The sequence below is a fragment of the Panicum virgatum genome, chromosome 9K (genome assembly GCF_016808335.1).
Source record: "Panicum virgatum strain AP13 chromosome 9K, P.virgatum_v5, whole genome shotgun sequence".
In the NCBI taxonomy this organism is placed as follows: Eukaryota; Viridiplantae; Streptophyta; class Magnoliopsida; order Poales; family Poaceae; genus Panicum; species Panicum virgatum.
The window spans coordinates 65,184,558-65,321,937 of NC_053144.1; the positions used below are offsets into that span (position 1 = coordinate 65,184,558).

Here is a 137,380-nt window from a genome sequence, read left to right on the forward strand (position 1 = left end):
CAACAAAAACAAATCTAGCGCATGATTTATTTTGGTGAGTTTTCGGGATGTCACAAACCTACCCCACTTAAAATGAATCTCGTCCTCGAGATTCAGCTGGTTCCTAAACAGGTGGGGAAACTCCTTCTTCAAAGCGTCTTCTCGTTCCCACGTCGCTTCTTCTACTCCGTGTCTGCTCCACTGGACTCTGCATATCCGTACTTCAGAGTTTCTGGTCCTTCTGGTGACCGTGTCGAGAATCTTGACCGGTACTTCTTGATATCGTAGATCCGGCTGTAGATCTATCATTTCCACTGGCACATGCTCTGCCTCGGGTACCCTCAAACACCTTCTTAGCTGCGAGACGTGAAATACTGGATGTATATCTGACATTTCTTCTGGTAGCTCCAATCGGTATGCTACTGCTCCAACCTTCTTCAGAACTCGGTATGGTCCAATGTACCGAGGGGCCAATTTTCCTTGTACCTGAAACCTTCGGGTTCCTCGAATGGGTGATACCTTGAGATACACAAAATCTCCTGGGTTGAAGCTTATCTCGCGTCTCTTCTTGTCGGCGTAGCTCTTTTGTCGAGACTGGGCTGCTTTCAGCTTTTCTCTAATCTCGGCAACTCTTTCTTCTGCTTCCTTTATGAGTGCGGGGCCGACTAGGGCACGTTCTCCAACTTCTGACCACATCAGAGGGGTTCTGCATTTTCTTCCGTAGAGAGCTTCAAAAGGTGACATGCCCAAGCTTGCTTGGTACCCGTTGTTGTACGAGAACTCAGCATAGGGTAGACTCTGCTCCCAATCTTTGCCATAAGTGAGGACACACGCCCTCAGCATATCTTCCATAATCTGATTCACCCTTTCTGTCTGGCCATCTGTCTGCGGGTGATAAGCGGAGCTAAAGTCTAGCTTGGTGCCCATAGCTTTATGCAAACTTTTCCAAAATCTAGAGGTGAACTGGGCCCCTCTATCTGAGACGATTCGACTAGGCACACCATGCAACTTTACTATATTTTCCACATAGAGCTTGGCTAGCTTCTCTCCGCCGTAGTTGGTCCGTACGGGTATGAAGTGAGCCGCTTTAGTGAGTCGGTCCACTATTACCCATATGGAATCGTGTCCTTTCTGGGTTCGGGGCAGTCCTACCACAAAATCCATCCCTATTTCATCCCATTTCCAAACTGGAATGGGTAGGGGTTGCAACAATCCTGCCGGCTTCTGGTGTTCCGCTTTGATTCTCTGGCAAGTATCGCATTGGGCGACGAACCGTGCAATATCTGCCTTCATCCCATTCCACCAATACTTCTGTTTTAAGTCCATATACATTTTGGTGGATCCCGGGTGAATTGAGTAGGCCGAGTTATGGGCTTCATCCATGATCATCTGCCTGAAATCTCCTTTCTGGGGCACACAAATTCTGTCTTTATACCACAACGTTCCCTTATTATCAACTCGAAAGTCTGGGGCCTTATTTTCTCCGGTTTGCCTCCGAATTTCCATCAGTCCTTTGTCCGTTCTTTGGGCTTTCCTGATTCTTTCCTCCAGAGTGGATTGGACGTTCAGCACTTGGCTGGAGCCTCGAGGGACAATGTGCACATTTAATCGTGCCATTTCTTCTTGTAAATGGTCATTCTTGGGCCCATAGGATTTCCGACTCAAGGCATCAGCCACTACGTTTGCCTTTCCCGGGTGGTAGTGAATTTCCAAATTATAATCCTTGACTAGTTCTAGCCATCTTCTCTGCCTCAGATTTAGGTCTGGTTGGGTGAAGATATACTTCAGACTTTTATGATCGGTAAAAATTTCGCACTTATTTCCAATCAGATAATGCCTCCAAATCTTAAGTGCGTGCACTACGGCTGCAAGTTCCAAATCATGGGTTGGGTAATTTTGCTCATGAGTCCTGAGCTGACGGGAAGCATATGCAACGACTTTCCCATCTTGCATCAGTACACAACCCAATCCTTGTCGGGACGCATCACAATAGATGACGAAGTCCCGATGAATATCCGGCAGGGTTAGCACGGGGGCTGTCGTCAATCTTTGCTTCAACTCCTGGAAACTTCTTTCACACGACTCCGTCCAGATGAACTTCTTTTCTTTCTTGAGCAGCTCTGTCATGGGCCGGGCTATCTTAGAAAACCCCTCGATGAATCTCCGATAATACCCAGCTAATCCGAGAAAACTCCTGATCTCACTGACATTGGTTGGTTGCTGCCAGTTGGAGACTGCTTCGACCTTCTCGGGATCCACTGCTACTCCTTCTGCGGTCAGAATGTGACCAAGGAAAGCTACTTTCTCCAGCCAGAACTCACACTTGCTAAATTTGGCGTATAGCCTATGCACTCTCAATTTTTCCAGAACTACCCTCAGGTGTTGTTCGTGCTCCTGAATACTCTTCGAGTAAATAAGTATGTCGTCAATGAAGACTACGACAAACTTATCTAACTCGTCCATAAACACTTTGTTCATGAGGTTCATGAAATAGGCAGGTGCATTTGTCAGTCCAAAAGACATCACCGTAAACTCAAACTGACCATACCGGGTGACAAAAGCTGTTTTCGGGATGTCGCTCTCCCTGATCTTGAGCTGAAAATAACCGGACCTCAGGTCAATCTTGGAGAAGTACCTGGCTCCTTTTAACTGGTCAAAAAGGTCATCGATTCTGGGTAGGGGGTACTTGTTTTTGATAGTGACTTCGTTTAGTGCCCGGTAGTCTACACATAACCTCATACTTCCGTCCTTCTTTTTAACAAATAGAACCGGGGCTCCCCAAGGTGACGAACTTGGCCTGATGAAGCCAATCCGTTGTAACTCTTCTAGTTGTTTCTTTAATTCTGCCAACTCAGAGGCTGCCATCCTATAGGGTCTCTTGGCTATGGGGGCGGTTCCAGGAACAAGATCAATGACAAATTCTATGTCCCTATCTGGTGGCATACCGGGAAGTTCTTCAGGAAAGACATCAGGGTACTCACTCACTACTGGGACTTCTTCTAAGGACTTGGCTTCCATGCTAAACACCATCGGGTTTGCTCCACTTTCCCGGGTGTGACAGGTCACTCGGACTCCCTCTGGGTTTGTTAGGTGGACTACCTTGTCCGTACAACCTATGAGGCCATTGTGTTTGCTCAGCCAGTCCATTCCGAGGATCACATCTATCCCTTCTGACTTAAGTACTACTAAGTCTGCTAAAAACTCTACCCCACTTAAATTGATCCTTACCCGTAGACAACCCAGTTGACACCTGATGTCTCCTCCGGGCGTCCGGGTTAATAGGGGTGTTTTTAGTAGTACTGTAGGTATTTTATGTTTCTCCACAAAACTTGAGGATATGAATGAGTGTGATGCCCCAGAATCGAACAGTACTGTTGCAAGAGTTGAGCTAACTAGGTACTCACCGAGTACAACGCCCTGGGCTCCTTGAGCTTCCTGTGCGTCGATGTGGTTGACGCGGGCTCGTCCAAAAGACTGCTGGGGTTGCCTCTGCTGGTTGTTGTTGTTGTTGCTGTTGCCACGGAGGGGCACTCGGTTGGCACCGGTCAGCACTGGCTTGGGTCCGTTTACTGTGTTGGAGAAGGCTGAGGTAGCTGGCCTGTTCTTGGCATAAGGGCAGTCGGCGATGAAATGCCCCGTCTCTCGGCAGTTGAAACAGGCCCTGACATTGCTGTTGTTGTTGGTGACTTGGCTCGCATTACTCTGTGGGGCCCTCATGGTGTTCTGGCTTCTGAGCTGTGTGTTAGGGGCCCGTGGTCCTGTCGCTTGGGACTGGGTTCTGTACTGCATTGGGGCTTGGGTCCTTGGTGCATTGTAACTGAAGCTTCGGGCCTTCTGGGAACGATCCTGCTGGCGGGCCTTACTCTCCAGGAACTTGCGCTTGTTATCCTTTCTTTCATCACTCTTGGCCTTCTCAGTGAGGATTGCCTTGTTCATCAGGGTGTTGAAGTCAGGGTAGATTTGAGGGGTGAGCAGGGTCCTGAGTTCTGGATTTAGTCCTTTCTTGAACATATCCTGCTTCTTCTCGTCGTCGTTCACTTCTTCTGGTGCATAGCGGGCCAATTCCATAAACTTGTGTGTATACTCCTCTACCGTCATATTCCCCTGCTGAAGTGCGCGGAATTCATCTGCCTTGCGCTTCATGGTAGCTGAGGGGATGTGATAGCGGCGGAACTCTCTCACGAATTCATTCCAGGTGATGGTGGAGGCATCTCTGGCAGCAGCGCAGTAATTTTCCCACCAGGCTAAGGCAGTCCCGGTGAGTTGATGTGCTGCCAGAAGGACTTTATCCCGATCTTGGCACCCAAATGGCTCGAGCTTCCTCTGGATCACGCGGAGCCAGTCATCTGCGTCCAAGGGGTTGCTGGATCCGGCAAAAGTGGGTGGCTTGGCCCTCAGAAAAGCTGTTAGCTTGTCGTTGAAGGTCTGCTCTCGTGGCTGCCTGTTCATTAGAGCATTGGCCAGTGTCTCCAGTATGAGAGTCTGGTTATGGATCACTTGTGCCAGGTCCACGAAGGGTGGTGGTGGTGGTAGCTGTGCATCCTGATTTTCTCCTCTGCCCTGACTCACTTCTTGTTCTTCCTGAGGGTGGTTTTGCCCGTTAAGGCGCACTCCTGCGTCAGCAGCTGCAGGGTCCCTGACACGGGAGGCCCTCGTGACGCTTCGGGAAACCATCTGCAGATTTGGTAGGGTTTTTGTGAGATTGAGATTAGGTGATGTTTAAGTTATTTAATTCGTAATTTTGAAAAAGGTAGAATTAACCTTCTGCCGAAAGACACACACACAACAAGCACACAACAAGGCAAACAAGCAACTTTTACTGAAGCGAGGTAGGATACAACACGGGAACATGACTAGCACGCGTACTACACGTCCGGGTACAGGTTCAAACTAAGGGTACAACTTAACCCGAAAGGGCTAGAAGGGTACAACAACAGGGTAGAGTTGGACACTCTACTCGCGGGGCGAGTCTTCTTCAGGGGTGATACGAGCTTCCGGGGAAACAAACGGCTCGTCGTCCTCCGGGTTCCCGTTCTCTTGGGGTCGAGCAGCAACTTCTCTTTCTCTGACAGCAGTAGACCCTTCGGGGTTCTCGGGTGGAGCTCGAGGGCTTCCAAAGAGCGTTCCCCATCCTATGACGGGTGTCCCAAGTAGAACATGGTCTTCTCCGATGGCCGGAACTGGGGTCCCGCTCCTGGTCCATTCTTGCATGCGCCGGTCTCGGGCCTGTCTGAGGCTCTCCTGTGCCACTGCTTCACTGCTGATCGCGGCTGCGGCTCTTGCCTCGGCTTGGGCTGCTCGGACCTGTTGGAGCCTCACCGCGAGTTCAGCTTGCTCGGCACGATTGGTCTGCTCCCTCAGCAGGTGGGCCTGCTCATCGAAGAGTTGGTCCAAAGCGGCCAGATAGTTAGCCACTTGGTACAAAGGGTCTACTTCATGGCGGCGCCGTTCCAGGCTTCTCATGCGGGCTTCCCAAACAGGGGTCCTGATGGCCGGTGGAAAGAATCTCATTGGCGTGGGTGCTAGGTGTTCTTCGAAAATCCGGCATAGGTACCGAAGTGCCTTTCGGACAGCCAAGGGATAGGTGTCTTGGTGCCTGAATCCCGTAGCGGTCACTCGCCACGACTGGATGTTGGGGTGGCACTCACTTCTGGCGATGACAATGATCACCCTGCAGCGGAGAGTGCCATGATGCTCGTACTCTCTGCTGTAGTACCTTGGGCGTTCCGTAACGCCAAGGCTTTCCAGGGCGTTGATCAACAGGCTGGGGAAGCCAGGTGCAGCTTGGCAGTCGCCCTGGGTCCATCCTTCCTCAGCCATCTGATAATAAAGATAGAGTGAATATCTTGCGCGAATATTTGTGGTACACAAAGGGGTAGATGGTTTTTATTTATGGCAACACGATGGGGTACAACTTCATGGGTACATGATTATTAGAGCAAGGGTTCTAGCTTAGAGACTACTCCTATCATGGGGATTCTTCCTCAATTCTAAAGGAGCGCTTCTTCAGTGGGAGGTGCTGATCCATCACATCATCCTCGGTCTGAGTTCCTTTATCCCAGTGGGTTTCTTCGGGTTCTTCTTCTTCAGTCTGAGTGCCAACGTCCCAATGGGTTTCCATGGGTTCCTCCTCTTCTTCGTCTTCCTCTATCCATCCACCTATTCCCCAGCGAGCTTCGTACCTCCGCATCTGAGCTTGGAGAGTGGCTAGCGAGTTCTCGGCACGTGCGGCCCTTGTCCGCTGCTCCTCCAATTCTGCCTCTTTTTCATCCATTTGGGCTTGGAGAGCAGCCAGGGAATACTCGGCGTGGAAAGTCCTCGACCGTTGTTCCTCCATCTCCTGGGTTGCTTTTTCTGCTCTGTGGACCTGCTGTTTCAGTTGTGCTGCTTGCTCACGATAGAGCTCATCCAGGCCGGTGAGGTAGATGGACAGGTGGGATACAGTGTCTTCCAGATCTTCCTCTTCCCTTCCGAGTCCTCTCATTCGGGCGATCCAGGTGCGTCCTCTTCCTTCAGTTGGCGGGAAGAACCCCATAGGAGTCCGCTGAAGGTGATGCTTGTAGATCACTCGGAGCCGTCGCAGGGCTTTACGGGCGGCTTTCCGATAGGTATCCGGGAAACGGAATCCAGTGGTGGAGATGAACCAAGGGTCCACATCAGGATAGCGGGTGCTTCTTGCTATGAAGATCATCAGGTCACACCGAAGAGTACCCTTGGAGTCGTACTCCCGATAGAGAAACTCTGGCGGATCCACAACTCCAATGCGTTCCAGGCTGAGTATTAACAACTTTGGAAGGCCGGGCTCTGCGAAACAGATTCCGCCGATCCATCCATTGTCAGCCATCTGGAACAGGGCAAGAACCAAGGGTAAGTGCTTGTGTGAGGAAAGGATTAAGGATAGAAAAGTCCTAAGGTAAAGGGTATAAAAACGGGTTTCGCTCCTAGGGTCACGTCCTACGGCCAACCTACGGCTCTGATACCACCTGAAGCGTCCCCTCATAAGAGAAGACTTAAATGTGATACAAAACATCAGTCCCAGGAGGCTGATGCCACATTTATTACATCAGATGGTTCAAAACCTTACAAACCTTGGCGGGCACTCGATACAGATGATAATAATTATTAACCAAGCTACAACATAACACCAGACTGCAAACCACATGGGGTCTACTACGGGCTCAGAGTACTGCGACAGCGGAGGCATCTCGACAGGGCCGGTACCACAGGCAAGGTTGGGTGTAGAACGGTAACCCTACTCGGCGTCGTCTGGCACGAAGTCGGGATCTTCTTCTGTAAAAAGTAAGAGTGGGGTGAGTACAAACGTACTCAGCAAGTCCAACCACACCCACGGTGGGGGTTATGACAGATTAATATGCAAAGGTAAATCAAGGATAAGGTTACGGTTTAATTTTGCAGAAAAACTATATTTTATGCATGGGTTTGTTTTAAGAAAACCTTTATGAAAAACCAATGTCAGAAGTAACACGGAGTCTCCAATTTTTAAACTGCTACCGGACTCCCCGTCCGTCGTAGCACACGGCGCATCTGCCGGACACAATTCCAAAACAACTCACACCAGCCCATCCCAAAGAAACACTAGTTATGTGACCACACCGTAACTCGCCCAATACCGTGGGCACGGACTATTCGAATAGATTCTTAACTCTGCAGAGGTGTGCAACTTTGCCCACAAGTAGGATACCACAACTCGAACACCGTCGTGTCGGTGTAGATCCCAACATAGCCATTACCCACCATAGCTAAGCCTGACTAGCCATCACGGGATGCACCAAGGGGTCATTGACCGTTCACTCAGGTATAACCGGGCATAAGTCACTCTAGGCTTACCCCTTTTCCTTAGTCACCCGTTGCTCTCAGCTCTCCTGATGGCTACCACACCAACTAGTGGGATTTATGCTACGCCGTTGCCCATTCAACGGTCGAGTGGTTTGCACGATAGTGGAGTTAGGTGAGATGACACACCAACTCGGTCCTTAGATGCGACAAGATGGATATCTCCCTTCATTGCCCTGCCACACAGGCATAAGCACACCAATCGGCAATCCACACAGAAATGCCGTCCATCTCGCCCATACTCATCTTTCGAAAATCCACATTTTATCCCCTCCCATACGCACACATTTTCTTTATAAAATAAAGCATATTATGAGTAAAGTCCTGAGCGTTCTAATATCGATTAACGTCCAAACAAAATCAGACATTAATCTAGGTGGTCAAGGAATGGTCATCACAAATCAAGGGGTGGCTATCCAACCGTGTTTTCATGCAAGTAAAACATATGCAACTTTATAAAACAGGCCATTGGGTTGTGTTTATAAAAACTAGGACAGAAACATGCAACAAGGATGGGATTGAACTTGCCGTCTTCGTAGCCTTCGGGGAAGTCCTGTCCTTCGGGCTCGGGGTCGCGGAACTGGTCCTCGTTCTCCTGCTCACAGTACTGCTCGTTGACAAGCTCTCCTTCGTTCACTCCGTGGTCTACAGCGCACACAAACAAGCATCCAATCAATTCAAAGTTCTATCGTTGAGCTCGAAACGGGGACACATGAAATATAGAGTATAGAGTGATAATTTTGAGTGGTTTCGGAGTGACATGATCAAGACTGGGTTACATTAGGCAGGGTAAAGTTTTGGCTTGATTCGGGGTTATTTGGTACATGAAATGATAGGTTTTATAAAGATTTGTGGGTCGGTTAAGGGGTCAGGGGCCTATTTGTAATTAACCCGGAGGAGGCAGGGACTTGGTTGTAATTTTTGAAAACACCTAGGCTATCCTGGAAGGTATAGGGGTATATTTAGAATTATGTTTATAGGTGGAAAGGGTTTACTTGAAATTAACACAAAGGGCAGGGTTCTTTTTGGATAAAAGCCATAAGTGGGGGGGTTCTTTATGGAATAGAGGGAAGGGGGAGGGCCTAATGGCAAAACTGCCATCTCCCTCCTCCCCCTCGCACTGGGAAACAGGGGAGGGGCGCCGGCTCACCGGCGGCGGCCAATCCGGGCAGCCTGGGCGACGGCGGCGACCGGGGAGAGAGGGGAAAGGGAGAGGGGAGGGAGGAGCTCCGATTCCCCTACCTAGCTCGGGCTATGGTGGAGTGAGGCGGCGGCTCCACGAGGGCAGGCGGCGGCGGCGCTAGGCGGCTCTGGTGGCGGGGCTAGGGAAGCAGGGAAGGGTGCTGGGGGTGGCGGCCGGGTTTGGGGAGGGACGGCGACGCCGTGGGGGCCTTTTATAGCCGGATTAGGCCGGTGGAGAGGCGGGGTAGGTGGCCGGCGTCGCGAGTTCTGCGGCGGCCATTAATGGCGTTCCTTCGTCGCGACGCGGCGTGCGGCGAGGGCGTGGGCGCCGAGGCCGACGTCGAGCACGTGGGGGAGGCGCTGTCGGCACAGCGGCGGCGCGAGTGGCGAGGCGGCGGTTCTGCGGCGGCACTGCTGCTAGGCGTCGCGCGGCGCGGCGGCTGCACGCGGGCACAGGGCGAGCGGGGCCAGGGCAAGACGCCAGCGGCGGGCGTCGCGGCGTGTGGTGAGGCGGTGATGGCGGGGCGCTGGTCAGGCGGCCGCGTCGTGGCGCGCAAGGGCGAGGCGGTGCGGCGCGTGCACGCGAGCGGCGCCGAGCGGGGCAGCGGGCAGCAGGCGGCGCAGCGACGAGTGGTGCGCGGCGCTCACGTGGGCACGGCGAGGCGCGCGCTTGTGTGCACGCGTCGGGGCAGCGTGCGTGCGTGCGTGCGTGCGTGCGTGCGCCGCGTCGGTGTGCGCGGCGCGGGCGGCCGTGCCGTGGCGGCGTCGCGGGCAGGGGCGGTGCGCGGGCTGGGAGCGGGCGCGGGCGTGCGGCCGTGCTCGGGGAAGGGCGGGTGCAGGCGGGCAGGCGGGCCAGGGCAGGCCGGAGAGGGAGCAGAGAGTGCGGGGAGGGGGCCGGCCTGGCGAGGCTCGAGCGAGCGGGAGTGAGGCGGAGGAGGGAGAAAGGAAGGAGGGAGGGAGAGAAGAAAAAGGAAAAAAAAGAGAAAGGGAAAAAAAAAAGAAATGGGAAAAAGGAAAAGAAATAGGGAAAAAGAAAATGGGAGAGAGAAGGAAAGGGGAAAGGAGGGAGGGGGGGGCGGTGCGCGCCAGCGGCGATTGCGGCCGTGGTCGGCCACGCGGTCGGAGGGGAGAGAGGAAAAGGAGGAGGGCGGGATTCGCGGCGTCCGGTCGCGACACACCGCGTCGGAGAGAAAAAAAAAATGGATGGGACGCGAATTGAAACCGGGTGTCGGGTCAGATCTCCGGGGATCGGGAGATCGGAGCAAGAGGGTTTCCGGGAAGTTAGGGTTAGGGTTTGAGTCGAGCTCAACAACAAAAACAAATCTAGCGCATGATTTATTTTGGTGAGTTTTCGGGATGTCACAGTGCCTTATGGCACGATGCGCGCGCATCAAAGCCCACGGCGGCGGCTGCGAGGGGCTCTGGATCCGGCCGCTGGCCGGTCTTCCGGCACCGGCTGGCCCCCAGAGGAGGCCGGCGGCGAGCCGTTGCGGAGGAGACAGCGGCGCCGCTACGGGGCCAAGCCCTTGAGCGCGCGCGCTGCTAAGGTGGTGGCCACGACGGCCCATCCACGGCCCCTTAAGTTGAGTCTCCGCCCCTCATTCTTTAGTTCTAGGGTTAGGGTTCTTAGGATTGGGGATTTTGGGTGGCACCGTACCTATGGTTTCAGAATTTTGGGGAAATTGACTTAGGGTTTGCTTAATTGATCTGATTCCCTACTTCTTGATGCATAAACCGAAGAACCCTAGGTCTTTTATGCACTTATGTGGCCGATTTTCATGATTAAGGCATGAACTCATGTAATTTTGGACTGAACAGGGGCTAATCAAAGCTTAAATATGATGAGAACTTGAACATAACTACGAACACCATGAACTTAAGTGTGAAATTTATGATGTTTACATGAAAAAACATAATGATTTGCTTGCACAACACATATAGTAAGGGAAGAATATGAACTTGAACACATGAACATAAGGATGAACATGAACAGGAGCTTCTTTTGACATGAAAATTGAACACTTAGAGGATTCAATCTTGAGGCTAGGTGGCTCTGATACCATTGTTAGATGTGCAGGATCAACTAGCTCAGATTAGAACCACAGACAGAGTATAGATTAGGCTCATACCTTAGTCTTCTGCTCATCCATCATCTTTCTTCTTGCTTCTGTGCTTTCTCTGCTCACGTTCAGGGCACAGAGAAGAGGGTGGAGTGTCCTTCTCTGTGTTGGCAGTGCTTGCTAGGATTGGATCAGCTAGGGCAGTGGCTTAGGAGTGCAAAAGCTACTCTCTTGAGGGGTTTTACCCTTTCTTTTATAGCACTACACACAGGGGGACATCACCTAGTTGATTCTAGGTTGATCTTGCCCCCAATCATGGCAAGTCAACAATTGTGGGCTTTTAATTTAGCCCAAATCACATTCACATTAGTTTTGTGTTCATATTAGTTCACATTCACAACATTTCCATGGAAGGGAACTAGACAAGAGAGCCTGGCCATGCGCCCATGGCCACCCTAGCAGCAGCCGGGCCTGAATCCTGATCCGATGCAATCACTTCATGCAACTAGAAGTACTGCAGGTCTGCAACTACTAGAAGCAAACTAGCAACTTGGTAACTACTAGCATCGAGAGAGAAAAAAAAACAGACAGAAGGCTTCAGCTTTATCTATGACAAAACTTGCAGTCTACCATATTACACAGATTTTAATCACATGGCTGCAAGTTCTGGTGTTGATATCACCCTTCCTGTTAGATATCTAGGCAATTTTTGGTATATTTTAATTCTAAATATTAATATCAATTTCATGATATAGATGAGTGATAATGTGTGTACAAGATATGTGCATGTGTTCATGTTATTCTCACTAATAAGCATGAACAAAGAATTAAACCAGAGTAGGTTTAGTAAGTACCCCAAGGCGGGACCAGTGCAAGAGGCACCGGTTGCGCCGTTACCAGCTGGAATAGACATGCTATTCGACTGGTCTTGCTCGAAGTAGCCGAACTATGTCGATGCAGGAAGATGTTCGCAGTGCAGTCCCACAAACGGTTACGCCGGGAAGTAGACGAAGTAGTCGTTCGCACGAGCGGTTACGCCGGGAAGTAGACGAAGGAGTCGTTCAGGGAGCGAGCAGTCGCGTCAAGACGCTTCCCAAAAACCTAATTGCCCGCGTCCCGTGCAGGACCTTCAGCGAGCAGAGGTTCCGGAGGCCCTGCTCTCGCTAGACCTGTGCGCGCGGTGCTAGAGGTGGGGAAGGCAGAAAGCAGCTGAGGGAGAAGGGAGAGGTCTCCTGAAGAGGAGTACCTGGATGAGTGCTTGAGATGAGTGAGGATGAGAGGAGAGGGTGCTGGTTTATATAGGCACGATATGCCTCAGGTTCAACGAACCTGGACATCATGAATGACTTTGATGAGCGGCAGTTAATGTGCCTCAGGTTCAACGAATCTGGACGTCGTAAAGAGCCTTCAATGTCCGGTCATTAGTGACGACATTAACCCTCTGTTTTAATACTCTTTACTGCAAAACATCCTTCTCATCTCAGCACATCACGTCGCACCGCACCGCACCGGCACCTGCACGTCACGTCCGGCCGCGCACGCGCATGCGCACCGCACCGCCCGTCCGGCCGGCCGCACCGCGCCGCGCCGCGCCGCGCCTCGTCTCGGCCTCGGCCTCGGCCACGGCCACGGCCACGGCCCGGCCCGGCCCGGCCCGGCTCGGCGAGGCGAGCGAGCGCGCGCGCGTGTGGTTCACCGTCCTCCTCTTACCGGCTTCACAAGTGGTGTACACGAAGTCCACCTTTTAAGTCGGTTGAGATCCTCCTCAATTCCCGGTACGGAATTAAGCATTGATTCCCTAGCATTAATAGTGGGCTTTAAATTCTTTTAATGCTTTAGAAGTAATGGGCCAAGCCCATTACTCCAACAATCCCCACCAAGAAATTCAAGCCATACTAGAAATACCCTCATTCCCTCATTGATATACCAGTATTCGACAGAGACTGTTAAGTTGAACTTCCATCTAGGACAAAGGCTACACTTATTCACAACTGTGCAATGGACTATGCCTTGAATTGCCAGTTTTGTGCAAACAAGTTTGACCAGAGCCCTACACTGGTACTAGGCTGCAAAAGCATCCCCACGGTTTGGAGCTTATAAGTCATACTCCAGGCCCTTCATGAGTTTCTAGAGAATACCCAATTCTCATAGACCATGACCAGTGGTCAAACTCATATAGGTGTGTTCCTTTCAGATGTTCTGTAGGACAACATCTTTGTTTCAAGAAAACAACTCATTTGTTTAAAAGAAACCACCTGGCACACATTAAGGTATAGACCAACCTGCCATACAGATTAGAAGAGAAATGCACCTTATACACGGAATGAGCCCTTTTCACAAAGGTTCTCTTCTCACAGTCAGACTTTAGTTTGTTTCACCATCCTAATTCACGGGATCTCCGATCACATAGGACAGGTTTCCACTATAGAATGACTCACGTGGGTCTCAAGCCCAATTCCATAGATGCATTGTCTATCACATTTCGTGAAAGACCCTTTGTAAACTGATCTGCCAGATTTTTAGCCGTCTGAACATAGTCCAGGGCTATAACTCCGGAGTTTCTCAATTTTCTGACAGATTTCAACCGCCTTTTCACATGTCTAGATGACTTCATGTTATCCTTTGAACTATTCACCTTGACAATTACCGTTTGATTGTCACAGTTCATTAGGATTGCCGGTAACGGTTTTTCAACTATCGGCAAGTCCATAAGGAGCTCACGAAGCCACTCAGCCTCAACAGTGGCGGTATCTAATGCTGTGAGTTCTGCTTCCATAGTTGACCTCGTTAAGATGGTCTGCTTGCAAGACTTCCAGGAAACAGCTCCACCACTAAGTGTAAACACATATCCACTTGTGGCCTTTATCTCATCAGCATCAGAAATCCAATTTGAATCACTATACCCTTTTAGTACCCTTGGGTACCCGGTGTAGTGAATTCCATAGTTCATTGTCCCCTTCAGATAGCGCATTACTCTTTCAAGAGCCTTCCAATGATCATCTCCCGGGTTTGAAACAAACCGGCTCAGTTTGCTTACAGCAAACGAGATGTCAGGTCTTGTAGCGCTCGCTAAATACATTAATGAACCAATGATCTAAGAATATCTCAGCTGATCTCGCATTATCCTTTTGTTCTTTCTAAGAATTAAACTGGCATCATATGGTGTTGAGACAGGTTTATAGTCGCTATAACCAAAGCGACTTAACACCTTCTCCACATAGTGAGACTGTGTAAGAATCACCCCACCATTGATCTCTTTTACCAGTTTTATATTAAGGATAACATCAGCTTCTCCCAGATCCTTCATCTCAAAATTTTGAGATAAAAACTCTTTGACTTCCTTAATCACATTAAGGCTAGTGCCAAAGATCAGTATGTCATCCACATACAAGCACAAAATCACTCCTTCAGCCCCACCATAGCGATAGTACACACATCTGTCAGCTTCGTTCACAACAAAGCCGGCAGAGGTCAAAGTTCTATCAAACTTTTCATGCCACTGCTTAGGCGCTTGCTTGAGACCATATAAAGATTTTAACAACTTACAAACCATTCCTTCTTGACCCTTTGATACAAACCCATCCGGCTGATCCATATAGATCTCCTCTTCTAACTCTCCATTGAGGAAAGCCGTCTTAACGTCCATCTGATGAACGAGAAGACCATAAGAGGCTGCCAGGGAAAGTAACACTCGAATTGTGGTCAATCGGGCAACTGGTGAATAAGTGTCAAAGAAATCTTCTCCTTCTTTTTGGGTATAACCCTTGGCCACAAGCCTAGCCTTGTACTTTTCAACAGTACCATCTGGCCTAACCTTTTTCTTGAACACCCACTTGTATCCAACCGGTTTACATCCATAAGGACATTCAACGACCTCCCAGGTTCCATTAGACATAATAGAATCCATCTCACTCCTTACTGCTTCCTTCCAATAGTCAGCATCAGGAGATGAATATGCCTCTTCAACGGTTCTGGGTGTATCATCTATGAGGTATACAATGAAATCATCACCAAAAGACTTTACAGTCCTTTGTCTCTTGCTCTTTCTCGGAGCATCATTGTTATCCTCCTCAGGATTTTCTACAAGTGTATGTTCATTGTGTTCTATCGGCTCAGCAGAGCCATCATCCTCGATGAACTCTTGCCTAGATGAACTTATTTCATCTCTCATGGGAAAAATGTTTTCAAAAAATGTAGCATCTCTGGACTCCATTATAGTACCAACATGCATGTCAGGTACTCCAGATTTCACTATTAAAAATCTATATCCAACGCTGTGAATAGCATAACCTAGAAAGATACAATCCACAGTTTTAGGTCCAAGCTTACGTTTCTTGGTTATTGGCACACTCACTTTTGCCAAACAACCCCATGTACGTAAGTATGACAGTGTTGGTCTTTTCTTCTCCCATTCCTCGAATGGAGTTATCTCTTTATTCTTTGTAGGAACACGGTTTAGAACATGACATGCAGTCAATATAGCCTCACCCCACCATTCCTTGGAAAGTCCCGCTGTATCAAACATGGCGTTAACCAAATCCGTTAGAGTGCGGTTCTTTCTTTCGGCAACCCCATTTGACTGAGGTGAATAGGGAGGCGTCCTTTCATGAATAATACCATGTTCCTCGCAGAATAAAGTAAATAAATTTGAGAAATACTCGCCACCACGATCTGACCTAACTCTTTTGATCTTTCTCTCAAGTTGGTTTTCTACTTCAGCTTTATAGATTTTAAAGTAGTGTAAAGCTTCATCTTTTGACTTCAACAAATAGATGTAACAAAATCTAGTACTATCATCAATCAAAGTCATGAAATATTTTTTACCACCTTTTGTCAACACTCCATTCATTTCGCACAAATCGGAATGAATTAATTCTAAGGGTGTCAAGCTCCTTGCCTCCGCGGTCTTATGAGGCTTACGAGTTTGTTTTGATTCAACACATACATGACACTTAGAATTTTTGACAAAAGTGAACTTTGGAATTAAGCTCAAATTAGCTAAGCGCATCATACAACCAAAATTAACGTGACAAAGCCTCGAATGCCAAACATTTGTTTCATCAACGTTAATAATATTGTATGCAATTTTATTACAAACATCTGACAAAGAAAGACGGAACAAGCCTCCGCTTTCATAACCTTTTCCAACAAAAGTACCAAACTTAGACAAGATACATTTATTGGACTCAAAGACTAATTTGAAACCATCTCTACACAGTAGAGAGCCGCTGACTAAATTCTTTTTGATGGTGGGGACATGCTGCACGTTCTTCAGCTGCACGGTCTTTCCCGAAGTAAACTTCAGATTTACCGTACCAACACCAAGAACACGCGCATGTGATCCGTTCCCCATCAGCAAGGAGGAAGTCCCGCCGGTCTGGTAAGAAGAGAACAAAGAAGCATCAGCACAAACATGAATATTAGCACCAGTGTCAACCCACCACTCGGGTGAACCAAAGACTGAAAGAACAGTAGGTAATAAATTACCGTACCCCGAAGTTCCTCCAGGCTCGCTAATAACCATGTTGGCGGAGTCGTTGCCTTTGCGGTTCGGACACTTTGCAGCAAAGTGATCCGTACTGGCGCACACATAGCAAGCTCCCGTCTTCTTCTTCTTCTTAAAAGTGGTTGTCTTCTTAGTCTTTGGTTGGTTCTGCGGTGGCTTTTTCTTATTCTTGTGGGAGTTGTTCTTCTGAACAAGATTGGCACTTGAAGCACCAACAACTCCTTTCCCACGTATGTCCTTTGCTCTCGCCTTCTCCTCAACATCAAGAGTCCCTATGAGTCCATCTATTGTGAACTCCTGTCTCTTGTGTTTTAAAGAAGTAGCAAAGTCCCTCCAAGAAGGTGGCAGCTTAGAGATTATACCTCCGGCCACAAATTTATTGGGTAACACACATGGGGACTCTTTGCTGCAATTTTTGAGATCTTTTGCCAGAGTATGTATTTCATGAGCTTGTTCCACTACAGAACGGTCTTCGACCATCCTGTACTCAAGGAACTGCTCCATGATATACAACTCACTCCCGGCGTGAGATACTCCATATTGAGCCTCAAGAGCATCCCACAATGCTTTGCCAGTTGGCAGCCGGATATAAGAATCCACCAGGTTATCACCGAGAACACTAATGATCAAGCCTCGAAAGAGAATATCAGCCTCATCGAACGCACTCCCTTCCTCTGGAGAGAATTGTTCAGGCTTACCCTCTTTCACATGGATCACTCTCGATAGTGTTAACCACAGTATAAGCCGCTCTTACCAACGTTTGTAATTTGAACCATCAAAAGGTGGTGGTTTGATTGATGCAGCAAAGCTAGATACCGAAAGCCTATTAACACAATTAGGTTTTTGGATTGTTAGATATCTAGGCAATTTTCGGTATATTTTAATTCTAAATATTAATATCAATTTCATGATATAGATGAGTGATAATGTGTGTACAAGATATGTGCATGTGTTCATGTTATTCTCACTAATAAGCATGAACAAAGAATTAAACCAGAGTAGGTTTAGTAAGTACCCCAAAGCGGGACCAGTGCCGGAGGCACCGGTTGCGCCGTTACCAGCTGGAATAGACATGCTATTCGACTGGTCTTGCTCGAAGTAGCCGAACTATGTCGATGCAGAAAGATGTTCGCAGTGCAGTCCCACGAACGGTTACGCCGGGAAGTAGATGAAGTAGTCGTTCGCACGAGCGGTTACGCCGGGAAGTAGACGAAGGAGTCGTTCAGGGAGCGAGCAGTCGCGTCAAGACGCTTCCCAAAAACCTAATTGCCCGCGTCCCGTGCAGGACCTTCAGCGAGCAGAGGTTCCGGAGGCCCTGCTCTCGCTAGACCTGTGCGCGCAGTGCTAGAGGTGGGGAAGGCAGAAAGCAGCTGAGGGAGAAGGGAGAGGTCTCCTGAAGAGGAGTACCTGGATGAGTGCTTGAGATGAGTGAGGATGAGAGGAGAGGGTGCTGGTTTATATAGGCACGATATGCCTCAGGTTCAACGAACCTGGACATCATGAATGGCTTTGATGAGCGGCAGTTAATGTGACTCAGGTTCAACGAACCTGGACGTCGTAAAGAGCCTTCAATGTCCGGTCATTAGTGACGATATTAACCCTCTGTTTTAATACTCTTTACTGCAAAACATCCTTCTCATCTCAGCACATCGCATCGCACCGCACCGGTGCGGGCATGCGCACCGCACCGCTCGGCCGCGCCGCGCCGCGCCTCGGCCACGGCCCGGCCCGGCGAGCGAGCGCGCGCGCGCGTGTGGTTCACCGTCCTCCTCTTACCGGCTTCACAAGTGGTGTACACGAAGTCCACCTTTTAAGTCGGTTGAGATCCTCCTCAATTCCCGGTACGGAATTAAGCATTGATTCCCTAGCATTAATAGTGGGCTTTAAATTCTTTTAATGCTTTAGAAGTAATGGGCCAAGCCCATTACTCCAACACTTCCTACGCTCCTTCATGAAACTATCCTGATGCCACCACTGCCAGAATACGCAAGTCACCAACTAGAAAACAACAGTACAGTAGGCTAGCGTAGATTTTTTCTGGCAGCAAAACTTGTTAATGTTGGCATCAAAGGATTAGATAACCCGGAACTTTGTGTCCTGTAGAAAATGATCACGGTTAGGATAACAAGTAGACGCAGAGGATCGCACAGAACAAACGAAGCCAGTCGTAAGGATAGATAACAAGTAGACGCAGAGGATCGCACAGAACAAACGAAGCCAGTCGTAAGGGACGCCTTCAGCATCGACGTGACATTCTTGTAAAGACACTCAACTAGATTGGTCTTCGCATCGACGTGACAGTCTTGTAACGACAAACTGATACAATCCATCCACGTGGGACCATGGGTGTCATGAACAGTTCACGAACCTACTCCCGGCGTAGTCCAGTATTTTTGGACTTCTTCACATGTTACATACCAGTACTCTTCAGAGCTCAAAATGAAACTTGCAAATTTCCTTAAAAACGAGAAAATGCCTGCCTTTCTGGAGGAGGTAAAATATTTACATCGCAGACCAATGGAACATTTCCGTGCAAGCTACTCCCTTGTTTAAAATTATAGCTCGTTTGACTTTTTTAACATCAAATTTAACCACTTGTCTTATTAAAAAAATTGTACAAACATAATCAAATTTACGGTGTTCTTGAAGAATTTTTATTAATAAAGCAAGCTGCAACAAAAGAAGTGCTATTTTGAATAATTTTTCGAATAAGACGAGTAGTCAAATTTGAAATAAAAAAAGTCAAATGAATTATAAATTGTAACGGAGGAAGTAGGTTTGCAGGCAGCACAAATTGCTGGGATTTCCAATCGCCTTGACCCTGCATTTTTTTATGCATGGCATAGACAATAGGGACTCTCACATAAACAAATAAAATCATATACTAGTATAGAGCTCTAAAATTTGATCAGCTTATCATTCTTCAGCCACAGGAGCGTCTCCGCCAAACCTTCAGCTAAGCCTCTTGGATTGTAGCCCAGCTCCCTCTCGGCCTTGTCACATGAGTATGCCCATTGGTGCCTGAGATAATGCACAACCTGCGGTGCACAAATTATGGACCAGCTACAAATGTATCAACCCGAACGCGTGTTATGTGCAATCAAAATGATGAAATTTAGGAAAAATGGTTAAAAATAATGGACATACAGGATAACTGATAACTGGGGGTTTCCCGGTGATTCGAGTAGCAAAAACTGAAACCCACCCATAGATTTCAAGCAACCAGAGAGGCAAGTGGAATCTGGGCGGGTTTGTGTTGGTAACATTGGCAACCAGATTGAACATGTTACATGTGCAGGAGCGACACGTTCTCTCCTGTGAGGAGATATCTCTCGCTCACTCTGCCCTTCTTCATTGCTGCGATGTGTCCGCCCGCTAACCACATCTTCGACATGGCTGAAGGACTGTATGTCATTCCCATCTCCCATGTGACAAGGTAGGCGCCCATTGAACCTTTCGATCAACTGCAAGTAAGTAGCATCATTTTTTCTCTCAGGTTCTGCTCATGATGTTTTATTGGATGTGCACTCGTGTGTTCTTTGATATCAAATATAAATTTAGAATAAAAAAATAACCAGGCTTTGGCATGGTCCTGGGGCAAAAAGCTAGGTTCTCTTACAAGGTGAGAAACAAAATTTCCAATTGTAAGCTCTCTTGCACCATACATAACCCCCGGGTAGACAAGTGTGATGACACCCCCTCTGCTGCTGCCTGCAGCGCAATTCTGTCTGCGAGAAATTTTGATTTCTCATACTCTGTGCGGAATGCTTTCCCGTGATGCATCTGTTATCAAAAGTAATTCGATCATGTCAGAAATTGCAACGACTTTGAAATATTTAAAATTTTCAAATGGAAAAAAATGAAAAACATAATTCAAGAAATATGGACATATATACCAACCTGTGTCTCGTCCGCGACACAACCATCCGTTGGACCAATCGCAAGGTATGATGACGTGTAAACTATCTTCTTCACTGTTGGCGTTTTCCGGGCAGCCTTCAACACATTCTTAAGGCCCCCCACATTGACCTACAGTAGATCACAGCAGGAAATGCATGTTTTTTTCCAATAAATACACATGTTAAGGAAAACAAATTCAATAGTCGGATAGTGAGGAGGTAGTTATATCACAGCGTACTATGATCAAAACCATGGTGTCGTGGGCTTTTGGGGGTACCCACAGCCTGTGGCGGAACGCACCCGCCTATTCCCCGAGGGGAAGTACTCGGGGAAGTGCAAAGCGATTACGCCGATCTAGCTTGGGGGCAAAAGTGCAAGAACACACGGATTTAAAGTGGTTCGGGCCGCCGGAGCGTAATACCCTACATCCACTGTGAGATGAATTGCTCTTAGCATGAATGAGTCTATCCTCTGCCCAGCTGGGGCTTGAGTTCTTTCCTAACGGGCGTCTCCCTTTTATAGAGCAAGGGGACGCGTACACAGTCGTTAGACCCCGACAGGTGGGTCTAACGTGGATGTATAATATACTGCACAGAAAGCTTCAATGGAGCTACAGCGGGTGAGGATCTCTTCTCGGGATATGCTTCATCGCCCTGTCGACTCTCTGACCGAGGGGAGTCTTTATTTGTCCCATCGGCGAGGCGCCTGTTGGGGCAGTGTAGTTTACGGCGTAGACTGCTGGGTCTACCGTGTAGGCGTCATAACGGGCGAAGCCGAGCCGTCGTGTCCAACTGGCATAGTAGACTGTGGACGGTGCCAGCGACTGTACTATGCGCCTTGGTAACACGCGATCAACAGTGGAACCTGGCAAAAGCCGCCTCGGGCTCTGCTGTGGCAGGGCGCACTTCCGTCTACCGCATTGAATGCGATAGGTAGACGAGTCTTCCAGTGGAAGCCAAGCGGTACCGCGCGCGTGTCCGCACCTGTGGACACATGGCGGTTCCGGACCCAGGCGGGGTGTCGGGATAGTATATGGGGGTCCGGGACCCGGCGGGGTCTGGGGCCCCAGCGGTTTCGGCGGAGGGCTACCTCCTTTCTGGACACGTGGCGTCACCGGACCCTCCCCGAGCGGGGAGCGGGTCCGGGGCCATTTGCCGGGAGAGTAGGGCTCCGGACCACAGGGGTCCGGCTGCTCGGCCGTCAGGGCGTAGCTAAGGATAACTACGAGACCCTTGCCTAGACACAGCAAGAGGGGGTACCCCAGTCCTGGGGTACCCACACATGGTATACTCTTTGTATGTCTAATTAATTGTTACTCCCTCCATTCCAAATTATAAGTCATTCTAAGAATCTTGGAGAGTCAAAGTTTTTCAAGTTTGACCGAATTTATATGACAAGATAATAACATTTATGATACTAATTAAATATCATTAGATTTTTTGTTAGCTATATTTTTATAGTGCACATATTTGATGTCATAAATTTTTATATTTCTCTCCATAATTTTGGTCAAACTTTGAGATGATTTGACTTACCAAGATTCTTAGAATGACTTATAATTTGGAACGAATTATTTTCATCTTCTTACTGTGTAGAAAACCCTTGTATATATACTCCTTCCGTTCCAAAACGTAGGTCGTTTTGGCTTTTTAGATCGGAGGAAGTACCTGGTAAACCCTGGTAGGAAAAAAATATTCATATAGTAACAGTATCATCTTCTTACGGTGTGAAACACGGAGGTGTCGGCTCGCCACGGCTCGACGGCCGCGGCGGCGTGGAACACGGCGTCGCACCCGTGGAACGCGGCGACGAGCGACTCCACGTCGGTGACGTCGCCGTAGGCCACCTCGACGGCGGGAGGTAGGCCTGAGGCGTCGAGGCCGCGGAGCACGAACGCGCGCACCCGTGCTCGCCGGCGCCGGCCAGCGCCGCGCACAGGCGGCCCCCATGAACCCCGTCGCGCTCGTCACCAACACCTTCATTGCCCGGACACGTACAGCTCGGCCGTCGACGACTGTTCCTAGCCGCACCGCGCGCACTCTCTGCTGTGCTCCTGCTGCTGGTCGAGGCAACCGGCCGGCCAGCTTCGAGCTTGTCATTTATACTAGAGGGGTGTGGCCGCACCACCGCAGGCCGCTGCATGTGTTCCATCCGTTCCGAGCCGGTCAGGCGGTCACTGTGTATCCTCCAGCTAACAGCCTACTTCCATGGCTCCAACCAACAGGGAGTGAGCATGGGGATGGGGCGCTGCCCAACATCCAACCAAGAGCGCCCCACGTAGGGGTGTGGTAACGTGCCATAACTAATTTCTTCACGGTCCAACACAGTCTTTAAATTATTTAGTTTAAAATTATATAAAATTAAAATTCGATTCTTTTAGAGTCCAATTTTTAGATTTTCTAGTTCAAAATTTTAGGCTCTTTGGCACCCCTAGTCCCACGCCTGCAATGCCTGATCGAAAGACTCTTGTCCTCCATGCGCGCGAGCGCCAAACGTGGCACCTAGTACATTTCCAATTGTTTCTCGTGGAAGGGAATTGGGGAAATGGAATTGGTTCATTTCGCCCTTATTATCAGGTTGATGTGCTAATGATCGTGAGAGGAGTACAATATGATATAGTTTCACTGACTCCTCTTTCCAGAATAATTCCCCTACCTTTTATTCAATTGCCAAGATTTATTTTTCTTTCTTGATGAGTGGCAGGAGCAAGTATTTGGGCCGCACGTGTCACTAGACCGGCTGGAAAAAAACAATTCTTCCCATGCTTGCTGATACTATTAAAAAGGGTGTACCTAGTGCCGTACGCTTCCCGAACTGTGCAGGATCTAGGGAAATGTTGTTTTTAAGCCACAAGCCTAATGATCGTGAGAGGAGTACAATATGATATAGTTTCACTGACTCCTCTTTCCAGGATAATCCCCCTACCTTTTATTCAATTGCCAAGATTTATTTTTTTGCTGATACTATTAAAAAAGGCGTATCCAGTGGAATCCGGGACCTTCCGGTTACAGATGATAGGCTCTACCGCTGCACCAGACTCGCCCCTCATGCTTGCTGATACTATTCTCCCAGCAGTTTTTTTGAACGTAATTCTCCCAGCAATTTTTTTATGGCTTCTCCCAGGACGAGTGGGTGACGAGACATTTCTCCCATACCGCGGTCCGCCGATCACGCTGCCTCCCGAATTTTACCGTTTTACCCTCGGCGTCTCCAACGGTCAGTTCTCCTCGTCTCCTTCAAAACCCGCTCGCTGCCGTCCCCTCCCCTTCTTAAACCCTCCCAAACCCCGCGGCCGTGCTGCTGCCAATCCACTCTCCCCTCCACGTACGGCACAACTGGCACTTCATTGAAGCCGAGAGATCGAGAGAGATGGAGGCGGCCGCGAAGCCGGGGATGTCGGCGTACGAGGCGGCGCGGGAGCGGACGGTGCTGGAGAACAAGCGCAAGATGGAGGCGCTCAACCTGCGCCACCTCTCCGCCGCCATCATGGCGGCCCCCAAGACGCCTTCCCCCATGGTGATGCCTGCCGCACTCCCGGCCTCCTCTGTTTGTCCCGACCATCTTCGCGCAAGCCGTTTGTCTGACCCTTTGTTCCGTTTGCGGTTGAGCAGAAGCAGAAGAGGCGCAGGATCATCGAGGACGCAGTCGTGGTTCCCTCGCCTCCAAGGAGGTCCCGCCGGCTTGCCAACCTCCCTGAGGTCAAGTACGCAGAGGTCTCTTTTCCGCCCCCCCCCCCCCCCCCCCATTTTTTACCTGCTCTGTTTTCTATTTGGGCTCAAATAAATGCACCTGTTTGGCTATGATTAGTTATTTCCATGCGTGTAGTGTGGGCGTGTGGGTGGTCAGCATGGTAGAAGTAGTTAATAATGTCGAGCTCAAGGTTGCCCATTTTTTCCATGCGAAACAGGGCAACCCTTTATTTTGCTCAGCTCTTGATTCTTGAAATGCAACATTCTGTATATCAACAGATGTTGTGTAGCACAATGTGTTCACTTTTTGATCAATTCACTATACTCATGAGATTTTGGTAAATGCAACTGAGATTTGGAGATTCGTATGGCCCTAATGCTTCTTCTGAAAAGCATCCTGTTATTTAACATGGCAAAATAAATACTAACATCTTCTAAAAAAGTATCAACTCGAATCCATTTCGCCAAGCGTCCGTGTCATTATCAACTCGAATCCATTTGCTTTTACTGACAAGTAATATTTGTCAACAGATAGCACCACACAGTGCAGATAGAATGACAAGGTATGTGGATATCTGCTAGCAGCCTAGCATGGCATAGGAGCTGTAAACATGTTCTTCCCCCCATTAAGTGACAATCCTGCTTTTCCATTACTTCCGTAGGTCTCCAAGAAAACTAACTGCCCGCATCTACTTGGCAAGCCGTGGATCAATTTCCATGAAAGCTAGGATGGAGGCAGAAAGAAAGGCCGAGGAGCTAGAATCGCAACTTGACCCTGAATTCCCATCCTTTGTGAAGGCAATGCTGCATTCACATGTGGTTCGAGGTTTTTGGCTGGTGAGTGACAATACCATTTGCTCTCCCCAGCAATTTTTTAGCTCATGTTGGAGGCATGTACTAATTTTTCTACATGACATGATTGAAAGGGTCTCCCGAGCCATTTCTGTGACACTTACATGCCAAAGCAAGACTCCATTATCACGTTGGTGGATGAGAAAGATGAAGAGTTTGATACCAACTACCTTGCCTACAAGAAGGGGTTAAGTGGTGGCTGGGCTGGTTTTGCTATATGTCATGGGATGCAGGATGGAGATGCAGCTGTTTTTCAGCTGATTAAGCCCACGACTTTCAAGGTACAATATACTTTCAGCACAATGCTGAATAATGTGGAACTCAAAGCGTGTTTTTTTTTTCCTGAATAATACTCAAATATCATTCACCCATGAATCTTTCTCCCAGGTGCATATAATCCGAGTGTCTTCTGATGATCAAAGTGAAGAGGGTGAATGACTGCATCACGCAACAGCCATGCTAAGTAGTACAAACTTATCAGGATGTGGAAAGTGGGATTTTGGGGATGTTTTAGGCTTCATCTATCAGAACTGGCCTAGTAATGCATTTTGTTTCTACGTCTGTCTGTCGGTACTACTAGTAGGGGTGGTAATGGGTCATGGTCCTAATGGTCACTTCAAAGCTCAATAATTTTTTAGCTCAAAATTATATAGAATTAGAGCCCGGCCTTTATAGGGCCCGGCCCTTAAAATATCTAGGCCAAATTGGAGGGCCCTTTACCACCCTTGACTACTAGTGACATGCCTAAGTTGCAGAAATCTTAACTCGCAAAATGCCTACTGAGCTGTTTCCTGGCTGCTGCTTGTTGCTGTCCTAATGGAAGTTTCAGAATATGCATGTTTTGTGACTTTTTAGATAGGTTTAGGAATGATTCCTTCACCTGACACCTATCCCTAAATTGATGCTTTCTGATGCAACATGCCAGCATGTACAACAAAACTCTAAGAACAGGACAGAGATGGCTCAAAGGAATGCTAGATATAATCTTCAGCTCTCATACATCAGAGTCGGACACCAATATCACCCAATAACTTTTCCACCCTTCGGTCCTCTCCCTTCATCATTGAACTGTGATCTTCTGTGTGAATGGGTGAAGCATCATATTGAGAGCTAACAATTTAGCATCTGGTTTTCCTCCTTGCCAGCCTCATTCAAATTTGTTCCCCTCAGTTCTGTAAATTATTCATGCAAACCATGTCATCACAAAGTTCATGAAAAAATAAGGAACCAAACCAAGTGGCTCTCATTCTTCATACCTCAAATCAAGTCCAGGTTTGTTTTCCAGACCATCTGGTATCTTGCCCGTGAGATTATTGTTGTTAAGGTATCTGCCATCGTCCAGAAAAAAAAAAAGCATTAAGCTCAGAATGTTTTGGAACATTATCTGAGATACATTATGGAAATGAGAAATCGAGTACTAACAACTCCTTAAGATTGATGAGCGTTTCCATTGATGGTTTGATTGTTCCGCTGAATTGATTGCCATCAAGATGCCTTTTATATGAAGAAAAGTTTAGCATGGTTAGTAAAATTGTAGGATGAATGGTTCAACACGGGTCAAGTATGCTTGAGCTTACAAGACAGTTAAGGTGCGCATGCCGCCCAAGTCAGGTATGGAGCCCGAGAGTTTGTTGCCACTGAGATTGCTGTAGTCAAAAGTTCCTAGTCATAATGAGAAGGGGATTGTCCATCCATTTTGTCCATAATACTATTCACGGAGGGAGATTAGTTTTTTTTGTATATCTTACATGGTTTGCATCCCTGTCAAATTTCCAATGCTGTCGGGAAGTGATCCTGAAAGACCATGATTTTTTAGATCCCTGTAGTGCAGAAGACAGGTCATACTCATATTAACGCAGTAATGATCAACAGTTTTACAGTCTTTTATTTTACTGAATTGTAATGCCGTTCTTCCATAGTACAGAAAGTAGAACACAAATGCATTGGCCAAATTTAACCCCCCAAAATGCACACCATTGACAACCAATTGGATTGGATAGAGTGTCGTCAGTGTAACCTGATGAGTACTTACAGTGACAAGACGCGCACGGGTGATCCAGGGGAGCATACAACCCCAGTCCATGAGAGCTGCGGCGGCAGGCAAGGGTCTCCAGCCCAGTCCGGAGGTGGGTTCTTGAGGCTCCTTGCAAGATCACCCATGGCAACGACTGCAGCACAGGATAACAAAGGGCTAGAGGTTTATTTTGGTGACCCAGACCAGACGTTAATTTTACTTGAATGATGATCTGAAAGTGCATGCGTACCATACCATCTCTGGTGGCCGTCTTGCCGCCGAGCGGGACGATCTGGTAGATCTCTCCGGCGTTGATGAGCGGGCCGACGGGGGACGTGGCGTTGGGCGTGAGCAGGATCTCCGTCTTGCCGGACAGCTGCATCATGTTGGAGTAGACCATGACGCCGGCGGCGGAGGCGTTGAGCCCCCGGAAGAACTGCTGGCCGTTGACGGCCACGTCGAAGACGCGCCAGCTGTAGGCGCTCGCGGTGCGCGGGTCCTGGAAGTAGAGCGCCACGTAGTAGGTGGCCGCGGGCAGCTCCGCCGGCGGCCACCGCACGGTGAGATTCTTGCCCCGGCTGGTGGTGACCCCGGCCTTGAGCGCCTTGGCCGGCGGCTGGTTCCAGAAGTCGTCGGGCGAGATGGAGGAGTGGCTCTCCACGGCGGGGTTGGCGTCCGCGAACGGCGCCCAGTACCGGTTGTACTGGTCATCTGGATAGCTAGTATGTACGTAGAATGGCAACCACGTCAGGCCCTTGCTGCTGGCCTGCTGCTGCTGCTGGGAAGGGATCGGAGTGGGAGACGACGACGACGGGCTAGGCGTACCTGACGATCTCGCCCTTGCTGCCGAAGCGGCTGCGCGCCACGGTGCTCATGGCGTACCTCTCGTAGTCGGTGGTGTTGTACATGGAGTCGTCGAGGTCGATGACCTCGAGCGCGGAGATGAAGGGGCTGGACGCCGTCTCGGGGCGGCGCGCCAGGCACACGCTCATGCTCCTGCCCTGCCCCTCCGCCACCATCTCGAAGTAGGTGGACATGCCGCGCCGGTAGTTGTCGGTGGTGTTGACGGCGCTCCAGCGGGTGCCGTCGATGATCTGGTCGAACACGGGCGGGTCCTTGCCGCCGTCGAAGCCGCCGTAGAAGTAGGTGGTCCGGACGAGGTAGCGCGTGCCCTTGACCACGGGGAGCTCGTAGCAGTACTTGCGCGCCGTCGCGTCGGGGAAGAAGCGCAGGGTGGCGAGCACCGGCAGGAGGTCGGGCTTGTCGATGGTGGAGGCGTTGCCGACGGCGGTGAAGCCCTCATCCCGGACCCACTTGATGCTCCCTGCCTGCAAATCCTTGGCCGACCCGCAGCTTATGTAGAACCCTGCAATGCATGCCGTATCGATCGATCATATTGTTGTGGTCTCATCACATATTGATGGATCGAGCTGAGGGCAACAAGAAAGATGCATCAAGACATACATTACCTCTGGGTTGTGGCGCGGCCGGCGCGCCGGCCGGTTGTTGGGAAGACGAGGTGGGGAATAAGGCGGCGGCGGCGACGACGAGGAACGTGATGCGGCTTGGCATCGTAATGACATACTAGGATTGGGAGGACGGTGGAGCACCCGCCGAGGGGAGGCTCCCAAGGGGAAGAGGCGAAGAAAGGGGGGCCCAGCCAGGGAGGAGGGGAATGTTTATGGACTGGATCATGCACGGCAGCTGCACATTTGGACGAAGCGGAGGCAGGAGGTGGCCGCGGATGGATGGTTTTGGTTTGTGCTCAAATATAGCAAGGTTGACCGGGCGGCGACGCGCGGTGAAGTGAGGCGACGAACCGCCAAGGTTGTCCCTGGACCGACCCAGCCAACAGCAACAGGTTGCAGATTTGCCAGCGAGTGAGACAATAATGAGCTGCCTGGAACTCGAGTTATTCTTTATTCAATCGATCCGAGTTCGACCTGCATGCGTACTTCTCCCTTATGTATGTATGCACATCAACAAAGGAAAAATAAAAAAAGAAACTCACGAATTAATACAATCAAAATGTGGCGACCTACTACCGATCGAGCTCGATCAGATGCGTCGCCGGCCTAGCTTCTTCCTCTCGCTCAAGGCGATGCAAGGCCGATGATCTTGAGCAGTCATATATATTATTCCCATTTCCGCGGGTCGGTGATGTTGATCTTCCAGTGCTGGTCCGCGAATCCCATCTCCTGGGCGACGTGCCTGTCCCACGCGATCTCCACCTTCCTCCGCTCCGAGAGCCTGCAGGGCCCGCGCATGGGCTCCCCCATCCGGTCGTACACCTGCCACCACCGCGCGTGCGCCTCGTCGCTGGCGTACACCCGCTGGTCCGCCACGTTCCAGTTGCAGTCGTAGTCCCGGTAGCACGTCCACGGCTTCATCCCCAGGTAGTGGATGGCCCACACCTCGGCGGGTTCCGCCCGGAACAGGCGCCCCTTGAGCGCGCGCTCCCCGGTGGTGTTGGCCCAGAAGTTCTTGAGGTAGTTGACGCGCCGCGGCAGCCGGTGCCACCACACGAACACCTCGTTCAGGAACCCCTGGTCGCCGCCGTTGTACGACCGCACCGTGCGCCGCTTCCGGACCAGCGCCTCGAACGTGCACGCCGACGGCTCGATCACCATCACGCCCGAGTTGAAGAGGGGCCCGTCGTTGCCCACCGCGGCGAGCTGCGGGAACCCGAACAGCGCGTCCAGGTTGCGGAGCACCAGGATGTCGGCGTCCACGAACACCACGCGGTCGTACTCGGTCAGCTGCCACAGCCGGAACTTGCTGTAGTTGTACTCGTTGTAGGAGCCCCGCGCCGCGCGCGGGTTGCGGATGCGCTTGATCCTGCGCGGGGTCCACCCCGCCGCCGACAGCGCCCGGAGCGCCGGCTTGGACACCGTGTGGTCGTGGAGGAGGACCAGGTCGCGGGTGGAGCCCGACCGCCGGATGCTCTGCGCCAGCACGATCGCGCCGCACAGGTACGTGTCCGACGAGTGCAGCACCGTCGCGTACGCCTCGCGACGGGGGCGGCGCCCCGTCGTCGTCGGCGGCTCCGACGACACGTTGAACACCTCGTGGATGCCTGCGGCACACGTTTAATTACTCATTGGTCGACATATTATTTATCATCAAAATTAATAGATCGATCCGTCTAGCGATCGAAGCCTGCTGGCAACAAAAAGAAGAAAAAAAGCGATAGCTAGATTGAAGTGTTCGTCAAGTCAAAGCCAAGAACCGCGAACGACGCGTACGGTTGGTGATCCACCTGGTAGAATGCAGTGGCACGCAAGTATCACTTGGTGCTTATTTCAACAAACCAAAAAAAAAAGTATCACTTGGTGTGCAGTGTGCAGTGGACAGCAAGCTGGTGGCTAGCCAGAGACCTGCGTGCAGAGGGCAGCTCACCAACCATATCCAGTTTAGTCAATCAGTCACCAATCGTGTCGGCGTACTCGCCGTGCCATCATGGCGTGTGTGCTCGATGGATCGATCGGTGGATCAGACGGGTGGGAACGAAAGGCCTCCAACCACGTTAGGTAAAGCCCCAGTATGTAGTCTCTTCTAGCTGCCGGAGTTCTTCTAGTTTTTTTTTCTTACCAAGTTTATTTACTACTTCATTTTTACATGTGCGAATTGGGTCTGAACACTTGTTATTTGTGGCCTGTTACGTACCTGGCTTTCCTCCTGTCAGGTTCTTGCAGGAGCTGAAATTGGTGGATGGGAAGGCTCACACCTAGTGGCTCTATCTGTCTGCTTCTTGGAAGGACAGGTTAATTTGGGCTCTGTTTCTGATAACAACAATGACACTGATATAGATCCATATCACTACGGCTAGATTTCTTCCTAGCCTATTAGTCTTAATCCTGGCCTTTTAGCTCCAGTGTTATCGACCAGATTCTTCTAGGGCCTTGCACATCTGATCATTCATAGTTTCTGCCCGGGGTCTCAATATTGTTGTAATTCCCTTTATTTGGAAAAAAATATTGTTTTACGTGTCGCAGTGCCTGCTGCCTTACTTTCATGTTAGTTAGCGTAGGTGCTACTAGATAAGTAGATATGCTTGGCATGACTTGCATGCATGGGGGGTTGCACTGCAAAAAGATGAAGCAGACAACAACAGATCGAGATGGATGTCGAAACAAAATCAGAGATCGCTTTACGTGTGCGCGGACATACCTTCTGATCCCCAGAGCGGCAGCGCGAGGTTGCAGGACCCGACGGGCAGCCGGAGCTTCTCCTCGAGGCGGTCCACGTCGACCCTGTACATCCACCAGTCCCCCTCCCGGCCCACCGCCTCGTCGCACCGGAGCAGGTCCATCATCGGCTCGCACTCGCTCCGCAGCACGACGCGCACGGCCCCGCCGCCGTCGCGCCGGCCCTTGCGCGCCGCCACCCGCGCCGCCGCCAGGTGCACCTGCAGCCTGAACACGTCGCGGTTCCACCCGCCGGGCGCGGTGCGGTTGCACGGCAGGGACGCCACCACCACGTCCACCTCGCCGTCGATCCGGGACAGGTCCGGCATGGGGAGCTCCGGGCAGGACGGCCCCTCGTCGTCCTCCTCCTCGTCGATCCACTCCGGGAACAGGTCCGACCACCGGAACACGTCGGAGACGCGCTCCAGGTCCACGCGCACCGCCTCGCCCTCCACGCCCAGCGCCAGCACGTCCTCGCGGCGGATGTTCACCAGGCCCATCCGCAGCCGGCCCCGGAGCTCGTCGAACATGGCCGGCGCGCGCCCCGCGTTCACGATCCGCTCCGCCGCCACGCCTCCTCCCAGCTGCACATGCACAGGCAACGCGCGCGGCGGCGTGTCGTCGTCAGCTGTATATATATCTAGCTCAAGCCCGCCCGGAAGACCAAGTCGGTCTTCTGCTTTCTGACGGCGGTGTGCCGGCCGGCGGCCGGAGCGCGCGAGAACGCCCCACAAGTATGTACGTGCCCGGAGGACGTACTCACCTTACCTTCCGTGAGAGCTGGGTCATCGACGGCGGGCAGGCGTCGTCGCTGAAGGTGCAGCGGACGAGGGAGGTGGCGCCGCGGTCGAGGAGGTACGAGTACCTGGGGTGGAGGAGGAGCGCCATGTACGCGAGGAGGAACAGGGCGAGGAACGCCGCGTTGAGCTTGACGACAACAGACGCCCGCACCGGGGACTTGACCGCCTCCCCGGCCGTGGTCACCCCCATGCCGCGCCGCACTGTATATCTGTCCGGCGGCCGCTCGCTCACCGGCGTCTGCTCCGATCCGGGCGTGTCGTCGCCGTCGGGCCGTGGGTGCGCAGTGCGCTCGGTGGTGGCGATGATGGCTAAGCCGAGGGGCGTTGCATGCGAGGGCTTATATAGCCGGTCGGTCCCGGCGACGGGTCGGGTGAAGCTGGGGCCTGGGGGGGATCCGTGTGAGTGCGCGGCAAGGGTGTGATCAGGGGCGGCCAATCAGCGGTGGTTGGGCGTGGGGTGAGCTTGAAAGGACGGCTGTAACGAACGAGGGTCTACGTGTCACGCACGGTTCATTCGGCCTCAAGGACGACTGCCCTGTCGCTTCAGTGATTCAGCCCAAGCATCAGGCCAGCTAGTTTAATTAGCTCATTGTCAGGAATGATGGAGCTAGGGGTGGTCCGGTGGTGCTAGTAGCACTGTAGCGCCTGTAAGAGTTTGTCGGTACTCTGCAACTGGGGTACCCACTCCTACTATGCCAAGACTCGCGTAGTTATCCGTAACTACGCCCTAAGGAGCTGAGTAGCCGGACCCCTGGGGTCCGACTCCATCTCACCAGACCAACGGTCCCGGACCCGCTTCCCGCTTCCCGCTCAGGGACGGGTCCGGTGTCACCACGTGTCCTAGAGGTGAAAATGCTCAGTACCTGTGGCCGCGGAACCGGACCCCCGCAGGTGGGACCGAGACCTCCACGTGCCATCCGGACTCCCGTAGATGGGTCTGGGACCTCCACGTGCCTATCCGGACCCCCGTGAGCTCTCGGCTCAGCTAGCTGATCGGGAGGGGTCCGGAGCCGCCACGTGTCACGCAGACGCGGGCGCGGGCGCAAGCCTTCCGCTGTAAGCTCCCTCACCCACCCGCATTAAGTGCGAGTGGTTGAGGCGGGCTCTGCTGCCTCTGGGCACGGGGCAGCTTTTGTCAGTCCACACTGTAGATCGCCAGTTACCGAGGCGGCTCGTCAGTTACCAAGACAAGCATTAAAGACTCAGCACCGTGGGCATGGGCGACGAGTCATGATGACCAGCTACTGACTGGAGCAACAGTGCACGCTGCTACAGTGGACTGAGTCAGTAGTTCGGCGCTTCATCATGACCTCGACGCGCGGCTGCAGAGGCTAGACTCTACTCTGACAAGACAGCTCAAGACCATCCCTGGTCAGAAGCTACGCACGAAAGCCGACGACAAGATCTCCGGATCTGAGGCATTGAAGGCCAAAGTGTAGTTTATAATACATTGCCGGGTCCACATGTCGGGGCCCCGCTCAGTGTACGTGCTCCCCTTTGACATATAAAAGGGAGAGCACGCCCGCTAGAACACGGCTCTGAGGGGACTCTCTCGAGACTCAGCTGAGAGCATACTCAGACACACACTGGACTCAGCTCCAGGCTGATCCAGACACAAGCAATACAACACTCAGTGGACGTAGAGTATTACGCTCCGGCGGCCCGAACAACTCTAACTGGCTGTGTTCATCGTGTCCTTGAGCGAGATCGAACTAGTCGCTAACTAACCCCCCGAGTACTCACCCTCTGGGCTTAGGCGGGTGCATTCCGCCACCCGGCTGTGGTTTGCCTCACCACGACATTTGGCGCGCCAGGTAGGGGGGCTTTAGCTAGTTTTAGCTCATCTCTTTCCCATCTCCATGGCTCGGGTGGTTGAGCACTCCCACCACGACGACGACATGGAGATGACGGAGGGTGTGGCGTCATCCGCGCCACACGCCTCTCGCCTTCCTGTGCCAGGGGCAACCGTGCCCTTGGAGCAACCACCGTCGGCAGCGGCGCGCGCTGCACGTCGGCAAGAGTCAGGGCGCCCGACAAGGGCCCCCTCACAAGCTGCGAGCGGCGGAGCGACAAATCCCAGCTCGCAGCATACCTCACTCATGTGAGGAAGCCCGCTCTGGCGGAAAGCCAACTCCGGTCGCACCAAGCCCGCTCCGGCGGAAAGCCGACTCCGGTCGCACCAAAGCCGCTCCGGCGGAAAGCCGACTCCGGTCACACCAAGCCCGCTTCGGCGGAAAGCCCACTCCGGTCGCACTAAGCCGACTCTGGTGGCTCTCTCCGGTGGAAAGCCGACTCCGGTCGCACCCCCGACTCTACATCTCTGTAAGTCCTACCCTTAGAGGCCCAGCAGGGAATAAAGCTTTTTCCTTTGTAACTAGGTAGTACTTCCGTGTGGTCTAGTCCGGTGAGCCTCCCCCGTGGAGGGGTCCGAATCTCTGCGAACCAGGTTCAGGGAAGCATACTCACTCTCCGGGGAGGTCCGGAGCCGTGTAGCCGCTTAGCCTGGTTCCGTACCCTAAGCTTGCATGCTCTACCTCCCTAGGGCGAGTATCGTAGTACCTAAGACTGGGGCCCCGGAGGTCCGGACAGCTCCGGCCTCATAAACCCGTGTTCTGGCTTACATCGCATATCTCATGTACATCTAGTTATAAAGGAAAAGTTTATTCTCAGTTCACCTCTAAGGATGTTACATTCCAATTTCAATCTACGCATTCTGTTTGCACTAACCCCCACGTGGCTTCTTACTCTTGTGCGGTGATTGTGGTCCAAATTGAGTTGGCTAATTAGTGACTTAGCTCGAGACCCCTCATGGAAGAGAGGGGTTCGGACCTCTGGGAACCTGCAAGTTCAGGGAAACGCACTCATTCTCTGGGGAGGTCCGGAGCTATGTAGCCGCTTAGTCTGGTTCCGTACCCTAAGCCTGCACGCACCACCTTCTGTGAATGAGTGCCGTAGTACCTAGGACTGGGAACCTGGAGGTCCGGATTTTCTCTTAACCTAAAGGCCGGCCCCTTGAGCTCCGTTCACAGAACCTAGCTGTCTATCTCAAAGGATTACAGCCAACAGGATTTGGGACCCGTGGGCACGCTACTAAGCATCTACCTTGAGTCATGTGCAGGTCCAAACGTGATGTTGCAGCAGGTGACCCAAAAGATGGATGACGCAAGACAAGACCCTTGCGGCGCGCACCGCTGGGCGCCAAAAGCAGCCAAGTTGCTCACAGTAGTGGCCCCACCTGCGGGTTCGTTGCCTCTCCCAAGGCGGGCCCGGGGGCCTCTGTCGGTACCCTGCAACTGGGGTACCCACTCCTACTATGCCAAGACTCGCGTAGTTATCCGTAACTACGCCCTAAGGAGCTGAGTAGCCGGACCACTGGGGTCCGACTCCATCTCACCAGACCAACGGTCCCGGACCCGCTTCCCGCTCGGGGACGGGTCCGGTGTCACCATGTGTCCTAGAGGTGGAAATGCTCAGTACCTGTGGCCGCGGACCCGGACCCCCGCAGGTGGGTCCGGGACCTCGACGTGTCATCCGGACTCCGGCAGATGGGTCCGGGACCTCCACGTGCCTATCCGGACCCCCGTGAGCTCTCGGCTCAGCTAGCTGATAGGGAGGGGTCCGGAGCCGCCACGTGTCACGCAGACGCGAGCGCGAGCGCAAGCCTTCCGCTGGAAGCTCCCTCACCCACCCGCATTAAGTGCGAGTGGTTGAGGCAGGCTCTGCTGCCTCTGGGCACGGGGCAGCTTTTGTCAGTCCACAATGTAGATCGCCAGTTACCGAGGCGGCTCGTCAGTTACCAAGACAAGCATTAAAGACTCAGCGCCGTGCGCATGGGTGACGAGTCATGATGACCAGCTACTGACTGGAGCAACAGTGCACGCTGCTACAGTGGACTGAGTCAGTAGTTCGGCGCTTCATCATGATCTCGACGCGCGGCTGCGGAGCCTAGACTCTACTCTGACAGGACAGCTCAAGACCATCCCTGGTCAGAAACTACGCACGGAAGCCGACGACAAGATCTCCGGATCTGAGGCATTGAATGCCAAAGTGTAGTTTATAATACATCGCCGGGTTCACATGTCGGGGCTCCGCTCAGTGTACGTGCTCCCCTTGGACATATAAAAGGGAGAGCACGCCCGCTAGAACACGGCTCTGGGGGGACTCTCTCGAGACTCAGCTGAGAGCACACTCAGACACACACTGGACTCAGCTCCAGGCTGATCCAGACACAAGCAATACAACACTCAGTGGACGTAGGGTATTACGCTCCGGCGGCCCGAACCACTCTAACTGGCTGTGTTCATCGTGTCCTTGAGCGAGATCAAACTAGTCGCTAGCTAACCCCCGAGTACTCACCCTCTGGGCTTAGGCGGGTGCATTCCGCCACCCGGCTGTGGTTTGTCTCACCACGACAGAGTTCTTTCTCCATTTATGCGTACCTGGTGATGTGCTGTTGCAGTCATGGTTTTTCACCATCCTAGAACACGTACAGTTTCTGACTAAGTATACTCCTAAGTCCTAGCTAGGATGATGACAGTTGAGGTTAACTTCACCTAGCATGCTATATGGCTAGATAGATACCTTTGCCTGCACGATTAATGAGGAGTGCTTTGTGGTTCTTCTTGAAATGTTGTTTGTGTGGCTTTACTTGGATATGTAGGATGCTTAATTTTGTGAGCTCTGGGATTGTACGGGAAAACATGGGAGCTGCTATTCCCAATCCACGTCCTGTAGCTGTCCCGATGAATAGTCGATCTTCTTCTTTCTTCCCCCTCTCATCGATCTCTTTTCTTCAGTTGTAGTGCACCAATCTCGCGCTCCCTCCCCCTCTCTGCCTCTCTTGTCATGAATCACCCCGTCATGATTTGGGTCAAGTGTAGGGGTTATGGAAGAATATGTGTCAGTGTAGCTCATTAGCTTTGCTGCCATTGTAGCAACTCATTACTAAATTCAGTGTCAGTCGAAACGTAGCTAGTTAGCTGCGTTGCAACTTTGCTAGTAGCAGGGTCTCTGTCTCTCTGACATACCCTTCCTACCTTATTCAAGTACTATACCCCTATTATGGTGGGAACATCCATGATTCCAGTTCCATTGATAAGCAAGCTTCGCGCACAAGTACTATACCCCCATTATAATACGGTGATCCCGGACAATTTAACCATTTCTTCATAGAAAATTCCGTCCGGTTGGCCACAGCCACACAAAACCGATTACAGGCGTCGCGATGCGATCCGTTTGTTGGGTTGGTGCATCCTCCAGAAGCCATTGCTTGATCTGCACGCCCATGGATGATGTTAGATAACTAGGCAATTTTCGGTATATTTTAATTCTAAATATTACTAGCAATTTCATGGTATAAATGAGTGATAATGTGTGAATAAGATATGTGCATGTGTTCATATTATTCTTATTAATAAGCATGAACAAAAAGTTAAACCAGAATAGGTTTAGAGTGTACCCCAAGGCGGAACCAGTGCCGGAGGCACCGGTTGCGCCGTTACCAGCTGGAATAGACATGCTATTCGACTGGCCTTACCTGAAGTAGCCGAACGATGTCGATGCAGGAAGAGGTTCGCAGTGCAGTCCCACGAACGGTCACCTGGAAGCAGACGAAGTAGTCGTTCGTTCACGCCGGGAAGTGAGCTGTGCGCGCAGCACTAGCGATGGGAACGGCAGAAAGCAGCAGAGGGAGAAGAGAGAGGTCTCCTAAGCAGGAGTACCTGCTGAAGTGTGTGTGGATGAGAGGAAGAAGGGGTGGTTTATATAGGCGTGGAGGTGACTCAGGTTCAACGAACCTAGACGTCGTAAAGAGTTTTGATGAGCGGCAGTTACTGGTGTGATTCTCCAGTCATTACTGTCAACGTTTATTCTTTGTTGTTTTAATGTTCTTAACAGCACATCACGTCGCACCGCACCTGCACGTCACGTCCGGCCGCGCACACGCACCGCCCGTCCGGCCGGCCTCGCCTCGCCCACGTCCAAGGCCTCGGCCTCGGCCCGGCTCGGCGAGCGAGCGCGCACACGCGTGTAGTTCACCGACCTCCTCTTACCGGCTTCACAAGTGGTGTACACGAAGTCCACCCTTTAAGTCGGTTGAGATCCTCCTCAAATTCCGGTATGGAATTAAGCAATTGATTCCCTAGCATTTAATAGTGGGGTTTAAATTTTTTTATTATATTGATTAGAATAAATGGGCCAAGCCCATAATTCTGAATTGAATTTATAGTTTATCTGCGATTTGGTCAGGGTTTCATTTCCTTGCCACTCATCCTGACAGCAACTCGTCAGGTTTCCGAAATGATCGCTGAGACTGAGTCCAACAGGCGAGGCATCGGTGAAGGCAAAAGCAAAATGCATCTCCCGTCTGCACTGTGCGCTCGCGGCACCCTCTCCAACAGCGGAGGCAACACGCGACGCAAACTGCCTTCGTTGGAGAGAGAAGATGCAAATATACACACCCTCTCTCCTCGAATGCAAACTCCCGTTGCTCGATGCGCCGCCGGTGGGAGGGGAGCGGAGGAGAGGGGTCTGGGGAACTCCGGCGGAGGAGAGCACTGGAGGACGGGGCTTCCGCCGCCTCTCTCCGTGCGCGCCGTCGTCGGCGAGGCTCGCCGCCTCTTCCTCTCCGCCATGCGCGCGCGGGTTCGACCCCGCCTACTCTGCTCCGCTGGCGCCGCTGTCCGCCGTCGCTGCCGCGTCGCGCGCGTTGCGTGAACCGGCTCTCCTCGCCCGCGGCGACCATCTCCCTGTGCACGTGCTCGGGAAGCCGCAGCGTGAACCGCTCGAGGTCGCCGTCGAGGCGCATCGCGAGGGAGTGGCCCGTGGAGTGCGACCGCGGGACGAGCGGCCGCGGCCGCCCCGACCGCGACCGCACCGCGCGGCGCTGGCTCCCGATCCACTCCAGCTACATCGCCTCCTCCCTCCTCGTCTCCTCCTCGTCCTCGGCGCCCTCGCCGGCCACATCGACGGCCACCTGATCCGTGGCCTCCTGCTCCGCGGCCACCTCGCCGGGGCTGCTCATCCTCGGCCGCGGCGAGCTCCTGGTCGGGGTTGAGGTTGCACAAGGGGGCGGCGCTCCTGCGGGTGCGCTCCTGGCCGCGGCGCTCGCGATCCGCGGAGGAGTGCGACCGCGGGACCGGAGCAGAGGAGGACGAGGGGCGCCCGCCAAGGCACCACGCCGGCCGAGCTCGAAGGCGGCTCTCGGCGGACCGTGGCTCGGAGCTCCCCGTCGTCCGCCGCCCAAGCCCTTCTCCGGGGCGCGTCATCCCCCAAGCGCGCCGAACGCGGACGCGCGGCGAGGCGCAGGCGCGTCCTCCCCCATGCGCGTCTCCGGCGCGGGCCGAACGCGGACGCGCGGCGAGGCGCGCCGCCCCCACGCGCGTCTCCGGAGCGGGTGTGGCGGGCGGCCTGCACGAGCAGCGGCGGGCCTCGGGCGGCCACGCGCGGCGGAGCGAGCGTGGCGAGCGGCGGTGGGCCTTGGGCGGCCACGTGCGACGGAGCAAGGGCGGGCCGGCGCGCGGGAGGGAGGCGGGGCCGGCGCGGATGGAGGCGGGCTGTCGCGCACGGAGGCCTGGTCGAGGCGGAGGGCGAGCGGCGCTGGTGGCGGAGGTGGATTTGCAATTGGCACTGCTGTTGCTGTTGGAGTACTCCGTAAAAAATACCTCTTCTCATCACTGTACAGAAAAGGCAAACTCCCTTTGCCTCTCCAAAATGCTCGGCTGTTGAAGTCAGTCTGATGCCGCGTCCCTGTTGGCACTTGGACACCAAGGTACGGTTCGGTTGCCCGGGCTCGATCAGGACCAGCAAGGACACCTGCAGCCCCGCTTCCTCGTCGGCCGCCTTCCGCGCAGCCTTGCTCGAGTCGGTGCGATCCTGGGCGTTCCTTCCTGCTCCAACGCATCCAGATCAAGCAGCATCAGGAACTGTCGTCCGCACGGCACTGAGATTTCACCAGACGCCTGCAGGTTTCTTAAATGTTTCTTAAATGCAATGACCCAAGAGAGGCCCATAGCATTGGGGATTGGCATGAGCTCATCATATATAGAACAGGGAAGTGAAAAGGAGGGGCAAGCTGCTGATGCAGATCGAGATGGGGTCGACAGCGACCCTGGTACTACTGGTACTGTACATTTTGCGCATTATTCAGGAATGAACAAAAGGCAACCGTGTTGATCATTAGCCATCCAATTAGCTAGCGCCCTTGATTTTAACGTCTCGAGCGCCGTCGATGTGCACGCCTACGACTGATCCAAGAGTCGAGCTTATGTCTAGGCATCTCAGCACATCTGTAGCCATCACAGTTAAAGTGGAAATTCACTGGTCCTGAAGTGTTGTTGCATCTGAATTAATGCACACCACAGAGTACTGTACACAAATCCTAGATGATCGATCCATCTAGCATTGCAGCTATATATCATTTCGGAATTGAACAGTTCAGCTTAACCCTACTGCATACAAGCCAACACAATCCAACTGCACACCAACCTGACTTATCCCTTGCCATTCAAGAATGCCATAAGCAGATGATCTACACGCGCACATACCACAGTTGCTGATCCAGTCTAATCTCATCTTCGCATCAGTAGCTAATAAAGGGCGTATCCAATGACGTAGGCTTTCCGCACTGTGCGGCGTCTGCGGAAGAATTGTCAATAAGCCTCAAGCCTTACTCACATAAATGTGCAGAGACTGGGGCTCGAACCAGGGACCTTCCGGTTACAGACGGTAGGCTCTACCGCAGCACCTGGCCCGCCCTTCCATCAGTAGCTAATAATTAGAGATATATTATTTCATCCTGATGGGTTCCTGGCGAACTGATGTTTTCTTTGCCGGTGCAATGAACGAGCAATGATGACTGGAGAAGTGTGTCAAATACAGAACTGAATTAAAAACGACGTTCATTCCATAGAAAATGCGTGCTCAAATCGCATCAGATCAGGTGCTCACATCAATGGTACAGGCGGCTTTAATCTGTTTCATAGTGATGATGATTCGGATCGTACATGCCCGTCGTGCTCGATCTCGTCCGTCGTGATTTTCATACGTGGAAAGACGACGGCAGTCGCGGTGTTGGAAGGAATACACACTTAGCAATAGGCAAAAGCAACCAATTAGTTGAACCCAATGCTTCAAAGAATCCTTTTTCCACTTTGGTTTGTGCTCCTTTTCCACTTCGGTTTCTCCTTCGTCTTCTCCTTTTTCTCCTTTCCTTTCCGTATTCGGTGACACTTTCAGTAACTTTACTCCACTGTAATGTCAGGGGATTTGCGAGACGACGGACCTGCTGAACGTTCAAGAGCCGCTTGGGGGATCAGAAATTGTGACGTTACGTCTCACCTGGATCGTAAAAAAGAGGTTTAGTAACTGATTTGGAGCATAAGACAAGCACATTGAAATCTGAAGTGCTAGCTCGGTCTTGTAAAAAATTGCTTACACACCTAGTGGTGGTAATGGGCCATGGCCCTAATGGTCTCTTCACAGCCCAATAAAGCCCTTAAAATTTTTAGTTCAAAAATACATATGTTTAGAGCCCGGCCCTTTTAGGGCCCGATCCTTAGATTTTCTAGTTCAAAATGTTGGGCCCTTTACCACCCCTATACACACCACTTCTGACTCTTACCATATAGTACTATCTCTTTTTTTGAAAGATCATGAACCATGCGGTTCGGCGTATATTAATAAGAAGAAGAGAATTGACCCTATTGATAGGTAAACTGGGCTCGAAAACTGTTACCATATAGTACTATCTTTTTACCAAAGAAACCAATGTAACTGTTTGGCGAAAAATATGATCTTCTTTAGTGGTCTTTGGATTATTGTGCTTTGCTTGCACTTTATTTATGATGTTTACTCTACTCCATCCCCTTGTGGTTCCATACTTCTCTTTAGGCTTGGATGTAGGACTGTGCAATGGTTCTTGGTAAATGGCCGACAATATCTTTTCAAAAAGCTTCGAAGAAAAGGAACAGATGCTATACCATTATCAGGTGATTTTCAGAGTAGCACTTGTTAAAATGTAACAGGTCTAATCTTACTGGCTTTGCTGATTAGTAAGCTGAACAAAGGCGAAAATCATTTTTGTTTAATCATGTGTCGCTGAAGAAGACATGTCACAGGCATTTGGAGTTATTAGATTACAGTCTTCGAAGATCTCTTGTTGGAGCCAATGTACGAGAAAATAAAAGGCGATCGGACACCATCGGTTGGCCGGTCCGATCCGTCTCATCAGAGTCTCACACGATTTGAACGCAAAAGAGAGATAAAAAGGTGAGCGTGAGGCCTACTGCAGTCTACAGGAGAGCAAGTGCCGGGTGGCAGTAGGGTTACAGAACCTTGAAAGCAACTCCATGGGCTAGCCCCCTAGCCTTTTCTCCGTTTCCTTTTACTGGTCAAGGGCATTCTTCTTCGTCTTCGATGTCGGTGCTCGATCGCCAGAAGGCCCAGAACATCGATCGGTTTCTCTTTCTCACCAAATTTCTGATGGTTTTCTTTGTCTTTCAGTTAAGAAAGTTTAGATGCAAAGCTTACTGGTTCTTGTTCCATCATTCCAATCCATGGGACTTGACATGCTGTGTCCGGCTCAAAGGTTATCTTTGTCACAGTCACAGGCCAGTGGAATCTAGTTGCTAGCTGACCCATCTTTTCTTGAAGAAATGATGTGCACATGGCGCCAAATTCACACAGGCCTTCTGTTTGCCACTCCTCATACATTGCAGTGCGTACATCTGCCGGTAAGCAGAGGAAGAAGATGGATTCTTCAGTAGTTCAGTGTAAACTACAAGCCGTGCTGCCTCATCAGGCCAAATTTAGTTCCGTAGCGCGAGAAGAACAGTGGTCACCACCATATCTGGTTTTTGTCCATGGCGGCGAGGGCCTAGATGCTAATGGCAACCGACGAAGCGTGACTCCAAGCGCGCACGAGAGCCTATTCAGCTGCACGGCCCGCAACATGCAATACGGAGGTGAGCGTCAGGACAACCAGGCGGCGGCGGGACGCCGGCGGTCTCACCTAGGGCGAGAACGCGCCAGCGCGGCGAGGCATCCTCAACACGGCAGCCTACAGACGCGTTGCGGAAATGCCAGCCAGAGCTGCATAGATCGAAGGATACTGATGTGCGCGCGGCGGGAGGATCCTGATGCGCGCTGAGCGCCGCTCAGTAGCCGGCGGACGGCGGCGGAACGCGGCGGAACGCGGTGACCGCGGCCGCGACGGGGAACAGGGGGGTGGACGGCATACCGACCAGGTGGACGGTATTTCATTTACCGTCCACCCGGAGATCACGGAGGCCGTCCGATCGAGAACGAGCGGCAGGATCGTAAGCGGCGGAGGCACGCGAGAGCATCGGGTGGGCCGAAAGACGGCCAACGGCCCAGTTTATTGCCGAGGCCCAGAAAATGAATAGCAAGCGGACTCCGTCGTCATCGCGCGCGCGCGAGTAACGGGGCCGGCCGCCGCCGTGCTGGAACTCGCGCCGCCGCCTGCCGGAAAGGGAGGAGATGATGGTCATGGAGGAGCTTTCCTTCAAGTCAGGCGGCAATAGGAGGCCAGATTACACTAGAGCCGCCACCGAATGCCGATGCTTCAGATCTGGGGAGAAGAGAGTAGCTCTGCGGCAGCCATGCCAGCGTGAGCTTGAGTCCTTGACGACGAGGCAAGGGGCCTTGCAGCATCGATGGCGTGTGGTGATTTGTGAATTTGCAGTGCAGCTGCAGCTAATCAGAGAGAGAAGTGTAACCTGCAAGTTCTCGCTGCCTGCCTGGCTCTGCCGTTGCCGTTTACCAATGAGCAGTGCTACGCGCGGAGCCTCTGATCCGTTGACGGCGACATCGGGGATCTCGGTGTGCCGGCCGGTTGCTTTCAGAGCCTTTGATCTGCCTCGGGCTCGAGGGGACGCCTGAGACGATATGATAGGCAGCGGCGCTAGCCTTTTCTCCGGTTCGTTTTCCTGATCAAACGCATTCTTTCTCCGTCTTGCACATGTCGGTGCTCCATCGGTAGAGCATCAATCAGTTTCTCACCAAATCTCCGATGGTTTTCTTTTATTTCAGTTAAGAAAGTTTGGATGATGCAAACCTTACTAGTTCTTGCTATTACGTCATGAATAGTGTGTTTGGCTCAAAGGTTATCTTTGGTCCGGCACTGGCTAGTGGGAATATAATCTAGTTGCGAGTTGCGAGCTGACTCATTTCACTTAAAGGAAATGATGTGCACGTGCTCCTGACGCCAAATTCAGACAAGCCTTTTGTTTGCCTCTGGTCCTGCCTTACCGTGCGTAGGTAATCAGAGGAAGAAGACGCGTGCTGCCGAAAGGAAAACTCTCCCTAATTTTGTTCCGTAGTGCAAGGAGAACAGTGGTGACCATTTCTGGTTTGTCCATGCCGGCGAGTGCCTAGATGCTAACCTGTGCCTTGTCCTGCCTGATCAGCACAGCCCCTGAGCTTTTTGCGCTGTGCATGCAGTCTCGGCAATTTCACCGTACCGCAGGGTGAACCTGCGCGTTCTAGGAGTCTCCTGGAATCTTTCTTGCGACAGCAAAGGCGATGACGGCGGGTTCACCTGCGGGCGAGAACGCGCCGGCGCGGCGAGTCCGTCCTCGGCACGGACAGCAGTCTACATACGCGCCACCGCCTGTGTGCTGGCGTGGCGAGACGTTGCCAGACGGAGCCGCTGGAGGCGCATAGCTCGTAGGACCCTGAAGCGTGCTTGCGGCGGCAGGACCGGGCTCCTTCACCGCAGCTCCGCTCAGGAGCCGGCGGAAAAGCGGTGACCGCGGCGGCGACGGGAAACAGGTCGGGGACGGTACTACCGACCGGGTGGACGGTATTTCATTCACCGTCCACCCCGGAGGTCACAGGGACCGTTAGATCGAGAACGAGCGGCAGATCCGGCGGTGGCGTGCGGGAGCGTCGCGTGGGCCGATGGAGGCCTAATCAGGTCGGCCCAGTTTACAATCTAGGCCCAGGAAAATGAATAGTACCCCGACGTCGTTATCGCGCGCAAGCAACGCCGTGAGGGGCCGGTCGTCACGTCAGGCCGCCGTGCAGGAACAGCGCGCGCGACGGCGACGCTCCTGCCTGCCGGAGAGGGAGGAGATGAATGGCCATGGAGGAGCTGTCCCTCGATTCTAGCGGCAGGACGAGGCCAGGTTCGGCTGAGTGCCGTGCCGGTGCTTCGAGTACAAGCCCACGGAAGGGATCAGCTCGGTGGCGGCCATGCGCGCCAGCGTGGAGCTGACACCCGATAACGCCCTACGACGCGTATCATCAGCTAGCCCAGGGAACTTGTGAATTTGCCACGTATCTGCAGCTAATCAGAGAGAGAAAGATGGATTCTTCAGTCAGTGTGAGCTGCAAGGTCTCGCTGCCTCTGCCGCCGCTGCCGTTTACCGATGAGCAGTGCGACGCGCGGAACTTAATTGATCCGCCGACGGCGACGCCGTGGATCTCGCCGCGCGGGGCGGCTGCTTTCGGCGGCGTCTTTTGATCCGCCGGCCTCGCGCGAGGGGACGCGTGGGACGGCGGCAGCCGCGCTGGCAACCGATCCAGCTTGGCTTGCCCCGGGCCGCCCGGCCGCTCGCCGCTTCTTATCCTTGAGGCATCATGTCAGGAATGGCCGAATGGGAACATCTGGTGTGTGTGAGGGAGCGAGTCCATCTCGCGCCGACGGCGCACCTGCCGCGGCCGCGCCACGGCGCCAACCATCCAGCCAGCCACCCACCGATCTCTGATAAGGCGGCTGAAAACCACGAGCGTGTCGTTCCGCGTGCGACCGACGGCTTGGTTGGATGGATCTCGCCACGGCACGACCCCGGTTGGGTTGGGCGGACTCACCGGCGACCGGCCGGTTGCGGCTTCCAGGCCATGCGTCGGGCTTGGGTGTGTGCGGTTGCGCCGCTTGCTCCACCTCCCCGGGTCACCACGCCAACTCGTGTGCTCCTCTGAGTCCGGCACAGCACCGCTAGCCACCACGCTCCACACGCAACAGTAGAGTGCTGGGCACGTCGCGGAAAGGGCTAAACTGGGCCTAGAGTAACGTTGGTCCCTTGTCTCAGATCGGCCCAGTCGAGTGGCATTTGGGCTCACATTCTTTACATTTTCCTTTCTATTGTCTACGGGTTCGATCTAGAGGTGGTAAAAGGCCCAACATTTTAAACTAGAAAATTTAAGGACCGGACACTTAAAAAAACCGGGTTCTAATTTTATATAATTTTGAACTAAAAAATTTAAATACTTTGTTGGACTGTGAAGAGGCCACTAGAGCCATGACCCGTTACCACCCCTAGTTGGATCTGATGGACTCAGTCAGTTTGGGATCCACCAGCTTGCACATCGTGCAGGCGACGCCCTCGTCCACCGTGGCGGCAAGCTGGGCCAGCTTCATCCCACGCTGCAGCTCTTGTACAGTTGTATTGTACATCAAATGCTGCGCGCACGTCGCCCCGTTCCAGCGATCATGCGTACCGTGCCATGCGGATCCTGTGGTTCCATCTCACCGATCCTGATCAGTCTCGTTTCATTCAGCTGAGATCGTGCCGCGACATCGAAATCCCAGCTAGAAGCATCTCGCGCTGTCTGCTCACAGCATCAGGAAGACAAGATAAAATACGGAGTACAAATCTTTTAGTTCCAAAAACAGAGAGGAATACTCAATACTCTGCAGTGAAAACAAATTGCACACGTATATTGTATACTCCATCGTAGTGTTCACAGAATCGGGAACAGAAGAACCAGATACGATTGTGTTTACAGAAGCATTCTTGTACAGCAAACTGAAATAGTACATTCACCAGCAACTTTCAACACACACAGTCAACGTACCATCGGCAGCAACTACTGCAAATTTACACACTCCAGCACTGGCAAACATCGCAGGAAAGAGAGACTGTTACCTGGCAGCTTTGAGCCGCCTCCTGCCCAGGAACATGATGATGCGCGGGAAGAGCGACAGCTTCTTTGCCTTCTTCGTCTTCGCTTGCAGGGCCAGGTCGTTGGGGCTGCTCCTCCCGGACGCGTCCGACAGAGGATGAACTGACGAGGGGGCGCAACTGTCTTCTCTGATCGTGCATTTCGTGTCTCCACGGATGATCTCTGCGGTGTTTGAAGGTTTGGCTTCAGATTTTGAAGCCCAGTCACCAGCCCTGCGGCGCCTGCCGTTCTCCTCTCTCCATTTCCTCAGCTCCTGCTCCATGGCCAGCTTGCCCTCTGTGGCCCTGTCGGCCCGCTCTGTGGTGGCGAGCAATGCCTGCTTTCGTTCTTCCAAGGCCTTGTATGTTTCGTTCAGTCTTGATAAGGTGCGTGATTCAGACTCCTTGGCTGCCTCGACCTGTGCAATAGCAGCAGCTGTCTTCTCGTGCGCAAGCTCTTCTGCCCGATGGGACCTCTCGACCAGAGATGTGTACTCATCCACATCAAGTGCGATCATCTGAGAAGAACCCTGTTGTTTGATGTTTGCTGAAACCTTGCTGTCATCCAGAGTATTAAGCGCCAGCCACTGAGACTCTTTCGCCACTTCTATCTCTCTCAGAACTGCTTCAAGCCTGAATTCCGTAGTGCTCAGAGCAGCCTTCGCTTGCTCCACTTCTTCCTTTGCCTTTCTTAATTCTTCCCGTGTCTTGGCAGCGACGGACTTAGCCTTGTTGGCTTCATTGGCTGCATCTTGCAGAACCTTGGGCAACTTGACTGCTTTATCTCCGTGCTCCTTCTCCTTCGCACGAACTGCTTCAAGTTCCTGCTGAGACAATTTAATCTCCACCTTGAGAGATTGGATGGTTATGGATGCCATCGCTTCCCTCTGCTGAATGGCGGCAAGTGCTGTTTTCTCTTTGTTCAACTGTGACCCGAGTGATGCAGCAGTTGCTTTCAGAGCGCATAATTCATCTGTCACCTTGGCAATGCTTTTCTTGTGCTCCTCGATCTCATTCCTTGACAGAATGATGGCTTCTTCTTGCATGGATTTTTGAGTTCCACTTTCTTGTTCCTGTGCTTCCTCGATTAACTTCGCCTCCATATAAGTGGCTACCTTATTCTTGAGATCCAGCAACAAGCTGGATGATGTGTCAACCTGTGATTGCAATTCTTGAACAGCAGAAAGCTCCATGCTGATTTGATTCAGTTCTTCCTCTGCTTGTCTGAGATCCTTTTCCCATGCCAGGCAATCCGCATCACGCGCCATCAATGTGCCTTTCTTGTTTTCTTCAGCATCATGGCATGTGGACTGAGCCAAATCAAACACCTCCTTCAGTCTTTGGAGCTCTATGGTGAGCTCCTCCACTTGTTTCTCGGCATCTTTGGACATTGCTAAGGCTGTCTGAGCTTTTCTAACGGAAATATCTGTTTCTATCAACAAAGAATCATAATCCACCTGGACTTTTCTGAAGTCATCTTTCACTAACATAATTTTGGCAACCAATGATTTGCGCCGTTCTTGAATATTATTCAACTTCTCCTCAGCTACAGTACTATTGCCAAAGTCAACTCCCTCCATCTCTTGTAAAATAAATTGAAACAATTCCAAGTCCTTGGCATCCACCTCTATGGCTTGTTGCTTCTCCAGGACGTGTGTCATCTCGTCAATAATGTTCTTTGTTCTCTCAAGCTCATTGAATACTGATAACTTTGCAGCCTCTGCAGCTTCTGCTTGACGTTTACATTCTGAAATTTCATTCTTCAGCTTATCAAGCTCAAGTATAGTATGGTCACTCTCCTGCTTATTAGAACAAACGAGAGTATTTCACAGAATTGTAACAGATACAATCCATACAAAAAATAATAAAAAAAAGGAGAGAGAAATTCTCAGTTACTCGTGCTGTCTGTGATCTATGAGTTTTCCAGTTGATGCTACCACCAAATTTTGATGCAGCAACCTTTACTGATTCGATGGGGGTTGTAGTATCAACAGTGGTTTTATCCATTCTCAAGTACTTTCTGGTGCTTGATCTGCTCACAGGTGTAGGGACCTTTTGCCCTGTGTCTCCAAGGTCCATTTGGTGCTTATGAAATCTGTTGACAGTCAGTGGTCTATCTTCTTTCACCTTTTTCTGGATGTCAGGTGGTGTTCCACAAGCAACCTTACCAGAATTAATACAATAAGCATCATCTTGGACCCCTTCATTTAACCTAAGCAAAGACTCTGAATCTGCAGAGACATTTACTTCTGAAGCTTCCATTTTGATAGAATCATCTTGGGCTTCCTTTGATTCATAAGCATCACTACAGGAAGTTGGAAAGCCATCAGGTATTTTGTTGGTGAACATTAATTCGCAGCTGCCTGCTTTTGGTGACAGAGCAACAAAATCACCAATAGGAACTTTTTGTTCAACTGAAACTTCTTGCAAATTGCCTTTCCCGTCAGTCAATATGAGGCTCATAGGGCATTCTTGCTGCATTGATGCCTCAAGCATGGAACTAGCTGTGTTTGATCTCATTGTGTTAGAATCACCATGGGCTCCATTAGAGGAAGATGTAATACCATCATGAACTTCATTCGTAGATGTCATTTCACTGCTGTCCACTTTTGCTGAAAGGTTTGAGTCACCAGTAGGAACCTCTTGTTCAACTGAAATTTCTTGCAAATTCCTTTTGTTCTCAGCTAATACAAGGCTAATAGTATACTCTTGCTGCATTGGTGCCTCAAAATTAGCACTTGCTTTCTTCAGAAGGTTATTATGATAATCTTCATCAGTACCTTCAATTAGTTTAGGCTCTACTGAACTTTGCAAAGATTTTGGTGAAGATACAATGTGAGATGAATTGGCCTCTTCAATTTTCTTGTCTGCCATTCTTTCAAGCCACAACTCAACAAATTTGTTACTAACTGAAGAAGAGACATTGAAGAACTCATCAAGGATGGACAACAAAATAGTCAAAACCTAGACCTGAGTTACAATTGATTTTACCAAAAGAAATGTCAAATTACTGATCAAATTGACGCAGATCCTAAATTATAATACTGTATTACTGAATAAGCATCCTTCATCTATGAAGGATGCTCAAAAAAGAACATTCAGGAATGATCAGAATTCAGAACTAGATAAAACTAGGTCCATGGTGCATAATCATCTTTATATAAGACACAAACAATTGACCCGATTATTAGTCAGGACAAAGCTCCTTTGACCTAAATATCATGGCTCAAAAAAGAGTATCGAATTACTGGGAACATATGAATACCCCCACAGTAAATTTTGTCATGATATGCAAGCACATCCCATATGAAACAAATACTGGGAACAATCAATAAGGGAAGACCATCTAAAACAACACATGGAAGGAAAGTATACAAAAGACTACATGAATTAGAAATAAATCAGAATACAAATACAAAAGCAGAATCCGAACCTTACTCAAGACACTCTTACGTGTACATTTTTATCGCAGGAGAACACAAAGGTAGGACAAAGGATTTTGGGCAATCTATGCATGATGTTTCAGGAAGAAAACTGGAGGCAGGGAAGAGACTTGAAGCAGTGGAGAGCCATTTTGGAGGTGGGAATACCCACACAAATAGCTACAGGAGAAGACTTGGACTCATTCCCCAATCTAATAGTTGTTTTGATTTATTTCTGTAGTTTATTGTTTATAGTTACTTCTGGTGCTATTGGCACAAGCTGGATAGCCTAAAGAAATTGTGTGCCACCAGGAAGCACGAACAGCTGTATTGGCAAATATTCACATATAACCTCATGATAGTTGGAAATTATAAAGAAGATTGTGCATCAAACTGAGAGTTCACCTGAGTACTGGACAGTAAAGGTATTCCAGAATTGCATGTGTAAATCTTCAATTGTCTGCTCAATCCTCTGCATATTTTGCTGTGCTCATGTAACTGATATCCAATTTGGATATGACCGGATCTCCTTGAGTCAGTCTGTGCACCATCGTAAAAAAAAAGTATCAGGTCAAATAATTTCTTATAGTTACCAATATGATAGTAATCAGCACAGCAGAGCAACTGTGAAGTGCCTTACTATAGCAGAACCGTCCAAATTAAACTGGTTTAAGTGTGCTAACTATCATCTTTAAGCATTAATCAAGTAAACACGCACTTAAAACGGTGTAATCCGGCAGCCTGTTGGGTTAAGGATCGAAAAGACTGGAAGTCTCACCCGAAGGCGAGCGCAGATGATTACAAGCAGACATAAGTTTCTCAAATTTAAATTACAAAACAGAACTTCACAAAACAAGTTTAAAGTAATTGTCAGAGTTAATATGCAACGGAATTTAGATAAAAGCTTAGTTTGAAAACAACGTTATCTACGAAATCGTGAGAACGTCACATCGAGCCCACCGATGTGAATCCTGATTAGCTTCAACCAGCAGCAGCTACCTGAAAATAGGGTAACAACAAACCCTGAGTATACTAATACTCAGCAAGTTTTACCCGACTATGGTATATACTTAGCCGACTCCTAGACATGCAAAGTTATTTGGCTCTGGAGTTATTTTGCTGAAAAGCTACTAATGGTGGATCCTTGCTTTCAATATTTTAGCTCAAGTTTAATGTACAAATATCAACTAGGTTTGCATAAACATCTAGAGCAAATATGGTACATCACATTATATTTTCCAAGAGTATCATAAACATATAATCCATCCTCGTCTTTCAATTCTTATTCCACTTCTTTACTACGATGTGACGCAGTTACCAAGGCTCTCATATCCGCGAGTCACGGCGAATCGATCCGATTTAACCTTGCAAGGTGGACCTAACTCACACGACACATGCAAACCATGCCGGGCCACACGCGTCAGCTGTTTCCATCATTACCACGACATCTGAACCACGCCTGCTAAAACCCAGGTGAAGGGCCCCTCACGGTGAACTCCCGGAGAACCCGGATGCGACATCCAATCCAACACCCGCCATCATCCCACGCCCAGCGTAGCAGGACGGAATTCAGAGTATCGTCGTAAAGTGGTACACAGTTTACTGGTTTCGACTACCTCCTACTTCCGGTATGTGGTTAGTACTGTTCAATCCTCGGTCATCAGGGCCAACAACGGTACGGTCCTCAATCGACACAGGCGGAGGTCCACTTTCCAAACATTCCATATCCATAATCCAATTCCTCTCCGCCCGGTCTCCATTTTTTCTTTCCTCGCAGATTCATTCTCAAGCCACTTTTCCATAAACAACAAAAACCTATAGCTCGCGAGTGACAGCAATCACTCGACTTCTACCGGATCCTAGTTAAGCATGGCAATACTAACGACACCTGTATACTAGTATAGACTCATAGGTACCTAGGGAGAAACATGCATACTAGGGTTCTATACAACTCCTAAAAACGTAAATGCACAAATACTTAAATAAACATTGAATACTCAAATTAGGGGTTATGCTCCGGGGCTTGTCTGGGTTTGACACAAAGTCAGTGTTAGTACTAGCAAGGCCTTGGGCCCTTCCGACCTTGGGCCGGGTCTTCAATTGCTCCAGCTGGTCCTTCTATCTTCAGGATACGTCCACCAACACCATCTTGGGGTTCGGTTCTGTCATCACGTGCTTCATGTCCACGCGTTGTCCATCTGGCGTATCTAAATGAGATGCATCAATGCGGATGTATGAATGCACGGAGGTACAATAGACAATGCATCAAAAAGAGCAAGCAAGACAGACACAAGGTCACGACTGAGCATCCATATGAATGAAGGTCATGAGCTAGCTTTAGCAAACATGCAAACAATATCAAGCTTAAACAAGAGTTGCATGAGCAACATCTATACAGATATCCTGTGCATTGCTTGTTTTGTTAAAAGAGAGCATGCATATCTCATTTGAAAGCTCAAACAGAACTAACACAATTGAGCAACATACTAACATGTCATACATGAATTATGATCACCAGAAAATATAGCATCCATCCCCAAATTAATTTATTTAAAGCCTTTCTTAATTTATTTAGATAATAAGACATATAGGCATATATATATATATATGATCATACATGTAAAGTGCACAATAAATTCTACCAAAATCACAGTAGATCACCAATACTCCTAATAGTCTACTGTACAAATTTCACATGCTCAGGTTTTATATTTTATTGATTATAAAAAAACACAAATTTTTATTGCACTTAATCGTGTGAGAGCAAGTTAAATATAAAACTTCATATTTTCTGTAAACACATGGCCATATTATATTTTCTTAGACCAACATAACATCATACAAGGGCAGTGGAATCACATTTTCCATTTTAGCATCTATATTTTATTTATAAAGTATTTACAACTATTTACTTAGCATTCAACAAGTTAAATCAATAACTCGGTCATACTGCACTCAATGAACTTGAAATTTTTACCACAACACACACATCACAAGAATAGCCTACCATAAAAATTTCATATCATTTAGAGTACTATAACTGCAGTTATGAAAAAGACAAGCAACACTAGCATTAAAACCTTAACAAGCATAAATCTATTTTTACAGCAAATATTTTCAACTAACACCCATCATATTATGATTCCACTGCATAGATCTACTCACAAGGATTCTAAAACATCTTCAATTGCTATTTTACGATTTTTCTACTATTTTCTACGAATTTTTAAAGTTCTAAGCGATTAGGTCCCTAAGAAACTATTCACCTGAGTCTATGACAATGCAGAAAAGCCCCTGGACTTGTTTGAATTGCTGCACAAGGTCCCCACGCGAACTTGGTGCACAGGTGGCGCTCAGGAGCTCGGTTTTTGGCAAGGGAAGGCCATGCCGGCTGCAGGGGTGTGGTAGGGAAGCACAAGGGGCTCACCTAGGGCCGGTTTGATGCAAGGGCCGGGGTCGGAGGTGGTCGGGATGGCGCCGGCGGCGGAGCAGTGGTTGAGGTGGTGCTGCAGGTCGGTCTCCGATGAGGGGGCAACCGATGCAGGTCGGGGAAGGGGTCAGGGAGGATGAGGGCGATGTGGGGGAGCGCACCATGGTCTCGAATCGGCGGGGAAGCAGCCGGAGTGGCGGGTCGACGGTCAGGCCGAAGCTTCTGCAGGCTCCAATGGTGGTCCAGCCGTGCGAGGCCGATTCCGATAGGGAAAGGTGCTGGGGAGGTCGAGGGAGGCGCGGCCGGCTCATCTGGGCCTTGAATCGGGTGGAGAACTGACCGGAGGGAGGGGATCGACCTTGGGGCGGAGCTTCGGGAGAAGGTTCCATGGCGACCGATGGTGGAGGGGTCGATTCCGGCCGGCAAGTGGCTGGAACCGCTCAGGGAAGCGGCGGAGAAGGCGCGGGATGGGGTTGGGGAGGCCCTCGCGAGAAGGATCGGAGGGGGTGCGGCCGGGGATGGGTGGGGTGGTGGAGGGCCGGCGAGCTCGGCGTCGTGGCGTGCGAGCGAGCGAGCGTGGCGCCGTGGACAACTTGATCACGAAAGCGAGCTGGCGGTTCGGGAGACTTCAGAAGAGAGTGAGCCAAAGAATATCTAGACCCATGAACAGTGCACGATTAGTACTAATGATCATGTTAAGCTCTCAATGAATCCTAATTAAGGTAATTAGTGCATGGGGTGTTACACTTACCATTTGCACGCCCCCACAATCTTCTTTGGAAACTGTAATAGTATATTTTAAAGGCAATGTTCCTTATTGCACAAAGGTGGGAATATTTCGATTTTATGCAATAATCAGCCACCAAAATGTTAAGGCATGGAAGAATGATGGAATGTTTTCTTGTGCACAAACAAAAATAAGTGTTCTGGCGACTACCTGTAAGCCAGATATGCGCATAGTTTCAAGACATCACCCAAAACTGTAATGTGTGACAACAAACATGTCAAACTCTAAACCTTTGTTTCATCAGGGCTACTATGCCATCCCAATTAAGCTAACCCCCACATCTTTCCGCAATCCTTTTGCTTCCATGTCTGATCTGAGCTGCTCACAGTCACTCCATTTGCCAGCTGAAGCATAGATATTCGAGAGCATGACATAAGATCTTGACTTTCCATGCTCAGATTCAATGAGCAATTTCCCTACAGACTCGCCAATTTTAGAATTACCATGGAATCTGCATGCTCCAAGCAACGATTCAAGCAAATTATCTGATGGCCTGAACGGCATTGTCCTAACAATATCATATGCTTCATCCAAGTGGCCAGTTCGGCCCAATAGATCCACCATGCATGCATAATGCTCCATTCGTGGTGTAATGCCATAGATTGCCTGTAGTGATTTGAACAATTTTCTCCCTTGCTCTACGAAGCCACTATGACTGCAGGCTGACAAGATACTAACAAAAGTTATGTCATCCGGATCCACTCCTGAATCTATCATCACCGAGAAAAGATCAAGGGCAGCCTCACCATTCCCATGCATACTGTATGCGTTGATCATTGCACCCCAAGTGACTGAATCTTTCTCCACTGAGCTATCAAAGAGCTCCCTCGCAAAGGATATGCTTCCGCATCTTGAATGCATGTCAATAAGAGCATTAAGAACCAAAACCTTTGCACCAAAACCCCTCCGAAGGATGACAGCCGTAACACATGCAGCAAAATCTGCATCTCCAAGCTGTGAACAAGCTGACATGAGTGAAAGCATGGTTACTGCATCAGGTTTGACATTAAGAAAGAGCATATGCTTGAACAAATGAACTAGCATATCAGCCTGCTTGCATTGGACACATGCAGATAAGAAGGCATTCCATAATATAATGTTTCTTTCACCAACTAAACTGAAAATTTTGCTGCAGTATTCTATATTGTTGAACCTACTATACATACCCATAGCTGATGTGAAGAGGGCTGTTTCCAGCCTAGTGAAATTTCGTACTGCATAGTTGTGTATAGACTTCCCTTGCAACTGGCTCTGACAAACAGGCAATAAATTCAGTAATGTTACAAGATTTGGTTTCACATCATTCTTGACCATTTGGTAAAACAAAGGCAATATCCTTTCAGATAAGTTGTTTTTGCGATATCCACTCATCAGAGCATTGTAAGTGATTGTATTCGCAGAACAACTGTCAAAAAGTTTCTGACCTGATTCAACAATACCACAATTGGTGTACATGGTAATGAGGGCATTTGTAAGAGAAACATCAGAATTACATCCACTTTTGATTGCTAGAGAATGAACTGATTCTCCAATTGTAGCATCCTCGGACACTGAAAGGGCGCTAATAACACCAATCAGAGTTACTAAATCAAACTGCACTTCTTCGTGGCACATCTGGAAGAATAACATTAGAGAAGCTTCTGAATCCCCTATTTCAGCAAAACCAGATATCATAGTGTTCCAAGATACTAACATCCGTATTTCCATTTTCTGGAATAATGTATAGGAAGCTGATATATCTCCGCAGTCGGCATACATAGCTAGGAGTGCATTCATTACGCTCTGGTTTGATTCAAATTTATTTCTAACAGCATATGCATGTATCGACTTCGCCATGGGCAAATCTTTTGTGTGTCTACATCCAGAGATCGCATTAATGATACCTGTTGCATCTGGAGCCACACCCTCGATCTGCATCTTGCAGAACGCATCAAGAGCCCTGCTCCATTCATTGTTCACAAGGTATCCAGAAATCATAGAGTTCCACACAAGATTGTTCTTCTCGGTGAAACAACAGAAAAGGAGCATAGCTGAATCTAATTTCCCAAGCTTCGAATACATGGAAACAAGAGCACTGACAACAGAAACCTGCTCTGAAAGGCCAAACTTGATAATCATACCATGCACAGACTCGCCTTGGTTTATACCAAAGAATTCATTGCAAGATGGAAGGACAGAAACCACAGTGACTAGATTAGGTCCTAGGCCTGCACAATGCATCAATCTGAAGACCTCAAAAGCTTCCTTCCAGTTGCAGTGCTGCATGTACGCTGATATCATGGAATTGAAAGATACCAAATCTTTCATAGGTTGCATATTGAAAACCAATCGAGATGAGGAAAGATTGTCAAATGCAGAATACATTGAGATGAACGCAGATGTAAGGGGCTCATCAGCTATCACCCCATATTTCATTGCCAATGCGTGGAGCGAACTACCAACATCCTTTGCTTCGACACCACCGCACATACCAATGATACCAACAAGTGTGCTTGCATTCAACCTCATGCCACCCTGCTGCATCTCCTGCAACATCTCTACAGCTTCTTGGAAGCACCCATTGAGCGAGTACCCTGAGACCATAGCGTTCCAAGAAATTAAGTCCCTCTCCACCATGGCATCAAAGACTCTCCTTGACACATTAATCTGGCCAGCCTTTGCGTACAAATCAAGGAGCGCAGTCTGCACACCAACATTGCCCCCATGCCCTGTCCGCAGAACCCTGCAATGCACCTCCCTCCCCAGTCGAAGGCAAGACACAGCCGTGCAAGCCTTGATGACCGGCGGGAAAGTGAAGTTGTCGGACCCAAAGCCACACAGCTCCCTGTAAAGATCAAGAAGTTCTCGGTGGAACCCATGGTCCGAGAAGCAACGGACGGCGAGATTCAGTGAATACACAGTGGGGCGGCTGTGGTAGCCTTCGGCGAAAAGGGACGCCGCGGGAGCGGGCTTCCCTAAAGAAAGATACCTCTCGACGAGGACCGTGAAGACATAGTTGTCCCGGATCGATCCCGTGACGGCGAGCCGCGCGTGGAGCGCTCTGAGGCATTTCAGCGAACAGGTGTTGTGCACGAGCACGGTGAAGGCTTCAGCCTCAAGGTGCCCAGCCTCACTCGTCGGAGCTGAGGAGGCGAAGGATTTGATGCGGTTTTTCTTCCATTGGTACTGGACCCATGTGATCTTGAAGAATTTGGAGAGATTGACGCAGTGGGTGGCCATGCCATGGAGGAGCGCAGAGAAGGGCGTGGTCTATCTCGCCGGCGGGAAGAGTATTTGTCTATGGGTTGCCCGGTAAAGAGGATTACTAATATGAAGGATAAAGATGGCATTAATACTTATACAGTTATACTACATGTTTAAAATGCTACGGAGTAGGTCTGTTATCGCCAATGATGCTCTGTAACTTTTCATGAATTTTATATTTTTAAAAAAATATTCCTAAAAATAGTGGCAAAAATTAAGGTGGTGTAACTGTGCCATCCTCGCAGCATGATCATTGTGTAGTTTAAGAATTAAGGTAGTTATGAACTTGTGCGTATGAGACAGTGTTAAAAAGATTCAGATTTAATTGAATGCAAACGACTCAATGGTTATTCTAGCTTTCTTTTTCAGATTTTTATATATATAGAAAAGATGGTGATCGTCCAACGGCAAGCGACAAGTATGTACTTTCATTCCGGGAACAAGCTACATGCATGCGACATCAACACAGTTGGGGCAACAAGAATAGTTTGGGAATTGTAAACCTGGAATGGTTCTCATTATGTTGCAAACATATACGATTCACTCATATTGCAAAATAGAGAGCTAGCCTATTATTATTCTGACGAGGGTGAGGCACTAAACAGTACTACTGATGAAGACTGCAAAATACACACATACATATAACAAGAACTTAATCCACTAAAATGCCGCTACTAACTGCTCCATTACTTGTAGATTACAAAATCACTAATAACTACTCTTGCGGCGCTTTCCTCCAGATCAAAGTATCTTGCCTTCCAACAGCTTTTGTGGCAGCAGAGAAATTGAGGGACTCGCCCCAATCATCTTAGCACTTTCTGGGATAGTCATCTCACAACAGACTAAGCTAATTGGTCCTGCGAATTTACTTGATCATTCATCACAGTAGTGGGATGTGCTGCTTAATCTCCTTTTCTTGCGTGCCTTACTTGATTCTGCTTCAACTTCTGCCTCGTCGTCAGCAAAATTCTGATCAGAGACCTCTGGAGGGAGAAAAATATAAAATTGGCATTAGAAAAAAGTTTACTGCATGATGCTACTCCTGAGCAGTGAGTGCTACTGTGCTAGTTGAATTCAGCATCATAGTATATATCGGAAAGAAATAGAAACAGAAGTTCTGGACAATAAACATAACTGATCTGTGTTATTATCTGTCTCTTCTATAAAAAATATCTCTGTGCTAAAAAACATATTAGTGGATTTTTTTGGTACGGATTATCAAACCTTGGCAAGTGTCATGAAGAACTATCATAGCCGAACTGCATTAAATTTTGGACTAGCTGCATAGCTAATTATGCTCGGAGCTGTGATACTTAGTAAAAATGTTCAGACAAATACAGAGGAATTTTGAGCCTTCTGCTGAAATGTATCAGTGAGATGAAAGAAAGCCATCTACCTGTACTTTCACCAAGGAGCTTGTTGTCTCCTTTGCAAGCCTCCCATTCCCTTCCATGAGACACTGAAAGCCTCTTCCGGTTTGTCTGCGTACCCGATTCATGATCGCCAACTGAAGCCTCCAGCCCATCGCTTTGTGCATTGCTACCACAATCACGCGGCCTGAAATGCTGGATCCAGGGATTTGCAGGCAGGCAGCATTTGGTCCCACTTTGCACACGAGGATTAGTCCTCTCATACTTGATGTACTCCCACACGCCCCTGCGGAGAACCTTGAAGCCATTGCCATGGGCATTGTGCGGATGGTTTCCGTGATTGTATAGTTGATGGACGAAAGAAGCCTCCATGGAGCTTATATATAACATGTGTCTCTCGTCTGTCCACCCGGCAGACATCATGTCCAGAATTCGATTTCCCTGTCAACGAATCAAATGAAACATTTTAGTTACTGTGTGTACATATTGGCTAACAGAATGATGTAAGGAAGAAACCAAAAGTCATGATTAAGAGGCACACCACTACTATTTCAATGAATCAAATTATTTGTGGATCAGGATAAAGTATATTATTATTAAAAAATGTATTAGTCCTAAAAGGGATTTATTTTATTTAGACAAGCAGCAGTCGGAATTAGGGAACACATTCTGACATGGAAATGAGAACACTATACAATAACAATTCATATCCAGTTAAAGGGTTGTTGGCCAAGTTTCATTGCATTGCAAAGGACCAAAAATGTTTACAGGATTCAACAACATATAGCAAACTGCACACAAACTCATGTCTCTAGCCAGGTCCAATCGTCCACTGCTTCGACACCTAAGTTTAACTGAATATCAGTTCGCAATCATCCTACCAAGCTCGACTCCTAAGATCATTGTTAAGAGAAAGGAATAATGAAATTACGTACACAAAAGTACAGCTGACATTGAGGAAATTACAGGAACTAAAGAACTGACACGATATGCCAAGAGGGAAAAAAGAAGTACCTTGGCAATGCCACCGGCAGGTGGGTCGGCCTTAATAGGTCGATTCAACGATACATCCCCCATTGGATCCTTTGAAACAGACAAGGAACAAGCAAACGAAGCAAATTCCAAGGATGTGCTTGTATTTTCCTGAAACTTCTCCAATGAAACAACTGCTGTGCTCCCTCGATGAACAGAAATCTTTTTCCCTTGAGAAATTGTAACCAAGCTGCAGAAACGCAGGAGATCAACAAAGAAGCAAACTGGTGCAAGAAAGAGCCGCGATTTCCTAGACACCGGATGATGATGAATAGGATAGACACAGCAGGAGAAGATCGCAACTCAAGAACCAATAAAGCCCCCAAGGATTACAAAACCAACAGCACACCTAAGCAAGAAGAAAACGACCAAATTTCAGCGGAATTCAAGGTGGGTTCTTGACCGCACCCCCAGAAAATCAAACAACCCTCGGAAGGCAGATCAAGGAAGCTCCTAGATTTGGCTCAGGCTCTGGATAAACGGGGAAGGATAGAAGAGGACAGAGATGAGAGGTATATAGCCGCGGCGGAGGGGAGAATGGCCACTGAAACGCAAGGACAATAAAGACAGGATTAAAAAGGGATCAGCACCCGACCGGACCCTCTGGATGGAGCTTTTACGCCTACGTGCCAGCGCTTTTCCACGTGGCGGCCCGACACGTGGCAGGGCGCGGGGAAAATATCTGGCCTCAGATATTTGTTTGGCTGGCCTCTCTTGCCGCCGGAAAAGGGTAAAGGGTGGCGAGAAAAGATCTGCACCTGGGACTCTACGAGGGACCCGCCGCCGCTGGAGTACTCGACTGGAAGAAGCAATGGGCGGCTCAGGCATGGAAGGATCAGATCATCACAACCTGGAGTAGTGGATATCTTTGTCTTGCTGCCGTATGACTCTCAGAATGGTCTAGCATGCTTTATTCTGTTGATGTCCTGAGCAGAGTCACCCATTGATTCTGAGGCAATACAAATCAAATCTGAAAGGAAAAAAATTTGTCCGGATGCTTTCTTGTTCAGGGGCACCAAGGAAGCCGGCTGCTTTCAGCTGGATGTAACATCAGGGACACACAACTAGGATGCCAGATAATATGTAGTCGTACCAGTACAAACAGATAGGGGAAATGTGACGAGATGATAGATAATATCTGGGCTCAAAAGGACAATTATTGAGACGCCAGGTATCTGAGGACGAAAAATATCTCACGGCCAAAGTCCAAGCTGGTAACTGCAACTTGGCAAATATAGTATGCCCAACAACACAAACTGCACACAGGTTCGAGATTATCTATGTTCCTATCTGTTCTTTTTCGTGACACAAAAAACCTCGAATATGCTCGGTGAATGGAACACAGCACACCTCACGTAATAAAGTTCAGCCAGTGGCTTTGCTGACCCCGGGTTACCTGAAGCCCCACGGAGGCATGGATAATTCTTCCCACGTGGGATGGATATATGGAAGCCACACCAACCGAAAGTGCTACAAAGATAATATCTGAGGTCTCGTTTTCGCTTTTCCTTTTGCAAAAGTCTAACAATTGCTATGCAGGTCGTTTTACATATATATCACTTCTTCCCAATATGAGGATACCAGCTACTGTCACAATTCAACTCTTGGGAATTGACCATAGGTGCCTCCAACATGAGCAGCTGGTGGGTTCCCATGAAATAGGTGATAAGACGACACACCGGTGAGAGCCTGAACTACAATTAAGATGCGACCGGAACTTCTTCTACTTCTTCAGATTGTAAGCTTTTCTGAGTCCTGAGGGAGAGCCTGCTATAATCCTGAAAGCAGCAGATGTTAAATCATTAGCAGCAAAAATGTATCATATCAAAATGATCCAACGACTCAGCAATGTGATGATTTTATGCCCAACCAGGAACATGATGAGTATTTACCTGCACTATAGACTGGGCACAAAGCTTCCCGGATAAAACTGCACCTTCCATGGATGCCAAGTATTTCTGCTTTGTGTAATCGCCAGCCAGATAGAACCCTTCAATCGGTGACCTTTGGAGAGGTCGGCAAGGTTCACAGTTTGGGACCGTTTTGTAAACCGATCTGTCAAAGCAAGCCGGAATATTAACGCAAGGAAACAGCACATAAAATTATCAGAGCTACAACTACTTATGATTATCTATCAGGAAGGGCCTTTGACAAATATACCTCGGTGTCTTCACCACATGATACTTAAGAATCTTTGCTTTACTCTGATCAGCAGCAATTTCATCAGGAAATAACTTGGCTAGCTCTTCCATAGTTGCATCAATGATTTCAGCGTCACTTCGACCAATCCATTCCTCAGCAGGAGCAAAGACCAACTCGAGCATTGAACGGTTTGGATCATAGTACTCCTGTAAAGAATTAGAAGACGAAAGGAAAGAAAAAAAAATATGAGTGTGCATTCATTTCCTTTGCTACCTAACATATCGTGATTCATTAATACAAGGCAGCGTCCACTGACATGTTTGCAACGACTAAAGTCCTACAGTTCAAAACATCTAGTGCAGATGACTAAAGTTCATAATGTGCAAGATATCGATATTTCCACGTAATAATGAATTCCTTTTAAATCACCTAAGCCGTAGGACCTTTTATTGTAGTTAATAAAGTAAAATCCAGGTGGTTGTTGTATGACACATGTGGAGGTCGCTGAGCCCCAAAAGATAATGGAGATATCACGAGTGATGTATTAGTATGCTAGTGTTTGTAGAATATTGATAAGGTCCTTAAGCTGGTACCTTGCAGGTTACCGACATGTCTGCATAAACACTTAAGAGTGAACTCCTGAAAAGAAAATAAACATGATCAATACAAGGGGCATATGGTATTTAATACCGAAAATAGACAATCACACATGAACTGCAGAATTTGCGCAACCTGAATAGGACATGAAATATCTTGGTAGACAAAAAAAAGCATGAACTACAGGAATATGGTCGGGAGATGTACCTGCTGAAAAGAAGGTGGTCATATGTGTTTTTCAATTTTCTGTCAAACCTGAGTTATTCAGAACAACATAAATTCTCAGCAAAGCTAAGAAATTCCTCGAGGAACAAGCATAACCACACAAGGCAATGAAGTATTGAAGTCATTTCCAATTCAGACAAAATATTTCAATCAACTAACCATATATGAACATTGATAACAGGAACTCCCACCAACTTCTCCAGCTTCTTGAAATAAGAAATTTCACTCCACGCTTGAGGTACAAGAAGCTTGAAGATATCAACTAAATACAAAGACTAGTCAGTTAAATGAATAGTTGCACAGGAAACAAGGTTTATTGGAAATAAATCACACCTGGTGCTGCACAAACATAAGCATCTCCAGTTATTTGAGTTCCATCGGTAAGTGCAAAATGTTTCACAGTTCCATCAGGATTCAGCTCTATCTTTTTAAGACGAGAATTCAGGCGGACCTCACCACCCCTAGACCGAATGTGATCAACAATAGGCATACATAGTCTTTCAGGTGGATTACCGTCCAAGAATGCCATTTTGGAACCGTGCTTCTCCTGCACATTTACACAAAGTAATCTTTTCAAAAGACCCGCATGCTATCTTAAATGCAAATACATATTAGTAGTTTTCTCTAGTAACGAAGGATACAGACAAGAACAGAAGAATCAACATACGTAAGCCATTTCTCCAAACAGAACAGGAAAGTAATACATTATACGATCACATAGAGAAAATACATCTGTACCTGAAGAAATCGGTTCAAAGCAATCAAAATGCACTGCATGGATAGCTCATCAGGATTTATGAAATTCAGTGCCTTGGACATCGCAATAAAAACCTCATCGTTCACTCGATCAGGAACACCCTGCGCTGATCAAATAATTGTATCAGGCACCACATGGCTCCATAAAACATAGAAAGATATATTACAATCTGTGATGACAACCAAATTTGAAGAGCTCTTATGTGCAAATTATGTGCTCTTTTTTTTCCTCCATTTTTGGTACATTGCTGAACTTAAGAAGGATGAACATTGCTGGACTTTAACTGGAAAAGTTAATGCATCTATAAGCAATGATCAGTCTAAACTTGCACAGAAAGGGCTTTATAACCAAATGTAAGATAAGAATTTGAGCGTAGGAAGCATTTTCGTTTACGGAGCTACCTATGCTTCTTCGGGATGATATGGAAAGGAAAGGAAACAATTTATTGGCAAGCTACAGGATCTTTAGTATTGATGAGATGGCAGAATGTCTTGAACACAGAAACTAGTTTAATTAACACTGAACTCATACCTGCTTTTTCATCCACTCTGAAACTGTCAAGCCATCTTGAGCTTCAACATAAGGTTGACCACCAAGCATTGCTGGCAGAAGTCCAATAGCAAACTTCACCTTCTCAGGCCAGGTAAGCATTTCATTATTTTTCAGTATGGCCCATATTCCTGTTAAAAGTACAGTGGTGAATCATATTACGGCATCAACTAACCTCAACTGTAATGATGTAGTGTTATTGCTGCCACTAATAAACCCTCTAATAACGTCCATATATTAGTGAAATGAGAGAACTAAGATTAGAACGCATTTCTGGATTGTCTAGGAAATCCATTGCTACAACTCCAACATTATGTATAATCTTACCATTTACAGGTGCTGGCAAAGTTTCTGGGAAATCAAACCGGCTGAATTCTCCTGGCTTATTCGGCATGGCAAATATCATGGAGTGCTCTTTCCATTGCAGACGGTCCTCAATACCAAGCTCGCCAAATAAATTCTGTATGTTGGGATAAGCTCCAACTTAAACCAAAAATACATGGTTACATACAGGCTCACAGTAAGTGTTATATATGCTACGAAGGGAATGGTAGCAATGAGCAATCCAGTGCTCTTGTGAACAGAAGAACATGGTTTATGTAGCATTAAAACAAGTACAGCTGTATGGTTCAACTATGGCATTATGGATATTATGTATGGGTCAACATGGTTTATGTAACATTAAAACATGTAAAGCTGTATGCTATAGTAATCAGAAATTTTTTGAGGCTATTTTGGCACTACTAATAACTTAACCGAATTCCTCTCTCAATAATGATTTTGCACAAATAAAAGCACGGCAGACACAATAAAATTGTGGTTTAGAAGTTTGTGTGATGGTGTATCTTAACAGTTTGTTAACATGTGTACGCTACCTGTATGTTTATAACAGAAATAATCTAAAAAAAACAAATATCATGAAGAGAACCTCGAGGACCAGAAACCGTAACTTACAAAAGATATGAAGCCCAGTCTCGTACCAATCTCCATCTTCATCCTTCCAAGCAGCTATCTGTTCAATGCATAAACACACACAAAAAAAAACATAAAAGGAACAAATGGTGGAAACAGTAAACACGAGCAGTTCCGAGAGTGGTAAACAATCATGCAAGTATCTATCAGACCTTTCCGCCCAAAACATCTCTTGCCTCAAGCAATATGGGTTTATGGCCTGCATCTGCCAGATATTTTGCTGTTGACAGACCAGCTAATCCTGCAAATGTCACATCACAAATTGATAAAGCTAAAATCAATTGAGGTTGCCCTTGAAGTAATTTACAAAAAAAAGGAAAACGTTAATTACAAAATTATTCGGACCTGCACCAGCAATTACGACCTGTAATGGTTTACTGGGGCGTTTGCTGTTCCTAAAAAATGAAGAGAGCTGTCCAGCTTCCAAATAGTTTATTGTGCTTTCTAGCGGAGGTCTTGGAAAATCCTTGCAGACAATCTGCAGAAAGCTAATTTGTTATATTTTCACAAGAAATGGCCTGAAAACATGAAAAAAAGAACAAAAAACTGAACCTGCAAAGCAGAATGTCTACGGTGTGAGCTTCTTCCTTTATTCCTCAAGACAAGAGATTTCACAGCAAAGCTTGCAAGGTGACTACTTGCAAAGCATCTCCGGGTAGGAAATTGCCCCGCAAAAGATCTTGCTTGGCTCACTCCAGTAATGTTCATAGATGATAAACAGCCAGTATCCATGTTGAAGCAACTCTTGATAGATTGTTGTCAGCTCGGCTTCCACTAATGTGCAGAGGCGAGCTCCTGCATAATCAAGAGGAGCCATTGGACTCACAGTTCAAGATGTCCTTTCTTTTGTGCATCTTCCAAGTATTGTGAGTAAACTGATCCGGGTTGATAAATATTAATGAAGTTATTGTATGCTCAGAACAACTAATGAATTAACAGCAATGCAAGGGAAACAGAAGAACATAGCTTGGACCTCCTTCTAGGCCATTTCGGTAGCACAGCCGTCTAAGCTTAAACTTCAACCATGTCTCTCACTCTCTCTACCCTATACTGTGTGAGGCATACTCAACAACAGTCTCTACCAGTCCACCAGAACACCGTAAACCTCTGCACCCAGCAAGTGCAGCCTACGCTATGCAAGTTGTAACAGCCAATTCCCAAACCAATCACAAATTCCTGATGCCTTGGAAGTACAAACCCTAAGAAATCCCCCATTTCTGCAGCCTGTTAATACTTTCCGCTTGCAGGTAGCAACCAGCAAGAGAGCCACGGAGCCGCCCCATCCCCCCTGAGGAAGCGGATCGCCACTACCGCATGACTAAACTGAAAACGCAGAGTGAGCAAGCAAGGGAGCTTCGGTTGGTTCGGGAGGGATGCGGCGGTGACTCACCGGAGGAGAAGAGAGGCAGCGGAGGCGGACTAGGCGAGGCGGGTCAGTGGCTCGCGCGTAGCGGAGCGGCGTGGAGGCGGGGGAGCCCAGGTGGGAGGGAGGAACTCGTGTCTCAACGTGGGCGATGATAAGGGGAGGCAGCGGCCTCCGCATTTGGTTGGGGCGGTGGAAAGGGACAAGGAGCACGACGAGCGTGGGGCTGAGGATGTGGTGGAGGAGGATGCCGGCCTTTTGGCGCCTGGTGCGCTCTACGTTTCCGTGGTATATACCGCCACGTCACTTTCCGCAAATTCTTTTTTTTCTCGCTACCAGAAAACTGTGCCGGTTGCCCGGTTGGGTTTTACAGTCATGAAACTTCTCTCCTCCTAGAAAGCTAGAGTAAATTAAAGAGGATGCACTTGCCTTATGAATGCGTGAATTTGAGCTATGCTATGCATAAATGATGAAAAAAATAGATTTAATCACTGATTTTGCATATTTGTGCCTTCACCCTTCTAAAGCGTCACAACTTTCATCTGCTCCTCTTTCAATGAGATCATATGCCGCATTACCTCTTTTGCGGACTATTTTTGTGCATTTACAACTATGTATTTTTCTAGATTCAGAAACTACCATGCCGGTACCACATGTTTGCACTTGAACCACAGATGGCCTCCGTCCTACTACAGAGCACAAATTTCGTATCCAATTCCATGGCTCTTCTCACTATTTCCATTTTCACCGCAACACTATTAGGGCAGTCTCAGTGGGAGTGTCATCGACATAGTTACCTAGACTGAAATCTTAAGAACTGTGGGTTATGGTGATGACACTCCTCTCACATTTCATGACACTCATTTCTTCTCTCTCCTCATACTATTGATACATATTATCAAATTTAATGTCCATAACACTCTTATGACCCTCCCACTGAAACTGACCTTAGCCTACCCACATTGCAGGCTTCCAGCATCGAGGCAATCACTGTGGTACCGATGCTAGAATCCAAAATGGAGAGCACCAGAGCAGAGCATGTGTGTGAACCGAGGCTGCCAGGCTGGGTAAATAAATTAATATATTTTAGCAAGTGACTGTTGCTGGCTTCTTTCCTTCGCGCATGACCGTTGCGGGGGTGACGGATAGGTCCGACGAGTCGGCTCCACTTCTACTCAGCATCGATGACGACGCTACGTGTGTTTTGAATTTCTCAGCATCGGCTAAGGTGGTGTGGGGCTGTGGGCCCAGCTAATATCAGCATGGGCGCCACTATGGCTAATCTTATATGCCAATCGCCACAGGAAGTGTTTCACCTTTGCTTGGACATTTCAGTTTCCACAACCCCTTCCAGATAGCCTCCTCATTTTCATCGCCACCTGATGAGGAGCTAGCTCCTCTCCGGCTCACTCGCTGATCATGTTCTCTATGCACTTTGTTTGCAGACCGACATCATCCAATTCTGCATGGACAGCCAGAGCTAAGATCAGCCTCGCATCCTCCACAAAGAAGGTCTGAGTGACGAGCTCCACATCCCATTGTTCTGTTCCAGGATCACTTAACTCCTCCACTTTCCTGAGTAAACATCCATCCCTCGGCGTGATCGGTCTACGCGTCCACTCCCTCGGCAGCCATGGATCAGACCATATATCGATATTCCTTCCATTACCAACACGCCAAATAATTCCATTCTTCAGCGTTTTTTTGAAAAGTTATTCTTCAGCGTTTTCACCCCCAGCAAAACACTTCATCAGGTATACGACATGACACCCCGGCTTCTTGCCTTCAGCATAGTTCCATCATCTTGCACTCAGTACTTGTGCACACAGGGACGACGCGGGTATGCTGGGACCTGGGAATCAGCGCCTAGCCGCCTAGCTCCTCGCGGGCTCGCGGCGTACTCGCTATCCGGGTGTGTCGAGAACCGAAGATCGAACAGGCGGCCCACTCGCACTTCCCTACCACCCGTCGTCGGTGGATGCGGATAGTCGGGCGCTTGGTGAGAGGATAAGATGAGAGTGCTTTCTTTTGTTTTTTTAAGTAGTTTCCAAACCCGAACCCAATAGTTCCAAGGAACAATTCGATCCCTTCTTCCGTTATCCCAGGTGGCGGCCCTGCGGCCAGGATCTAGGCGGCAAGCAAGCATGAGCGCCGCTGCTACTCTCCCGACCGGCCAGGCGGCGCCGCACGCGGTGTGCGTGCCGTTCCCGACGCAGGGCCACATCACGCCGATGCTGAAGCTGGCAAAGATCCTCCACGCCAGGGGCTTCCGCGTCACCTTCGTCAACACCGAGTACAACCACCGCCGCCTCGTCCGCTCCCGCGGCGCCGCCGCCGTCGCGGGCCTCGCGGCGTTCCGCTTCGCCACCATCCCGGACGGCCTGCCGGCGTCCGACGCCAACGCCACGCAGGACCCGGCGACCATCAGCTACGCCACCAAGCACAGCTGCCCGCCCCACCTGCGGCGCCTGCTCGCCGGGCTGGACGGCGTCACGTGCGTCGTGGCGGACAACCTGATGAGCTTCAGCGTGGACGCCGCGAGGGAGGTGGGCGTGCCGTGCGCGCTCTTCTGGACCGCCAGCGCCTGCGGCTACATGGGCTACCGCAACTTCCGCCTCCTCATCGACAGGGGCATCGTCCCCCTCCAAGACCAAGAGCAGCTGACCAACGGGTTCATGGACACGCCGGTGGGCTGGGCGCCCGGCATGAGCAAGCACACGCGGCTCAAGGACATGCCGACCTTCCTCCGCACCACGGACCCCGACGACGTGCTGATGAACTTCCAGCTGCAGGAGGTGGAACGCTCCGAGCACGCGTCCGCCGTCGTCATCAACACCTTGGACGAGCTCGAGCGGCCGGCTCTCGACGCCATGCGCTCCATCATCCCGGCCGTGTACACCGTCGGCCCGCTCGCCTCCGTCGCGGAGCGGGTCGTCGACCGCAGCCTCCAAGCGGTGAGCTGCAGCCTGTGGCGGGAGGACCAGTCCTGCCTCCAGTGGCTGGACGCCACCAAGCCCCGCCCGCGGTCGGTGGTGTACGTCAACTTTGGGAGCATCACGGTCATGAGCGGGCAGGAGCTGGCGGAGTTCGCGTGGGGGCTGGCCGGCAGCGGCCACCGCTTCCTGTGGATCGTCCGCCCGGACGTCGTCAAGGGCGGCGGCGGCGCCTCCTCGGCGGAGGCGGCGGCGCTGCCCCCGGGGTTCCTGGAGGCGACCGAGGGCAGGGGCCTCGTGGCGAGCTGGTGCGACCAGGAGGCCGTGCTGCGGCACGAGGCGGTGGGCCTGTTCCTCACGCACAGCGGCTGGAACTCCACCCTGGAGAGCCTCTGCGCCGGGGTGCCCATGCTGTGCTGGCCATTCTTCGCGGAGCAGCAGACCAACTGCCGGTACAAGTGCGTCGAGTGGGGCGTGGCGATGGAGGTCGGCGACAACGTGCGGCGGGAGGCCGTGGAGGCGAGGATACGGGAGGCCATGGGTGGGGACAAGGGCAAGGACATGGCGCGCAGGGCCGCGGAGTGGAGAGAGGCCGCCGCGGGGTCGGCGGCGAGGTCGCTTGCCAACCTCGACAGGCTCATCAACGATGTGCTGCTCTCTCCGGCACCATTATTACCGGGCGGCTCACTCAAAATGGCTTAGCTTGAATGATGCGTGGATGGCCCTGATCAAACACACAGCGAGTATGTGTTTCAAATGATACTAGTGAACATTTCAATACAAGTCGGGATAGTTAAATGTCTACCCCTGAAAGACCGGTAATTGAATCAAGGTTGTTTTAAAATTTACAGCATATAAGTCCACCTTTTGTCAACATGAAAAGTTAGTGCAAACTATGTACTCTATAATGGAATCAAGCTTGGAACACATGGGAGAAGCTTTGTAATTGTTTAAAGGCCCCAAAGTTTGAATCATCAGATGCTGTTCAAATTAAAGGTTGGAGATATCCGCAATTCTGGAAAACACAAAAATAGCAAACCTTGGACATAAATAAAACGATATTTTGTGTAGTAACTATGGATCACAATCAGTCATGATCACAATTACCAAATAGAAAGCTGGATGTTCATGCTTTGGTCACGATATTTTTTTTTCTTTAATAAAAGAACTTCGATTCGGGAACAAGTTAGTTCCCTTTGTTACGATGGTCTGATTACGTGTTACTTTTGGTGCCAACTAAGGTTGCACGAACGGTCCCAAAACCGGATTGAAATTGTTTTTGTTTTTTCGTGCGGAGGACATTTGGATCCGATTAGGACTAGGATCGACTTACTTTGCAAGCTTTATATTATATATATTACAGTCTCGGAGCCCCGTGTAATTGGATTTCTCGTGCGCAGGGTCACAGGGGGGGCAAACCAGACTGAAGAGGGTAGGAAGAACTCTGGGGCCGACCGAGATGTCGAAGCGGCCGCGAAACGATCCGTCCAAGGAGGAAGACGCCGCCGAGGGCGAGCCCGAGACGAGGAGGAGGGTGTGTTTGGTTCCCTGGTCTCACTCGCCGGCGGCGCGGCGCCGATGCCTGTACCTGGTGCTGGACGACTGGAAGAGGGGCTACAGCGTCCACCGGCTGGGCGTGGCCGACTTCGTCGAGTCCGACGCCCGCCTGGTCCTCGACGCCCGCTCGTCCGCTTCCAGGCGCTGCACGTCTACACGTCGACCTTCGCGGCCCACGGGTCCAAGATCCTGGCGATGCATCCCGAACGGTTCAGCCCCGGCATCCCCGTGTTCGACACTTTCCGGTGCGGTTACTGTGCGCACAGTGACCCGTGCCCACCCCAACTTAGAGCGCGGCGGCCCGTGCCCACCCAATCCCGGAGCCGTTCGATGCACTCCAAGATTCGCGTACCGGCATAGTGGCAAAGTAACTAATTAATAACATTCAATGTAAGCCTTCACTAATGAAAATGCGTTCACACCTATTCACATGGGTGCCTGTAGACGCAAATCGGAAAAAGAGGCTGTTTGGCTGATCTGATCGACCGTATGACTTGATTTATTTCGATTTATTTTTTTCTCATATAATACTATTCATTCTACCGATCGAGTACTCATCCTACCAGCCAAACAGCCTGTATCCAACTCGTCTTCCTCGTGTAGAAAAAAAAAGAATCGGCCTCCCCCACCGCCGCAGCATTGCACCCCCCGGCGAGCCCTGCGGCTCCACCGCCTGCGCCTGCCGACCTGCGGGGCGACACCGCCGTGAATCCCCCAAGCACGGCCGGAGGGCGCTTTCTGCGCGGCAGACGGATTGGACTCCGGCAGAGAACTCGTGCTGCGATCGGCGAACTTGAGCAGAGTGGTTCCCCCGCCACGGCCGGGAGGGATATTTCTGCGCGGCAGGGGTATTGGACTCCGGGAGGGAGCTGGTGCTGCGATCTGCGAACTTGAGCAGAGTGGTTCCTGTGCGCAAGCTCTCAGTGCGGCTCGTGGAGGATGAGGAAGACGCAGAAGGTGGAAATGGGGTGTTCCAGAATTACCCCCCCATGGGTTCTGCTGAAGGGATTGTGATCCACCCTTACGCTCTTCAGAGAAGGTGACTGATTTCTTGTCCTTAGGCTCTGTTGTTTATTCTTTTGTCATAGTTACAATTTTGTAAATTCTTACCCTGTGAACCTACGGATGCATGCTTGTGTAGATTAACTAATTGTTTAGATGTGACATGTTACATCTTAATTAGATTGGCTTTCGACAATTGCTAAAGTTGTAGGAAAAAGGATTTATTACAATATCTTCCTGTAGCATATTGTCCGATTTCAAGGGAGAAGTCTCAAAGGTTTGGACCCCAACTTGCGAGGTATGCCTGATGGTTTTATTAGAATCTCTTCTTGGATCGTATTCATGCCTGCTAAGATGTCTATTTTACACTTCTGCAGACAAAGTTATATATTCGTCTCCAAATTTTGATCCAAAGGTTTTCCTTTCGTGGGTCCATAAAGACACAATTGCTGCTGACTTAGAGTATGGTGCTCTCACCTTGGAAACTGATCTCAAAGGGAGAACGCAGCAGACATTGAGTCGAAATTGAGACAGATAGAGGAAGATGCTGAAGGTGCAGGTACTTCTCATTTGCATTCAATCACAGAAAGAATTAGCGGCGTGGCAAAATCGTGCATTTGAGCCTCTATTTGAGAGCCAGGTATACAGACTATCTCTGCAACCACTTTTTATCCAACTTGATTACAGCTTTTGTGGCATTTCTTCTTGGGAGCATTACGTTGTTGCCTCCTGGTACAGGCACAAGCTGAGAATATCAGATCTGTCCAGGGGATGCTTCAAAGATTCGGAACATTATTTAACGTACAAAGTGCAATCCGTGGGAACATTACAAAAGGAGAATATGATCATGCTGTCAGAGAGTACCAAAAAGCAAAGTCAATTGTTCTTCCTTTCCCATGTACGTCAACTTCTTAATTTATTTTATTTGACCTGTTTTTCAACAGGGGTAACGGGGTATTCAATTGTTTGAAAACCTGAGTGGTAATGGAAGAAACTTATGTTACCTATCAAGATACCTAAACTGTTGATGATTCACAATAAGCCTGAGTGGATTATTTTCACTAGTTTGTAGGAGTGTAGCATGTATAAAGAAATCGCTCCCCTACTCTCCTATGGTTTCGTGGCAACAAGTGTTATGGATTATTAAAGTATGTGCAATGTGTGTTCGTGATCGAGAAAAATGTGCAATGTATGTTTTGGATTCATTTCTTTTTGGCTTATATGCTGATTGCATAGGGTGGTGAGGCATGCATGGGCGATCATATTCAGTGATGTTATTTTTTAGGCTTGTAGCTGACAAGTTATTCCTGGATAATCCAGCTCACGCATTATAGAGAATGAGATTAGGATCAAGTTCCAGTCTGTATGTGACAAAATTCTGCATTGTCTATATTATGTCTAATGGCTTACCTATCTGTTTCATCAGATAATAATCTGCACTCTGAAATGGAAGTAACAAGTAATAATCTCCCACACTTAGAAATAGTAGGTTTAATGCTAGGTTTAACTGTGGATCTTAAGCGTTAAATTTTTTTGTGGATCCTACTAATGGTAGGGACAACTGTAAATCTTAAGTGTTAGGAATTTTTGGCAGATCAAAATTGATGCTGGGGTAATATTGTTCTTGTCTTTTTTTTATAGTTTTTGCTCATTGTGTTATTTACCTTCCCTCTTGCTCATCCTTTTGTTGTTTTGATTAGTCAAACTTGATCAGAAGTGCTGCACAGAGTTATCTTTTGGATTCTGGGATTAACTGGGGAGCAGCACTGTCAGTAAAAGGTATGTAGATGTAGAGCCCAACCCCCCCCCCCCCCCCCCCAAAAAAAAAGAAAAAGAAAAAACATTTGTGCTATGTCACTATATGTGTTTCAGGATTTGTTTTTGAAACAATCAATGGTATTTTAGAACTGGACTCTCCATCATGGGATGATGGGATGCAGTTCAATCTTTGTAGCATCTTGCTATTTACTGGAAGACAGTTACATGTAGAATATGTTCTGGGTTTACTCTGTTTGTTGAGGCTGTAACTAGTACTTGGATAAAACTAATGAAAATAGATTCGCATCCTTATGCTTATTGCTGTTGACCAACGGCTTTTGTTGTCTTGTGAAACTAGAGTGTTAATATCATTGCTTTCTCCTTGCAGGGCATTCGGGATGCAACTCTTGATTTACTACACATCCTTGTAGCAGTACATGCAGAGGTCTCCATCATTTTCTATTCTTATTATGGATATTTAAATTTTGTCATGACAGCATTGCCTTTCCTATTAATATGCATGAAATTGGTTTAAAGAAAAAAAATACCTTTTATTGGATACTTTACTGTCATCTTTGGCCCACATGTTCTATGCCAAACTGTTGTATTCATATGTGCATCAGAAAAAAAAACACTTTTCCTGAGTACCTAATCCGCTAAGAACAGAAATAGCTGTTTCGTTTATAAAAGAGACTAGTCCGCTGACTGCCCCTCTGAAATTCCGTTGCTACCTCTGTCCCTAAAACAAATAGCACAGGTTACTGCAAAAGTCCATATGGTATTTTTAGAAGTGGATAGATTGTGCGCCTAGTAGTTAACTGGTTCCTATCTTCTTAGAACGAGTTAGCTGGAAAGGTCTAATTTTTTCGCTTTTCACCTTCAAATATTATGAATATTGTTCATAATATGCAAAATGCTGTAGCATTCTTGCAAAGGTTGTGAGATTAGTCCATTAGTTAGATAAAGAAATGGTAATGTAATGTCGCAGCTCCCCCGGGGGTGCTTGTTATTCGATGAATTTCATATCTGATTGCACTTATATCTTATCCATCAATATTTTACTCCATTCCAAAATGTATGTCGTTCTGGTATTATCCTAAGTCAAACTTCTCCATCTTTGACGAAGGTTGTAGAAAAATATATATGAACATCTACTATACCAAAGAAATGCATTAATAAAGATATATGTCATGGTGGATTTAATGAAGCTGTTTTGGAGTTGTAGGTGATGGTCCATTTTTCTAGAACCTTGGTCAACATTAGAGAAGTTTGAATTAGGACAAAACTAAAATGAATTGCATTTTTAAATTGAGTATCTTAGAGTACAATTTGACTATAGTCCTGTTTAAAAAAACTTGACCTGCGGGGGTGAGACCGCCCCCACGGCATTGTTTGAGAGGTAGAATGACATTCTCACAGCAGGCCAAGAAAACCCCCGAACCCCTGCCTCACCCGTACACGGGAGCCCGTCGCCTTGTGAGTTAGGCCGGGCTCCACAGTGCTTTGGACGTGGGACAAGCGAGGGAGTTTTTTTAACCCCAGAGCTGAAATTCGCCCCCGAGGGGGATCGAACCCAGGACCTCTGGGGAGTGCCTCCAGCGATGCTACCACTACGATAGCAGGCCTTTGGCGACTATAGTCCTGTTTGAAACAGAATGGTATAATAAATCTACGATCAAGGTACTGTTTTGTATGCACAATACAAACCATGGACCATAGAATACACTCTTTTGTCACCATGAAAAAACTGTGATTATGTACGGGCGGAACCAACAAACTTCTCTGTTTCTTCTTCCAAATCTTCTCTCTCTCTATCTGCTGGGGGCTAGTCGAACGAAATAAATACAACCTGAAAGGCTCGTGTTTTGTTTCCGTCATATGAAATCTGGGTCCTGATCATCTGCTCGCCGAGAAGTATCTCCATCGAGCATTCTCTTCGTCATGTTGGCCCTCTGCACAAGTCGAACCAATGCTTGCACCACCTCTGACATTGGTGGCCTGAATTCTGGTTCGGGCTGCAGCAAGAATTTGGTTCACAAGGTTCAGACTTCATTTAGTTGGACATGTTTGTAGCCTACTGCTAGTCTGCACAGATGAAGAATGGAACTCCTACCTGGACACACAGCGCGAGCACATCAGCAAATCGGGATAGAGATTTGGCTGGGTATAGACCCTTGAGTGCAGGATCCACCATCCTGTCCAATGCATCGATGTCATGCAGCTGGGGAGTTGCCCACCGCACAAGTGACTGCTCTGATCTGGGTCTAGAGCTGTAATGTAAACAGTCACACAATGACAGATTCGATCATCAGTTACCGCATTTATAATTTAAAAAAATGAAAAATGGATGATGAGAGTGCACCTATCAAATGGTCTACGCCCAGTCAATAGCTCAAGCATGACAACTCCAAAGCTGTAGACATCACTCTTGAGGGTGTACTGACCGGTCATGTCCACCTCTGGGGCAGTGTATCCGGCACTTTGTTCTGCTGCCTGCACAAATTTATTTGGATGTAAACATTACAAAGATTCTTAGTAAGCCATACTGTCTGAAACACAAGGTAAGAATTGCATAGCTGACGCATACCTAGTAACCAAGAGGATAGTGAATAGGCTCATAATAACCTCATTAAACTGGAGTTTTAGTATCTTAGCTACCAAAGAGTTCTCTATGCACTGAAATTCTTTTAACTGGACTAAGCAATCGGTCTTCTTGAACTAAATATTTGTATTGACCATTACCTGGAATTCAGCATCAGGAATAAAGCTTGCAAGTCCAGCATCTGAAAGGTGAGGATTGAATTCCGAGTCCAGCAAAATGTTTGATGACTTGAAATTCTTATGGATGATGGATGGAGAACATATTTCATGAAGATACCTACGAATTACATTGTAGTGGGAAACTATAAGGATCTACATATTTCAAAAGGAAAATAGAATGTTACAGTATATCAAGTAATGAGCAGGCTCAATAATCATTGAAGCATCTTGTTCGAGTTAATATTTTGACAATGTTTAACCAACAATACAAATTCCAAGAAGATTAGAAAAGAGTAAAAAAGATATATGCATAAACAAAAAAAAATATATGCAGGGATGTCTTTTGTTCCATTATCTAAAATATGATACGCATGCATGTAGAGTTGCAGACTCAGTATTATAACTTATGCCATTCAGATTAATAAATATGCTATCTATAACACAAGCCATCCAGATTTCCACTTACTCTAGTGCACGAGCAGAGCCAAGTGCAATCTTAACACGAGAGTTCCAACTAAGTGGCTTACTGTACTCGTCAGAAAGGTGAAGTAGATCATGAAGCGATCCATTCCTGTGAAAATCATACACAAGCAAGTGCTGCCCATGTTCCATACAGTAGCCCACAAGCTCATTCAGATTCGGATGGTGTAATTTTGAAATATTTGAGACCAGTTCAGCAAAGTCATCAGATGATTGGAATGGCATCACGGTGCTGTCTAATTTCTTGATGGCCAGAACCTAGATAGAGTAAACAAAAGTAAGTGTGTTATATTTAAATAGCCCAACTCTGTATTCCACTACATAAGTACTACTACTACCTAAAGAAAAAGGGCAAATATTCAAACAGGAAAACCGAAGCTGTCATTATGCAAGAGAAAATGTGGTTACAGGAGATTCTAAGTTCCATTTTTCCCCATTAAAATATCTTGCTATGAAAATATAATTTCTTCTTAGCTCTGTTTGACTGCTACCTTTCACTAATGTTAAAATACATGCATGAAGTGACATAAGGGTTATTGTGGACATGTAACCACATAGTGGCGGATTGAAGATATCAGCCATAGTTTGAAAGACCTTACAGACAGTAATTATGTAAATTTTTCATGTGCCTTTTGAAATACATAGGAACTGTGACATAAGGATATGTAGCATACCTTTCCATCATTGAACTGTGCCCTGTAAACACGTCCAAAAGTACCCTCTCCAACAAGGTTGTCGAAGCTGAAGCTATCTGTTGCCATCTGTAGATCCGCAACTGAATAAACAGTTGCCTTTATAGGTGCTATATTGCTTTTCTTTGAAACAGGTTTGTTTGAAAAATCATCATCATCATCAAACGATTTGTGGTGTTCTATCTTCAGGGGTGGTTTCAAACTAATCGAAGTAGGTGAAGACAAAGACTCTATGTCTACTGCAGTAGACTCGTCAATAGGCTTCATGTCTGCAACATGTGTATAAGAAATATCCACATAATTATTAGATAAAGCTGGGAAAACATCTCTCAAGTGAGAAAGCCATCAAGCTAACTGACCTTTAACTTCGTTCGAGGGGAAGGAAGTGAATGGCTGGTGCTGTTCAAAGTGTTCTTCCATAGCAGCTTTGCGTTTTCTTCTTTTTATTAGAAAGAATGCAACAATTGCTCCAACAACCAGCAATGATATGATAATTCCTGCTACACCTCCACCACCTATTCCAGATTTTCCACCAGAACCATCACCATTCTGCCCTGGGCCGTTCCGACGATTCGGGGGAGGCGGCGCTGTATATGGAGGTGGAGGTGGCGCTGGTCCTGTGCTCCAAGAATTTCCGTCAGTCCTATACACAAGAAGCATATTAGTCCAAGATATAGCTCTCTAACAGTTGCAGGTCAAGAAGTAGCAATAACTTACTGTATACTGTTTATCTTCTTAAGCTGACTAGGAATCCAACCTGTGAAACGGTTGTTTGCAACATTCCTATAGGCAATCAAGTTATGAGATATGGTACTGAACATGCAAATAAAGCACCATTGAATTGCACTGTTGATTACTCACAGAGCTTCAAGGGGGAGATTAGCTAGGACATTGATATAACCAGTAAATTGATTGTTCTGCAAATATCTGAGAAGAAAAGGAACGGGTTAATGCATAAAATCCTAACGAGGCATGTCTAGGAGATGAAAATAAATACACGCATCCTTTCATACAATTTTTTCAGGCTTGACAATCCAGTGAAACTTTGTGGTAGATCACCAGTAAGAGAATTAAAGGAGAGATCTCTGCATCACATTGAATAGGATAACGATGAGAAACAAAACAGAAGGAAAATGAACATAAAATGAGAAATTTTACTACACAAATTGATGCCCACAAAGTACTTACAGTTCTGTCAAACTATAAAGGCTGGAAAATACATCGGAAATATTTCCTAGTAATTGGTTGTGGTTAAGGTTTCTGCACATGCCAAGAAAAAAAATCATTTAGCCCTTCCAGATGATACATACTCCAAGGTAAAACCAACTCCTGGATGCAAAGGTACTCACAAATACTTAAGATTATTCATCGTTGAAATTGAGTAGGGTAAATTTCCGCCAAACTGATTTCCTGCAAGATTGCTGCACAACAAGAGGAATCGCCTAACGGTCATGCCACCTGAATAGTTAGATAACATTATTCACCGTAGGAACTTACAGTTTCTCAAGCTTCATATAGGGAAGATTGTACTGTATTTGGTTTCCACCGCCAAGGCTGTTTTGGCTCATGTCACTGCATCAAAAATTGATCTAGGATGGTTATCAACTGAAGTCTTACAAACAAAGTGGAGCAGAAGTTAATAATTAGGGACTCACAGCTCAGTCAATGAACCCAAGTTATTCATGTTGTAGGCCAGATTCCCGGAGAGTCCCAAGTTCGGCAATAAGCTACAGAATCAAACAAAAGGAAGATACATTAAGAGGGAATACGAAATGAAACTGTGCTATAGCAACTATATTGTGTCACAAAACTGACATTTTAGTGACCCCTGATCCTGAGCAAATTACCCCCTTCCATGACTGGCCACAAGGATCACCACCATTTGCCTGCCAACCATTGAGCTGCCCAGGAGAATTCAGACTAGTAAAGAGTGTATTGAGGACAGCAACTGCAAGTAAGAGAGACATGCATGATTTTAGAACAGTAAACAGGACGTGTCGTTAAACATCTCAGTTCATATGCAAACGAAATAGTAGGAATATGCATACATAGCATGACTTATAATGGGGAAAATCACCATGATAAGGAAAAATGATCTTCTCAGAGAAATCTATAAGACAGTTTCGATGCTCCATTTGAACATGAGATGAAGTAAAATACAAAGGACAAGAGGAGCCTAATCAAGAAGCTGCCTGAAAGGAAAACAATTGTGTTATTAAGGTGAGCTGTTAAAACCAAAAGCCTCTCACAATGGCACTCTTCTAGCCACCAACTCTTGCAAGAATCTAAAAATAGTACTTTGAGTTCAGCTGATGCTACTTGAGGTATTAAGTTCAGAGGCATCAGCTAACAATAGATTTTCCTCTGAACAACAATAGTTGAAACTGCATCAGCCTTTTTCTTTTTGGAACCCTTCCGATTTCTAAACGAGTAGTAGAAAAAGAGTTGAAACTGGAAGGGAGGGAAAACCCAGAACAACAATAGATAAAGATAGCAAGAAGAAAGACGTTACAGAAACTAGAATTTCCTCTGAACCCAGCGCATTCCCGCTGCCGAATCACCCATCAAAATCCACCAAGAAGTTGCAGTTGCAGGCTCTGCGGCAGAAACTGCCAGCCGGACGTACAGTATACCGTACAATTCGTGAGCTTGCGAGCGAACAAACAGAGACAACATCCTGCCCACAGTGTAGAAAGGATAAAAATCGAGAGCATCCTCAAATCTCGCACAAAGCAAAGACCTCTAACCTGGTATAATTTCTAAAAGCAACGTTAAATACTGTAAAAACTAGAATGGGGAAACTCGCGAGAAGAAACCACGATTTGGTTCGAGAAGAGAGCCGTCCCGTAGATTTCCTGATTCGGAACCGAATCTACCAGAGCATGGTATCAAGAACAACCCATCTGGTAGGAATACCTGGAAAATTGACCCCTTGGAAATTGGAAGAGAGAGAGAAAGAAATCCGACCTTCCTTTCTGAACTGAAGACATCAAGCAGAGCTCTAAAGAGCAAACCAGTTACTGTGAACAAAACGAAGAAGAGCAGAAGTTTCCAACTCACGATCGTTGGGGTCCGTGTCCGCAGCAGCGAAGATCCGTCTGCTGCAGCAGCAGCATCCGAGGAGCAGCAGCAGCCATGGCACGCCCACCGTCCCACCACCGCCTCCGCTCCTCCTCCCCATCCCCGCGCAGCAATGCTCTCCTTCCCCCTAACGAAAACGCTAGGAGTCGGAAGGGAAGAGCACCCCTTTGTTTACTCGGCTCCTCCGAATCCGACCGATTTATCCCCTTGTTTCACGGATCGTTTCAATCCTGGTGATGATGAAATTGTGCGTGTGCGCGCGTGCACTGGAAACTAGCACGGCGGCAGCTGGCAGCCCAGCGCCGGGACAAGAACCCGGGTATGATGAGGTCAATTGCTTCGCTGGTGTTGCTGTCAGGGGGCATTCTCGTGATTCCGGTGGCCGGGGGTGTAACGTTCGGTAGTAAATCCTTATCCTATCACTTCTATTTCTAAATCAAGCAATAATTTTTTTCTAGAATTGAAATTAAAACCGGACAAATCAATTGGAATTCAAATGAAAATCCGTACTAATCAATCATAATAACCAGAACCTGAACAATAAATATCCCCCACAATCACGACAAGGCATGCATACAAAGTGAATGAAATAGCATAGAGTTGGTAATTTATGTAGATCATAATCGTAACTAGAACTTGAACAATAAATACCTCCCACGATCACCACAAGGCATGTATACGAAGTGAACGAAATAGCATAGAGTTGGTAATTTATGTAGATCTATTACACTATTTGTAGCAACGTATGCACACTATATTAGTAAAATATGATAAAGAAAATTCAGACAATTTTACATATTACCCACGATGCTAGTACTGCTTGTGTATTTTGATTTGTCTCCTTTCAGTTTATTTCGATTTATTCCAACTTACTCTCTAAAAAAACATGCTAGAACTGGTGCCATGCCTCGTCATAGGACGACAATCATCAGGCAGAGAGGGTTGGTAATTAGGCCGTGTTTAGTTTCGGCACAAAATTTTTTAAGTTGGAATCTTTCTAATTTGAAGTACTAAATGAAATTTATTTACAAAACTTTTTGCACAGATGGGTTGTAAATCGCGAGACGAATCTAATGATGCTAATTAATACATGATTAATCAATAATTAGCGGATAATTACTGTAGCATCACTGTTGCAAATCATGGATTAATTATGCTCATTAGATTCGTCTCGCGATTTACAGCACATCCATGCAAAAAAATTTGTAAATAGACTTAATTTAATACTCCATGCATATGTCAAAACATTTGATGTGATGTTTTTTTGTTCGCGGAGTTTACGAGGTGTGATGTAAACAGGGTCTTATTGGGATGGACAGAGGTCGTTGCATTAACATGGGGATCAGGTCTCGCCCTTCCCTCTCAACCTTGATGTTGGGAGCGAGAACGTGGCAAGCGCCCTGCGGGCCGAGCCTGAGCTGGCCGTATCCGGCGTGGTCAGCGGCAGAGGAATTTTGGCCCCGTGTTCCCAGCTGTGACAGACAGACAGATGTTACAGATAGAATATTGGAAAATCAATGCACGAACCGCCGCGCATTATTCTGCTAGGAGTATTTGTCAGCCCGATGGGCGGTGGTGGCGCGGGGTTTACTTTTGTTTTGTTTCATCGTGGAATCGATCGGCGCAGTTGAGTACAGTTCTCAAGGCTGCTATATCCTTCCATTAAAAAAACACGTTGTGTTTTTGTTTGTTTACTGTGCGAGGACAGGCTTTAAACATCGTTAGATTAGATTCCGTGCACGTACTACGCCTGCGATGACGCGATGCGATGCGAGTTCCTTTTTTCTCTTTCAATCCACGCTGCCGTGATGATACGGGTGGTAATGGGTCATGATTCTAGTAGCTTTTTCATAGTTCATCAAGATTTTTATATTTTTTAACTCAAAATTATATAAGATTAGAGACCAATTTTTTTAAATATGATTTTTGATTTTTAAAATTTTGAGTCCTTTACCACCTCTAGATGCGGGTGCGCCGCGCTTGATGCCAGGACGAGATGGAATGGAAAGCGCGCGTCTCCACCTTCGTGATACTCTGCACACGGTTGACCCGCGTTGCGTGCATAGGAAAGAGCACGGAAGCACCGAGCATGGAGCCGCCGCCCCTCAGCTCCGCGTGCGATGACGAACGGGCGCGCGCTCTCTCCACAAACCGCGTGGCCTGATGCGTTGCATCCCTGCGGCGCGACACGGCTCTTGCTTAACGCTCGCCGAGCAGCGCGCAGGTCGTGGGTATATATTAGAGCGAGGGCAAAAGCGGCATTACGCTAATGATTGGACCATGTCATGTTATCATGATATCATCTGCACGGCAACACCGCACCCAAGCCGGGACGAAGAGATGCTTTCCATCCATCGCATGTTCGCATCGCGCTGCAGCTGCTCAGCTCTCAGTTCAGCGCGTGGCAAAAGATGCCCGCCGGACAGCAACATGCGACCAACCACCCAGCCAGACTGCCAGAGGCAGCAGCGCAGGCCTCAGCCTCAACAGTCACCAACGGCTCTGGGGCTCCGGGGCCTCTCGTAAATCAACCCGCGCTGACAAGGACGCGCTCTGCCCTGCTTGGGATGGGATGCCATGGAGCGGGGAGCCTGCCTGCTGAAAAAGGGTTGCTCGTGCGAACTAGCCAAAGGAACAACTAGCCAAAGAAAACATGAAGAAAAGCACACAACCCTGCCCGTGTCTCTCCCGAATTCGCACCCACCCGTACGGGCACGAGTCTCTCCTGCTTGCTCCGGTTCAGTTTCAGACTTGGGGAAAGCAACGCTGCAACCACCGGCGCTTCATCAGGCTTCTCTCTGCTCCTCGTTAGTGCACGCAAGCGATCGCGGTAATTTCCACGTGGCCTTCAAGTTTCCGTTTCGAGGCACGGCACACGGCAATGCCGCCCGCGAGGATTTTTGGAGGGCCCGCCCGGCATGGCGACGCTGGCGTTGTCTTGTGGAACATGGAATCATGGATTCAAGTTTCGACTTTCGAGGGTGCTGCGAACGGGGACAGAACACGGCTGTACGTGCCGTTCCTTCTGTCTGTCTGTCCATCCATAACGCTGGAGTAGTACAACTATCACTAGGCCCGGTTTAGTTAGAAACGCAAAAATTTTTCGAAAGAATCTTACTAATTTGAAATACTAAATGAAGTCTATTTACAAAATTTTTTACGTAGATGGGTTGTAAATCGCGAGACGAATCTAACAATTCTAATTAATCCATGATTAATCTATAATTAACGGATGGTTACTGTAGTATCACTGTTGTAAATCATAGATTAAGTAGGCTCATTAGATTCGTCTCGCGATTTATAGCCCATTCATGCAAAAAAAATTGTAAATAGACTTCATTTAGTATTCCATATATGTGTCGAAACATTTGATGTAATATTTTTTTGTTTACGAGGTTTACGGGGTGGGAACTGAGGGCCCTACTCGGTTTACGGAGGAACAGAGTACCGGTCAGGTTCGGTGGACCGTCCTACAGGTACATCTGCCGCTGCGAGCTGTGATTGCTCCTCTTCTGGTTCGGTGGGTTTCAACTTTCAAGTGCTGCAGCTTCCAAGCTTGGCCTCGCTCATGTTCTACTGCGGCGACGCCCATCCGCTTCCACTCTCCTCCTCGAAGGCGTTGGGATGATGCATTCCTCCATGTTTTTATTCTCGGCAGGATCCCCCAGTTGAAAACTATGCCCCGGCTGATCAGAGTGGCGATGACCACGTCCATGGGTTGATGGATGCCTGTCTTCTTGCTGGAAGCATCGTCGTGGAGAATCTCTTGTCGAAGTTGTTTGGCTGTCCTGTGGTTGACGTGCTCGCTTGTCGCTTGTTCCTTGGGAAGTCGGAGCTGTTGCATTGCTAGAGTGCGATGTAGCTTGGCAACGATTTGGAGGTTCTTAGAGATCATTCAGTTAAGTTTAGGTTTGTTACTTCAATAGCATCAGAGGATTTGAACATCAAGTTTCTAAAAAGTCATGTGATTCTTTGTTGCTGCCTTAAGACTTTGCAAGGATGAAACTAAGCGAATAATAAAATTGAAGCTTAGTATCTTAGTTTTCTTTATTAGTTTTAGAGTTTTTTTTCCTTGTATTTAGAAACTCTCATTTGGAAAAAAAAAACTGTATCGAATCTATTAAACTGGATTTGATCCTTGTCGTTCAGTCTATCTTTTGGGAGCGATATATGCAGGTAGCTGTTGCGTTGAGCTCGACACGCCAACTAACTTCTGTCGAGCATCCAGCGTTGTGACACATGCTTGGATTGATAGTAACGCGCTGGGAATCCAGAGATGTGGAGGGGAAGGAACGCACTCACGTGGAGTGGAGAGATGTGGTCATGTAGGCTGAAAACTCGACATTCTGTCATCGTTTTGGTTGGAGCATAATTTTATTTTTTTAATTACACAGTACAACTCAGACATTCACAACACACGCACACTTACATCTCTATAAACACACATGCACAAACTCTACCCCTATGAGCATATTCGAAGACTGAGCCAACAAATTCTCGAGATTGACGAAGTCACCACAGGTGTCTCGAATTCGACGGGAACGTTGCCTATTACTTAATGCACAATGCCGTTAAATCCCAAAATATTCGCTCTCATGTGGAGTCGAACCCAAGACCTCAGATGCTATCGAGGCTCTTGTAACTATTAGGCTACAAGCCATTTCGCAATATGTACAACTAGACATATAGCCCGCGCATTTGCGCGTCTAGTATTGAAAATTCAAAAAATTGCATGTCGTTATATCCTTATTTAAAGGTTATACTACTTTTTTACCATACATCATCCTGTTTATTATCATAAATTATGTTTTATTGTTGATTAAAACAATTCAACTATGATCTACTTATAATAATAATTTGATTTGTTGAGCTTTAATAATATTATGCAGATAATTATTCTTATTTTCATTTTATTTTAATTGATTATTGTTAGCTTTAGTTTTTATTAATAGTATATATTTGTAACTGATACATAGCTAAATGATTTTTTATATTTAATTTTTTATAATGACATTGGTGTGTGATTTTTAATTAGGCATAGGGGTATTTTAGGCTAATTTTTATTATAATGGCAGTGGCGGGTAATTTTTATTTTTTTATTTTTCTCCGATTAACATGGAAATTTCTAGACCTTTAGAGCGAATGTGGAGGCTCCGTTTCTTGGCCAAATAATAAAATAATATATATATTTATGGAATAATATGGGCCGTTAATTTTAGTTTTTTTTATGGTTGCTAGATATTTGAAAATCTCAGTACCAATATACAATATGGGCCGCGTAAGCGAAAGATAGGCCCAACTAAAATGAGCCCAGTACAACCTACAGGCTTTTTTGTTTTGAGACAACAACCTACTACAGGCTTGAGTAGTACCGAATGTCCGAAAGAGTCTTCTTCTGAAAACTAGTAAATCACCGAATCCTATCTCAAAGACGAAAAAAAGGAACAAAATCAATGAAACAAGATGTCACAACTTCACAACGATTCTGAGTCCTCTTTGAGTTCAGAAAAAGGTTAAGCAACCTGAGAACAACTTCATTTTTTTTAACATAAAGGCAGCAGCTCTGCCGTTTAATTAAGACGAAAGAAATTTTATATACAAAAAAGAAAGGTTAACCCAACGAGATGCCGAAAGGAGGCGTCTGAGGGGCTAATCAACTCACGCAACGCGGTTGAGCACAAACACGACGCACCGCCATGGGTTATCGTTGCCGAGCATAAAGCAAGCTATGCAGCTCCGACTTTTCATGGCAAACCATCCACGAGCCACCCACCGACGGGTCCGAAGCAAGCGGCCGCAACCGGTCATCGTTGCCAAACTCAAACCATCGAAGAGCAGCTCCGACTTCCGATCACGAACCAGCACCTCGCCCCCAGCGGAAGCAGGCCCCAGCAGAGACCCGACCTTCGGAGGAGGGGGGCACAGCGTGTCATCGTTGCCGAGCCACGTTACGAACGCGGCTGCTCTGACTTCACAAAGCAAGACCGGCCTCCACGCAACAACCACGACGAAAATCTAAATGCGACGCCTTCAAGAAGGGGATGACGCCAATGGTGCCACCGTCGCACGTTCGGAGAGGACCGGGCTTTCACTCTTGGATGATAGTGCTAGAGGGGAAAACGATGCCCCCAACAGGGAAAGCGACGCCCAACCAGCGTCGCCGTCGCCATAGCTTTCGCCCAAAAAAAACCCTCTAACACAGATGTCGGGCCAAGAAGGCAGGCCCTAAGCCAACAAGAACAACTTCATCAAAGACACCAAAGAACTAAATCCTGAATCACCCAACCGCGAACACCATGTGACAAAGTAAAGCGGCCCAAATGTCTCCCTGCTCACCGCATGCGTCACCTTGTCGGGCTGCATGTAAGGGAGATCGTCCTCGTCAGCTCCAGTCGATGGTGTGCCGCAGCCTGCTGCAGCTCGCCTTATCGCGCTGGCCAATTTGACACATTCCCCCCAATCCTGTTTCTATAGTGGACCGCACGCAACCCAACTCACCCAACTCACGGGCGACCAGCAACACAGTGGGCCCCACACGAATGTGACTCCTCCCACCCCGTGAGTAGACCTGGGCAAACGTCGGGTCGGGTCGGGTTCGGGTCGGGTCAAGGCCGGGTCACGGGTCGCATAGGACGGCCCGCGCCCGACCCGTACCTATCACCGGGTCGGGTCGAGTTGGCCCGTGCACCCTGCGCGGGCGTGTCGGGTCGGGTTTTTTTCGGGTTGGGTCGGGTTTTTTGGCCTTTGGGTCGGGTTTTTCGGGTTTGGTCGGGTTTTGGGTCAAAAATCACGGCCCGTGCCCGGCCCGTTGATTGTTGCGGGTCAAAAAATACGGCCCGCGCCCACCCGCCACGTAGCTCGGGTCGGGTCGGGTCGGGTTTTTTTCGGGCGGGTTGGGTCGGGTTGTTCGGGTCGGGTGACCCATGCCCAGGTCTACCCGTGAGCGAGATCCGCTCCGGTTCTCTTTCCTCGTCTCCTTGTTCACTTCTCCCAAACTCCTCCAAACTTTCCATCACATCGAAACATTAAATATAACAAATGACCCATGCATGGAGTACTAAATGTAGGTAAATAAAAAAACTAATTGCATAATTTTAATGTACGTTGCATAGTTTTGAGCCTAGTTAGTCTATAATAGGACAATATTTACCACAAACAAACAAAAAGTGCTACAATATGCTACAGTGTCCGATGTGATTTTTTCTACCAGATTTTCGCGGATCTAAACACAGCCCTCATCTCGTTCTCTTTTGGATCTCGCTGCAGCCTAGCGATGGGGTAGGCGCGGCGCGGCGGCCGGCGACGGGGAGGCCTGCGTGCTTCGCCCATTAGGGGCGAGCGGCGCGGCGGCTCGCACCCCGGGCTCTCGCCAGCGGCGAGGAGGAGCGGCACGGTGGCGGGGAGGGTCCGCGAGCTTCGCCTAGGGGGCGAGCGGTGCGGCGGCTCGCACCCCGAGCTCTCGCCGGCGGCAGCGGCAGCGGCAGAGTCCTCCCCCGGGCGCTCTCCTCCTTCTCCGACGGCGGCGAGCTACCAGAGGTATGGCGTTGTTTTTTTATTTTTTATTTTTTGATGCAAAATTCTCCCCCATTTTTTTAGTTTTGGATGCAAAACTTTTTTTCCATTTTTTTATTCTTAAAACTTTCTCTTCTAAACTTTTCTCATTAGTTTTTTCTTTTTTCTATTCAAAATATTTATCTTGGATGCAAATTTTTCACTCATTTTTTAGTTTTGGGCGCAAAAGTTTTTTCTCCAAAAATTTTTCAACTTTTCTTAAAACTTTTTTTTCTAAACGTTTTCTCATTATTTTTTCCTTTTTCTCTTCAAAACATTTTTCTTAAAATTTCTCTGTGATAGTTTTTTATCACAAAACGACAAAAAAAATGCTAAAAAAGGAAAGGAAAAAGACTGTCGGAAAATCTTGTATCTCAATGCCAGTATTGTTCAGATGTTGCTGGTTTACTTCTCCATCCGTGAATTGAGATTGGCAGAATAAACATCGACAGGTCAGAATCGTTTCTTATGCCAGTTTATTAACAGCAGGTCATTTATCTGAAATTTCTAAAGCATTCATGCTCAGTAAGCCAGATTCATGTTTTTCAGGTAACCGTGAATGCCTGGCAGAAAGAATGATGAAAAACCTGAGCTCAAAGAGTTAATTTGTGTAACATTCAAAATTCAAGTTCCATGTTCAAATGAACATTGTACAGTGCAAAAGGTGATGCATAATTAACTTCACAGTTTTCATAGACTGCTCGCAGTAAATAGATCCTACTTATGTGGTGCCGAAAAAAATAAGTAGTATGTTGGAAATGAAGAAACTGCTGCCTTTTCTGTCGTGCTATAGGCCTTGTTTGGATTGTTCTAATTCCTAGAATGCACATTCTCCGAAAATAGAATCTCGCATGCATGGAGTACTAAATGAAGTCTATTTGCGAAATTTCTTTAGGAATGAGTGTAACTTTTCGCGACGAATCTAATGACTGTAATTAATTGATGATTGATTACAGTGATGATACAATAATCATTCTCCAATCACGCGGTCAAATGCCTCATTAGATTTTTCGAGGCTCCTGATGCAGAGATTGTGGAATTAATTTTACAAATTGTCTTTATTTAATACCAGTAATTAATAATCAAAGTTTCCTAGCACAAGTTGTGATAGGGAACCAGGGCCTAGTTTCACTCGGTTCGGACACTGGGCATGGAGTCCTAATTTAGCTCACTCAACGAAGTAACTGAATATTAGGTGGTGTTCTCTCGTTGGTGTGAAGGGGGAAATCCAGATGAAATTCCTTACAACTCTGCATTGCTCTGTGAAAATGAAAGAACTCATCACCTGGCAACAATCGAGGTGCTGAGCACAAGTAACCCCGTGATCGTCGCAGCACCTGTTCATCTTATCTGATCACCTGAAGATCCTTCACCGATCAGTGCATAACCAAGCAGCAGAAAGAAGTCAAGACACAGTGACCAGTTGCAATCAAGATGAAAATCAAGCGCACAACACAAAGGCATCAGCAGTATTCCCTCATCAAGCGGCAGATGAGCACAACACACCGGAGAGCAGACAGCAGGTGGCCGAGGTTGAAGGCAACAGGCCCGGTCGCCGGAGAAAACGTCAGCCGGAGGCCCGGAGAGCCGGTGCGTTTCAGAAACTCGGCAGATCCTTCCGCATTTAGGGACAGACGGTGGTTGCAGCAGATGCTATGAATGAAACTAAAAGCTGAGAGGAGAGGCTAGCTACAAAGCTTGTTTCTGAAGTTTTACTGGCCATGATTTGCGGCGTGTAACACGGAATAGGTTGACATGATTGTGGCAGAGCACGGGTGTTCAGCCTTTATGTTTAAAATCTGTACTTTGGGCATCGATTAAAAGGGCTAGCGCGTCGCTTTACCTTCCAAGCTTGTGGGTTGCTTCGTCGTCGTCTGATTGCCCTGCTAATTCTAATCTGAGTATCTGACGCCGCATGTTCCCTTTGTTACTCTGACCTGAACTCTCTAAGTTCCTTTTCAGGCGTGCGGGTCAGGTGCGATTACAAGCTATGCTATCACATAAGTCCGCTGGAGATAAAAAATATTCTAAAGATAGAAATTGTTCAAGAACAAGATAAAATGTTCCAAAAAAGATAAAAATATTCTAGAGATAGAAATTGTTCCGGAACAAATATAAATGTTTCAAGAAATATGTAAAGATAGAAATTGTTCGGGAACAAATATAAATGTTTTAGAAAAAAAATCATCTAAATGTAATCAAGTGCGATAGTATGACTTCTAGTCGCACGTGCTATGAATAGACACCACGTGCAGGTCCGTTGCATCTTTGCTGAACACGGTATGCATCCTTCATCGAGCACTCAAGCTACAACACCCCCACCATCTCTAAGCGCCGCATCCCCTTTGGTGCTAGCCTTTGGCGCGGGGTTGGGCCACTATCTCATTCTCAAATCTAAAGTACATTTGACTCTAGATCCAACTAGCAAGGTGGCCCGCGTAGATAGCGCGGGTGGCTAGTTATTATATTAATATTTAGGTTTTTTATTTGAAAATGATTTTATTTAAATTATTTTAGTTTATTGTTTATTATCACTGCTATGTATAAATGGCTCATATCAAAGGTATAATCTTTAAAATGGATAATTTGTGGTGCAAAATATGCATTTGTAATAAAATGGATACCTTATGTAGAAATATAGTTTTTATATTTATTGAAAGTAAATTAATTTTTAATAAAAAGATATGAGTGAGTTAACAGCTTTTATATAATTTGTTTCTTGAGAGGCGCTTGTGAATACAAACCAGTACTATTAGCCAATTATGTCCAATTGGACCAGTTGCTATCTATGCAAAGTAATAGTATGATGGATTTTAATCATCTAGCAATTGAAATCGTAGCATTTGGAGCAGCGAACAATGCTTCACTCTCCCTCCCTACCTACCTATGCGTGCCCATGACTCATCTGCCAATATTTTGATGTTTATTATCTTTTTAGAGAAGGCTGCTATAGAGGAGGCGAACAGTGGAAAGTCGTTGAGGAAGCCGAGCCCTTTTTGGATGAGGAGGACAAATACTAAGCTATCTATAATTTGGGACATCATATTAGATCATAGTACATATTTGCTATCAGTATTTTTCTCTCTAATATAGCATACATTTTAGAATTCTACTCTGCACCAAAAAACCAATAAGCCAATCAGCGTCTCTATTCTATTCCACGCGACCAGTTTGGATAATAATGGTTGTCCTTTGTCTACGTGTATGTGTGAACCAATAAGCCAATAAACGTCTCTATTCTATTCCATGCGACCAGTTTGGGTAATAATGGTTGTCCTTTGTCTGTGTGTATGTGTGGTAAGTAGAATACTTCAAACGTACCCAAAGAATTTCTGCTGACTTATCTTTTTGTGAAAATTCTTCATTGATGTACCATGAACGGAATAATACACATTTTAGTAATCTGATAATTAGTTAAATTCTTTTGTTCTAGAGCAGTGTGAACCCTCTTTCCTATCACTTCTTCACTATTTTTATTGTGTTTATTGTCTCTGGGGGCAGATGATGTAGACAAAGCCAAGAGCCGAGTGCCTATGCTTAAGAGACCTGGTAAATTGAGGAAGAAGAGCACTAAGCTTCATTTTTTTCCAAATACTTAACCTAATGCATTGCTAAATGCGCAGATAATGTATTCATTATTAATAATATGAGGATGGTGAACTATATGCCATTATTATATAAGCAACCTATGCATGCCTCTTGGATGATAGAAAAACTTGAGAAGGATGGGTTGCTTGAATGGTTTATGGTTTTTACATTCAATATTTATTCACAAATACATGTGCCAAAGAAAATTAACTTAATTTCTTTGCAGGTGTAGAGTTGTAAAGAAAGCTTGCCCCGTGGAGCCACAATGTGCTATGGAAGTTCACATAGAGCCATATGTCAATTTTCTACAAAGCCTACCACTTAGTATCAATTAGTAGGTGGCTTCACAAATTACTGAAACTGAAGATATACAAGCAGGAGGTGACGTCACAAAAGAGGACATATTCTTGGCTGCATGAGCTGTTGTTAAGGTATTTCTTCTAAAAAAACTTGATTTGTTTTATTTGTAACTGTGTGTTTAAACACTTTGGTCACATTAATTGCTAATGTAAATCATAATGGATCAAGAGGAGTATAATTCTATTTAGGCGTGCAATGAGGTAGCAACAGGAAAGTATCAAGTTGGATTTGCTGTTGTACGTCCACACAGGCTTCATGCTAAAAGTGCTAAGGCAAGTGGCTTCCGTTTCGTGAACAATGTAGCAATTGGTGCGCGGTATCTACAAGTGGAACATGTGAGTCCTGTCATAATTTTATATATTTAATGTGCATTTATTGGAATGAGTTTTTAAAGTCTAATTTGTTATTGCAAAATCTAAGAAAAATTCTAATAGTTGACTTTGATGTTCACCATGGAGATATATCTCAAGATATCTTTCTTGATGATGACAGTGTGCCCTTTGTTTCAGTTTATAGGTAACATTTTACACTGCTTTATTTGCTCATTATTCAAAATAATCTTTTGACACTCTTGTATGCTTATCACTTGAATGTTATTGTAGAGCTTCAATATTTCCCAACCCATTGAATTGTGTGAATTGTACTCGAAAAAGATATAATATAAACGTGGGTTTAAATGATCTAATTGATGATGATTGTCTATTGGCTATACGGGATCATATTGTGTTACTTGCATCTAAACACTATGAAGCAGATTTTATAGTTGCGTCTGTAGGCTTCGATGCAGGTGATTCTAGTTTCTTCTTCACACCTTATTCTAGGTTTTGCATAGAATAGATATTTCTAAAGCATGTATTAGTTTATATGTTTAAATATAAAACCTCACAGTGAAGTTATATATACCCTAGGAAAGCAACAAACAAACCTCTAGCTCTAGGATGTATCCTATATTTGATTTGGTAGGAACTTTGTTTAAGATACATTGGTTTTCTGCAGCCAGATTTTTTTAATAACTTAATGTGATTATTTGTTTGCTTAGAGGTGTCCACACTCTAAAAATAGGTAGATAATATCTTGAAATGAAGTTGAAATAAAATATGAAGATAAATCATGTTCAACTTGGCTATTGCCTTATTTGAACCGGATATTATCCTCTGAAACTCAAATATATGAGTGTTTCCTTCTTAGTGACGCTTCATATCAGACTGAAGGGGAAATGTGCCTATACAACAAAGTAGACAAATTATTGGATTCTGGAGTCAGCTTAGATATATTTAATATTAGGCCTTGCAATTGTAACATCTGATCTGGATCCACATTATCCAATAAATCTGAAATGACTGATACATACAATATAAGAATAGAATAAGTATACATTCTATATCTTGAATTCATAGATAATATTTTTTTCCTAATACAGTGTAAATCCATCTTTTATCATTGCTTTCCAACACTCCATGATCCCTTAGGTGGAAGTCTTGTTACAGCACATTGCTTTGGCAAACTTATTACTATGATAAGTATGTTCTTTGTGTCTTACATCAATCTACAGTTGATAGGTGCTTTGAGTCATGTTGTTTTTACAATTTTAGTAAATGGGGATGAACTTGAAAGTGCCACTAGTTCTAAAAGACGAATATGATCTAGATGTTATTCGAAATATTCTTCAGTATATGTATCGGTGCGTTCTTAGGTTAAAAAAAGCCAAAATAATTTGACTATCATTCTTGGAAGTCCACTTGGGACAAAATCAATTTGGCATGTCTTATGTTCGGTTCTCAATGGTATGTTACATTGGATTAGTCCTTGTGTATACTGTGTTAACATTCTAATCAATGCAAGTTTGCTATATATTCAAAAACTATGTGTCGAGTTTCACCATGGCGACTAACAAGGAGTTTTTAGATAGGTATGAGAAATGTTGAAAAGAGGATGTGTTCATGATTACTGAATATTTATTGTATCATCATTGTAGCAAATTAAGATTTAATTAGCCTCATTAAATTCGTCTCGCGAATAAGCACCCATCTGCGCGCGAAAATTTTATAGTTAGATTTTATTTAATACTCCTACAAGATTCTCTTTGATGTGATTAGACTAACTTTAGTCCTATAGAAATAAATAAGATTGTCGACATATGTGTCAGAAAACATTTTGGGTTGGATCTGAATGTGGGCTGCAGTGCTGCATAGAGTCATCTGTTGTTCGTGTTCTTGCGGCTGTCTCCTGTGGACGTGAGAGTTTGTCGGTTATATGATACGCCATGCAGCTTGAGATATCCTTGGAACAGTTGTTTCCCGCCACTTGTTCCGCGTTGGTTGGCAGCAAAAGATTCTTTTACCATATGCCATGAAGCTTGAGATATCTTTGGAACAGCTGTTTCCGTCACGTGTTCCGCGTTGGTTGGCAGCAAAAGATTTTTTTACCACCCAAACAGATTCAAAAACTTAAAACGTCACCGCTGAGAGTCTGCTGAGCCCATTCGTGGAGGCGGTTTCACCGTCCTTTTTTTTCTCAAATACGTAGGAGAGCTGCACATCATTATATTAAGAAGAGAATAAAAATTTGTTTACAACCCTCAGAGCTAGAGCTCACGGAACATATTAGACACTAAACTAGTGCTAAGAAGTAAACAATACCATAAAGGGTCAACCCTCGATAGACTACTCGCACTTAAAACAACCCAAGCGACACACGCTCAATAGGCGGCGGCATGGGCACATCACTCAACAGTGAAGCCCATGGCCGAAGAGCTGCGAAGCACGGGCAGGAGGTCCCTCATAGCCTCGAAATGGCCGGCGTCGAGCTTCTCCTTGTACAGCTGCATGTAGGTCTTTTTAGAGTCTGAGTTTGGCGCGGCCACATCTGGGATGACATTGAGGCGGCGCATCAGCATCACCTCCGCGCATTTGGAGGAAGCGACGTTGGCCAAAGGATGGTTTGCCAAGCGCTTGTTACACTTCGGCGGCTCGAGTTGGCCTTGCGGAGGAGGGATGGGAGCCCTCTTGGTCTTGACCGGCCGCAGTAGCAAAGGTGAGCGAGTAGGACGCCTGACCTCCTCGGTGAAAGTCTTGAGCCGACACTCATAGCTCGCAGCATCCTCCACCGCAACGCAGCCTGACGCGATGGGCGTTCGCGGTTCCTCAGAGCATGGAGTGATCTCAGTTTGAAGATCGACAGCGAGTTGGGCAATGTCCTCCAGTGTTGGGTTGACTGCCACCGCAGTTTCGGCCTCCATGTTGTAGACTGAGCGAGGCTCCAGCATTGGCGGCCCAACTGGTGATCCCTCAGTTGGAGGCGTAGACACCGTCGGCCCAGCACGCAGGCCCGGGTCAGATTGGGGAGCGGCCCAGGAGTAACTTGGCGGAGACAAGCTGGCTTCTAGCAGCGCCACCTCGCCGTCAACCAAGTCAACCGCTAGGCCTGATCGGCAGTGTTCTCGACCCTTCCTCTGCTGCTGCTGTTGAGTGAAGGCGACCGTAAGGCGATTCGCTTCCGGCGCCGATCTCCTTCGATCCCCATCCTCGCCGGCGCCTGTTTTGGCTCCAACGGGTATGGGGAAAGAGGAGAGAGGTGGCCGGTGTATATATTCCTCTTTAATCTAGTAGATCTAGGTAGGATTTGGTTAGTTTCCTCATCAGTGCCGTTACTGATTGGAGGATTTCTGTTCTTCGACTTCATTGATAGCGGAGGTGTTGTCTCTTGGGTGAGGCTGAACATGTATTTCCGAGCTAGAGACTTCGTCCATGGCGCCGGTATTTTGTCCCTCCAAGAATTCTCTGGTGGCCCTAGAGCTGTTCTTGTGAGGTATGTTCTCCTCCTTCCCGCTAGTTTTGGGTTGGAGTTTCCAGTCCCCGTCTTGAGGTCTTCGTCTTCCGTCAACTAGGGTTGTTCATGGAGGCGATTGGCGTCTGATCCCGGTTTGCGTGACGATGTGACCAAGAGCAGGCTATTTGCCGATGCATTCAACGTTTTATGGTACGGTTTGTTAGTGATCGTGCTACTGCTGGCGTTCAAACATGATATTGCATCGCCAGTTGGGGTGTCGGCTTTGAGCTTCCTCCTCCACGTGCTCTATTACTGGCATCGGATCCTGTCGCCGAGTGGCCACCTCCTCCCTGCACCGCACTAACTCGAAGCAGATAGCCTCAGCCGTGGCAACTGTGGAGGCAGCACCCACCAACACACATCGTTTTGAAGCTACTCTGGGAGAGCGCTTATGCAGTGCATGATCATTGCCAGAACGGGAAGAATTCTCGTTCACAGCCACCTCTTGCACGTGGCCCGAGGTCTGCCGGCGATTCAATTTCAATCTCGTGGAGACAACTGACTATGAACGAATTGGCGCCTTAAGTCTCAAGGATGGGAAGCATTGAACGCAACGCAAAGGGTAGATTGGCAGTTTGGCACATCCCTGGAGTATTGCTGATTTTCTAGCTGTTTATGGAGGCGGCTACTTTGGCACTCACCCAATGTAAGCTATCTGCTATTAGTTTTGTTAAGAACAAGGATAAGCTACGGTGTCACATCTCCGCTGTACTACTACGTATTATTCCCTATTTTCGCCATGGATGAGTGACCGGAAAACTGCGTGCATAGTTGACTGCTTGACTGGGGCAACGATGAAAAAATTAGGGCATTGGTCTGGACAGATCGAAGAGTTGACATGGCTACGAGAGTCCTGGACGTCCTATATATCATGTTCGTCAGTCGTCACTGCCTACAGAACAAATCTGTATTGCCAAAAGAAGAAGAAAAAATGATCATGCAAAAAATTTAGCAGCCAAAGTTGACCCTTCATTCTTAATTTATTATATGCAGACCGGGCCCGCCATATCGAGGCCCAACAATAGCTAAAGTAATAACCTGCCGTCGCTCGTCTAGCCAGTCGTAGTATTCAGGAGGGAGCAAACGAAAAATCTTCGGGCAGTGTATCACATGTCCAGGATTTCAAACAACCGTTTTCCTCGCTTTCTTACATTCCACGACTCGACGCCATTTGAAACTTAATTTACCTGCACTGATTTGATTTCTATGGAAGAAGTCAGTCTGACGTGCGAGATTGGTTGACTGTGATGGTGACCTTGTGTTGTTTCAGACTTTCAGTTAGTTGAGCTCGCTATATATATATATATATTCTTCATTTTTTTTTCATCTCGAGAATGAGCAATGATATGTGCTGGCCTGATCGGTAATAGATATTACAGTTTGTTTCATATCAGCCAAAGTTGATCACCACACCTTGGGCCAGTCTCTCCCATGGAACCAGACACTGGTCTCCGAGGGTGGCAACTTCGAGCTTGGTTTCTTCTCCCGGGGGCGGGGCAACTCCACGAGGCACTACATAGGCATCTGGTTCAAGAACATCTCCAAGCAAACGGTCGTCTGGCTGGCGAACCGGGAGCGTCCGGTCTTGGAACCGTCCACGTCTCGCTTCGCGCTGAACGACCGCGGCGAGCTTGTGCTCCTCGCGGCGCCGTCCAGCACGCTGCTGTGGTCGTCGAACGCGACCTCCCCGTCGCCGCGCACCACCGTGGCCACGCTCCAGGACGACGGCAACCTCGTCGTGCGGAGCGACGCCACGGCGTCGGCGTCGTCCGTGGTGACGTGGCAGAGCTTCGACCACCCCACGGACACATGGCTCCCAGGGGCTAGTCTCGGCTACGACAGGGCCCGCGGCGTCCACAGCTTCCTCACGTCGTGGACGAACGCCGAGGACCCGGCGCCCGGGCCGTTCTCCCTGGTGATCGACCCGCGCGGGCAGACCAAGCTGAACCTGCTCGCCGGCGGCGAGCACCAGTACTGGACGACCGGCCTGTGGGACGGCCAGATCTTCGTCAACCTGTGTGAGAACCGCCCAATTTACCCTCGGTTTAGGTGAAATTATTGATTAATCCTTTAAGACGAGGGCTAGCACGTGTCCGTCTCTCGACACGCCACATGCTAATCCACGCCTTAGAGGCACTTAATCAACACACTTCACCCAGAACGAGAGCAAACCCGGTAGTCCCGGTACGTGTTTGCCACATGCCCAGGATTAAGCACACGTACCGTTATACCAACGCATACATTGCTGATGATCCACAAAGAGCAATTTTATTCACTTATTATTACAAATTTGATATAGGTGGGTTCACCCTAACTTCATTACAAACCTTGGGCTCACGGAAACCATATTAATCAGAAACTTAAGGATTATTATATTTACATGCTCTTACGGAGTTCGATTACGAAGAAACTTACTACGATGATGATGTCTTACTCAAGGACACCATCCCAGCCTCAACGACCTACTCCTCCCCCGCGCCTAAATCGGCGGGGTAGAAGTGGCCGAACACCACTTCGGGTTCACCTGCAACTAGGGTTAGAAGCACCTTGAGTACAAAGGTACTCCGCAAGACTTACGCAAATAAATAAGCAAGGATCATGCAAAGGCTCAAATAAAAGCTTTAAGGTTAAGTAATTATTGCATAAGCATGAGCTCTTCTAACAAAATTAATTAAAGTTGCCCAAACCCCCAAACACTTTTAGTTGATTAAGAGAGTAACATCATCTATAACTGATCATAGATGTAACAAGAACCGTTCCCATCATAAACGATAATCTATGAGGAGTTCATGGGATAATGAGCTTGCTCATAACCGAGAGCGCGGCAATTCGAATTGGTTATAACCTTGCAAGGGTGTACTACTTTACCCACACGACGCGAGGACCATGCGACTCACCCCAACCGGCCAAAGTTGGATAAGGGGGCACTCGCGACAACCGTTCCCAACATGGCTCGATCATTGAAATCTTCACACCTAGCTTACGCGTAGAGACTTAGTTTCCACCGGGGACATCTCTAAACTTTCCTACACATAGGTCCATCCGGGGGACACCTCTAAGCCTCTCTGCATAGCCTTTAGCCACGTATCTAGGACTGTACATCAATGATCAAGTCAAAGAAGGTAATTGGCTTATACGTTCCATTATATTGGATATGTGGTAGCACAGAAAGGTGCTCAAAACCAACGTCGTCCACTCGGTCCTTAATCGATCCAAGCGGACTATGCCCATGTGACTTCATTCTCTAGGCCCTAACATTCCGCTCGAATCTCGATACTGCACTCCACTTGTCCCAGATACTCAAGTGCACTCAAGGATAATCAGGTAAGTGTGATACTCCAAACCATTCCTTTCGAGCAAGCAATATGAGTATTCTAAGCAGGGCTAAGCATCTAATCAGATTAAGTTATTAACTGACTAACAAATGACAAGGACATGGATAACAATTCAAGGAAGGGTAATGCAGGAAATTAGGTACAAGAATGCAATACATAAATATTATATATAACCCAACATTACCCGGTGAGATAGCTAAGCTAAATCAGATTAAATAAGTGCAAGGAATATGCTTAGCTGCTTGCCTAGGTTAACTTCCGACTCGACCACGAACGGGGCTCCGGGTTCAGGCTCCACGGACTCGGTGGGCTCCACGGGTTCGACCTCCGACGGTTCAGTCACTATAATGCATGAATGAGATGCATGCATTAGTGTGATACCCTAGATTATGCAAGGGTGATAAGACATGCATAATGAATGGCACATATGCGATGATGCACAAACGTAACACGCGCGACGACAAACAATCACTATCGTACACGCGAACAGAAAAGCTAGATCAAGAATTAGCAAATAAACTTATACAACAAGCATAAATCACAAATTAAATTGAACATGCAGAGGACATTACAAGGATCTCATGAAAATTTGGATTTACATCAAAAGCATTTTCCTAGAATTAATCATAAATATATCAATTTTTAGTTACTCTAAATAAGATAAATAAAAAAAAACATGCAAACGAGTCCAAACAATTTCCATAAAATTTGCACAGGAACTAAACATGTAAACAAGGCTAACAAAAGTGGTTTTGCCATTTTATCATTTTCAGAAAATATTTATGCAATAAACAACATTTCAGACCAAGCACAAAATCGAAACAAAACGCTAACCAACATGCGAGATTCATGCAAGCAAGTTGTACCACTGGAAAGAACATTTCACAAGGAGCCTAACAAAATTTGGTTTAGCATTTTTAGAGCATCACACAAATAACTAAGCATTTAACTCACTTTTGCAATATTAAACCACAAGTAAATCTACAGGATAGTAACATGCAAAACTATATTTTTCAGGAGTAGATCTAAGCAAAAGGAAACTAACAAAACAAGTTTCACTATTTTTGGATCTATATATATTTTTCTATGATTTTTGCAAACTCAAACGCACACAAGTACAACAAAGATTGTTATTAGCTTCTACCACTGCTCATCTTCTTCATGTCCACGAACAGACCCACGACGCGCGCGACACGGCGGACGGCGGCGCGGCGAAGCAGGGCTGGAGAGGGGCCGGAGGCGCACGCAAGGCATGTTCCAGGCGACGGCAAAGCTCACCAACAACGGCACGGGCGGAGAGGAGCGACGACGGGGCGGCGCGACGACGAACAGCGGCGGCGGGCGGAGGGCTGCGCCACGGCCCTGCAGGGAGGGGGAGGAGGCCTGGTGAGGAGGGAAATCGAGCGAGGGAAGGGAGGAGATGCTCCTCGCGCAAGGAATCGAGAAGTAGCTCACCGGAGACGGCGAATCGACGGCGGCCGACGGAGCTCCTCGCGGCAGCGTCAATGGCGGCCGGGCGGCGCGGGCTCGATTCCGCCGGGAAAACGCGGGAGCGAGCTCGAGGAGGCTGGAGGAGGTGGAGGGCGAGGTGAGGGGGCCGTGGGCGCGCGAAATCGAGGAACGGCGGCCGGAGTTCGTCGGCGCGGCGATGGGGGCGAGCTCTGCTCGAGTTCCAGGAGGAGGAAGATGGGGAGGAGAAGGAGAACACGGCAGCGGGGAAGGATAAGGCCGCGGCGTCGTCGTGGAGGATGGGGCGAGCGGAGGACGCGAGCGGCACGGAAGCCGGGGATGGCCGGCGCGTGGCGACGCGTGCGTGCCGCGGCGCAGAACAGAGAGGAGGAGGAAAGAAGGAGGCTGACGGGTGGGCCCGGCGGGAAAATTTTATTTATTTCCTTTTTTTCTTGGGCTGTGACAACCTGCCGGAGATGCGGTCGGGCTACATCGCCGGCGTCCCCTACGCGCCGAACGCCAGCATCAACCTCTTCACCTACCACGACAGGATGCCGATGGGCATCCGCAACTTCGTGCTGGACGTGAACGGCCAGTTGCTTCGGCGGCAGTGGAGCGACACGGCGGGGGACTGGAACCTCTTCTGCTCCGAGCCCCGCGACCCGTGCGACGTCCACGCCTCGTGCGGGCCCTTCGGCGTGTGCAGCAACACCACCAGCCCAGCGTGCCAGTGCCCCGCGGGTTTCGCGCCTCGGCTCGAGGGGGAGTGGAGGCTGGGGAACATGGCCTCGGGATGCGAGCGGCGGCAGAGCCAGCAGCAGGCGGATTGCCACACGGACGGGTTCCTCGAGCTGCCGTACGCCGTGCAGCTCCCGAGAGGCTCGGCGGCTGGTGGAGCACGGAGCGGCAGGGCAGCGTGCGAGCTCTCCTGCTTGCGAGACTGCTCGTGCGCCGCCTATGTTTACGACGGGACCAAGTGTTCTGTGTGGAAGGGCGAGCTCGTCAACCTCAGGAGAGTCTCGAGCGATCAAGTCGATCAGGGAGTCGCTGGTGCCGTACTTCACCTCCGCGTCGCGGCCTCGGAGTTGCCGGCGGCGGTGCATCCGTCGAAGAAATCAACGGCGATCCATGGCACCGGACTAGTGGCCGGTGTCTTGATCCTGACAAGTCTCGTGATAACCGCGCCCGTGGTAGTGGTTCTGCGGAGGCGGCGGGGCAAGGGCAAGGTGACGCCGGCGGCGGCGCAGGGCGCGCTTCTGGTGTTCGACTACCGGGCCATGAAGGAGGCGACGCGGGACTTTTCGGAGAAGCTCGGGAGCGGGGGCTTCGGCTCCGTGTACAAGGGTGCGCTCCCGGACGCGACGCCCGTGGCCGTCAAGACGCTCCACGGCTGGCGGCAGCAGGGGGACAAGCCGTTCCGCGCCGAGGTGGTCACCCTCGGCATGATCCACCACGTCAACCTCGTCCGCCTCCGCAGCTTCTGCTGGGAGGGGAGCAAGAGGGCGCTCGTGTACGACTACATGGCCAATGGCTCCTTGGACTCGCACCTGTTCATCACGAGCAGCTCGAGCTCCAAGCAGCGAGTCTTGAGCTGGGACCAGAGATTCGGCATCGCGGTTGGCGTGGTCAGAGGCCTGGCCTACCTGCACGAGGAGTGCCGGGAGCGCATCATCCACTGCGACGTCAAGCCGGAGAACATCCTCCTCGACGAGGCGTTGTGGGCGAAGCACGCGGACTTCGGCATGGCCAAGCTCGTCGGCCGCGACTCGAGCCGCGTCCTGACCACCGTGCGGGGCACGCCGGGGTACCTCGCGCCGGAGTGGCTCGCGGGTGCCCCGGTCACCGCCAAGGCCGACGTCTACAGCTTCGGCCTGGTGCTGTTCGAGCTCGTCTCGGGCCGCCGGAACGCCGCCGCCTCGTCGGCCGCCATGTACTTCCCGGTGCATGCGGCGGTGAGGCTTCGCGCGGGCGACGTGGTCAGCCTGCTGGACGAGAGGCTGTCCGGGGATGCCAACCTGGTGCCACTGGCGGAGCTTCTCAATGGCCAAAGGGGCCATGGCCCCCCCCCCCCCCTAGCTTTGCAATTTTTGCACTGTTCATTACTGTAGCTAAAGGATGGCCCCCCCTCATTTTTCTGAAATCACAGATCAAGCTCCGCCACTGCCTGGTGCAGCTCGAGAGGCTCTGCAAGGTCGCTTGCTGGTGCATCCAGGACGAGGAGCGCGACCGGCCGACGATGGGGCTCGTCGTGCAGCAGCTTGAAGGCGTTGCCGATGTCGGCTTGCCGCCGATCCCGCGATGCTGACAATGCTAAACGGATGGGTCAGCGGCGTTGCCGAGGATAAGCTATATTTTAGCGAACATTAATTGTTAGCACATTACTGATGACAGAAGAAGTGCGCAAGTGAAAAACTAGGTCAGCATTCAGCGGCGCCTCTAATGATCCTTGCCTCGCCATGCCCTCAAAATTGAAGCACAGCTCCTCCATGGCCATCATCTCCTCCCTCTGACCCTCCTTTCTGCGGCTCCTGCACGGCGATTCATGGCGGGATGACGACGGAGGAAGCGTGCCCACGTTTCATTTTGTGGGCCTTGCTAGTAAACTGGGCCGAGCTGATTCCTATCGGCCCACGCGACCCGCCCGCGTGCCTCCGCCGGCTCGGATCCAGCCGCTCGATCCCGATCGGACGGCTCCCGTGACATCCGGGGTGGACGGTAAACGAAATACCGTCCACCCGGTCGGTAAACGAGATACCGTCCGCCCTCTATTCCCGTCGCCACCGTCCACAGCACATCTTTGCGCCGCCGTCCGCTGGCTGTTGAGCGGCGCTGGTGGTCATGGGACCCGGCCGGTCGTCCCACCATGCGCACATCAGGGTCACTCGATTATTGCGCCGCGAGCGGCTCCGGCTGGCGTCGCTGCGCGCCGCGCCGCGCCGCGCCGTCCACAGCATTCATGCATGCCGGTGATGGCCTCGGCGCCCCTCTGCTCTGCGCACGGACACCACCGAGCAGGTGGCCCGAGCTGCTCCGAACTGGTCCATCCGCGCGCTGCGAGGAACGCACACCGCTGTTGGGGTGGCGCGCCGCGTGGGGCACGGCCATGCCCCTCTATACGCGCCGCGCCGCGTCGTCGCCGTGTCAGCGGCGGGGTTGCCGAGGATAAGCTATATTTTAGCGAACAGAAGAAGTGCGCAAGTGAAAAACGACTCCAGCATTCAGCAGCGCCTCTAATGGATCCTTGCCTCGTCATGCCGTCAGAATTGAAGGACAGCTCCTCCATGGCCATCATCTCTTCCCTCTTCGGCAGCGCGCTCTCTTCTCAGTCCTCGATCTGCAGCTCCTGCACGGCGGCGATTCATAGCGCGATGACGACGGACGGAGTGTGCCCGCGCTTCATTTTATGGGCCTCGCTATTAGACTGGGCCGAGCATATTCCTATCGGCCCACGCGACCCGCCCGCGTGCCTCCGCCGGCTCGGATCCGGCCGCTCGATTCCGATCGGACGGCTTCTGTGACCTCCGGGGTGGATGGTAAACAAAATACCGTCCACCCGGTCGGTAAACAAGATACCGTCCGCTGTTCCCGACGCCGTCCGCCCGCTGTTCCCCGACGCCGTCACGGTCGCCGCCTTCCGCCGGCTGTTCAGCGGCTCTGGGGGTCATGGGGCCCTATTGTCTACTCGTCCTCCCACCATGTGCACATCAGGGTCACTCTCAGAACTGGGCCCCGCGACCGGCTCCGGCTGGCATCGCCGCGCGCCTCACCGTCCGCAGCATTCATGCATGCCGACGATGGCCTCGACGCCCCTATCTGCTGCTCCGCTCTGCACGCGGACACCAGCGAGCAGGTGGCCCGAGCTGCTCCAAACTTGTCCATCCGCGCTGCGAGCGACGCACACCGCTGTTGGGGTGGCGCGCCACGCGGGGCACGGGCACGGCCATGCCCCTCCACCCGCGTCGTCGCCGTGTCTGCGGCCATCCGGCCTGCCGTCCGCTCTGATCCAACAGACCGCGTTCCTCGCGCGCAGCTGGTAGCCGAGGCGGCGCCTTCGTGCGGCAACCGAAACGAACCGATGGAGTGTGGCCGCGCCGTCATTCCTGTGGCACGAGGGCAACGACGACCTGGCCTCGCATGTCTCGCCCCACATACAGATGCCAGTAGCCAATACCTTCCGCTCTCGACGTGTCTCTGAAAAGAGAAGCAAGGCATCGCCTCTAATGGATCCTTGCCTCGTCATGCAGTCAAAATTGAAGGACAGCTCCTCCATGGCCATCATCTCCTCCCTCTCCGGCAGCGCGCGCTCTCAGACCTCACCTGCCTCCATTCTGCAGCTCCTGCACCTCTCGATGGGCGTCATAACGACGGGCAGACGGAGTGAGCCCACGTTTCATTTTATGGGCCTTTCTAGTAAACTGGGCCTAGCTGATTCCTATCGGCCCACACGACCCGCCCGCGTGCCTCCGCTGGCTCGGATCCAGCCGCTCGATCCCGATCGGACGGCTCCCGTGACCTCCGGGGTGGACGGTAAACGAAATACCGTCCACCCGGTCGGTAACGAGATACCGTCCGCCCTCTATTCCCGTCGCCACCGTCCACAACACGCCTTTGCGCCGCCGTCCGACGGCTGTTGAGCGGCGCTGGTGGTCATGGGACCCGGCCGGTCGTCCCACAATGGGAACATCAGGGATCACTTGAGCTGTGCGCCGCGAGCAGCTCCGGCTTGCGTCGCTGCGCCCCGCGCCGCGCCGTCCGCAGCATTCATGCATGCCGACGATGGCCTCGCGGCCCCTCTGTTCACGCACACCGCCGAGCAGGTGCCCCCGAGCTGCTCCGAACTGGCCCATCCGCGCGCTACAATCGACGCACACCGCTGTTGGGGTGGGCGCGCCGCGCGGGGCACGGCCATGCCCCTCCGCACGCGTCGTCGCCGTGCCTGCGGCCGTCCGCTCTGATCCAACCGACCGCGCTCCTCGCGCGCAGCTGGTAGACGAGGCGGCGCCTTCCTGCGGCAACCGAACCGAACCCATGGAGTGGGGCCGCGCCGTCATCCTGTGGCACGATGGCAACGACGACCTCACGTCCTAACTGGGTCGTGGCTTCGTCTCGCTCCACGTACAGGACGCCAGTAGCCAATAACCTTCCGCTCTCGACGTGTCTCGGAAAAGAGAAGGCATCGCCTCTGCCAAACACGTGCGTGCTGGACGAACTAATCAAGGTGAAGGTGCATAACCACCGCTACAGGGGAAAGTATGTCCTGCGATGTGATCGACCCATGTGCTGCGTGCTGCATACTATGTCCATCGGTTTCTAGGCCCATCCTTTTCTTGCTCTGCGTGTCAAACTGGCAGCAGTCCTTCCTATTAGTACGAGCGGGGTTAACCTTTCAACGCGCGTTGTCTCACGTGGCCTAATTGAGCTGGCCGGGGCTCTTACCTAGCTAGGAGGACGTCAGCTTTGGGATTTTTAACTGCAAATCTCCAACCTTTTCCAGACTCTACCTACCTAGCTAGGAAGGCCGTCAGCTTTGGGATTTTTAACTGCAAGTCTGCAAGTGTGTCGTTGGACGAGAAGCGTGGACTTCTTGTAGCTGGCTTGCTGTGGGCATGGTGGAATGCTAGGAATCGCTGCAATGCTGGTGATCTATTGATGCGAGTGGAGGCTATCACATTGACTGCACATGAAGTGATTTCCCAGGGAGATGATGTCCGGACTACCAACCCTCGGCCTGCTGCCGTTGGAAGAAGATCATGGCAGCCTCCCCCCTGTCGATGTCCTAAAGATTAACATCGACGGAGCTTTTAAAGCGGCGACAAAGGAAGGTGCTTGGGGCTTCATTATCAGGGACAGCGACGGGCAGGCGATTGTGGCGGGTTCAGGGCGTCTTTCTTTAGTTGTTGATGCGTTGTCAGCTGAAGGAGAGGCGTGTATTGCGGCTCTTGATGCGGCCATGGTCAGGGGGATCTCACGGGTGATTATAGAGACGGATTCGACAAACTTGGTCTCCGCTCTTTGCAGCAATGCTTTCGACCGTGCGCCGGGTGGCACAATATTCAGTGAAGCACGTTCGATACTGATGCAACATTTTGTTCCTGTATCTATTTCTTGTATTCCTAGAACTTGTAATAGGTGTGCTCATGAGCTGGCCAGTTTGGGTTTTGCACGGGACCCGGATCTCCCAGGTGTTTGGGATGATCCCCTCCCAGAATTTGTATCAACTTTGGTGGATCGCGATCATGGTGATCCTGAGTTTGCCTAAATAAAGCAGGCGGTGAGAGTGTCAAAAAAAAACTGCAAGTCTGCAACCAGGAACGGTGCTGCCTCTGCCTGCCTGTCGTCTACAATTCACTGGCGATTTTTTTTTTCTGAAAGAGGGGTTCATCCGGCTTTTATAGAAAGCCACAATTCGCTGCCGTCCGAAACCATAAACTAATCAAGCGCCAACGTGCAGTAGTTAGTTCTCCCGTTAGCTCTGTCACCACTAGCTAACAGCAGCAAGTATCATATGAGGAGTGTAGAATAATGGACGCCGTGTGGGTTTTCTTCCTTGTGTTAGCGTGAGCTCTGTAGGAAAGTGATGCGCGTTGACACTGCTGTTATTGCTGCATTATATACTACGGAGTAGTCGACACTCGACAGGGATGTTTTTTTTTACTTCCAAAGTTAAAAGACAGGGGACGCTTTGTTCTCGTCTGGGATGGGACGGTGAAGATGACACCTACGCGCAGGGTGTGGGACACGAGCGAGTGGGAGTCTGCAGGGAGAGAACAAGAATCGGATGCCGTGGCCCATATCGTCGCTTTCTAACTTGTAACGTACGTACGTCCACACGCACGCGCGCTTCACATGGCAGATCGATTGATTTTATTATATCTTGGTTTGGCGCGGCTGATGTAGAGCTCCCACCCCATTACACATGACAACATTACACCACATGTCGCTTTGTGATGATGGTTGCTTATATCGATCATTAGTACAAATATGAAGCCTTTGTGCTCGGTCGAGCATAAAAAAATAAGGTGCCAGTATAAATATTTCTTTTACTAGTACTAGTGTACCTGGCTACCCCGTTTCTAAAAACTTTGTAGGACAAAGGCAGTGTCAGTGTGGCCTATGCGGCCTGCCCGTCGCCTATACATGTTTGCATAGTTTAGTTGGGCGGTTATTAATTACTTATTAGTGATGATCAATGGCCCCAATTCCACAATTCAAATCCGCAGAGTGTGTGTGTGTGGTTCCGGTTTTTTTTTAGAGCAAAGGTGTGTGGTTCCGGTTGTTACCGCTCTTCTGGCCATAGCTCGCTGGACGGCGACGTTAACAAAAGATACCGCGATCGAAAGGACGCCAGCTTGTTGTCTCGTGAAAGTGAAAACTGTAGAGATAAACCCACATGTCGCATATCAGGACATGGATTGTGTTATCCGGGTGTAAGTGGCACCCACGCCAAAGGATGTCGGACCAGTTGGTCACGGCAGTCCGGCGGCACCCCGGAGGTTGTGGATTCGATTCTTGATCGGGACGAATTTCCGCCTGCGGGTAAAAAAACTCCCTCGCCTGCCTCATGTCCAAAGTACCGTGGAGCCCGGCCTAACTCACAAGGCGACGGGCCCCCGTGTACGGGTGGGGTAGGGGATGTCCAAAGTACTGTGGAGCCCGGCCTAACTCACAAGGCGACGGGCCCCCGTGTACGGGTGGGGTAGGGGTTCGGGGGTTTTTTGGTCTGCTATGAGAAGGTCATTATATCTCTCAAACAATGCCGTGGGGGCAGTCTTACCCCGTAGGTCAAGTTTTACGTGGCACCCACACGGCCGCCAAACACTACTCGCACGCTGCAGCTTTTGCCCCATGTGTAGCATGTGCGGGTATCCTCGCTACTTACAAATCAAATATTATTTATCCCTCTGAGGAGTGAGGACGGTAGCTTTTCGTCGTGGGCCCCCAACCAACTGAACTGTGGCCACAAGAGCTATATATGAGCGCACCTGGCAGCTCAAACACCTCAAGACATTCTCATTCCTCTCTTGCAATATCTTCATCTGTCTGACTGTCTCTCCGAGACAGAGAAGCCTGATCGAAGAAACGCTGGCTCCAAGAGAGGCAGATCCTTGCAAAGCACACAGCATGATCCCAAGAGCGCCGAGCCTCTTCCACCTCGAGGAGGGGCTGGGCGCCTCCACCTCGACGCCAATGGCGGCGGCCTCGGGCGCCGGCGAGCTCGTCGGGCTCCGCCTCATCATACAGCCGTCGCCGAGGAAGCAGCGGCCGACGGTCCTGAGGAGGTCCGCGGTGAGGATGATCCCGGCGGCGACGTGCGCGTCCAGCAAGTGCGGCCACGAGAACGGCCGGATGTCGTTCGTGGGGCTGGAGTTCCTGAAGCGCTGCTTCTGCTGCCACAAGAACCTGGACGCCACCATGGACGTCTTCGTGTACAAGTAAGATCGAGATGCCAGGCCTCTGGCTAATTAACTTTCCTCGATCTCATGAATCATGATGCATGGTGATGCTCCTTCACCGTCAGCGCGCCCTTCAGTAGTTTTGCTCATCTGGGATTCGATCGGCGGGTGAAATTTGCAGAGGAGAGCAAGCGTTTTGCAGCGTCGAGTGCCGGTGCCAGCACATGGCAAAAGAGGAGCGCCGGGAGATCGAAATGCTCATCAGGAAGCGCCGCGACGCGTTCCACCGTCGGCACGCTGGAGCGGCGCCCAAGATGCAAGGATCGAATCGGCTCATGAGCCTGCAAACCGCTGCACGATGATACATACACATCTGTCGAAGAGAACGCCTGTTATTATTGTAGTCTCATACATACGGTAAAAATTTTGTTGCCTTTCTTCAAATCGGCACAAAAGAGTGCCATACTGAACTGAACAAAGCTATCACTTTAGCCTTTAGGATGGATATTATTAGTATTATTACTGTGTGGATACTTGTTCACTAGTTGTCTCAGTTCTACGGGTTGATCTTTGGGAGTTTAATTTGGCCTGATTGCAAGGAAAGGCGACTTCAATTTTCTAGAAGTTTTCCTTGCTTAAATCTAGTAACGTCAACTATGTGTCCTCAATCTTTGTACCTTTTTTTATTTCGATGTGTCAAGCTAAGGAAGTTTGACCGGGTAGAAAATAAAATGAATCAGAGGGAGCATTTGTTTTTTTTGGCACAGAGGGAGCATTTGGTTGGAGTGTGACTTGATTACTTCAAAAAAAAAAGAGTATGACTTGGCTAGGAAATAGCAAATTTCTGAATACAATTAAATCAATATTAAAAAGGATTAATTATTAGTAGTTAAGCAAAATACTAAAAGAGTCCAGAACAAATGAATATTTCTGAATAGAATATTTATCTCAATTTCCATTTGACTTAGAACTCGTTAAAAAATAAAAAATTGTAATTTGATCTATCTAAAAAACAAACCACCTCATCGAAAATGCGTTATTGATGGCGCAATTGGTGCAAGATGAAGAACCAAAAGGGATCTAATATAAGAATTCCAGTCCAAAAGAAGGTGAATAACCGAAGTGCTTGTTTGTAATTGAAGATTACATTGATATTAGAACCTTATATAGCAGTTGTTACATAAACCTGGAAAGAGACAAATAATTTGTTCCATTAATTAGTTGTTCGCCCTCAGGTGCATATCAGAGCCTGCTTATGATCACCACACAGTGCCCCCGTATTTGCCCCTCATGTTCATATCGGATCTGAATGAGATACTAAGTGCTGGTGCTGGCGTGGCCAGCAGTTTACCAACCGGTACTAAACTGCTCGGCCTAGTGCTGGCGTGGCCAGCAGTTTACCAACCGGTACTAAACATGCCGTTTAGTACCGGGCCATCTGACCGGTACTAAGTGCGCGTGCAATTAGTACCAGAGGAGCGGTACCGGTCGGAAAACCGGTACAAACCGGGGGTTCCCGACCGGTACTAATGAGAGATTTTCTAGCAGTGTCGAGAAGGTGAGGACGGCCCGCTTCAGTAAGATTTGTGCTCATCATCATCACGACGCAGTATATATGCATAGATCTAGATCGTTTCAACCAATGGTAAAAGTAATAATGATTAAAAACAGAGATGATGGTTCAAGAGTATGGCCGTCATCGCCAGGCACCCCAAGCCTCCGTATTTGCCCCTCATGTTCATATCGGATCTGAATGAGATGAGCCAGACGCAGGCCCATAAACGTGTTTGTGAGCCCAAAGAGGAGGAACGCAGGGAAAAGGGCCTGACAAGCCCATGCAAGGGCCCAACAACGCCCGATCCATCCGAGCTTTTAGTACGGAACATCTGTCGCCACCCTAATGCAGATGCAGATCTCTTTCCTAAAAAAAAAAAGAAAAAGATGCAGATAGCTGAGCTTGAAGAGACCACAGCTGACAGCTCATCGCATGCAGCGACGAGGTGAGGTCCAGTGTGCAAAGTGGCAACACCGCTTTTTCCATAAACTTGGGCGGGCCGCAGCCACCCCTGGTTTGTGCTTTGGTTTGGCTCATTCATCATTCAGCTCACGCCTGCTTCGTATATTTGATAATTGCGGCGATACGTCTATTTCAAGTGCAGCAGGACATATACTAGTACTCGTACTAATACTAATTTGCAGAAAGAGGCCAGACTCGCCCGTCTTGACATGTTGCTGGCTTGAAAAAGTGTGAGGCCTCCACTTGCCAACTTCGTCAAATCACCATCAGCGCTAATCCCCCGGTCTTATCGCAAAATCTTAACCCCACTTGCCCAGTTTAGTTTAGGTTTAGACAAAGGGTTAGCGGGGTGGTTAGGTTAACCAACTCGCTTTGCTTAGAATAAAGAAAGTTCCCCGGCAGGCCCACTTGCCAATACAGCCTTCCCACAAACTGGGGGGCGGCACAGGCGGTTCCGGTTTGGCGCCGCTGACACGGCATCCGCCCCGCCAAGGATCGCTGGAAGAGCTCGAAACCGCTGGCCGGGGCACGCGCGGCGCCGCCAAGTTGATCCCAGCCCGTCCCGTCCCGGCACCGGCAGCCCGGGTCTACACTACACGTCGCTGTCCCCCGCCGCGCCTCGCGCCAGCGGCCCGGACCCAACTTGGACGCCGCGGCGTGCAGGAGGAAGGCAGGAGGCAGATGCATTGCACCTCCTCCTGGCCCTGGCGAGGTCCAACCGTCGCCGATAGCGACGAGGACAGACGAGCGGGCCCGTACCGGCGTGTCCGCCCGCGCCGGCCTTATCCTCTCACACGCTGCGATGGCGCTAACTTGCCTTGCCTTGCCTGCTCGGCTCTGCGCGCCCCGCGAATTTTGGAGCCGCCACGCCACGCCACGCCACGCCACGCCGTCCGTCCGTCGCCACCGCACCCGCTTTCTCTTATTTAACAGCGAGCGCCTCGACGAGCCGAGACCACCATTCCAAACCAAACACGAGAGCTAGCGTCCGGCTAGTGAGAGCAGCAGCCAGCAAGCGGGCAAGGCAAGAGAGAAAGCAAGCAGGCAAACATGTGTGGTGGTGCGATCCTCGCGGAGCTCATACCGAGCGCGCCGGCGCGCCGCGTCACGCCGGGCCACGTCTGGCCCGCGGCCAAGCAGCAGCGGAGGGCCGACGACTTCGAGGCCGCCTTCCGGGAGTTCGACTCCGACTCCGACGAGGAGGTGGAGAGCAAGCAGCTCGGCTTCAACGCTTCCCCCGCCGGCGCGGCGACCAGGAAGCTGAGGAGGCAGCAGCAGCAGCGGGAGCTGGCCGCGCCGGCGCCGAGCAGGCGCCGCAAGGCCGCGCAGTACAAGGGCGTCCGGCGCCGCCCGTGGGGCAAGTGGGCCGCCGAGATCCGCGACCCCGTCAAGGGTGTCCGCGTCTGGCTCGGCACCTTCTCCTCCGCCGAGGCCGCCGCGCTCGCCTACGACGCCGCCGCGCGCGACATCCGCGGGCCCAGGGCCAAGCTCAACTTCCCCTCGAACGCCGACGCCGCTCCCGCCGCCGGGCGCAAGCGCGCCCGCGCCGCCGAGTTCGTCGACCTCGTCGCCGACGAGGAGGACGAGCAGCAGCGCCACGCAGCGTCCGGCGTCAAGCACGAGGCCGGGGCCACCGACAGCGAGACCTCCGAGTCCGGCGGCGCCCTCCCGGACTTCTCGTGGCAGGGCGTGTTGGCGTACGACGAGGCCCCCGCCCCGGAGGCCTTCGAGGCCGAGGACCAGAGCCGCGGCGCCAGCAAGCGCCCGAGGACCGAACCGGAGAGCGCCGACGAGGCGTCGCCCCGGGCCTCCGACTCCGAGTCGGACGCGCTGTTCGACGCGTTCCTCTTCGGCGACCAGCTCGCCTACTTCAACGGCGGCGCGTACGAGTCCCTCGACAGCCTGTTCAGCGCGGACGCCGTGCAGAGCAACGCCGCCGCGGACGAGGGGATGGGCCTCTGGAGCTTCGACGACGGCTGCCTCGTCGAGGACAACCTGTCGTTTTAAGCTTCTTCGCCTGATCGCCTGTGTTGAATGAACGTCTTGTAAAATTACGGATGGTTTTGTGATCATGTCTAGTTTGTAACTTTGGATCCAGGAAGAGATGAAATTACCGTTCTCAAAAGATCCTGCGTCTCCCTTCATACGCAAGAGTTGATAATCATCGTAATACTCTTAGTAACTGGTTTAATCAAAAGTTAGTTCATGTTCCTGAAGAAAAAAATTGCCACTAAAACGAGGAGCGTGGTTCTTAGTTTGTCCCCAGACGAAAACCGTCAAGCAACGCCATTGAAACAGGCAAAGCATGTATCAGCCTGCAAATTGCGAGCATGATTCCTCTGGTTGCTCCGCGAAGTCTGCAAAGTCGCGTGCACCATTTTAGTACGTTGTTCCACAGTTCAACAGACGACACTAGAACCGGCCAACATTCATCCGGCCAGAGCAAGAAGGATAATAATTGGTGTAACACCTGCTCGCGGACAGTCCACTCGGGGTCGGCGGACGGCCCGACAGACAACGCTCAGATATTTATCTGGATGGATGTGGGACCCACCTGTCATTCCTTTCTTCCTCCTCACTTCGTCCAGAGCCGAGCGGAGCTCGAGCGCTCGCGCCGTCGTTGCCCCCTTCCATCGATCTCCCTCTTCCGGCCACCAAACCTCGATTCCTCGTGCGAGAACCTTCCCCGTCACCTCCTCCACCTTCCCAAACCCCCAGTCCGGCTTCTCCCCGGCCGGAATCACCCAACCACCGCCGGTCACCATGGGAGGCGCTTGAAGCCTTGCTCCACCGTCGATCCGCTTCTCCGGTCGTCCTCCGCTCGAACTGACCGCGGGAATGGATTCGTGGTGAGTTCCTCGTGCTCCCCCCTTCCGTGGTGTGTCGCCGGCGCCGGTGAACGGCCGCTGCCGTCGCCTCCGCACTTGCTGCCGCCTGTGGCACGGGTCAAAAGTTAGGCATCGCGGACGGTCCGCCTGGGAGGTGCGGACCGTCCGCCGGTCAGATTAGATTTCGTCCAGAGACGATGTTGTCTCTGGTGGTTTAGCAGAAATGAACTGCGGACGGTCCGCTATAGGGGAGCGGACGGTCCGCCGTTGAAATTTGAAATTTGTCCAAAGACGATGTCTCTGGTGGGGTTCGCAGGATTGAGTTGCGGACGGTCCGCTATTGGAGAGCGGACAGTCCGCCGTTGAATTTAGGATTTGTCCAGAGACGTTGCCGTCTCTGGTGGATTGGATAAGTGAACCACGGACGGTTCGCCAAGGGGGGCCGGACAGTCCGCAGGTAGGATTAGAAAGTGTTCCAGAGACGTTGTTGTCTCTGGTGAGTTGGCGTAGGTGTATTGCGGACAGTCCGCCATATAGATTGAAGTTTGTCCAGAGACGTACTTGGTTCGGGTGGGTCGGTAGAATGGTACGGTGGACGGTCCGCCACTTGGGCGCGGACAGTCCGCAGGGCATTCCAGTTGAAGTAAAATAGTCACATCATTGAGCTGCACTCATTTATTTCATATGCATACGTGTAGCATCCGCAGCTGAGGGCGCCGTATTTGAGGTGATTGCGGCACCCCAGGAGCAGCCGACGCAAGCCCAGGGGGAGAGGTGTGAGCACCCGGCCCAAGGCCCGTCTGACCCCAGTTCTGTGCAGCAACCTGAAGGCAAGCCCCGGTGCACGTCCTATTAATTTAAATTATGACACCTAGATATATATTTATTACTTGTGCGTTATGTTTAGGAGTTGTTTGAAACCCTAGTTGCATGAACCCTAGGTTCCCTTGAGTTGTACTAGTATGTATAGAACGATAGAAATGCTATGCTAGATAGGGTTCGGTAGAAGCCGAGTAATTCTTGGTTACTCGCGAGATATATGATAGTTTATGTTTCCTGATATGAGTTACTAAGTATGGATGAAAGTCTTGGAATGAAAGAAAGAATAGAATCTGAGACCGGGCGGGAGAGGTGTAGTTCCGCCTGTGTCGGTTAAGGACCGAGCCATTGTTGGCCCTGCTGATCATGTTTTAACTGTACTAACCACATGCCGGGAGCAGGAGGTAGTCGAAACCGGCAATCCTAGTACTGTCTCGCTTCGAAAGTACAGAACTTCATCACCACCCCTTAGGGCGGGTCGAGTAGTCGCGGAGAAACGGGATGTATATGTTTACTTTTGGTGGTCTCTCGTTGAACTCGGCTGACTATATGAAGGTGGGGCGGTTCTGTAGTTCGAGGCAGGGAGGGAAGGGTTGGTGTGTGTGTGGTCCGACGGGGCTAATGCGTGACGTGTTGATTAGGTCCACATTGCAAGGTTAAATCGAATCGATTCGCCGTCAGTCGCTCTCGGATATGAGCACCTTGGTCACTGCGTCGCAGCGTAGTGTTGTGATGGAATAATGATTATACCTATGTTGATGAACATATGATTTATTATTTATTGCTCCACTATGTTTCCTCTAGATTTGGTTATGCAAATATTAGACTAGGTTAAATTATATAAAATTTTGGCTAAAATAAGGAAAGTGGGGAATTACTTTAGTCGTTGTTTTCTGCAAGATAACCACCAGCCAAAAGCCTTGCATGTCTAGATATGTGGGCTAAGTTATACCCACTGGTCGGGTAAGCCTTACTGAGTATTATTATACTCAGGGTTTATTGCTACAATTATTTCAGGACACGCAGATGTAGACTTCTGTCCCTGCTGCGTCAAGTTCATCCGTCGGGACGCAGAGGGATGGGAGGTCGTGGAACCAGACGTTTAGTTAGGGTTCTCCCTAGGGCACACTTTGTGTAGTTGCAGGCCCCTTTCCTCTAGTTGAACCCGGATCTCAGTAATGCAAAGTTTGTAAATTATGTATTTATTCAAACTTGGTTTGTAAAACTTAAGGTAAAATCTTATGTATATTTGTTGTATTTTCAAATTTGTGTCGTGCTTGTACCATCTGCGCCCAACTTCGCGTGGGTCTATCGGTGATGTTTCGATCGGGACGTGGGTTGAGAAAGGATCGCCAAATTAAGCCGTTAAGCTAATGAGCCCGATGTGTTCAAATGACAGTTATTACGCTTAATTAGAGTTTTAATTTGGCGGTTCTGTCACAATTGCAGTGGCATTTTAGTCAATTTCACAATCATCTATAGTGGGTAATCGGCTCATGCCAGAATTCCAACAGTACCTGAAGAACGGGCAATGCCAGTGGTCGCGTATAGCTTGGCGCCTTCCCAGCGTCCTCCCTGTGCGGTACTCGTACTCCTCTTCTTTCGATTGATATCGGCGACGCAGCATGTGCTGATATTCATACTTTTCCAGAAGCCGACCAGAAGCTGGAAGCTGATTACGGATGTGACGCACTTGCTCTTCAGTAATATGCTGTCGCCCTGGCTTATTTTGATCCTGGGGCCGTTTGACAGAAACGGCCTCTCTCCTTTGCTCGTCACGACGGCGTACAGGCCCCGCCATGTTGATCTGGAATGAAAAATTCTGGCCCATAGGAGTGAAGTCTGACAACTCTACCACGTTGGCTTGCGGAAAGGGCTTCGTGTCGACCTTCATCGTGTGTTGAGCCAGGATTAATCGGCCTTTCTCAATAGCCGATTGAATTTGGCGACGCAGCTCCTTGCATTCACCCATGACATGAGTGAACGAATGATGCCATTTATAGTATAGCCTCCCCTGCAGCTCTTGTGCGGTTGTAAGCTGTGATTCTCTGGGAGCTTCAGCTGTTTTTCTTTGAGCAGCAGATCAAATATCTGCTCTGCTTTGGCTATGTCGAAGTCAAAGCCCTTCACAAGCCCCTGCTGTTTGATCCATTTGCACGGGACGGGGTTTGCTCCCCGAGTCCACTCTACCACGGCCACTTCTTGTTCCTCGCCAGAGTCATCAGATTCATCCACTTGGGCCATGTTCACATGGCGCTTGAACTTGTCCTGGTACAGCTCAGGATGGTAAAGCTCATACGCCGTATGCTTCTGCACCAGGTGCGCCAGAGATGAGAACTCCAACTGGAAAGCCATATCTTTGATTGGCTTAGCGAGTCCCAAAACTGCCAGATCGACTGCCTCCTTCTCCGTAATGCGTGATGAGTAGCATCGATTCTTGACCTGTCTGAAGCGTTGTATGTATTCCGATACAGTCTCTCCTCGCTTCTGCCTAACTTAGGTGAGGTCATCAATCCCAGCTTCAGCAGCCTCTGAGTGATACTGGGTATGGAACTGATCTTCCAGCTACCTCCAAGTTCGAATCGAATCTGGAGCTAATGACGCGTACCATCCAAAAGCTGGGCCTGTGAGAGATTGGCCGAAGAACCGGACCCTCAGCGGATCCGATACTGAGATCATCTCAAGCTGCGTTAAATATCGGCTCACATGCTCAATGGAGCTGGCTCCTTCTGACCCGCTGAACTTGGTGAACTCAGGGAGCCAATACTTGGGAGGCAACGGGATCAAGTCGTAGTCACTTGGATACGGCTTGGAATAGCCGATCGCTTTTCTCTTGGGCAGGATGCCAAACTGGTCTCTCAGTATTGCACTGACCTGCTCTACACTAAGAACTCCTGGGGGCCGATGGCTCAGCACTCGGCCCGGTAGCGTACTTTGCCAGCCACGCTTGTTTCTCCGCGTCTGCTCTAGAAGCTCCTGGGCTTACCAACTGCACCGAGCGTGCTGGATTGACGCTGTCAGGAATGTATGCGCACATGTAGCCGTACGGGATTTCCTTGGGTGGCTCGGTCAGAAACTGGCCTTCTCCAGGATCACCGCCGATCTTGTGAACGACATAGATCGGCGAATTCTGTTGTCCTGCTGCCGCGAGTGAGTAGGACACTGGCGGCCTAGATTGCAGTGCAGCTTCCCCCTTGTGGCTCCCCAGGACTGGTCCCGATGGGGAGTACTGGTTTTTGATCACCTCCTGGACAACGCGATGTGCCACGGGCTCAAGCTCGTTCACCAGGCTTTTTGAGTGCCGATGAAGCGTCTGAGCCACCATGTAGTTCATCTCCTAGCGTAGGGCCCTAGTGCGCTCCTCCGATGGCACAGACAGATCAACATTGTCGAGAGCGCCCTCTGGTGAGAACCCCTTCCACCTGATGCCATGGTTGCCGGTCCTCACAAAAGAGCCGATGAGATCGGCTTCGAACTGAGCTTTGACCTCATCGTATTTTTGCTTATGTTCCAGAGTCAGCTCTTCATATGTGACAGGTTTGGTGACCGGCGAAACCGATGCTTGGTCCTGAGATCCTGTCATCTCTGCGGCGGGCGTTGTTGTTGATGAAGGTCCCACTGGGTGTGCCAGAATGTGTTGTCGGTCGAAACTCACCGGCGAGCAGCGACAGGCAACACGAAGAGCCGGGAGGTCACCGGAGTGCTGGCAGGCACTGCTCCCTCGTCGACGGCCCGCAATTCCGTCACGCGCCCGGAGATTCCGGAGAATGTCGGGCGTGCCACCAGACCTATACCCGATCAGGAAGGTGCGAACGTGCTTGCAACGATTTGCCTGCATACACAAACACGTGGAAACGTAAGTCCGAGCCGTGGTCGGCTCCCCGGGACGACTCTTGCATCGGCTTTAAAGAGCCGATCAAGTCCCGGTGTCAGATTGGATCTGCATCTATCCGGATATTGATAAATAAAGCAAATAACTGTAAAGCTGCTTCAATTAAATCTTCACTGCTAGATCGGAACATCCTACACGTGATTGGGCCTAATGAACGTAATAAATAACTAAACCATAACAAAAAAAACAGAGGCCTAAGAACTAGCAAAAGCCAATCCCCGGATCAATTCCCTGTTAAGACTAAAGCAAAGCATCTAACATGTTACCAGATCATCCAACCTGTTTGCAAGGCCTAACCTAGCAGATATTATGCTAATTCCCAATCATGAGAACAAACCATAACAGATCAGATCTACTAAACATAAAAGAAGCAGGGTGTTGCCTTTACGCAGCTAACTCTATGCAACAAGAGCTAGATCGCAAGAAGCGATCAGGGCAGCATGGCGCTTACTTGGATAAAACCCTAGAATTAGGGGTGGCGATGCGCCGAGAGTTGTTTTTTACGAGACGTAATGACGTTCTCCTTTTTTTATGAATAACATAGGGTACATATTTATAGTCCGGAGACTTGGGAAATAATCTAATTATATCTTGTCCCGATCGGACTCTATCTCTAATCTTGAACTAAATCTAAAGATACATAGCCCATGTGGCCCAAATGCTCACGTAGGAAACCGATTCGTAAGCCTTCTTCAATCTCTTCATTAAGCCCAACTTACTCGCGGTCTATTAATTAACCCTATTAATTTATGGCGATAACACCATCTTGGCCATAGCTCTAGGCTGTGAAGCCTAATGATCCAAATGAGCAACGAGGCTCTGATACCAATTGTAAGGATCGATGGACCAAGAGGGGGGTGATTGGGTCTTTTTCAAATTTCTAAGACAAAATAAAGTAATCTTAACCTATGCAATACTAGTAAGGCTCAATTCACCAACCTTTTAACTAAGCAAACTACACAAGCTATAAAGAAAACAACTAGATATGAAACTAAACAAGGTAGAGCTAAGTTATGATCTCTAAGGTCAAGCACATGAATAATTGCATGAATGTAAGTGCTTGAAAGTAAAGAGTGGGCAAGAGACAACCAGATTTTTTCCCGTGGTGTCGATGTGTTGGCACACACCCCTAATCCACGTTGTGACACTCACTAAGAGTCTTGTCACCTCCCATGTCACCGAGACGCGGGCGGTCACTAAGAGTTTCCGTTCACCATCCCGGCGTGGTGGAGCTCAAGCCATGTACAAACTTCTTCGGGCTCCCACAATCCTTGGCAAGCTCTGGAAGAAACACCTCAATCACCAAGATCGCCTAGGTGCTGCCAATCACCAAGAGTAACAAGCTAGGGCCTTCACTTGAGCAAGAACCGATCACCAAGAACGGATGCACACAAGCTTCTCTTTACTCAAGTCCTTAATCTTGCTTCTTGAATGATTGAATGAACAAATGTGTGGAAGATAAAGCTCAAGGTGGCTCTCAACAATAGTATGAGTGTATGAATGTTGCCTGGTGTCAAGAGTTAGTAAAATGACCCATTGGAGGGGTATATATAGGTAGCTCACACGAATAGAGCCGTTGGAGAAAAGCTGCTAGAAAAGTACTCAACGCCGGTTAATCCGACGGCCCTCCAGTAGTCAACGTCGGTTTAACCGATGAATGTAAACTGCCCATTTGGAAAACTAGCCGTTACAACTTGGGCAGATTAACCGACGTATCATTGGTTTAACCGGTGAGTGTAGTTATCCACTGATCAACTGAAAAACCAACTCTCTGGACAACTGCACCGACGTTAACTCAAATCCTTCGTCGGTTTAACCGGTGAGTTTAACTTCTGAAATCCCTGGAAAAACCAAATCACTGGACAAATGCACCGATGTTAATTTCAAATACCGTCGGTTTAACCGGTGTATATAACCTTGAAACACCCTGGAAAACCAACCTTCTGGACAATTGTACCGACGTCAATTTTCATATCATCGGTTTAACTGATGTATATACTTGTCCAGACTCTGATAAGTGTGTTTAACCGACGTATAGAAAAATAGAGTCGTCGGTTAAACTGGTGTATAGACTTTTTCTGATTTTGCCTTTTCTGATTTGAGTCTTGAATGAAATCCAAATATTCTTGAGATATAAGTTGAAAACCACTTATTTGAACTTCTAGGAACCTGAGTGACAATAGTGTGCATCCATTTTTGATTGACCATGTCAATGCTCAAGTTACTTAGCCTTAACCCCTCTTAATAGTGTGACCTCTACAAAACTATAAAATATATACTAACCTAAGTGTCCTTCTCAACCTTACGACATTTAGGACTAGAAAGATCCTTAGTCTTGATATATATTTGAGTTGAATACCGAGATTGCCTTTTTGAATAATGAAATTTAGGGGCCTCTTTAACATATGACCAAATGAGCAATAATGTTTCATTAAGCTGCACAAACTCATTAGTCACAATAATAGTTGTCATTAATCACCGAAACATACCTAAAGAGCCTAGATGCTTGCATCCGCTCCAGTTCCCTTTCCTTCTCGATCCAACTTCTCTGACTTCAGGAAGCGAAGTCACAAAGAGGAACAATGTTCTGAGTCTGGATGAACAGTGCTCCCTACCATGATTCACTGCTTTATTTGCTCATTATGCAAAATAATCTTTTGACACTCTTGTATGCTTATCACTTGAATGTTATTGTAGGGCTTTAATATTTTCCAACCCATTGAATTGTGTGAATTGTACTCGGAAAATATATAGTATAAACATGGGTTTAAATGATCTAATTGATGATGATTGTCTGTTGGCTATATGGGATCATGTTGTGTTACTTGCATCTAAACACTATGAAGCAGATTTTATAGTTGCGTCTACAGGCTTCGATGCAGGTGATTCTAGTTTCTTCTTCACACCTTATTCTAGGTTTTGCATAGAATAGATATTTCTAAAGCATGTATTAGTTTATATGTTTAAATATAAAACCTCACAGTGAAGTTATATATACCCTAGGAAAGCAACAAACAAACCTCTAGCTCTAGGATGTATCCTATATTTGATTTGGTAGGAACTTTGTTTAAGATACATTGGTTTTCTGCAGCCAGATTTTTTTAATAACTTAATGTGATTATTTGTTTGCTTAGAGGTGTCCACACTCTAAAAATAGGTAGATAATATCTTGAAATGAAGTTGAAATAAAATATGAAGATAAATCGTGTTCAACTTGGCTATTGCCTTATTTGAACCGGATATTGTCCTCTGAAACTCAAATATATGAGTGTTTCCTTCTTAGTTCTGCTTCATATCAGACTGAAGGGGAAATGTGCCTATACAACAAAGTAGACAAATTATTGGATTCTGGAGTCAGCTTAGATATATTTAATATTAGGCCCTGCAATTGTAACATCTGATCTGGATCCACATTATCCAATAAATCTGAAATGACTGATACATACAATATAAGAATAGAATAAGTATACATTCTATATCTTGAATTCATAGATAATATTTTTTCCTAATACAGTGTAAATCCATCTTTTATCATTGCTTTCCAACACTCCATGATCCCTTAGGTGGAAGTCTTGTTACAGCACATTGCTTTGGCAAACTTATTACTATGATAAGTATGTTCTTTGTGTCTTACATCAATCTACAGTTGATAGGTGCTTTGAGTAATGTTGTTTTTACAATTTTAGTAAATGGGGATGAACTTGAAAGTGCCACTAGTTCTAAAAGACGAATATGATCTAGATGTTATTCGGAATATTCTTCAGTATATGTATCGGTGCGTTCTAAGGTTAAAAAAAAGCCAAAATAATTTGACTGTCATTCTTGGAAGTCCACTTGGGACAAAATCAATTTGGCATGCATTATGTTCGGTTCTCAATGGTATGTTACATTGGATTAGTCCTTGTGTATACTGTGTTAACATTCTAATCAATGCAAGTTTGCTATATATTCAAAAACTATGTGTCGAGTTTCACCATGGCGACTAACAAGGAGTTTTTAGATAGGTATGAGAAATGTTGAAAAGAGGATGTGTTCATGATTAGTGAATATTTACTGTATCATCATTGTAGCAAATTAAGATTTAATTAGCCTCATTAAATTCGTCTCGCGAATAAGCACCCATCTGCGCGCGAAAAATTTATAGTTAGATTTTATTTAATACTCCTACAAGATTCTCTTTGATGTGATTAGACTAACTTTAGTCCTATAGAAATAAATAAGATTGTCGACATATGTGTCAGAAAACATTTTGGGTTGGATCTGAATGTGGGCTGCAGTGCTGCATAGAGTCATCTGTTGTTCGTGTTCTTGCGGCTGTCTCCTGTGGACGTGAGAGTTTGTCGGTTATATGATACGCCATGCAGCTTGAGATATCCTTGGAACAGTTGTTTCCCGCCACTTGTTCCACGTTGGTTGGCTCTTACGGTCATCTTTCACTACCGGTTCGTGTCCTACAGCCAAGCATGGCTCTGATACCACCTGAAGCGCCCCGACTCGAAGATCAAGGCTAAACCATGTATTATTTACCGAATTAAGTCTCCAGCACAATACATGTTACATCAAGTGGAGTCCAGAGTCATGCAGAGCTTTATTTAACACATACATGAGGAGTAAAGTGACAACACAAAACTACACAGAACAACCATAGGATAACAACTAGCATAACGACATGCAGGACTAGCTCTTCATCCATCACGGCTCCACTCGAAAAGCTTGGGTGCGGACACGATCTACTTGTAGTCTTCTGCCACAAAGTTAGGATCCTCTGGAGAAAATCAACAAGGATTGAGTACAAAAGTACTTAGCAAGTTCGACCTCGCCCTACGGGAGGGGAATGTCATGTACGACACATATTAAGCACAATCTATTGGCAATGTAACTAATGGTATGCAAACCCTTCCAGACCCAACCCACAGTAGGTAGCTCACTAGTTGTCAGGACCACACCATAGCTTGTCCATGCTATGGACACGGACCATTCAAATGGATTATACACTCTGCAGAGGTCGTACACTGTACCCACACGCTCGACTGCCCGAACGGACAACCGACATAGCTGACACCTAGCCGTGGTCACGCCCCAGCCCGGCCGCACAAACCCTCAGGCCATGACCCCAATGGTCTATACCCGTAAACCATCCCTGCGACCGTCAGGCTAACCAGTGGGATTAGGCTAAGTCCGGCCCATACCGGAACCTGTGGTCGTACTAAGGTAAGCTAGGTGAGATGTCAAAATAACTCGATCCTTATGGTTCACCAGGGCAGCAACCATCCCTCAACATGTCAACTCGAGCCTACCACCACAGTAGCACTCACCTGCCAGTCTACCACCACGGTAGCACCGGCTCCAGCATACCCAGCTGCCCTAGTCTCAGCCAGATCCCTTCGTATCCTAGTCTCAGCTCTAGATGTGCATGAATACTCAGATGCATGCATGAGCACACTCAATCACTCAAGTACCGGTATATGTAATCGATCCTAAACCAAGTCTACAACTAGACGTCCTCACACGGATGCAACCGCTCACGTAGGGGTCGATGAAACTTGCCTTCGCTTACGTATGCGTCGGTGGCGGCAGCTTCCTGCTCGTGGCATGAGTCCTCTGGCTCCTCGGCGCGCTCCTCCTCGGTCACTCCGTCGTCTACGGGCAGAAACGACACAACCGGTAAACAAACACAAACAAGCACAATCATAAAATGAGCTCAGACGGAGATGAAAATAAGATGAATGGACAGTACATGATTTTAGAAGAATTTAGGAAGAAAAATCACATGAATCGGAGTTTGAACGGTGGAGATATGAATTTGCAACGGGTGGCTACTAATTAAATTACAAAGCTGAATAAACAGGTGATTTTCTGGAAAGTGGGTCCATGTATTTTGATTAAATAAACGGGTGATTGAGCTATGTCCAATCACTTTGAGACCCACGGGCCCACTAGCATTTAACAAGGAGGAGGGGGTAAGAGCATATCCAAGAGTTTGTAAAATTTTACTTGGCATATCTTGTGTTTTGCCAACTTCTAAAAAGATATGCCAAGTAAAAAAAGAGTTTATCTCCAACAGTTTGGCATAATTCACTTGCCAAATCCAGATCTAACTTACATCAGGAACTCTGAGAGAGAAACAAAATTATATTTATGCCCTTCCACCTCTTGAAAACTTAAATCAGGAATCCTTCTCTGTTATTTATTTCTTTTTTCAACCTCCCACCTGACTAGAAACCACGATGCCAACCGCGCGCCGCGCGCGTATATTTACGCGCTGGAGGCTGGTTTTCCCAAGTTGCCAAAAATTGCCAAGTCTTTTGCCAAACTGTTGGAGGAGTATTTTTAACGTTTTTGCCAAAAATCAAAGATGGCAACTCGATTTGCCAAACTCTTGGAGATGCTCTAAACTGGTAGTGCACGAGGACAGATAACGAGTCGTCCACGGCGGCGCCACCTCGGGCAACCGCTGGAGTTCCGCCAGAAAGGCACTCCCGGCTTCCGTTCTTGGGGCCGAGGGCATGGGGAGAGAGAGGAGGCACGATGGCATTTGGTTCCGGTGACTCCGGGCATGGGAGAGGGGGTTAAAGGAGGTCGGCTATGGGCGGCCATAGCTGCGGCCATGGGAGCTCGTGGGGAGCTATGCTCAGGCGGCAATAGCGAAGGGCGTGAATTGGGGCTGGTATAGGAGGGTTCGGAGGTGCTCACCGCAAGAGGAATTGGACTATGGTGGCCGGATGCCGAAGATCGACGAGGCGCCCTTCTCTGTGCAGAAACAAAGGAGGATGAAATCGGAGCTGGGAGAGAGACGAACAGCGGAGTTAGGCGGCTTGGCGAGCTCGGGACGGTGGCGGGGCTCGGCACGGCCTTACCCATTTATAGGCGTGGAGGGTAGCGGGGGCGTCGCGCGAGGACGTGCAGCGAGGATGATGGCGTGGGCTGCGGCAGCTCGTCGTCAATGCGAACAGTGGCGAGCTCGGAGCTGAGGCGACGGCAGCGTTGAGGGCGTGAGCGTCGAGGTGGCAAGGCCGGCGAGGACGCTGCAGCGACGTGGGCGAGGTGGGGACGCGGCGATGGGCGGCACGGCGTGGTGCCGGCGACAGTGCGCCGTCTCGTCGCAGGGTTGGCGTGTCACGCGTGCATGCCGCGAGCGCGAGCGAGGACAGCAGGAGGGGCCAATCACAGGGGCGTGGACACAGCAGCAGTAGCTTGAGCAGGGCAAGCTGAGCACGGCAAGGGCTGGCATGCAAGTTTTTGGTGTTCATGTGCAGCTAAGTTCAAGTGAATAGCTTGTTTGTTGCTTAGCCTACTGGTTGTGCGTGCATGTGCTGGTTATCGAGAGCAAGATAGATTAGGAGAGGTAGAATATGATTGGTTGCTTGGAAAATTAAGAGAGACAAATAATTTGGAGGTGGTTAGGAATATGAATTTTCGGGCTGTTACACCCAGACAGATTCAAAAACATTAAACGTCACCGCTGAGAGTCTGTTGAGCCCATTCGTGGAGCGGTTTCACCAGCCTTTTTTTCTCAAATACGCAGGAGAGCTGCACATCATTATATTAAGAAGAGAATAAAAATTTGTTTACAACCCGCAGAGCTAGAGCTCACGGACCATATTAGACACTAAACTAGTGCTAAGAAGTAAACAATACCATAAAGGGCCAACCCTCGATAGACTACTCTCACTTAACACAACCCAAGCAACACACGCTCAACAGGCGGCAGCACGGGCACATCACTCAACAGTGAAGCCCATGGCCAAGGAGCTGCGAAGCACTGGCAGGAGGTCCCTCATAGCCTCGAAATGGCCAGCGTCGAGCTTCTCCTTGTACAGCTGCATGTAGGTCTTTTTAGAGTCTGAGTTTGGTGCGGCCACATCTGGGATGACATTGAAGCGGCGCATCAGCATCACCTCCGCGCATTTGGAGGAAGCGACGTTGGCCAAAGGATGGTTTGCCAAGCACTTGTTACACTTCGGCAGCTCGAGTTGGCCTTGCGGAGGAGGGATGGGAGCCCTCTTGGTCTTGACCGGCCGCAGTAGCAAAGGTGAGCGGGTAGGACGCCTGACCTCCTCGGTGAAAGTCTTGAGCCGACACTCTCATAGCTCGCAGCATCCTCCACCGCAACGCAGCCTGACGCGATGGGCGTTCGTGGTTCCTCAGAGCATGGAGTGATCTCAGTTTGAAGATCGACAGCGAGTTGGGCAATGTCCTCCGGTGTTGGGTTGACTACCACCGTAGTTTCGGCCTCCATGTTGTAGACTGAGCGAGGCTCCAGCATTGGCGGCCCAACTGGTGATCCTTCAAATGGAGGCGTAGACACCGTCGGCCCAGCACGCAGGCCCGGGTCAGATTGGGGAGCGGCCCAGGAGTAACTTGGCGGAGACAAGCTGGCTTCTAGCAGCGCCACCTTGCCGTCAACCAAGTCAACCGCTAGGCCTGATCGGTAGTGTTCTCGACCCTTCCTCTGCTGCTGCAGTTGAGTGAAGGCGACCGTAAGGAGATTCACTTCCGGCGCCGATCTCCTTCGATCCCCATCCTCGCCGGCGCCTGTTTTGGCTCCAACGGGTATGGGGAAAGAGGATAGAGGTGGTCGGTGTATATATTCCTCTTTAATCTAGTAGATCTAGGTAGGATTAGGTTAGTTTCCTCATCAGTGCCGTTACTGATTGGAGGATTTCTGTTCTTTGACTTGATTGATAGCGGAGGTGTTGTCTCTTGAGTGAGGCTGAACATGTATTTCCGAGCTAGAGACTTCATCCATGGCGCCGGTATTTTGTCCCTCCAAGAATTCTCTGGTGGCCCTAGAGCTGTTCTTGTGAGGTATGTTCTCCTCCTTCCCGCTAGTTTTGGGTTGGAGTTTCCAGTCCCCGTCTTGAGGTCTTCGTCTTCCGTCAACTAGGGTTGTTCATGGAGGCGATTGGCGTCTGATCCCGGTTTGCGTGACGATGCGGCCAAGAGCAGGCTATTTGCCGATGCATTCAACATTTTATGGTACGGTTTGTTAGTGATCGTGCTACTGCTGGCGTTCAAACATGATATTGCATCGTCAGTTGGGGTGTTGGCTTTGAGCTTCCTCCTCGACGTGCTATTACTGGCATCGGATCCTGTAGCCAGGTGGCCGCCTCCTCCCTGCACCGCACCAACTCGAAGCAGATAGCCTCAGCCGTGGCAACTGTGGAGGCAGCACCCACCAACACACATCGTTTTGAAGCTCCTCTGGGAGAGCGCTTATGCAGTGCATGATCATTGCCAGAACGGGAAGAATTCTCGTTCACAGCCGCCTCTTGCACGTGGCCCGAGGTCGGCCGGCGATTCAATTTCAATCTCGTGGAGACAACTGACTATGAGCGAATTGGCGCCTTAAGTCTCAAGGATGGGAAGCATTGAACGCAACGCAAAGGGTAGATTGGCAGTTTGGCACATCCCTTGAGTATTGCTGATTTTCTAGCTGTTTATGGAGGCGGCTACTTTGGCACTCACCCAATGTAAGCTATCTGCTATTAGTTTTGTTAAGGACAAGGATAAGCTACGGTGTCACATCTCCGCTGTACTACTACGTATTATTGGAGGAAGCATTATTTTCGCCATGGATGAGTGACCGGAAAACTGCGTGCATAGTTGACTGCTTGACTGGGGCAACGATGAAAAAATTAGGGCATTGGTCTGGACAGATCGAAGAGTTGACATGGCTACGAGAGTCCTGGACGTCCTATATATCATGTTCGTCAGTCGTCACTGCCTACAGAACAAATCTGTATTGCCAAAAGAAGAAAAAAAATGATCATGCAAAAAATTTAGCAGCCAAAGTTGACACTTCATTCTTAATTTATTATATGCAGACCGGACCCGCCATATCGAGGTCCCAACAATAGCTAAAGTAATAACCTGCCGTCACTCGTCTAGCCAGTCGTAGTATTCAGGAGGGAGCAAACGAAAAATCTTCGGGCAGTGTATCACATGTCCAGGATTTCAAACAACCGTTTTCCTCGCTTTCTTACATTCCACGACTCGACGCCATTTGAAACTTAATTTACCTGCAGTGATTTGATTTCTATGGAAGAAGTCAGTCTGACGTGCGAGATTGGTTGACTGTGATGGTGACCTTGTGTTGTTTCAGACTTTCAGTTAGTTGAGCTCGCTATATATATATATATATATATATATATATATATATATATATATATATATATATATATATATATATATATATATATATATATATATATATATATATATCTTCTTCATTTTTTTTTCATCTCGAGAATGAGCAATGATATGTGCTGGCCTGATCGGTAATATATATTACAGTTTGTTTCATATCAGCCAAAGTTGATCACCATGGTTGTCCTCTTCTTGCTGTTGCTGCTCTTCTGCAACCTAGACCTCCCAACGACGGGCGCCATTGACACCCTCACCTTGGGCCAGTCTCTCCCATGGAACCAGACACTGGTCTCCGAGGGTGGCAACTTCGAGCTTGGTTTCTTCTCCCGGGGGCGGGGCAACTCCACGAGGCACTACATAGGCATCTGGTTCAAGAACATCTCCAAGCAAACGGTCGTCTGGTTGGCGAACCGGGAGCGTCCGGTCTTGGAACCGTCCACGTCTCGCTTCGCGCGGAACGACCGCGGCGAGCTTGTGCTCCTCGCGGCGCCGTCCAGCACGCTGCTGTGGTCGTCGAACGCGACCTCCCCGTCGCCGCGCACCACCGTGGCCACGCTCCAGGACCATGGCAAGTGGCAACCTCGTCGTGCGGAGCGACGCCACGGCGTCGGCGTCGTCCGTGGTGACGTGGCAGAGCTTCGACCACCCCACGGACACATGGCTCCCAGGGGCTAGTCTCGGCTACGACAGGGCCCGCGGCGTCCACAGCTTCCTCACGTCGTGGACGAACGCCGAGGACCCGGCGCCCGGGCCGTTCTCCCTGGTGATCGACCCGCGCGGGCAGACCAAGCTGAACCTGCTAGCCGGCGGCGAGCGCCAGTACTGGACGACCGGCCTGTGGGACGGCCAGATCTTCGTCAACCTGCCGGAGATGCGGTCGGGCTACATCGCCGGCGTCCCCTACGCGCCGAACGCCAGCATCAACCTCTTCACCTACCACGACCGGATGCCGATGGGCATCCGCAACTTCGTGCTGGACGTGAACGGCCAGTTGCTTCGGCGGCAGTGGAGCGACACGGCGGGGGACTGGAACCTCTTCTGCTCCGAGCCCCGCGACCCCTGCGACGTCCACGCCTCGTGCGGGCCCTTCGGCGTGTGCAGCAACACCACCAGCCCAGCGTGCCAGTGCCCCGCGGGTTTCGCGCCGCGGCTTGAGGGGGAGTGGAGGCTGGGGAACATGGCCTCGGGATGCGAGCGGCGGCAGAGCCAGCAGCAGGCGGATTGCCACACGGACGGGTTCCTCGAGCTGCCGTACGCCGTGCAGCTCCCGAGCGGCTCGGCGGCTGGTGGAGCACGGAGCGGCAGGGCAGCGTGCGAGCTCTCCTGCTTGCGAGACTGCTCGTGCGCCGCCTATGTTTACGATGGGACCAAGTGTTCTGTGTGGAAGGGCGAGCTCGTCAACCTCAGGAGAGTCTCGAGCGATCAAGTCGATCAGGGAGTCGCTGGTGCCGTACTTCACCTCCGCGTCGCGGCCTCGGAGTTGCCGGCGGCGGTGCATCCGTCGAAGAAATCAACGGCGATCCGTGGCACCGGACTAGTGGCTGGTGTCTTGATCCTGACAAGTCTCGTGATAACCGCGCCCGTGGTAGTGGTTCTGCGGAGGCGGCGGGGCAAGGGCAAGGTGACGCCGGCGGCGGCGCAGGGCGCGCTTCTGGTGTTCGACTACCGAGCCGTGAAGGAGGCGACGCGGGACTTTTCGGAGAAGCTCGGGAGCGGGGGCTTCGGCTCCGTGTACAAGGGTGCGCTCCCGGACGCGACGCCCGTGGCCGTCAAGACGCTCCACGGCTGGCGGCAGCAGGGGGACAAGCCGTTCCGCGCCGAGGTGGTCACCCTCGGCATGATCCACCACGTCAACCTCGTCCGCCTCCGCGGCTTCTGCTCGGAGGGGAGCAAGAGGGCGCTCGTGTATGACTACATGGCCAATGGCTCCTTGGACTCTGTCACAACCGTCACTGGTGGCAAGGCGTGACAAGGAAGAAGGATTAGGATTTGTTTTAGAATTATTTTGTTATTTCATTTACATTTAAGACCTGTCGTGTGGGCCCTGCGTGGCTGTGTTAGTCTGTGCTTATAAGCCAGGCATGTAGGGAACGAGAGGAACTTGTGAAAGAAGTAAGAAAACTCTCGGAGAGGAATCTGTCCTCGTCCGGCCGCCACCCATGTCTGGCTTGCTCACGTCTTCGAGATTTCGATCTCGGTAGGCTAAGGGTAGTAACAGTGGTATCAGATTCAGCTTTTCTCGGCCGCCGCTTCCCCCTCGCCGTCGCGATTTCCGCCTAGTCCGGCCGCCATCCCGGCGCGCGAGACCGCTCCGCCGATTTCGTCCGATTTCGGCGCCCACGCCACACGTCGGTTAGCCGCCCCGGCGCCGCCGTCCACATAGTCTCCTCTGCCGCTTAGGTTGTAGCACGGAAGTCCGGCGAACTCTGTTGGACAACGTCTTCAGGTGCGTGTCCGCGGCAACCCGTCGGTCTTGATCTGAGCAATCGATTCGGTTGGGAGTGTGTGATTCCGGCTGCGATCTGCGGCGGAGTCGCTGCCCGTAATTCCTTTCTCGCCTGGATCGACTTGCGATGCGGACACAACGGCGCCTCCCAAACCTTCAGCACAGTCCCAGCTCCTCTTGGAAGCCATGGCTGCTGCCGAGCAGCGTGAGGATGCTCGATGGGAACATCTCATGGAGAGCGTGGATCTTTTATTCGCCAAGGTCGGGGTGATTGATCACAATCAGCAACAGCTCAATACCCAAATGGATCTGAGTGCTCAAGTGGTAGAGAGGATGTTGCGTGACCAGGAAGCGCTCGCAAAGCAAATGGAGCTCACTGGGCAGGCAGTGGCGCATTTGACTTTGGATCGCCATCATCCTCCACCAGAGTCTCCCCGTCCTCTCCACCATGATGCTCGCCACAGGGGTTTCCAGCAGGGTACCAGTTCCCGTGATAACGAGGTATTTCCTTCTCACAATCATCGTGACATTCACAGGAATCACTCTGAGCACCACAGTTACTCTCGCAATGCACTGCCTAAATTGTCTTTTCCAATGTTCTATGGTGTGAATCCTGCTATCTGGAAAGATAAATGCTTAGATTACTTCCATTTTTACAACATCCCTGAGAGTTTGTGGGTGACATCAGCATCTCTGAACATGGATGAAAATTCTTCTAAATGGTATCAAATGTACAAACTGACTAATGGGGTGAGCACTTGGTCTGAATTTATAAAGGCTGTTGAACAACAGTTTGGCTCCTTTGAGTATAGAGATGCTATGGTTGAGTTGGTGTCCTTGTATCAGGAGGGTGCTTTAGAGGACTATATCTCTGCATTTGTGAATCTTCAGTATCAGATCACCATGTACAATACTGGAATGGATCGGATTTATTTTGTTACACAGTTCATTAAAGGGCTAAAACCTGAATTGAGATTTGGTGTTCAGTCTCAAGTACCAGACACCATGCAAAGGGCTATTATGCTGGCTCGAGTTCAGCAGCAAATAGCAGATAGTAAACCCTCCAAGGCTACTAAATACCAGCAGTTTTCTAAGTTCAGTACTCAGTCCACCAAGTCTGATGTCAGAAGCAACACTAGTACAAGTTCCCTCTGGAAGGAAAGGCAACTACGAGATTTCAGAAAAGCCAATGGGCTCTGCATGTATTGTGGGGACAAATTTGATGCTGCTCATGCTGCTAGTTGCTCCAAGAGACCACAGAATCAAGTCCACTCTTTGGTAGTCAATGACTTGGATCAGCCCCTCTCTGATGAAATCCTCACACAGCTGGCTATGGAGGATTCTGTCACTCAAGAACTGGAACAATTATCCTTGAATGCTTTAGCTGGCACTGCAGTGGGTGATGTTCTGCAACTCAGAGGCCGTGTCCAGAACAAAGTCATGCTTGTCTTGATTGACAGTGGCAGTTCTAACAGTTTTGTCAGTGCTTCCTTCTTGAATAGAGCTGGTCTCACCACAGTCCCTACCACTCCAAAACAGGTTAAATTACCTAATGGTCAGCTGCTAGTCAGTGATAGTAAGGTACCACAAATGGAATGGTGGTGCCAGGGTCATACTCTAGTACATGATATGCAGGTGTTGGAATTGACTGCTTATGATGCTATTCTTGGTTATGATTGGCTTAAATTGCATAGCCCAATGACTTGCCTTTGGAATCAGTACAAGATAGAGTTTGTGGAGAAAGGTAAACTGATCCAGCTCCAAGGAGTTCAGCCAGCTCCCATGTCCATAACCCCAGTCTCAGTGACTAAATTGGTCAAGCTCCACAAGAGCAATGATATTTGGGCATTGGCACTGATTACTTCTGTCCCACTCCAAAATTCTGATCCATCTGAGGAAGTGCAGGCCCTACTCCATGAATTTGAGGATGTGTTCTCCAAACCATCTACTTTACCACCTCCACGTCCATATGACCATACCATCCCTCTTCTACCAGATGCAGTGCCAGTGAACACTAAACCATACAGATACTCCCCCATGCACAAAGATGAAATTGAAAGGCAAGTCAATGAACTTCTGTCAAATGGTTTGATTACTCAGAGTACTAGCCCCTTTGCCTCTCCTGTTTTGTTAGTCCAAAAGAAGGATGGAACATGGAGATTTTGTGTCGATTATAGAAAGCTCAATTCCCTCACTATCAAAAATAGATTTCCCCTCCCTATTATAGAAGAAATTCTGGATGAATTGGCTGGTACAAAATTTTTCACCAAACTGGACATGACTGCTGGATATCATCAAATCCGAATGGCTGCATCAGATGAGTTCAAAACAGCCTTTAAGACTCATCATGGGCATTTTCAGTTTAAGGTGATGCCATTTGGGCTCACAAATGCTGTAGCAACCTTTCAGTGTGTCATGAATGAGATACTTCAGCCCTTCCTCAGAAAGTTTGTTCTAGTTTTTCTGGATGACATCCTGATTTACAGTCCCTCCATGACATCACATTTGACACATCTGAGGGTAGTCCTACAGCAGCTGAGGAAACACCAATTTTATCTCAAAAGCAGTAAGTGTTCTTTTGCTCAAACCCAGATTGATTACCTTGGTCATGTGATATCTCAAGGAGTCTCCACTGATCCATCTAAAACAGCTGCTATGCTTAGTTGGCCTCAACCCACAACAATTACTGAGCTAAGGGGATTTTTAGGTCTCACTGGGTACTACAGACGCTTTGTCCAGAACTATGGCATCATTGCCAAGCCATTAACTCAGTTACTAAAGAAGAAACAATTCCAGTGGACTGCAGCAGCCACAGAGGCATTCCAGGCCCTCAAACAGGCAATGTCTCAAACACCTGTCTTAATCCTTCCAGATTTCAGTTTACCATTTGTGGTTGAAACTGATGCTTGTGCCCATGGAGTTGGAGCAGTGCTCATGCAACGAGAGAGACCAGTTGTTTATCTGAGTAAAGCTTTGGGACCTACTCATCAGCAACTTTCTATCTATGAAAAGGAATTTTTGGCCCTGATAATGGCTGTTGAGAAGTGGCGTTCATATTTGCAGCGTCAAGAATTTATAATTCGCACTGATCACAAAAAGCCTCTCCTATTTGACTGAACAAAATTTGCAATCAGACCTCCAACGAAAAGCTATGACCAGACTCATGGGTCTTCAATTCAAGGTTGTCTACCGCAAAGGTAAAGAGAACCTCGCTGCTGATGCTCTTTCTCGAGTGGGACACTTGATGGCTTTACAGGCAGTCTCTGAAGCTACCCCAGTTTGGGTACAAGAAGTGTTGAATTCCTACCATACTGATCCTGCGGCCCAAACACTTTTACAATCACTAGCAGTTACCTCTCCCAATGCCCAAGGTTACTATTTGGATAATGGGTTAATCAAGTATAAGAACCATTTGTGGCTGGGCCATAATTCTGCACTTCGCACTAAAGTTATTGCTGCATTCCACTCCAGCCCAATTGGGGGTCATTCTGGGATCAAGCCAACCTACCACAAGGTGAAACATCACTTCTATTGGAAAGGGCTCAAGAAAGATGTAGAGAACTTTGTGCAACAATGTGTGGTCTGTCAGCAAGCAAAACATGAACACACTCATCCTGCAGGCTTATTACAACCACTTCCTATACCAGCTGGAGCTTGGCAGGATATTTCTTTGGATTTCATAGAAGGATTGCCTACTTCTGGGGGGTGTTCAGTGATCTTGGTGGTAGTGGACAGGTTCACTAAATATGCTCACTTCTTACCACTCAAACACCCTTTCTCTGCTCTACAAGTTGCACGGTTGTTACTGGATTCTGTTATCAGATTGCATGGCCTTCCCAAGTCTATGGTTTTTGACAGGGATAGGGTATTCCTCAGTACAGTATGGCAAGATCTTTTTTCTTTGTTGGGTACTAAATTACTCCACAGTACTGCATACCACCCTCAAACTGATGGGCAGACCGAAAGGGTCAATCAGTGCCTAGAGATGTATCTCAGGTGTGCAGTACACAACACTCCAACTTTGTGGAAGCAGTGGTTACCCTTGGCCGAGCTGTGGTACAATTCATCCTTTCACACTTCCTTAGGCTGCTCTCCTTTCAAAGCCCTGTATGGTCATGAGCCTAACCTGGGCGTTATTACTGCATCAACTGCATTTGCTGAAGCTGATACAAGTGTTCAGGAGATACTGCAAGAAAGAGATGCTCATATCACTGTACTCAAGGAGCATTTGGCAGCCGCTCAGAACAGAATGAAGTTGCAAGCTGATAAGAAGAGGACTGATAAGCAGTATCAGGTTGGGGAACAGATATTGTTGAAACTACAGTCTTATGTTCAGTCTTCACTAGTGAACAGACCCTATCCAAAACTCGCCTACAAGTACTTCGGCCCTTATTCCATCTTGGAGCGTGTGGGTGCAGCTGCTTACAAGTTGGATTTACCACCTGACAGTAAGGTTCACAATGTTTTTCATGTGTCACAATTGAAGCCATTTGTTCCTGATCACTCTCCGGTTTTCTCTGATCTGACCAAACTAGTAGACCTCAGTTCTCATGTTACTGAACCAGAAACAGTGTTGGATCGACGTTTGGTTAAGCGTGGTAACACAGCTATTCCGCAAGTGCTCATCAAGTGGACTACTCTACCAGTGGAGTCGGCTACCTGGGAGGATTTCTATGTGGTGAAGCAGAAGTTTCCTGCATCAGCTGCTTGGGGACAAGTCAGCGCTGAAGGGGGGGGGAAGCTGTCACAACCGTCACTGGTGGCAAGGCGTGACAAGGAAGAAGGATTAGGATTTGTTTTAGAATTATCTTGTTATTTCATTTACATTTAAGACCTGTCGTGTGGGCCCTGCGTGGCTGTGTTAGTCTGTGCTTATAAGCCAGGCATGTAGGGAACGAGAGGAACTTGTGAAAGAAGTAAGAAAACTCTCGGAGAGGAATCTGTCCTCGTCCGGCCGCCACCCATGTCTGGCTTGCTCACGTCTTCGAGATTTCGATCTCGGTAGGCCAAGGGTAGTAACAGACTCGCACCTGTTCATCACGAGCAGCTCGAGCTCCAAGCAGCGAGTCTTGAGCTGGGACCAGAGATTCGGCATCGCGGTTGGCGTGGCCAGAGGCCTGGCCTACCTGCACGAGGAGTGCCGGGAGCGCATCATCCACTGCGACGTCAAGCCGGAGAACATCCTCCTCGACGAGGCGTTGTGGGCGAAGCTCGCGGACTTCGGCATGGCCAAGCTCGTCGGCCGCGACTCGAGCCGCGTCCTGACCACCGTGCGGGGCACGCCGGGGTACCTCGCGCCGGAGTGGCTCGCGGGTGCCCCGGTCACCGCCAAGGCCGACGTCTACAGCTTCGGCCTGGTGCTGTTCGAGCTCGTCTCGGGCCGCCGGAACGCCGCCGCCTCGTCGGCCGCCATGTACTTCCCGGTGCATGCGGCGGTGAGGCTGCGCGCGGGCGACGTGGTCAGCCTGCTGGACGAGAGGCTGTCCGGGGATGCCAACCTGGTGCAGCTCGAGAGGCTCTGCAAGGTCGCTTGCTGGTGCATCCAGGACGAGGACCGCGACCGGCCGACGATGGGGCTCGTCGTGCAGCAGCTTGAAGGCGTTGCCGATGTCGGCTTGCCGCCGATCCCGTCGCGGCTTCACATGCT

At 49.0% G+C, this 137,380-nt stretch overlaps 12 protein-coding genes, 2 long non-coding RNA genes and 2 pseudogenes across 37 annotated transcripts; 7 read left to right on the forward strand and 9 right to left on the reverse strand.

Moving 5' to 3' along the window:
• Window positions 1–19,478: 19,478 nt before the first annotated feature.
• On the reverse strand, window positions 19,479–22,463 carry LOC120647069 (annotated as a pseudogene).
• A 1,282-nt stretch (window positions 22,464–23,745) lies between these two features.
• On the forward strand, window positions 23,746–25,802 carry LOC120647073 (B3 domain-containing protein Os03g0184500-like). The gene is made up of 6 exons (XM_039923687.1): window positions 23,746–23,997; window positions 24,093–24,194; window positions 24,702–24,733; window positions 24,833–25,007; window positions 25,097–25,303; window positions 25,410–25,802. Exons 1-6 carry the CDS (start codon window positions 23,851–23,853, stop codon window positions 25,458–25,460), a joined length of 714 nt encoding a protein of 237 aa, XP_039779621.1. The 5' UTR covers window positions 23,746–23,850; the 3' UTR covers window positions 25,461–25,802.
• Window positions 25,803–25,882: 80 nt separating this feature from the next.
• LOC120647072 (putative leucine-rich repeat receptor-like serine/threonine-protein kinase At2g04300) lies at window positions 25,883–28,782 on the reverse strand. Of its 8 annotated transcripts, none has more exons than XM_039923684.1 (9): window positions 28,506–28,782; window positions 27,862–28,402; window positions 27,292–27,755; window positions 27,055–27,190; window positions 26,771–26,842; window positions 26,600–26,668; window positions 26,445–26,516; window positions 26,279–26,350; window positions 25,883–26,194 (listed from the first exon to the last, which is right to left on the reverse strand). In XM_039923684.1, the coding sequence occupies exons 1-9, from the start codon at window positions 28,606–28,608 to the stop codon at window positions 26,170–26,172; spliced, it is 1,554 nt and encodes a 517-aa protein (XP_039779618.1). In that variant the 5' UTR covers window positions 28,609–28,782; the 3' UTR covers window positions 25,883–26,169. The 8 variants fall into 8 exon arrangements, 2 of the variants coding, with proteins under 2 accessions (XP_039779618.1, XP_039779620.1); XR_005664674.1 differs by having other exon boundaries at window positions 25,982–26,194; window positions 26,771–26,816; XR_005664678.1 differs by having other exon boundaries at window positions 25,982–26,194; window positions 26,771–26,816; window positions 27,287–27,755.
• Window positions 28,783–28,933: 151 nt separating this feature from the next.
• Window positions 28,934–32,347, reverse strand: LOC120647071 (UDP-glucuronate:xylan alpha-glucuronosyltransferase 2-like). 2 transcript variants are annotated; one of them, XM_039923682.1, is made up of 3 exons: window positions 31,992–32,347; window positions 31,207–31,807; window positions 28,934–30,112 (listed from the first exon to the last, which is right to left on the reverse strand). In XM_039923682.1, exons 1-3 carry the CDS (start codon window positions 32,211–32,213, stop codon window positions 29,172–29,174), a joined length of 1,764 nt encoding a protein of 587 aa, XP_039779616.1. In that variant the 5' UTR covers window positions 32,214–32,347; the 3' UTR covers window positions 28,934–29,171. The 2 variants fall into 2 exon arrangements, with proteins under 2 accessions (XP_039779616.1, XP_039779617.1); XM_039923683.1 differs by having other exon boundaries at window positions 31,987–32,341.
• Window positions 32,348–46,737: 14,390 nt separating this feature from the next.
• On the reverse strand, window positions 46,738–57,792 carry LOC120647075 (protein WEAK CHLOROPLAST MOVEMENT UNDER BLUE LIGHT 1-like). Of its 4 annotated transcripts, XM_039923692.1 has the most exons (5): window positions 54,716–54,753; window positions 54,530–54,591; window positions 50,754–50,888; window positions 48,823–49,835; window positions 46,738–48,725 (listed from the first exon to the last, which is right to left on the reverse strand). In XM_039923692.1, exons 3-5 carry the CDS (start codon window positions 50,824–50,826, stop codon window positions 46,908–46,910), a joined length of 2,904 nt encoding a protein of 967 aa, XP_039779626.1. In that variant the 5' UTR covers window positions 50,827–50,888; window positions 54,530–54,591; window positions 54,716–54,753; the 3' UTR covers window positions 46,738–46,907. The 4 variants fall into 4 exon arrangements, with proteins under 4 accessions (XP_039779626.1, XP_039779625.1, XP_039779628.1 ...); XM_039923691.1 differs by lacking the exon at window positions 54,530–54,591 and having other exon boundaries at window positions 54,716–57,792; XM_039923694.1 differs by having other exon boundaries at window positions 48,823–49,289; window positions 54,530–57,792.
• LOC120647074 (pentatricopeptide repeat-containing protein At5g39350-like) lies at window positions 54,657–57,818 on the reverse strand. 3 transcript variants are annotated; one of them, XM_039923689.1, is made up of 2 exons: window positions 57,534–57,818; window positions 54,657–57,389 (listed from the first exon to the last, which is right to left on the reverse strand). In XM_039923689.1, exons 1-2 carry the CDS (start codon window positions 57,782–57,784, stop codon window positions 54,815–54,817), a joined length of 2,826 nt encoding a protein of 941 aa, XP_039779623.1. In that variant the 5' UTR covers window positions 57,785–57,818; the 3' UTR covers window positions 54,657–54,814. The 3 variants fall into 3 exon arrangements, with proteins under 3 accessions (XP_039779623.1, XP_039779624.1, XP_039779622.1); XM_039923690.1 differs by having other exon boundaries at window positions 54,657–55,530; window positions 55,732–57,818; XM_039923688.1 differs by having other exon boundaries at window positions 54,657–55,227; window positions 55,312–57,818.
• Window positions 57,819–58,329: 511 nt separating this feature from the next.
• On the reverse strand, window positions 58,330–60,807 carry LOC120647078 (cold-regulated protein 27-like). The gene is made up of 3 exons (XM_039923698.1): window positions 60,193–60,807; window positions 59,205–59,619; window positions 58,330–58,791 (listed from the first exon to the last, which is right to left on the reverse strand). Exons 1-3 carry the CDS (start codon window positions 60,253–60,255, stop codon window positions 58,682–58,684), a joined length of 588 nt encoding a protein of 195 aa, XP_039779632.1. The 5' UTR covers window positions 60,256–60,807; the 3' UTR covers window positions 58,330–58,681.
• A 612-nt stretch (window positions 60,808–61,419) lies between these two features.
• LOC120647077 (15-cis-phytoene desaturase, chloroplastic/chromoplastic-like) lies at window positions 61,420–67,078 on the reverse strand. Of its 2 annotated transcripts, XM_039923695.1 has the most exons (15): window positions 66,843–67,078; window positions 66,005–66,247; window positions 65,798–65,930; window positions 65,605–65,693; window positions 65,435–65,492; window positions 64,808–64,963; window positions 64,463–64,611; window positions 63,913–64,032; window positions 63,508–63,721; window positions 63,334–63,436; window positions 63,157–63,204; window positions 62,946–62,991; window positions 62,371–62,558; window positions 62,103–62,265; window positions 61,420–61,988 (listed from the first exon to the last, which is right to left on the reverse strand). In XM_039923695.1, the coding sequence occupies exons 2-15, from the start codon at window positions 66,182–66,184 to the stop codon at window positions 61,911–61,913; spliced, it is 1,725 nt and encodes a 574-aa protein (XP_039779629.1). In that variant the 5' UTR covers window positions 66,185–66,247; window positions 66,843–67,078; the 3' UTR covers window positions 61,420–61,910. The 2 variants fall into 2 exon arrangements, with proteins under 2 accessions (XP_039779629.1, XP_039779631.1); XM_039923697.1 differs by lacking the exon at window positions 66,843–67,078 and having other exon boundaries at window positions 65,435–65,693; window positions 65,817–65,930.
• Window positions 67,079–68,668: 1,590 nt separating this feature from the next.
• Window positions 68,669–70,743, forward strand: LOC120647079 (7-deoxyloganetin glucosyltransferase-like). Its single transcript, XM_039923699.1, has one exon. The coding sequence runs from the start codon at window positions 68,960–68,962 to the stop codon at window positions 70,448–70,450; it is 1,491 nt and encodes a 496-aa protein (XP_039779633.1). The 5' UTR covers window positions 68,669–68,959; the 3' UTR covers window positions 70,451–70,743.
• Window positions 70,744–71,895: 1,152 nt separating this feature from the next.
• Window positions 71,896–74,648, forward strand: LOC120647082. 3 transcript variants are annotated; one of them, XR_005664681.1, is made up of 6 exons: window positions 71,896–72,344; window positions 72,489–72,605; window positions 72,685–72,947; window positions 73,046–73,205; window positions 74,008–74,086; window positions 74,454–74,648. It is a non-coding gene; the product is annotated as an uncharacterized LOC120647082 (long non-coding RNA). The 3 variants fall into 3 exon arrangements; XR_005664680.1 differs by having other exon boundaries at window positions 71,898–72,344; window positions 72,513–72,605; XR_005664679.1 differs by having other exon boundaries at window positions 71,901–72,605.
• Window positions 74,649–75,339: 691 nt separating this feature from the next.
• Window positions 75,340–81,402, reverse strand: LOC120647080 (protein STRUBBELIG-RECEPTOR FAMILY 6-like). Of its 6 annotated transcripts, XM_039923702.1 has the most exons (18): window positions 81,058–81,398; window positions 80,075–80,189; window positions 79,813–79,945; window positions 79,653–79,724; window positions 79,495–79,569; window positions 79,347–79,418; window positions 79,186–79,257; window positions 79,011–79,082; window positions 78,859–78,924; window positions 78,715–78,780; window positions 78,357–78,640; window positions 77,980–78,266; window positions 77,292–77,563; window positions 76,808–76,943; window positions 76,428–76,558; window positions 76,179–76,335; window positions 75,707–76,080; window positions 75,340–75,406 (listed from the first exon to the last, which is right to left on the reverse strand). In XM_039923702.1, the coding sequence occupies exons 2-17, from the start codon at window positions 80,130–80,132 to the stop codon at window positions 75,940–75,942; spliced, it is 2,094 nt and encodes a 697-aa protein (XP_039779636.1). In that variant the 5' UTR covers window positions 80,133–80,189; window positions 81,058–81,398; the 3' UTR covers window positions 75,340–75,406; window positions 75,707–75,939. The 6 variants fall into 6 exon arrangements, with proteins under 6 accessions (XP_039779636.1, XP_039779635.1, XP_039779634.1 ...); XM_039923701.1 differs by lacking the exon at window positions 80,075–80,189 and having other exon boundaries at window positions 76,808–76,904; window positions 81,058–81,402; XM_039923700.1 differs by lacking the exon at window positions 80,075–80,189 and having other exon boundaries at window positions 81,058–81,399.
• A 14,921-nt stretch (window positions 81,403–96,323) lies between these two features.
• LOC120648245 (G-type lectin S-receptor-like serine/threonine-protein kinase At2g19130) lies at window positions 96,324–103,494 on the forward strand. Its single transcript, XM_039924976.1, has 6 exons — window positions 96,324–96,332; window positions 97,676–97,682; window positions 97,800–98,421; window positions 99,702–99,729; window positions 101,666–103,207; window positions 103,336–103,494. Exons 1-6 carry the CDS (start codon window positions 96,324–96,326, stop codon window positions 103,492–103,494), a joined length of 2,367 nt encoding a protein of 788 aa, XP_039780910.1.
• LOC120647083 lies at window positions 100,023–101,625 on the reverse strand. Its single transcript, XR_005664682.1, has 3 exons — window positions 101,196–101,625; window positions 100,885–101,102; window positions 100,023–100,082 (listed from the first exon to the last, which is right to left on the reverse strand). It is a non-coding gene; the product is annotated as an uncharacterized LOC120647083 (long non-coding RNA).
• A 5,643-nt stretch (window positions 103,495–109,137) lies between the features above and the next one.
• LOC120647085 (FCS-Like Zinc finger 17-like) lies at window positions 109,138–110,341 on the forward strand. The gene is made up of 2 exons (XM_039923710.1): window positions 109,138–109,621; window positions 109,764–110,341. Exons 1-2 carry the CDS (start codon window positions 109,311–109,313, stop codon window positions 109,942–109,944), a joined length of 492 nt encoding a protein of 163 aa, XP_039779644.1. The 5' UTR covers window positions 109,138–109,310; the 3' UTR covers window positions 109,945–110,341.
• A 2,106-nt stretch (window positions 110,342–112,447) lies between these two features.
• LOC120647084 (ethylene-responsive transcription factor ERF073-like) lies at window positions 112,448–113,726 on the forward strand. Of its 3 annotated transcripts, none has more exons than XM_039923709.1 (2): window positions 112,486–112,694; window positions 112,728–113,726. In XM_039923709.1, exons 1-2 carry the CDS (start codon window positions 112,650–112,652, stop codon window positions 113,604–113,606), a joined length of 924 nt encoding a protein of 307 aa, XP_039779643.1. In that variant the 5' UTR covers window positions 112,486–112,649; the 3' UTR covers window positions 113,607–113,726. The 3 variants fall into 3 exon arrangements, with proteins under 3 accessions (XP_039779640.1, XP_039779643.1, XP_039779642.1); XM_039923708.1 differs by having other exon boundaries at window positions 112,489–113,306; window positions 113,337–113,726; XM_039923706.1 differs by having other exon boundaries at window positions 112,448–113,726.
• A 15,646-nt stretch (window positions 113,727–129,372) lies between these two features.
• Window positions 129,373–137,380, forward strand: part of LOC120647086 — an 8,100-nt pseudogene continuing 92 nt past the window's right edge.

Coding starts and splice junctions, on each gene's coding strand:
- LOC120647080 (XM_039923700.1), bottom strand. CDS start 81,178: ATGGGGAGGAGGAGCGGAGGCGGTGGTGGGACGGTGGGCGTGCCATGG. Junction 79,725..79,812: donor GGATCAGGGGTCACTAAAAT/GTCAGTTTTGTG, acceptor TTGATTCTGTAG/CTTATTGCCGAACTTGGGAC. Junction 78,781..78,858: donor AATCTCCCCCTTGAAGCTCT/GTGAGTAATCAA, acceptor GATTGCCTATAG/GAATGTTGCAAACAACCGTT.
- LOC120647075 (XM_039923691.1), bottom strand. CDS start 50,826: ATGCAGAGGATTGAGCAGACAATTGAAGATTTACACATGCAATTCTGG. Junction 49,836..50,753: donor CTTTACTGTCCAGTACTCAG/GTGAACTCTCAG, acceptor TCTCTTCTTCAG/TTAGTAACAAATTTGTTGAG. Junction 48,726..48,822: donor ATAGATCACAGACAGCACGA/GTAACTGAGAAT, acceptor TCTAATAAGCAG/GAGAGTGACCATACTATACT.
- LOC120647078 (XM_039923698.1), bottom strand. CDS start 60,255: ATGGGGGATGTATCGTTGAATCGACCTATTAAGGCCGACCCACCTGCC. Junction 59,620..60,192: donor CTGCCGGTGGCATTGCCAAG/GTACTTCTTTTT, acceptor ATTCGTTGACAG/GGAAATCGAATTCTGGACAT. Junction 58,792..59,204: donor GCTCCTTGGTGAAAGTACAG/GTAGATGGCTTT, acceptor TTCTCCCTCCAG/AGGTCTCTGATCAGAATTTT.
- LOC120647084 (XM_039923706.1), top strand. CDS start 112,650: ATGTGTGGTGGTGCGATCCTCGCGGAGCTCATACCGAGCGCGCCGGCG.
- LOC120647079 (XM_039923699.1), top strand. CDS start 68,960: ATGAGCGCCGCTGCTACTCTCCCGACCGGCCAGGCGGCGCCGCACGCG.
- LOC120647072 (XM_039923684.1), bottom strand. CDS start 28,608: ATGCCAAGCCGCATCACGTTCCTCGTCGTCGCCGCCGCCGCCTTATTC. Junction 26,669..26,770: donor TTGACAGGGATGCAAACCAT/GTAAGATATACA, acceptor TTTTGACTACAG/CAATCTCAGTGGCAACAAAC. Junction 26,195..26,278: donor AAACCTGGACTTGATTTGAG/GTATGAAGAATG, acceptor AATAATTTACAG/AACTGAGGGGAACAAATTTG.
- LOC120647074 (XM_039923688.1), bottom strand. CDS start 57,784: ATGGCCACCCACTGCGTCAATCTCTCCAAATTCTTCAAGATCACATGG. Junction 55,228..55,311: donor ATACAGTATGCATGGGAATG/GTGAGGCTGCCC, acceptor GTATCTTGTCAG/CCTGCAGTCATAGTGGCTTC.
- LOC120647077 (XM_039923695.1), bottom strand. CDS start 66,184: ATGGATACTGGCTGTTTATCATCTATGAACATTACTGGAGTGAGCCAA. Junction 64,033..64,462: donor CAGAGTGGATGAAAAAGCAG/GTATGAGTTCAG, acceptor TGATCAGCGCAG/GGTGTTCCTGATCGAGTGAA. Junction 62,266..62,370: donor CATGTGGTGAAGACACCGAG/GTATATTTGTCA, acceptor TTGCTTTGACAG/ATCGGTTTACAAAACGGTCC.
- LOC120648245 (XM_039924976.1), top strand. Junction 99,730..101,665: donor GTGCACTCAAGGATAATCAG/GTAAGTGTGATA, acceptor AACCTGCCGGAG/ATGCGGTCGGGCTACATCGC. Junction 103,208..103,335: donor TGTCCGGGGATGCCAACCTG/GTGCCACTGGCG, acceptor CTGAAATCACAG/ATCAAGCTCCGCCACTGCCT.
- LOC120647085 (XM_039923710.1), top strand. CDS start 109,311: ATGATCCCAAGAGCGCCGAGCCTCTTCCACCTCGAGGAGGGGCTGGGC. Junction 109,622..109,763: donor ATGGACGTCTTCGTGTACAA/GTAAGATCGAGA, acceptor TGAAATTTGCAG/AGGAGAGCAAGCGTTTTGCA.
- LOC120647071 (XM_039923682.1), bottom strand. CDS start 32,213: ATGGGGGTGACCACGGCCGGGGAGGCGGTCAAGTCCCCGGTGCGGGCG. Junction 31,808..31,991: donor TGACCCAGCTCTCACGGAAG/GTAAGGTGAGTA, acceptor GTGCATGTGCAG/CTGGGAGGAGGCGTGGCGGC. Junction 30,113..31,206: donor GCCGCTCTGGGGATCAGAAG/GTATGTCCGCGC, acceptor CGTGTGCCGCAG/GCATCCACGAGGTGTTCAAC.
- LOC120647073 (XM_039923687.1), top strand. CDS start 23,851: ATGGAGGCGGCCGCGAAGCCGGGGATGTCGGCGTACGAGGCGGCGCGG. Junction 24,195..24,701: donor CTGAGGTCAAGTACGCAGAG/GTCTCTTTTCCG, acceptor ATTTGTCAACAG/ATAGCACCACACAGTGCAGA. Junction 25,304..25,409: donor TTAAGCCCACGACTTTCAAG/GTACAATATACT, acceptor TCTTTCTCCCAG/GTGCATATAATCCGAGTGTC.